Here is a 144179-nt window from a genome sequence, read left to right as displayed (position 1 = left end):
AATTTGACCCCAATAACTACCGTGGGATATGCGTCAACAGCAACCTTGGAAAAATCCTCTGCATTATCATTAACAGTAGACTAGTTCATTTCCTCAGTGAAAACAATGTACTGAGCAAATGTCAAATTGGCTTTTTACCAAATTACCGTACGACAGACCACGTATTTACCCTGCACACCCTAACTGACAAACAAACAAACCAAAATAAAGGCAAAGTCTTCTCATGCTTTGTTGATTTCTAAAAAGCTTTTGACTCAATTTGGCATGAGGTTCTGCTATACAAATTGATGGAAAGTGGGGTTGGGGGAAAAACATACGACATTATAAAATCCATGTTAAAATTGGCAGAAAACACACACATTTCTTTCCACATGGCCGTGGGGTGAGACAGGGATGCAGTTTAAGCCCCACCCTCTTCAACATATACAGCTGTGGAAAAAATTAAGAGACCACTGCAAATTTTTCTTAAATCAGCATCTCTACATGTATGACAGCCATTCCATTCCAGTGTCTGTTGAATTCCAACACAGGCACACCTAATTCTACTGAATTAGGTACTGATTAGGTGATCACATGAACCAAATCTTATTTAACAAGGAAAAGTATAAAAACCACTGCTGTGGTCATCACTATCCTCTTGCAATAGGACAAGCTGGATGGCAAAAACAGTGCTAATAGTACCTCAAAAGTAATATTAATCAAAAAACTACTATTGACCATGCCAAAAGAGTTGAAAAGGAACGTTTTGAGTGAGGAAAAGAAGGGGTCAATTCTGGCTTTACTGGCAGAGGGATACAGTGAGCGTCAGGTTGCTTCCATCCTTAAAATTTCAAAGACGGCGGTTCATAAGATCAAGGTCAAGCAGCAGACATTGGGGACAACAAAGCTACAGACCGGCAGAGGGCGAAAACGACTCTCTACTGACCGGGATGACCGCCAACTCATTCGAATGTCACTCAACAACCGTAGGATGACATCAAGTGACCTACAAAAAGAATGGCAAATGGCAGCTGAAGTGAAGTGCATGGCGAGGACGGTTCAAAACAGGCTCCTAGGGGCAGGGCTGAAGTCTTGCAAAGCTAGAAAAAAGCCCTTCATCAATGAGAAGCACAGAAGAGCCAAGCTGAGGTTTGCAAAAGACCATAAGGATTGGACCATAGAGGACTGGAGTAAGGTCATCTTCTCTGATGAGTCCAATTTTCAGCTTTGCCCAACACCTGGTCATCTAATGATTAGACGGAGACTTGGAGAGGCCTACAAGCCACAATGTCTCGCACCCACTGTGAAATTTGGTGGAGGACCGGTGATGATCTGGGGGTGCTTCAGCAAGGCTGGAATCGGGCAGATTTGTCTTTGTGAAGGACACATGAATCAAGCCACGTACAAGGTTGTCCTGGAAGAAAACTAGCTTCCTTTTGCTCTGACATTGTTCCCCAACTCTGAGGATTGGTTTTTCCAGCAGGACAATGTGCCATGCCACACAGCCAGGTCAATCAAGGTGTGGATGGAGGACCACCAGATCAAGACCCTGTCATGGCCAGCTCAATCTCCAGACCTGAACCCCATTGAAAACTTCTGGAATGTGATCAAGAGGAAGATGGATGGTCACAAGCCATCAAACAAAGCCGAGCTGCTTGAATTTTGCGCCAGGAGTGACATAAAGTCACCCAACATCAATGTGAAAGACTGGTGGAGAGCATGCCAAGACGCATGAAAGCTGTGATTGAAAATCAGGGTTATTCCACCAAATATTGATTTCTGAACTCTTCCTAAGTTAAAACATGGCTATTGTGTTGTTTAAAAATGAACATTAACTTATTTTCTTTGCATTATTCGAGGTCTGATAACACTGCATCTTTTTTGTTATTTTGACTAGTTGTCATTTTCTGCAAATAAATGCTCTAAATGACAATATTTTTATTTGGAATTTGGGAGAAATGTTGTCAGTAGATTATATAATAAAACAAAAATGTTATTCTTACCCAAACACATACCTATAAATAGTAAAACCAGAGAAACTGATAATTTTGCAGTGGTCTCTTAATTTTTTCTACAGCTGTATATCAACAAATTGGCGAGGGCACTAGAACAGTCTGCAGCACCCGGCCCTGGGCCCTGACAGTAAATCTCAGCAAGACAAAAATAATGGTGTTCCAAAAAAGGTCTAGTTCCCAGGACCACAAATACAAATTCCATCTAGACAGCGTTGCTCTAGAGCACACAAAAAACTATACATACCTCGGCCTAAACATCAGCGCCACAGGTAACTTCCACAAAGCTGTGAACGAGAAGGCAAGAAGGGCCTTCTATGCCATCAAAAGGAACATAAAATGTGACATACCAATTAGGATCTGGCTAAAAATACTTGAATCAGTTATAGAACCCATTGCCCTTTATGGTTGTGAAGTCTGGGGTCCGCTCACCAACCAAGAATTCACAAAATGGGACAAACACCAAATTGAGACACTGCATGCAGAATTCTGCAAAAATATCCTCTGTGTACAACGAAAAACACCAAATAATGCATGCAGAACAGAATTAGGCCGATACCCGCTAATTATCAAAATCCAGAAAAGAGCTGTTCAATTTTATAACCACTCAAAAGGAAGCGATTCCCAAACCTTCCATAACAAAGCCATCACCTACAGAGAGATGAACTTGGAGAAGAGTCCCCTAAGTAAGCTGGTCCTGGGCCTTTGTTCACAAAACCAAACATACCCCACAGAGCCCCAGGACAACAACAACACAATTAGACCCAACCAAATCATGAGAAAACAAAAAGAGAATTACTTGACACATTGGAAAGAATTAACAAAAAAACTGAGCAAACTAGAATGCTATTTGGCTCTAAACAGAGAGTACACAGTGGCAGAATACCTGACTACTGTGACTGACCCAAACTTAAGGAAAGCTTTGACTATGTACAGACTCAGTGAGCATGATCCAAGATGGCTTAGCAGTGCGGTCGTGTATTCTGTAGTGTCCTCGTGTAAATAGCCTGTTTTTTTAGTTTTTTTGTCTTTTTCGTATATATTTCTCAATCCACTTTCCATCCTTTAACTAAATATACTTTCCTGCAACCCGCCTCACCCAATGTGGAACGGATTCTATTATTTCTCTATACCTTTTAATCTAGAACCTCTGGCTGAAACTAGCCAGCTAGCCAGCTAGCCAGCTAACTAGCTACTTGCTATTAGCCACCGTTAGCGGTCTTCACCATTGTCCGTGGCCTGCACTACCTACCAGCCAGCTCTAGCCTGGAAAATTATTGGCCAGTCTGCACAGTCTGCACAGCGCGCTATATCGACCCAGAGCATATCACATTTTCTGACGGAATCACTGAATCACTGGACCTTAACACCGGATCATCGCAACTAGCTGGCTGCAACCGAATGGCTGTTGTTGTTGTTGGCTAATCACCACTGTCCCGAAGCAAGCACCAGTTAGCCTTGAGCTGGCCTCGAGCCCATCTCCCGGCTATCTACCTCTCTGTCAACCGGACGGGACCTCCTAGAGTTGACACGGAGCCCCGCCGATCCATCACGACTGGTCTGCCGACGTAATCGTCTGATGTGGTTTCAACAGGCTTCCCGTTGCGACGACAACGAAGATCCATCTGCTATCCCCGGCCCGCTAGCACACGCTATCAACAGCCGTGCCTCCTGCTCACGTGTGCCGTAGCAGCCACCGAACTGCTCCCGGACTCACCTATTGCTGTTCACTGGACCTTATGATCACTCAGCTACACAGCTGATGCCTGCTGGACTGTTCCTTTATATGGTACCCCATCCTGTTTATCTGTTTAGCCTCAGCCCAAACTTTCGTCGCCAATACCAGCTGTTGTCTTAGCTCTCTCGAATAACACCTGTGATTGCTTTATGCCTCTCTCCCATGTCAATATGCCTTGCCTATTGCTGTTTCGGTTAGTTCTTATTGTACTATTTCACTGTAGAGCCCCAGTCCCACTCAACCTGCCTCAGATAGCTCCTTTGTCCCACCCCCTATACACGCGGAGACCGGCTCAATCAGTGCCTCCAGTGATGCTATCTCTTTCATCGTTACCCAACGCTTAGGTTTACCACCACTGTACTCATATTCTTCCATATCCTTGTCTGTGCATAATGCCCTGAATCTATTCTACAACACCCGGATTTCTGCCCCTTTTATTCTCTGTACCCAACGCACTAGAAGACCAGTTCTTAAAGCCTTTAGTCGTATCCTTATTCTATTCATCCTCTGTTCCTCTGGTGATGTAGAGGTTAACCTAGGCCCTGTAGACCCCAGTATCACTCCTACTCCCCAGGCGCTATCATTTGTTGACTTCTGTAACCGTAAAAGCCTTGGTTTCTTGCATGTTAACATCAGAAGCCTCCTCTCTAAGTTTGAGTTATTCACTGCGTTAGCACACTCCGCCAACCCTGATGTTCTAGCAGTGTCTGAATCCTGGCTTAGGAAGGCCACCAAAAATTCAGAAATGTCCATCCCCAACTACAACATTTTCCATCTAGATAGAACTGCCAAAGGGGGCAGAGTTGCAATCTACTGTAGAGATAGCCTATCATACTATCCAGGTCTGTGCCCAAACAGTTTGAGCTTCAACTTCTAAAAATCCACCTTTCCAGAAATAAGTCTCTCACTGTTGCCGCTTGCTACAGACCCCCATCAGCCCCCAGCTGTGCCCTGGACACCATATGTGAATTGATTGCCCGCCATCTATCCAACTGCTCTTAAACGCTAGTAAAACTAAATGCATGCTTTTCAATCGAACGCTGCTTGCACCCGCCCGCCCGACTAGAATCACTACTCTCGGCGGGTCTGACTTAGAATATGTGGACAACTACAAATGCCTAGGTGTCTGGTTAGACCGTAAACTCTCCTTCCAGACTCACATTAAGCATCTCCAATCCAAAGTTAAATCTAGAATCGGCTTCCTATTTCGCCACAAAGCCTCCTTCACTCATGCTGCCAAACATGCCCTCCTAAAACTGACTATCCTACCGATCCTTGACTTCGGCGATGTCATTTACAAAATAGCCTCCAACACTCTACTCAGCAAATTGGATGTAGTCTATCACAGTGCCATCTGTTTTGTCACCAAAGCCCCATATACTCCCACCATTGTGACCTGTACGCTCTCGTTGGCTGGCCCTCACTACATATTCGTCGCCAAACCCACTGGCTCCAGGTAATCTATAAATCACTGCTAGGCAATTCCCCGCCTTATCTTAGCTCATTGGTCACCATAGCAACACCCACCCGTAGTATGCGCTCCAGCAGGTATACAGTGGGGAGAACAAGTATTTGATACACTGCCGATTTTGCAGGTTTTCCTACTTACAAAGCATGTAGAGGTCTGTCATTTTTATCATAGGTACACTTCAACTGTGAGAGACGGAATCTAAAACAAAAATCCAGAAAATCACATTGTATGATTTTTAAGTAATTAATTTGCATTTTATTGCATGACATAAGTATTTGATCACCTACCAACCAGTAAGAATTCCGGCTCTCACAGACCTGTTAGTTTTTTTTTAAGAAGCCCTCCTGTTCTCCACTCATTCCCTGTATTAACTGCACCTGTTTGATCTCGTTACCTGTATAAAAGACACCTGTCCACACACTCAATCAAACAGACTCCAACCTCTCCACAATGGCCAAGACCAGAGAGCTGTGTAAGGACATCAGGGATAAAATTGTAGACCTGCACAAGGCTGGGATGGGCTACAGGACAATAGGCAAGCAGCTTGGTGAGAAGGCAACAACTGTTGGCGCAAATATTAGAAAATGGAAGAAGTTCAAGATGACGGTCAATCACCCTCGGTCTGGGGCTCCATGCAAGATCTCACCTCGTGGGGCATCAATGATCATGAGGAAGGTGAGGGATCAGCCCAGAACTACACGGCAGGACCTGGTCAATGACCTGAAGAGAGCTGGGACCACAGTCTCAAAGAAAACCATTAGTAACACACTACGCCGTCATGGATTAAAATCCTGCAGCGCACGCAAGGTCCCCCTGCTCAAGCCAGCGCATGTCCAGGCCCGTCTGAAGTTTGCCAATGACCATCTGGATGATCCAGAGGAGGAATGGGAGAAGGTCATGTGGTCTGATGAGACAAAAATAGAGCTTTTTGGTCTAAACTCCACTCGCCGTGTTTGGAGGAAGAAGAAGGATGAGTACAACCCCAAGAACACCATCCCAAACGTGGAGGTGGAAACATCATTCTTTGGGGATACTTTTCTGCAAAGGGGACAGGACGACTGCACCGTATTGAGGGGAGGATGGATGGGGCCATGTATCGCGAGATCTTGGCCAACAACCTCCTTCCCTCAGTAAGAGCATTGAAGATGGGTCGTGGCTGGGTCTTCCAGCATGACAACGACCCGAAACACACAGCCAGGGCAACTAAGGAGTGGCTCCGTAAGAAGCATCACAAGGTCCTGGAGTGGCCTAGCCAGTCTCCAGACCTGAACCCAATTGAAAATCTTTGGAGGGAGCTGAAAGTCCATATTGCCCAGCGACAGCCCCGAAACCTGAAGGATCTGGAGAAGGTCTGTATGGAGGAGTGGGCCAAAATCCCTGCTGCAGTGTGTGCAAACCTGGTCAAGACCTACAGGAAACTTATGATCTCTGTAATTGCAAACAAAGGTTTCTGTACCAAATATTAAGTTCTGCTATTCTGATGTATCAAATACTTATGTCATGCAATAAAATGCAAATTACTTAAAAATCATACAATGTGATTTTCTGGATTTTTGTTTTAGATTCCGTCTCTCACAGTTGAAGTGTACCTATGATAAAAATTACAGACCTCTACATGCTTTGTAAGTAGGAAAACCTGCAAAATCGGCAGTGTATCAAATACTTGTTCTCCCCACTGTATCTCACTGGTCATCCCCAAAGCCAACACCTCTTTTGGCCGCCATTCCTTTCAGTTCCCTGCTGCCAATGACTGGAATGAACTGCAAAAATCTCTGAAGCTGGAGACTCTTATCTCCCTCACTAACTCTAAGCATCAGTTGTCAGAGCAGCTTACCAATCACTGCACCTGTACACAGCCCATTTGTAATTAGCCCACCCAACTACCTCATCCCCATATTGTTATTTATTTTGCTCATTTGCACCCCAGTATCTCTATTTACACATCATCTTCTGCACATCTATCACTCCAGTGTTAATACTAAATTGTAATTATTTTTCACTACGGCCTATTTATTGCCTTACCTCCATAACTTACTACATTTGCACACACTGTATTTAGATTTTCTATTGTGTTATTGACTGTACGTTTTGTTTATCCCATATGTAACTCTGTGCTGTTGTTATTTTTATCGCACTGCTTTGCTTTATCTTGGCCAGGTCGCAGTTGTAAATGAGAACTTGTTCACAACTGGCTTACCTGGTTAAATAAAGGTGAAATAAATAAAAAAGCCTTGCTATTGAGAAAGGCCGCCGTAGGCAGACCTGGCTCTCAAGAGAAGACAGGCTATGTGCACACTTCCCACAAAATGAGGAGGAAACTGAGCTGCACTTCCTAACCTCCTGCCAAATGTATTACCATATTAGAGACACATATTTCCCTCAGATTACAGAGATCCACAAAGAATTTGAAAACAAACCCAATTTTGATAAACTCCCTTATCTACTGGGTGAAAAACCACAGTGTGCCATCACAGCAGCAAGATTTGTGACCTGTTGCCACAAGAAAAGGGCAACCAGTGAAGAACAAACACCATTGTAAATACAACCCATATTTATGTTGATTTATTTTCTATTTGTACTTTAACTATTTGCACATTGTTACAACACTGTATATACACATAATATGACATCTGAAATGTCTTTATTCTTTTGGAACTTCTGAGTGTACTGTTAATATGTATTGTTTATTTCACTTTTGTTTACTATCTACTTCACTTGCTTTGGCAATGTTAACATACGTTTCCCATGCCAATAAAGCCCTTAAATTGAATTGAATTGAGAGCGAGAGAGAGAGAGAGAGAGAGAGAGAGTGTGGTGGTGTTGCTGTGTAATTCTGGCTGAGCTCCAGTAGAGCCTGAGGAACCAATGTTGCAGCGCTGATGAGGGAGCTCTATGCCAGCACTCCTCTCTCTCTCTCTCTCTCTCTCTCCCTCTACGTCTCTCTCTCTCTCTCTCTCTCTCTCTCTCTCTCTCTCTCTCTCTCTCTCTCTCTCCCCCTCTACGTCTCTCTCTCTCTCTCTCTCTCTCTCTCTCTCTCTCTCTCTCGCTTCGTCTCTCTCTCTCTCTCTCTCTCTCTCTTCGTCTCTCTCTCTCTCTCCGTCTCTGTCTCTCCCTCTTTGTCTTTGTCTCTGTCTCTCTCTCCATCTCTCTCTCTCTCTCTCTCTCTATCTCTCTCTCTCTCTCTCTCCCGCTCTGTCTCTCCCTCCCTCTTCCTCTGTCTTTGTGATCCATGTCCCAGAGAAAAGTGCTAACACAGCAGAGAACCACAGTAGAGTATTTACAGACGAATCACACACACACACAACACACACACACAGGGAGAGAGTAGTTACAGACCAGTCAAAGGGGGTCTTGTACTCCACACCAGCCTGTCAGCCCAGACGTTTAAGGGGAAATAATATTTTCTGAGCAAACTGTCCTTTCCAATCATCCCCTCTCTGCCCACACACACACACACAGACACACACACATTTGTTTTACCATCCTTGTGGGTACCAAACCATTCCTAATTCCTATTTTCCCTAACCACTACCCACATGAAAAATAATACAGTTTACTATAGAATACTACAGTACTTACTACAGAATTCTGTACTATACACTGTAGAATCCCTCGATCATGTGTATTACTTAGTATAGAATTTTGTAGTATACTGTAGAGTTCTATAGTAAATGCTAAAGAAACGTCCTCAAAAACACTACATTTTTAAAACTATTGTAGTGGAAATTCAGCACTATGTCGTGGAAATTACCACCAGGGACACCTGAAGTCAATATTTAATAAATCATCCTTTATTATCTGCGCGCTGGAGAGGTTCCAACCAACTCAATGCACCATGTACACATGTCGGTCAGGCGCTCTGCCGGGGCAGTCCCATTAGTTCTCTTATATACTGCTTACACAGACAAGTTATATTTGCATGATTTAGCTTATTAATTATTCATAATTAATTAATCACTAACATTTTGCTTCATGCATGTGACTGACCATTACCTCACGAGGCTTATTTTCTCCAAGCTGAGAGCTTGAAACTGAGATATCCCTTTTGTTCTCAAAAGAAGGTTCTGGGCGTACTGCCAAATTGACAAATACTTTCCGTTCAGAATCCAGTCCTTCCTAGTATTTCTCCAAGTAGGTTTCCTCGAGGAGACCCCCCCCCCCACACTTCTATGTCAAAGATAATATAACAGAAACACTTAGTAAACACTAAAGTAATTACTATATACTGTTCTTTTTTTTACTACAGTATTTATACTATAATAAACTGTAAATACTGCTGTATACTACTGTATACAACAAATACTACGGTATTCACTGTGGTAAAAAAACACTATAGTGAATACTGCAGTAAAGTCCGCAAAAACACTACAATGAAAACTATAGTATTCCTAACATAGTATACACTGTAGTATTTTTTCATGTGGGTGACCATAACCTTAACACTTAACCTAAACCTAACCTTAACCCTAACCCTAACCCTAACCCTAACCCTAACCCTAACCCTAACCTTAAACCCAAACCCCTAAACCTAACCATAACTCCTAACCCTAACTCCTAGACCTAAAATAGCCTTTTTCCTTGCGGGGACCGGCATAATGTCCCCACTTGTCTGAATTTTCCTTGTGAATTGTCCTTGTTTTACTATCCTTGCAAGGACTTCTGGTCCCCACAAGGATAGTAAAACAAAACACACACACACAACTATATTGTTCAGCAGAGTGAACATTCCCGGTGAAAATGTACCTGATGTATCATCTACTACTCCCACAGGAGTAACGCTTACGCAAGCGTGTGCACACACACACACACACACACACACACTCAGGGGTGGAACAGATGCTAATGTTAGGAAGGAGGGGAGAGGTACTGCTCTTGATAACTTTTTCTGCTTGACAAGGTCGGCCCTGAGACTGTGGACAGGTGTGTGTGTGTATGTGTGTGTGTGTGTGTGTGTGTGTGAGGGGGGGCTCAGTTTAGTCCTGAAGGGTTGTGTTGGTGTCTCTCTGCAGGGCAGCTTGGCAGCTGGGGAGGGTCTCTGGTGACCCCAACCCTGCCTTGACCTGTCAGTCTCACACACACACACCACACACACACCTACAGCCCAAGGGCACGAGGAGCCACGGCAACAGAATCTAATCTCCAAGGTAACAGATTTGAGAAGAGTGTCACGGTGTGACTCGTCACCAAGGACACCTGGGGAATGATGTCACAGAGGTGATGTCACAGAAGTGATTCAACTTCCACCGTCGCCTGTAGCACTTCATTTATATGTCTATCCATCATCTCGCTCTGCCTCTCTCTCTCTCTGTGAGTCTCTCTCTCTTTCTCTGTATATTAAACAGTGAAGGGAGAGAGGGTGATTAGTTGGCTGTAGCGCTGTGTGTTGTTGTTCTATTATGAAGAGTGTGAGGAGGTGCTAATGGAAGGCAGTCGGGTTGGGAGGTGCACACACTCTCTCTCTATCTTTCTCCATTCTTTATCTCTTTCTCTCTCTATTGCTTTCTTGAGTATATTAAACAGTGAAGGGAGAGAGGGGATGTTGTGCTGGTACAGACAGTGGTAAGGTCTCAGAGCAAGAATGGCTCTTGATGAATAATTGAAGCAGCCAGGAGAGAATGACTGCTGCAATATTCATATGTCATATTGACTTGACTACCAGCCACTGGCCCACACACGCACGCATGCGCACACACACACGCACCCACACACGCACACGCACACGCACACGCACACACACACACACACACACACACACACACACACACACACACACACACACACACACACACACACACACACACACACACACACACACACACACACACACACACACACAGCCTGTCAACAGTAAGCCCTTGGCTGGCCTGAACAAACTGACCCTGGCCGAACGTTCCCCGTGATGTTCCCTACTTGCCTTCAGTTCCCAATATTGACTCTCTCCCTGTCCGTCAGCGTGTGCATTGATGCCAATTTGCCTACTCCTCTAATGAATGAATTAACAGTTTTTCTCCTTACCTTCTGCATACTAAGCCATATTATCCAGCGATTGGAGCTACCATCCAGGAGGCATGAGCTACCCGTTTTCCCACCTGCATCTCCATCCTGAATCTCCCCATTGTCCCCCAGCAAAATGGGCCCACATTTAGGCTATTGTTTATATGTGTATTTCACACTATGTTGAGGTAAAATTGGAGTATAATGCTTGTATGGATGTCAACCCCAATACATGTTCATGTCATCGTCATCAATCATCTGCATTACAGTTCAAAACTACTTTGACTACCACCACCGGTTTCTGTATGCTAGCTATGCTACCAGCTTTTACGAATGGGAGTTAGCATTAGAAGTCACATTTTCTAAACCTAAGGGACAACTTCTAAATGTTATGCAGCAAAAACAGCCAAATATATCCAAATCGGTTTTAGTAACCACATTGTGGGCCTGTTACAATACATCATTCCTGACGGATTTGACAAATATCCACTTTGTTAGATCAGATTTGTTCAATGTGGCCAATCCAGAGTCCTTCTATCCCCCACGGTCTGTATTCCATTGACATCTTTACCTCGTCTATCCCCATTATCTTTCCAGGAGTTCAAACTCTTCTTTGTGTCTTTGAAGATCAAGCATACATTTTTTAAGTCTGACATGAATGTGTTGATTTCACATGTTGCGTTCACCTTCAACCAATAAGATTTTAGCAAGATTGATAAGCTAAAATCGTATTGTTTGAAGAATTGCTCCAACTTCAAAGGCACGTGAACACATTCATTCATTTAGCTAGATAGGCTAGCTAACATTGCTAATAATAAAGTTAGCTAGCTTACCTAACATTGATATATGGTCAAACTAGCTACATTCTCCATATTGATAAGGTTGAAATAGTCAACCTTATCAATATGAAAATGAAAATGAAAATGTAAAAGGTCAGTGGTGAAACGTCACAACTCGACAACTCAGGTGACAACATTTTCTCTGAGTTTCCCCACTTAATTCTGACTTGGAGGGTTGTTCAAGTTACATTTCCCACTGTGGGTTCAGGGTGTCAAGATGGAGGAAGTGGATGCCGGGGATGAATCGAGCAGCGCGTTGAGCAAAGTAGGTGAAGATGAATGGACAACAGTAGTGTCAAAGAATGGAACAAAAACGAAATTATCTCAAATTGGAGTGGAGGATAGGTCTTCGTGTATGTCGGATAATGATTTGTTTCTTGTTGGGATGCGTTTGTTGATTAACCCTCTGATGCGTACGATCACACATTTGTGATCATTGTTGAGTCGTCCCTGCAGCGTACCATAGCAAAAATGTGATTGGAACAGTAGCAACAAAACGTATGATACAACAAATGCGTCTGAAAAGCATCTAAACAATGTTTTGTACTGATGGGAAATAAATGTCTTCACAACTTTATTCCTTAATTTCACCTTTTATTGTAAAAGATAAATGCGAACTTCATCATCCAAGCACCACACTAAACACATCCACAGCCAAACTCATTCCATAAACCAGTCTAAATAACAGGTTGCACTGACAGAAAACAAAACATAAGTTAGCGACCTAACAGCTAGACTTGTTTACAATGTACTACATGGTGAGCACAAGTGTCACGATCGTCGTAAGAAGCGGACCAAGGCACAGCGTGATAGGCGTACATCTTTTAATGAGTACTTAATACAATACAACAAAACGATACGTGAAGTCTAAAGGTTCACCAACACAAACCTATACAGAACAAGATCCCACAAATAACTGTGCAAAACAGGCTGCCTAAGTATGGTTCCCAATCAGAGACAACGAGCAACAGCTGCCTCTGATCGGGAACCACCCTGGCCAACATAGATCTAAACGATCTAGAATAAACACATAGAAACTACAACATAGAAACTAACACCCTGGCTCAACATAAAAGAGTCCCCAGAGCCAGGGCGTGACAACAAGGGAGAAATGTAATATTGTTTAGAAAAGAGATGCGTGTCAGCTAAGCTAACAGCAGCTAAATTCTTTATGATGGCAGCCATGTTTGTTTATGTTTGACAAGAGAAAACTCCCTAATCCCAGAATGCCATTCACTATAATGCCGCGTTCAAAACAACTGGGAGCTCAGAACTTGGAACTCAGAAATCTCAGACTTCCGACTTCAGTGCGTTCAAAACAACTGGGAAATCTGAAAAAAACGTGCTCCGACTGGGAAAAATTTATTTGAACAGTCATCCAACTCGGAATTCCAATTTGGGAACTCTGGCCTCTTTATAGAGGTCTGACTTTCTGACCTGAAGATCACTGACATCATGATTTGACCTCATATTTTTCCAAGTTCCCAGTTGTTTTGAATGCGGCATAAGAAGCAAATAAACAAAATCAAAGTCAAAGATGACTGCGCCCCTAGCCTGAAAAATATGAACTTAGTTTGGCCACTTTTCAGCATATTGCAAATCTTCGATGTACTTGTTACAGTGTATACAAGAACCGGAGCAGATTACTTGACAAGTCGTTTACAATTTTTGACAAATCACAAAGCAAATAAAATGTTATCACCTCACAGATCATCACCCCAAATACAAGCCTACTGCCTAGCCTAACCGTAGCGCGAACGCTTAACAGGGTTTCCAGATTTGGAGGAAACCATTTTAAGGGGGTTTGTGTGTGTGTGGGGGGGGGGGTCATTGAATTAGTGGGGGGTTTTCAAGTCCATGGGGGGTAGAAATGGGGGAAGATATCGTGGGGGGATATGAAGCAGGAAATATTACTATGATGGAGGATTTATCAATAAATGGGGGGCAAACACAGAAGAAGTTTATAAGCTAAATAAAAATAAAACCTCTGGAAAGGGGTTCTGAGCTGAAAACCCTGAGGTACCATAGTTACAATCTGATGCCACGTTCAAAACAACTGGGAACTCGGAACTGGGAACTCGGAAATCTCCGACTTCTGACGCGTTCAGGACAACTGGGAACTCTGAAAAAAACTAGCTCTGACTGGGAAAAATCGGTTTGAACGGTCATCCAACTCTGAATTCCAAATCGGGAACTCGGGCCTCTTTCTAGAGTTCCGACTTTCTGACCTGAAGATCACTGACATCATGATTTGACATCGTATTTTTCAGAGTTCTCAGTTGTCGTGAAAGCACCATAAGTCAGTAGCATGAACCATCCCTTCACCTTGTTTTGTTATAACATCTTTGGTCAGACAGACGCTTGATTGACAAGCAGAATGCATTGTATGATGTCAATTAACATGGCGCCGAATATAGCTGGCAAATAGCTTAGCATTTGCTCATCATAATCAGTTTAACCTTAAAAAAAGTATTTTACACACATCATACTGTATGTGTCCATTACAATTTATGCAACAATTGGAATGCATGATTTGTCACCAGTCCTTGAAAATGTTAATAAACCAGTAAATACATTATGCTCCATACCTACATGCATACATACAGAGGGGAGAAGAAGTATTTGATACACTTCCAATTTTGCAGGTTTTCCTACTTACAAAGCATGTAGAGGTCTGTAATTTTTATCATAGGTACACTTCAACTATGAGAGACGGAATCTAAAACAAAAATCCAGAAAATCACATTGTATGATTTTTAAGTAATTCATTTGCATTTTATTGCATGACATAAGTATTTGATACATCAGAAAAGCAGAACTTAATATTTGGTACAGAAACCTTTGTTTGCAATTACAGAGATCATACGTTTTCTGTAGGTCTTGACCAGGTTTGCACACACTGCAGCAGGGATTTTGGCCCACTCCTCCATACAGACCTTCTCCAGATCCTTCAGGTTTCGGGGCTGTCGCTGGGCAATACGGACTTTCAGCTCCCTCCAAAGATTTTCTATTGGGTTCAGGTCTGGAGACTGGCTAGGCCACTCCAGGACCTTGAGTTGCTTCGTACGGAGCCGCTCCTTAGTTGCCCTGGCTGTGTGTTTCGGGTCGTTGTCATGCTGGAAGACCCAGCCACGACCCATCTTCAATGCTCTTACTGAGGGAAGGAGGTTGTTGGCCAAGATCTCGCGATACATAGCCCCATTCATCCTCCCTTCAATATGGTGCAGTCGTCCCGTCCCCTTTGCAGAAAAGTATCCCCAAAGAATGATGTTTCCACCTCCATGCTTCACGGTTGGGATGGTGTTCTTGGGGTTGTACTCATCCTTCTTCTTCCTCCAAACACGGCGAGTGAAGTTTAGACCAAAAAGCTCTATTTTTGTCTCATCAGACCACATGACCTTCTCCCATTCCTCCTCTGTATCATCCAGATGGTCATTGGCAAACTTCAGACGGGCCTGGACATGCGCTGGCTTGAGCAGGGGGACCTTGCGTGCGCTGCAGGATTTTCATCCATGACGGCGTAGTGTGTTACTAATGGTTTACTTTGAGACTGTGGTCCCAGCTCTCTTCAGGTCATTGACCAGGTCCTGCCGTGTAGTTCTGGGCTGATCCCTCACCTTCCTCATGATCATTGATGCCCCACGAGGTGAGATCTTGCATGGAGCCCCAGACCGAGGGTGATTGACCGTCATCTTGAACTTCTTCCATTTTCTAATAATTGCGCCAACAGTTGTTGCCTTCTCACCAAGCTGCTTGCCTATTGTCCTGTAGCCCATCCCAGCCTTGTGCAGGTCTACAATTGTATCCCTGATGTCCTTACACAGCTCTCTGGTCTTGGCCATTGTGGAGAGGTTGGAGTCTGTTTGAGTGTGTGGACAGGTGTCTTTTATACAGGTAACAAGTTCAAACAGGTGAAATTAATACAGGTAATGAGTGGAGAACAGCAGGGTTTCTTAAAGAAAAAGTAACAGGTCTGTGAGAGCCGGAATTCTTACTGGTTGGTAGGTGATCAAATACTTATGTCATGCAATAAAATGCAAATTAATTACTTAAAAATCATACAATGTGATTTTCAGGATTTTTGTTTTAGATTCCGTCTCTCACAGTTGAAGTGTACCTATGATAAAAATGACAGACCTCTACATGCTTTGTAAGTAGGAAAACCTGCAAAATCGGCAGTGTATCATATACTTGTTCTCCCCACTGTACATACCTACATACATACATACGGTATGCTACAGTGGAAATGACAACACAATATACATAAAATAAGGCACTTACTTTGATAGGAACAGACACATGTCCAAAGTTATTATTTGTAAGGAAAACAACAATGAAGGCAATGCGGGCGCCAGAAAATGGGCCAGGGGGAAAACGTTTGTGCAAGGCCTGTTCTGACTAGGATTTTCGCAAATCTCTGCATATTTTATCTGGGAAACACTGGGGAAGTGCTTGGGCTCTCGTCGAAGAGAGAAAAGTTTGTTCGGCTCAGTAAAGCCTCAAACATAAATTGTTTGCAAAATTGAAATGGGCTATTTCTTATGTGAATTAATGAGGAGGCAGAACACACCTAAATTCAAACTGTTATTAGAAAATAATTAGAAATTGACATGTTGAAACATAGCCTATAGATAATTAACAGACAGCGTGTCTTGGTTTGAGGGCAGCATGGGTTAACTGTCCTGTTGCGTAACAATCACATTTTGGAACAGTGAGTGCATTCTGACATCACGCGCATAAAAAAACTCACACTGGGGTGACCGTTAGAGATATTTGGAACTCATGCATGAAAAGATTAAGGATAGATATCTGGGAGACCCGTTTGAGGTGTCAAAGATTGTGAAGCATGCGCTGGGAAAAGTGGAATCTATCAAAGTTTTATTCTGAGTAATTGTATTTCTGAAGAACAGAGGAAGATTGCAGTGGGCCTCAAATGAGTCCATACAACAGAAGTATTGTGCTTTGAACATAGGAGCAGAGCGCCCGTTAAAGGAGTCATCTCAGGGGTGACGAAGCATGTTAAGATTGAATAGATGAAGAGAATTGCAGGGGTGGTTGGTGCCCGGCGCCTTACCCTTTGGGTGAATGTAGAAAAGGAGGAAGGTTCTGCTGTTTTTTGATAAAGATCTACCTGCGCCTGTGAAGTTTGGTTATGTAAGATTTGCTGTAAGAGCTTTCGTTCCCAAACCATTGCAGTGTAAATCGTGTAAAGGATTTGTACATGTTTTGAGTGTGTGCATACAGAAAGAGTATACTGAAGAAGGGCATGTAGAAGGACGACGGTGTTGCAATTGTGGTGGGGATCATGATCCAGAGTTCCTGGCGTGCCCTGTAAGGGTGAAGGAGATTGAGCAGTCATTTGAATCTCCTATGCGGAGGCGATTAAAAGAGTTGAGAAAACAAGTGATGGTAGTGAAGATATGGTAGTGGATGCACCACAGCCTGCCAGTCAATAGGTACCCTGTGTGTTAAAAAGGTGGATTTTGCAGTGTTCATTGCCACAGTTATAAACTCTGTGGCTCAACTGTCAAAGAAGTCAAAGAAACTGGACATTATTGTAGCTGCGGCAAAAAGTTTTCTGGACATCAGGAGTTTACATCGGAAGACTTACAAGGGTTACTGGCGCCGGAAGACAGCCCCCTCTCCCAGGCTCTCCTTGAACCTGTGTAGGGATCAGATCTGTTTTATTTTGAACAGAACAGTAGTTTGATTTAGTTTATTTATTTATTTGTATTTACTTTCCATCCCACACAGTAGGTGGTGGCATGCACATTAAATTGTGTGAACACCAATATACAGTACCATAAAAGAAGAAGAAGGAGCTGATAACTCTGATAGCAAGTGAACGTGGCATTAGTTCACGCCAATTTCCCACAAGAAGCCCGGGAGTGTTGTGGCATCATTGTCTGTTTAATCGTTAAATGTTTATTCTTTTATTTTGAAATAAAATAATGTGTCAAATGGCAATACATTGTGTTAAAAGGGATTTTAGAGTGGCATTTAAATTCCCACAATAAAACTACTTCATAGCCAACACAGGTAGTGATAGGCTAATGCCGCATTCACGTGCTATCGGAGTTATCGGAAGCTCCTAGTTCTCAGTGGTAAATTTCACTTGAATGACCCTCCAGTGGAAAACTGAGAACATGTTGTTAGCCGACTTGTGACGTTTCACCACTGGCCTTTTACCTTTTCAACCAAAAGAAGACAACAAATCCGTTTTTGATAACTACACAACCTTATCAATATGGATAATGTAGCTAGTCTGACCATATTGTCAATGTAAGCACGCTAGCTAACTTTATTATTAGCAATATTAGAAAGCGTATCAAACTAGATCAAATCTTATTGGTTGAAGAATTGTTTAGACTTCAAAAGCACTTGAACACAATCATGTTGGACTAATCACTTCCCAGGTCCCAGTTCCCAGTTTCCTATTTCCCACGAGCATGTGAAGCCAGCCTAATCCAGTGATATTGGAACTTTAACCCTTTGAAAAAATGATCCAACAGCAAATAGCCTAGCGTTGTGTGAAAATGCATTTAGTAAATGCAGTTGGTAAAGCCACAATCCTTAATTAGTGTTTCAGAGGATATGAGGTGACATGGGTGGAGAGAAGGAAAGGAGAGGAGAAGAGAGGGAAGTGAGATGGAACGGTGTGAGGGGATTTCAGGTAGGATTCTGGGTCATTAGGTATTCATTGGATCTAAATTATGCTGGAGGAGAGAGAGAGAGGGATGAGAAGACGGAGGAGAGAGAGATGAGATTAAACTACTGTTATTGCTTAAAGTGGAGGAGGGGTGGGGGGGTGGGATACCAGGAGAAAGCGAGAGAGCAGGGAGAAGGACAGGGACAGCATACTGAGAGACACACATACACTTCAGTCTGGGCTATAATAAGGAGCACTCCTGTCAATCTAAGTCACAAAGCCAACCCCCTGGCACACACACACACACACACACACACACAGAGAGAGAGAGAGAGAGAGAAAGAAGGAAAGAGAGAAATAAAGACATGTTATTCTGAGCAGCTCTCCATTGGCCCATAGGCTCACATACCAGGCTATGCATGTGCCTTGTCCCTAATGCCTGGAATAATAGTACACACACACACACACACACACACACACACACATACACACACAGTGTCATATAACAGGCAGCGCCTGCATGTATTTGATCCCTAAACCGCAATATAATAGAATAGCAGTCATTACCAAGATGAGCTCTCTCTCTCTCTCACACACACCGTCACATTGTCCAGCAAGTTATTCCGGAGCGAGTGTATCGTATTACCCAGCAGCCCCAACACTGCTCTATTGTGTGTGTGTGTGTTTGTGTGTATATTATTCAGCTGGGTCTACAGGGAGAGGAGCTGCTCACTGTGCTACTTACAACACATCTAAGTAGGCCAAAGAGACTGAAACTAAAGTACCACACAAACACACACACACACACACACACACACAAACAGCGGGTGGTGGTGGCTGAGTATGATAGAAGTTAAGTTTGGTAGAATTCTGCCTTAGTAAACGTCCGTCAACTTGTATATGTGGGTGTTTAGTAGGCTATGTGAGGGTCTGTGGCTTGCTCTGTGGTACGTCAAATAGTGAAGCAAAATGGTAATTAGCCTAGCCATCACTGCTACTTGTTTTCTATGGTGAAATGCTAAATGCTAATTAGCCATCAGTGCTATTGGTTCTCTGTTGTGGTGCTACATGCTAATTAGCCATCAGTGCTATTGGTTCTCTGTTGTGATGCTACATGCTAATTAGCCATCAGTGCTGTTTCTGTACTGTGGGGAATTAGCATTAATATCAGAGAGAGCAGAGAACCAGCAATACACTCAACATGACAGTAATACATGCATATAGCCAAAGCAGTAAGACACACACACACATGCAAGTGAGAGGAAGAAAGAGAGAAGATCTATTTCTGTGTGAGATTAGGTAGAGCTGGGAGCCCTGACCGAGCCCTGATCTGGAGAGTTATTAAAGAGAGGGATTAAAGTTGAAGGACCCAGTAAGAACCTTACAATAGAAGAGAGGGAGAGAGGGACAGAGAGAGGGACAGAGAGAGGGACAGAGAGAGAGAGATGTAGAGAGAGGGAGAGATGGAATTGCCAGGAGAGAGAGAGGGGGAGAGAGAGGGAGGGTGGGAGAGAGAGAGAGAGAGAGAGAGAGAGAGAGAGAGAGAGAGAGAGAGAGAGAGAGAGAGAGAGAGAGAGAGAGAGAGAGAGAGAGGTGGGTGGGTGGGTGGGACACTTCCCTGTAAGAACCTTACAATGCGGTTGATACGCGTGGCAGAAAGTGGATTGAGTTTAGGGCTGTACTGTGACTTTGAATTAAAATAGAGAATTCTCTCCATCTCTCTCTCTCCCGCTTTCCCTCCATCCCCTCTCTTTCTCTTCCCCTTTCTCCCTCTCCCTCTCGTCTCGTCAACACCCTCTAAACCCCCAACGCATGTCTCTTTCTCACTGAGCATTTCTCTTCCCCTCATTCCTTCACTGACTTCTCGCCAACCAGGTCAGTTAAACACAGCCAGAGGTTGTAGTTCTCTTTCTGACAACAGCCTAAGACTTCATACCTACAGGTGGACATAACAGAGGATAATATCTCCTTTCTCTGCCCCCCTCTCCCTCTCAGCATGTCTCTATCTCTCCCTCTCATCCTTCCCCTCTCTCCCCATTATTTTCCTTCTTCCCTTGCTCCATGGTTTTAGTTCTATTCTTCCACCCTCTCTCTCCTTCTCTGTCTCTCTGCTCCCGCTCTTCTAATTGTTCCTGATTAGGCTCAGTGTGGGGCAGCATTGTTTAGACTCCACATATAACTTATAATTACTTCACGTGTGTCCATGTTTGCATGCATGAATATGTGTTAGTTACAATTACCTCTGGCATGTGTGTATTGCCTACTTTGCATGCACTCATGTTCAATTTTCCTCGGTGCAGCAGAGCTGCCTGGTCCAGGTGTGTCTGTGTTGGTTTACTGAACAGTTAAAGAGCTGCTTCACTCTCAGAACTATGCTTTACTCCATGTCTATATGGATCCTGATAAACTGAGACAAGTCTGACTGGACTGTTCCTTTGAGTCTGATATCAAGAAGCTTCTAATACCTAATAGAGGCATACACCACAAACACACACACACCTCTTTCATCCCACAGGTGGGGAGAAGTGCATATATTCGTCTGCATCCCTCGCTTCGTCTACCTCCTCTTTTGGTTTGAATTCTTCCACCTCTCTCTGTCAGTAATGGGTTGTGTGTGTGTGTACAGGGGCGTTATGCACCCCAAACATCTGAGGGGGCACAAAGTACATGTGGATGGCTGGTCCGTAGGGGGGGCCCCCCATCCGTAAATTGGAGTGTTTTTTTTCTTTTTCAAACTGCAATCTAGAGCCATAATCACTATGCTTAATTCTGTCAAAAATGTGTTTATTTTTCTGCATATCTAAGCATACTTCTTGAGTGGTCAGTATACTCAAGACTGGTGGTAAAAAAAAACGTCAAAAAACTAAACGTGCTTCTCTGCAAAAATCTGGGTCAAAGATTGAAAGGAATGTGAGTCTTATTCAGTACATTTAGTTATTGCTTGCTTTTCTAAAGTCTACCAACCTTGCCAGCAGGCATGCCAGCTAAGATAGTTAGACTAGCTTGCTACTCTAACTTGATTGATAGCCTGAAATGGGTTCTTGGTATCTAGTTATGAGGTTGGGAGATTGGGAACCTATCTGGGCTAACTAAAGCCAACTTCATAAAATTGCTAGGTGGCTAGTAGTACTACAGAAAAAGAAGAAAATACAAAAAAAATATTTGTTTATTTTGACGAGACAAATCTGAAGGGGCACGTGCCCCTGTGCCCCACCGCTGTGTGTTTATATTACTGGGTTGTGTGTGTCAGGAAGCAGTTTGATGTTCTTATGCTTCTCTCACAGGATAATGAGTTTCTTCTGCCTCTCTCCCCTGGGACCATGCTCTCACACCCTCCTGTATGTGTGTTTGTGACTTACAGATTCCTGCTCTAGCATTGCCTCATACGATTCCCTTCGACCAGAGAGGAAAGGACACTGAAGACTCGTGCATGCCCCGTGAGCAAATGCCTAGGCTTTAGCTCAGTGTGCTAACACAGTCAACCAAGGTTAGAACCCAGACATTCAACTTAGGTTACAAAGACAAACCACAACTAGACCAGTTTTACCTGAAAACCCATTCATTTTTGGATTGTCAGGTTCTAAGGGGTACATTCTAGTACATAAAATATATGTTATTTGGCTTGTCCCATACATGATTTGTACAAAACTACACATTTCTATGATTTCACAAAGATCTTTGACACCAAAATAGAACACATTACCATCACTTCAGGACGAGACATAAAACTAACTGAAATTACCTTGATGATGGCCACATTACCATAAAAACACATTGCAACAGGTGGTGATGGATGGACATGATAGTGTAAGTGGACATGACAAGATGGACATGATAGTAACTTTTTCAGAGTAAATAAAGTAGGCGACATGAAGGACACAGTGCACACAGTGTCTACACACACACCGTCTACACAGCAAACAAAATGAGTTCTGTGAAAGTTCCCAGAACATTTGTTAGGTTGTGGCAAATGTTCTCATTACACAAAATCTCCAGTTGTGCTGATGATTATACAATGTTTGTATAAAACATTCACCTGATGTTCTAAGAACGTTCCCAGAAAACATTTTGTCAGTTCTTTAAAGGTTCACAGAATGTTTTATTAGGTTGTGGAAGCAGTATGGGGACATCACAAGAGATATATTCCCAAACACAAAAACGGAGTTGTGATGATGATTATACAATGTTGGTATTAGGGTGTAAAAAACATTCCTATGATGTTGAAATAATACAGTGGCTTGTGAAATTATTCACCCCCCTTGGCATTTTTCCTATTTTGTTGCCTTACAACCTGGAATTAAAATAGATTTTTTGGGGGGGTTTGTATCATTTGATTTACACAACATACAGTGGGGAAAAAAAGTATTTAGTCAGCCACCAATTGTGCAAGTTCTCCCACTTAAAAAGATGAGAGAGGCCTGTAATTTTCATCATAGGTACACGTCAACTATGACAGTCAAAATGAGATTTTTTTTCTCCAGAAAATCACATTGTAGGATTTTTTATGAATTTATTTGCAAATTATGGTGGAAAATAAGTATTTGGTCAATAACAAAAGTTTCTCAATACTTTGTTATATACCCTTTGTTGGCAATGACACAGGTCAAACGTTTTCTGTAAGTCTTCACAAGGTTTTCACACACTGTTGCTGGTATTTTGGCCCATTCCTCCATGCAGATCTCCTCTAGAGCAGTGATGTTTTGGGGCTGTCGCTGGGCAACACGGACTTTCAACTCCCTCCAAAGATTTTCTATGGGGTTGAGACCTGGAGACTGGCTAGGCCACTCCAGGACCTTGAAATGCTTCTTACGAAGCCACTCCTTCGTTGCCCGGTTGGTGTGTTTGGGATCATTGTCATAATGAAAGACCCAGCCACGTTTCATCTTCAATACCCTTGCTGATGGAAGGAGGTTTTCACTCAAAATCTCACGATACATGGCCCCATTCATTCTTTCCTTTACACGGATCAGTCGTCCTGGTCCCTTTGCAGAAAAACAGCCCCAAAGCATGATGTTTCCACCCCCATGCTTCACAGTAGGTATGGTGTTCTTTGGATGCAACTCAGCATTCTTTGTCCTCTAAAGACGACGAGTTGAGTTTTTACCAAAAAGTTCTATTTTGGTTTAATCTGACCATATGACATTCTCCCAATCCTCTTCTGCATCATCCAAATGCACTCTAGCAAACTTCAGACGGGCCTGGACATGTACTGGCTTAAGCAGGGGGACACGTCTGGCACTGCAGGATTTGAGTCCCTGGCGGCGTAGTGTGTTACTGATGGTAGGCTTTGTTACTTTGGTCCCAGCTCTCTGCAGGTCATTCACTAGGTCCCCCCGTGTGGTTCTGGGATTTTTGCTCACCGTTCTTGTGATCATTTTGACCCCACGGGGTGAGATCTTGCGTGGAGCCCCAGATCGAGGGAGATTATCAGTGGTCTTGTATGTCTTCCATTTCCTAATAATTGCTCCCACAGTTGATTTCTTCAAACCAAGCTGCTTACCTATTGCAGATTCAGTCTTCCCAGCCTGGTGCAGGTCTACAATTTTGTTTCTGGTGTCCTTTGACAGCTCTTTGGTCTTGGCCATAGTGGAGTTTGGAGTGTGACTGTTTGAGGTTGTGGACAGGTGTCTTTTATACTGATAACAAGTTCAAACAGGTGCCATTAATACAGGTAACGAGTGGAGGACAGAGGAGCCTCTTAAAGAAGAAGTTACAGGTCTGTGAGAGCCAGAAATCTTGCTTGTTTGTAGGTGACCAAATACTTATTTTCCACCATAATTTGCAAATAAATTCATTAAAAATCCTACAATGGGATTTTCTGGATTTTTTTTCCTCAATTTGTCTGTCATAGTTGACATGTACCTATGATGAAAATTACAGGCCTCTCTCATATTTTTAAGTGGGAGAACTTGCACAATTGGTGGCTGACTAAATACTTTTTTTCCCCACTGTACCTACCACATTGAAGATGTAAAATACTTTTTTTTGTGAAACAAACAAGAAATAAGACAAAAAAAACAGAAAACTTGAGCGTGCATAACTATTCACCCCCCAAATTTTGACCAGTTTCACAGTCCCTGCCGATGAAAAACATCCCCACAGCATGATGCTGCCTCCACCATGCTTCACTGTGGGGATGGTGTTCTCGGGGTGATGAGAGGTGTTGGGTTTCCGCCAGACATAGCGTTTTCCTTGATGGCCAAAAAGTACCTTCTTCCATATGTTTGGGGAGTCTCCCACATGCCTTTTGGTGAACACTTAATTTTTTCTTTAAGCAATGGTTTTTTTCTGGCCACTCTTCCGTAAAGCCCAGCTCTGTGGAGTGTACGGCTTAAAGTGGTCCTATGGACAAATACTCCAATCTCCACGGTGGAGCTTTGCAGCTCCTTCAGGGTTATCTTTGGTCTATTTGTTAACTCTCTGATTAATGCCCTCCTTGCCTGGTCTGTGATTTTGGTGGGCGGCCCTCTCTTGGCAGGTTTGTTGTGGTGCCATATTCTTTCATTTTTTAAATAATGGATTTAATGTTGCCCGTGGGATGTTCAAAGTCTCTGATATTTTTTTATAACCCAACCCTGATCTGTACTTCTCCACAACTTTGTCCCTGACCTGTTTGGAGAGCTCATTGGTCTTCATGGTGCCGCTTGCTTGGAGGTGCCCCTTGCTTAGTGGTGTTGCAGACTCTGGGGCCTTTCAGAACAGGTGTATATATACAGAGATCATGTGACAGATCATGTGACACTTAGATTGCACACAGGTGGACTTTATTTAACTAATTATGTGACTTCTGAAGGTAATTGGTTGCACCAGATCTTATTTAGGGGCTTCATAGCAAAGGGGGTGAATACATATGCACACACCACTTTTCCGTTATTAATTTTTTAGAATTTTTTGAAACAAGTTATTTTTTTAATTTCACTTCACCAATTTGGACTATTTTGTGTATGTCCATTACATGAAATCCAAATAAAAATCCATTTAAATTACAGGTTGTAATGCAACAAAATAGGAAAAACGCCAAGGGGCATGAATACTTTTGCAAGGCACTGTATCTGTATGTTCTTTTAAAGTTCCCAAAACATTTATACTGAACAAAAAGATAAACACAACATGCAACAATTTCAAGATTTTACTGAGTTACAGTTCATATAAGAAAATCAGTCAATTGCAATAAATAAATTAGGCCCTAATCTATGGATTTCACATGACTGGGCAGGGGCACAGCCATGGGTGGGCCTGGGAGTGCATATGCCCACCCACTTGGGAGCCAGGCCCAGCCAATCAGAATGAGTTTTTCCCCACAAAAGGGCTTTATTACAGACAAAAATACTGTGCAGTTTCATCAGGTGTCTGGTCTCAGATGATCCCGCAGGTGAAGAAGCCGCATTTGGAGGTCCTGGGCTGGTGTGGTTACACGTTGTCTGCGGTTTTTAGTCCGGTTGGACGTACTGCCAAATTCTCTAAAATGACATTGGCTAAATGTAAGCTAAATGTAGTTGTATACACTATGGCAAGCCACAACACAAAGGGGAGTAAGAGAAAACAAGAGGATCTAAGAAATGTTGAGTCCGAACTTAAATCTAAAATGGAAGAGAAAACGGTGCAGGTAGGTTGGTAATTTTTTTTCTCATTTTCTGGCATCTTCAGATATTCAAGCTTCAGATATTGGCTTATGGTAGAGAATTGAGCATTCAATTCTCTGGCAACAGCTCTGGTGGATATTCCTGCAGTCAGCATGCCAATTGCACGCTCCCTCAAATCGTGAGACATCTGTGACATTGTGTTGTGTGACAAAATTGCACATTTTAGAGTGGCCTTTTATTGTCCCCAGCACAAGGTGCATCTGTGTAATGATCATGATGTTTAATCATCTTCTTGATATGCCACACCTGTCATGTGGATGGATTATCTTGGCAAAGGAGAAATGCTCACTAACAGGGATGTAAACAAATGTGTGCACAAAAGTTGAGAGAAATAAGTTTTTTGTGCGTATGGAAAATTTCTGGGATCTTTTATTTCAGCTTATGAAACATGTGACCAACACTTTACATGTTGTGTTTATATTTTTGTTCAGTATAATTATGTTGTGAGAACAGTGTGGGGACATTAGATAGGTTCCCAAAATACAATCTCTGTCCAGTTGTGCTAACATTCATATAATGTTTGAATTAGGTTGCAGAAAACATTCCCCTAATGTTGATCCAATGTTCACAGAACACAAATTTTTTCTGTTATATAAACATGTCATTAGGTTTGTAAGAACAATGTGGGGACATTACAAGAGACAGGTTCCCAAAACACAAAATACAGTGCTTTCAGAAAGTATTCAAACCCCTTGACCTTTTCCAAAAAAAATTGTGTTACATCCTAAATATTAAATTGATTAAATTGAGATTATTTGTCACTGGCCTACACACAATACCCCATAATGTCAAAGTGAAATTATGCTTTTAGACATGTCTTGAGTCAATAAGTCTAACCTCTTTGTTATGGCAAGCCTAAAATAAATTCAGGAGTAAATATTTGCTTAACAAGTCACATAATAAGTTGCATGGACTCTGTGTGCAATAATCGTGTTTAACATGATTTGTGAATTACTACTTCATTTCTGTAACCCACACATACAATTATCTGTAAGGTCCCTCAGTCGAGCAGTGAATTTCAAACACAGATTCAACCTCAAAGACCAGGGAGGTTTTCCAATGCCTCGCAAAGAAGGGCACCCATTGGTAGATGGGTAAAAATAAATAAAAGCAGACATTGAATAGTCCTTTGAGCATTGTGAAGTTATTAACTACACTTTGGATGGTGTATCAATACACCCAGTCACTACAAAGATACAGGCATCCTTCCTAACTCAGTTGCCGTAGAGGAGGGAAACCGCTCAGGGATTTCACCATGAGGCCAATTGTGACTTTAAAACAGTTACAGAGTGAAAAAAAAAAAAACCTGAGGATGGATAAACAACATTGTAGTTACGCCACAATACTAACCTAATTGACAGAGTGAAAAGAAGGAAGTCTGTACAGAATAAAAATATTCAAAAACATGCATCCTATTTGCAACTAGGCACTAAAGTAATACTGCAAAAAATATGGCAAAGCAATTAACCTTTTGTCCTGAATACAAAGTGTTATGTTTGGTGCAAATCCAATACAACACATTACTGAGTACCAAACTCCATATTTTCAAGCATAGTGGTGGCTGCATCATGTTATGGGTATGCCGGTTATCGTTAAACGAGGGCATTGCGTTCATCCACCTCTGGCCTGCTGGCTCCCCTACCTCTGCGGAAGCATAGTTCCCGCTCAGCCCAGTCAAAACTGTTCGCTGCTCTGGCACCCCAATGGTGGAACAAGCTCCCTCACGACGCCAGGACAGCGGAGTCACTCACCACCTTCCGGAGACATTTGAAACCCCACCTCTTTAAGGAATACCTGGGATAGGATAAAGTAATCCTTCTACCCCCCCCCTTACCCCAACCCACCTCCCCCCCCCAAAAAAAAAAAATAAACATTGTAAAGTGGTTATCCCACTGGCTATAAGGTGAATGCACCTATTTGTAAGTCGCTCTGGATAAGAGCGTCTGCTAAATGACGTAAATGTGATATTGATAATATGGATATGAATTCAATATATGATGGTAAATTACAGCAAGTGTTTGGTGTTACTTGTAGTCTACTTAGAAAGGACAGTTACCTAGATCTGATGTATTCTGATAATGGCGGATTGGTAGTTTCATAAGAGCTGTGGCTATGATCTTAGTTGATTACAGGGGAAATAGAATGTAGTATAGGACGCATAGAGAAGCGAATGTCTTATCTTCATGGGAAGTGAAGCAAGGGAATTCTGAGAATAAAAGGAAATATAACATTGACTGAGGAATATAGCAACTTTTGGTTGAGGTTAATACAGAAGTATTATGGACATACTATCGTAATAGATCAACGCAACCAAACATGATGGTTAATGGATGGTTAATGTTCTTAAGTTAGTTTTTAAACCCTACAATAGAGATTAATACAGAACGCTGTTTGAGAGTGTGTTATTTTGTCTACTAGTACAAAAATTGAAGAGTTTCCATGTTTTTGTTTGCGGGTGTTAACCATTGGAGCTCGCTGAAACGTGAGAGAGCTGTAAGGGACATTATGGGTTACGATGAGTCCATGTCGGATAGGATAAAATAGTAATTAAAGTTGCATATCTGTGAATAGATGTTTTGTTAGTTTTGACTATAACTTCACAATAATTTGTCATCTGTTGCGATACCGTTAGATGGAAAGTCAGCGGTAGAGAATAATAGATTTTGTTGTGGGAGATGAGAAATGTTGACTTGGATTGTTTGAAGAAGATTAAGTAGGATCATTGGGAGATGTGAAATGTTGAATTGAATTGTTTGAAGAAGGTTAAGTAGGTTTATTGGGATATGTGAAATGTTGACTTGGATTGTTTAATAGATTGGTATTAAAATAATTATTTATATTTAGGTGAATGAAAATATGATATTAGGTAGTATTACTTTGTGGAGACAATTTACTAATGACATGATTTCGTAAGAGGGTGAAAGATGTAGTGATAGTTGGGCTGTATTGACATATGAAGGACACATTGGGATGATATGAAGAACATGTCTAGATAGTTGAATATGGAACGTTCTTTGACAATTTTTTATTATTATTATTCAATTCTATAGATTGTTTAAACAACAAGGAGTTATGCAGACAGTTCATTCATTCTAAAAACGATTATCTGTTTATGGTAGGTTGAACAATGGGAGATAGTTTTTACTATTAGGCTGATGAAGAAGTAAACATTTTTTTGTATATTATGAAGATATTAAACAATAGGTTGTTATTGTAAAACATCAATGCAACAGTTTGCGATGATTAAATTACTAGAAAGGGGTTATAGGTTTATATTAGAAGGTGTAGTGAACTTAATGAAACGTGGTATTATCTAGTGTCTTGTGAGTGGGAGTTTTCTTTTCCAGGATTGATGGAAGTCTCCTATACAGTGAGGGAAAAAAGTATTTGATCCCCTGCTGATTCTGTACGTTTGCCCACTGACAAAGACATGATCAGTCTATAATTTTAATGGTAGGTTTATTTGAACAGTGAGAGACAGAATAGCAACAAGTAAATCCAGAAAAACACATGTCAAAAATGTTATGAATTGATTTACATTTTAATGAGGGAAATAAGTATTTGACCCTTCTGCAAAACATGACTTAGTACTTGGTGGCAAAACCCTTGTTGGCAATCACAGAGGTCAGACGTTTCTTGTAGTTGGCCACCAGGTTTGCACACATCTCAGGAGGGATTTTGTCCCACTCCTCTTTGCAGATCTTCTCCAAGTCATTAAGGTTTCGAGGCTGACGTTTGGCAACTCGAACCTTCAGCTCCCTCCAAAGATTTTCTATGGAGGGAGCTGGAAATTGTTGGAAATTGTTTAGTGGACTATGAGGTGAAACTGAGTTAATCATCAACATATAGTTAACATTCTTTGTGGCTAACTGAATTGGGTCATTTCACTGTATACAGGGCCGTCTGAAGTTTGCCAATGAACATCTGAATGATTCAGAGGAGAACTGGGTGAAAGTGTTGTTGTCAGATTAGACCAAAATGGAGCTCTTTGGCATCAACTCAACTCGCCGTGTTTGGAGGAGGAGGAATGCAGCCTATGACCCCAAGAACACCATCCCCACCGTCAAACATGGAGGTGGAAACATTATGCTTTGGGGGTGTCTTTCTGCTAAGGGGACAGGACAACTTCACCGCATCAAAGGGACGATGGACGGGGCCATGTACCGTCAAATCTTGAGTGAGAACCTCCTTCCCTCAGCCAGGGCATTGAAAATGGGTCGTGGATGGGTATTCCAGCATAACAATGACCCAAAACACACGGCCAAGGCAACAAAGGAGTGGCTCAAGAAGAAGCACATTAAGGTCCTGGAGTGGCCTAGCCAGTCTCCAGACCTTAATCCCATAGAAAATATGTGGAGGGAGCTGAAGGTTCGAGTTGCCAAACGTCAGCCTCGAAACCTTAATGACTTGGAGAAGATCTGCAAAGAGGAGTGGGACAAAATCCCTCCTGAGATGTGTGCAAACCTGGTGGCCAACTACAAGAAACGTCTGACCTCTGTGATTGCCAACAAGGGTTTTGCCACCAAGTACTAAGTCATGTTTTGCAGAGGGGTCAAATACTTATTTCCCTCATTAAAATGCAAATCAATTCATAACATTTTTGACATGTGTTTTTCAGGATTTTTTTGTTGTTATTCTGTCTCTCACTGTTCAAATAAACCTACCATTAAAATTATACACTGATCATGTCTTTGTCAGTGGGCAAACGTACAAAATCAGCAGGGGATCAAATACTTTTTTCCCTCACTGTATATATAGAGAGTGGATCTTTTTTCTGGAGTTGGAAGATGGCAGAGGCAGGGCTATGTCCTTATTGTTATAACTAACCAGGGTACCATATTAAATATCTTATATGAACTCCCCATCAAAAGTGTCTAAGTACATCCTTAAATTCGTAATCACTTGATACCCTAGAAACTCATCATAACAGATGGTGTGGGGGAGCTTTGCTGGTGACACTGTCTGTGATTTATTTAGGATTCAAGGCACACTTAACCAGCATGGCTACCACAGCATTCTGCAGCGATATGCCCTCCCATCTGGTTTGCGCTTAGTGTGACTATCATTTGTTTTTCAACAGGACAATGACCCAACACACCTCCATGTTTTGTAAGGGGTATTTGACCAAGAAGGAGAGTGATGGCGTGCTGCATCAGATGACCTGGCCTCCACAATCACCCGACCTCAACCCAGCTGAGATGGTTTGGGATGAGTTGGACCGCAGAGTGAAGGAAAAGCAGCCAACAAGTGCTCAGCATATGTGGGAACTCCTTCAAGACTGTTGGAAAAACATTCCAGGTGAAGCTGGTTGAGAGAATGCCAAGAGTGTGCAAAGCTGTCATCAAGGCAAAGGGTGGCTACTTTGAAAAATCTAAAATATATTTTGATTTGTTTAACACTTTTTTGGTTACTACATGATTCCATATGTGTTATTTCATAGTTTTGATGTCTTCACTATTATTCTACAATGTAGAAAATTGAAAATAAAGAAAAACCCTTGAAATAGTAGGTGTGTCCAAACTTTTGACTGGTACTGTAATAAGTAAATGAGATTTCTGTATTTCATTTTCAATAAATGTGCACAAATTTCTAAAAACACGTTTTCACTTTGTCATTATGGGGTATTGTGTGTAGATGGGTGAATTCAGGCTGTAACACAACAAAATGTGCAATAAGTCAAGGGGTATGAGTACTTTCTGAAGGAACTGCATGTCCAGTTGTAAGGACATTCTTACATGGTTTGTATCAGCGTGCACAAGACATTCCTTCAATGTTCTTAGAATTGTATTTATATGTTCCCAGTTTTGAACAGTCCATGGAGGTTTCTTTCATGTGTTTTACATTGACATTTTAGTCATTTAGCAGACACTCTTATCCAGAGCGACTTACAGTTAGTGAGTGCATACATTTTCATACTGGCCCCCCGTGGGAAACGAACCCACAATCCTGGCGTTGCAAGCGCCATGCTCTACCCACTAAGCTACAGGGGACATCTTACTGTTGAGGAATTTGGTTGTACAACAATCCATGTAGAAACACATTATATGGCAATTATTTGTAATCACATTAAAATGTATTAGACAAACATAGTTGTAACGTACAGGGATCTAACCAGCTTTAAAAAGTTATCCCTGCGATTAATCCACTGCACCACTGAGATGGGACTAACCCAGATACACATCTGTTCACAATTTTTAAATGACTTCCAGGTTGTGGTCTTTGTCTTTGCAAAGAGAGGATAACTAAATCTAGTATATTACTCTTTATATACAGTGAGGGAAAAAAGTATTTGATCCCCTGCTGATTTTGTACGTTTGCCCACTGACAAAGACATGATCAGTCTATAATTTTAATGGTAGGTTTATTTGAACAGTGAGAGACAGAATAACAACAAAAAAATCCAGAAAAACGCATGTCAAAAATGTTATGAATTGATTTGCATTTTAATGAGGGAAATAAGTATTTGACCCCTCTGCAAAACATGACTTAGTACTTGGTGGCAAAACCCTTGTTGGCAATCACAGAGGTCAGACGTTTCTTGTAGTTGGCCACCAGGTTTGCACACATCTCAGGAGGGATTTTGTCCCACTCCTCTTTGCAGATCTTCTCCAAGTCATTAAGGTTTCGAGCCTGACGTTTGGCAACTCGAACCTTCAGCTCCCTCCACAGATTTTCTATGGGATTAAGGTCTGGAGACTGGCTAGGCCACTCCAGGACCTTAATGTGCTTCTTCTTGAGCCACTCCTTTGTTGCCTTGGCCGTGTGTTTTGGGTCATTGTTATTCTGGAATAACCATCCACGACCCATTTTCAATGCCCTGGCTGAGGGAAGGAGGTTCTCACCCAAGATTTGACGGTACATGGCCCCGTCCATCGTCCCTTTGATGCGGTGAAGTTGTCCTGTCCCCTTAGCAGAAAAACACCCCCAAAGCATAATGTTTCCACCTCCATGTTTGACGGTGGGGATGGTGTTCTTGGGGTCATAGGCAGCATTCCTCCTCCTCCAAACACGGCGAGTTGAGTTGATGCCAAAGAGCTCGATTTTGGTCTCATCTGACCACAACACTTTCACCCAGTTCTCCTCTGAATCATTCAGATGTTCATTGGAAAACTTCAGACGGCCCTGTATATGTGCTTTCTTGAGCAGGGGGACCTTGCGGGCGCTGCAGGATTTCAGTCCTTCACGGCGTAGTGTGTTACCAATTGTTTTCTTGGTGACTATGGTCCCAGTTGCCTTGAGATCATTGACAAGATCCTCCCGTGTAGTTCTGGGCTGATTCCTCACCGTTCTCATGATCATTGCAACTCTACGAGGTTAGATCTTGCATGGAGCCCCAGGCCGAGGGAGATTGACAGTTCTTTTGTGTTTCTTCCATTTGCGAATAATCGCACCAACTGTTGTCACCTTCTCACCAAGCTGCTTGGCGATGGTCTTTTAGCCCATTCCAGCCTTGTGTAGGTCTACAATCTTGTCCCAGACATCCTTGGAGAGCTCTTTGGTCTTGGCCATGGTGGAGAGTTTGGAATCTGATTGATTGATTGCTTCTGTGGACAGGTGTCTTTTATACAGGTAACAAACTGAGATTAGGAGCACTCCCTTTAAGAGTGTGCTCCTAATCTCAGCTCGTTACCTGTATAAAAGACACCTGGGAGCCAGAAATCTTTCTGATTGAGAGGGGGTCAAATACTTATTTCCCTCATTAAAATCCAAATCAATTTATAACATTTTTGACATGCGTTTTTCTGGATTTTGTTGTTGTTATTCTGTCGCTCACTGTTCAATTAAACCTTCCATTAAAATGATAGACTGATCATTTCTTTGTCAGTGGGCAAACGTACAAAATCAGCAGGGGATCAAATACTTTTTCCCTCACTGTACTGCAAATTTGGGATGTTTTGACTTTTATTTTCCCTTGATTTCAGAAATCATATGTTAAATTATTGCTTGGCAGTTTCAGTGAGGTGTACATAGATGTACATATGTACTAAGACATATAGCCATAGTTTCAACAATAATTTGTGAACCTCCCCTGTTATTGGTAATGGTGAGAGTTTAGCATGTCTTGGGGGTATGATCTTTGACCCCCTTTCTCACACATCATTATTCACGATTCATTCAGGATTATCCGCAATCATGGTAGCATCCACATTAATGTAGAAGTGTTTAGAAACATATTCTAAATAATCTTAAACACAACCAAAACGAACTGCAAATGCATCCAACAAGTTTGTAGTCACAAGCTTGATGTAGTCATTGCGTGCTAGGAATATGAGACCAAATACTAAACTTTTGACTATTTTACTTATAAGAATCTTTAGGGGTGTCAATAATTTTTAACCCTACCTGTTTGAGAAAACAATTCTTACTTGTTAAACAAAATCATATAATTTCCCTTTATTTATTTATTTTATACAGTCATTACTGCTAATCTTCATCAAGGGAGTCAATAATGCTTATTATGCCATTGCATAGAGTGCAGCGTGTCCCCATTTGAAATCTACCAATTAAAACATGATAATATTGCTTTATGTATTCACACTACACATTCAAAGCATCTCCCTGTACCCTATCACACACACAGTAAAAAGAACAGATACCCTAAACTTTTTTGCAGCAATTCCACAGAAGCAGGTGGCAAGAGTAGTTTTACAAGACCTTACAAGCATCAGTCAATTAGCACTCAGGGAGCTACAATTACTGACTGGAACTAGGCCTGGGGTTGGGGCTGGGAAGACGGGGGCGAGGGTAGTGGCCGGGGGTTAGAGGGGAGTAGCAGTGTCTAGGGTCAGGGCTGTCGCTTGGGCTGTATGTGAGGCTGTTGTATGTGAGGCTGTGGCTGAGGAGGCTAGCAGGGCAGTAGCCAGTCCCCCTAGATGTGGAGCCCTCCTGTGGTCTGAGGTTGGGGTCTGGGACAGAGCTAGTGGTTCCAGTCTCTTCCCCGCCTCTCCCTCCAGGTCCCTAGTAGCGTCCAGCAGCACTTTGACACTCTGAGCGAAGACAGCTCTGGGGTCTGTAGCAGGAAGGGCAGGACAGGAACAACTCTCCCTCAACTCCAGGTACTGGGGGGAGGAAGAGAGAGAGAGAGGTTATAGCGGAAACACACCAGAAAGACGAACGTATGAAAGCAGCGTGTGGCCGTGGAGTCGATTGACACACCGGTGCGTCAATCTAAGTAACGTAATTTTAAAAATCCCCATCAAAATGTGTCAGTTTAAGATAGAGATTTGTGTTTTTGCAGTGGATGCGTCTCAATCCACCGCATCCGCCGATGTCGCATTTCCACATCTGCGGTGAAAGGTAGCAGAGTTAGAGCAGTGTTTGTCAGACCATGAGATATCCCGAAAATCGGTCTTCTCACAAAAATGTCTGTAGCTTCCTAACGGTTTGACCTACAAAACTATTGACCACTGTATGGAATGGGGAGACTCTCACCAACACAATGGTGGTCTCTACGACCACCACAAGTGTCAGGGGACTCGTCGGAAGTCGGTACAGTCGATGTACCAACTTCTGTTTGTAGCGTCTGAACCGTTTGGGCTACAAAACTACTGTGACCCCACTGTGTTCTCCGTTTTGCTCTACGACCATCACAAGTTTCACAGGACTCATCTGAAGTATGAAAGTAGTTTTGTGCCTACCCAAAAAAGGGGTTAAATATGTGTAAAAATATATATACATATATTTTCTGAGCTTTATCATATCTCCTAGATATAGGACTAACACTTCAAAACCTTGTTTCAGATTATTTCTTTTTTTACTCTTTTTTTGTCATTTATGAATGTGTTATTCAATGAGTTTGTCTGGGCTATAGAAGTAAAGGCCAAATTCCATATTATCCCAAAGAAAATTATATATATTTTTAAATAAACGATCCATAGTATGACCATCTAAAAACAATTACATAATCATCTTAGAATCCCCCCCCCCCTCCCCTCCAACGGCTTAGACTTCTAAGAATGATTGTGTTGTCAGAGGCGATAGTACGACCACAAGATGCTTTTAAGTACCTTCGGTCGTCCATTACTCGGGTGTGTTTTCTCTCATACACACACGGTGGAACTATACGGATCCAGATCACTACTTCTACAAAGGTCAATGTCCCAGTCTGGGATTCAACATGAGGGCTCAGCAGTGTGCCAATTGTGTGTGTGTGTGTGTGTGTGTGTGTGTGTGTGTGTGTGTGTGTGTGTGCGTGCGTGCATGTAGCCCTGTGTGACACACAGGAGTGTATTTACCCTTGAGTGTGTGTTTTAGCAGGAGAGGAACAGATGGAGAAAACACTAATTGTCCATCAGACGAGAGTTTGTGTGTGCTATTGTGCCTGTGAGTATATATGGGTGTCTGGTGTGCATACATATGTGACAGTGTACTGTGTGTGTGTGTGTTCTGTTTGTATGTACATTACATGACCAAAAGTATGTGGACACCTGCTCGTCGAAAATTTCATTCCAAAATCATGGGCATTAATATGGAGTTGGTCCCCCCTTTGCTGCCATAACAGCCTCAACTCTTCTGGGAAGGCTTTCCACTAGATGTTGGAACATTGCTGCGGGGACTTGCTTCCATTCAGCCACAAGAGCATTAGTGAGGTCGGGCACTGATGTAGGGAGATTAGGCTTGGCTCGCAGTCGGCGTTCAAATTCATCCCAAAGGTGTTCGTTGGGGTTGAGGTCAGGGCTCTGTGCAAGCCAGTCAAGTTCTTCCACAAAAATCTCGACAAACCATTTCTGTATGGACCTCGCTTTGTGCACGGGGGCATTGTCATGCAGAAACAGTAAAGTGCCTTCCCCAAATCGTTGCCACAAAGTTGGAAGCACAGAATCGTCTAGAATGCCATTGTATGCTGTAGTGTTAAGATCTCCCTTCACTGGAACTAAGGGGCCTAACCCGAACCATGAAAAATGGCCTCAGACCATGATTCCTCCTCCACCAAACTTTACAGTTGGCACTAGGCAGTTGGGCAGGTAGCGTTCTCCTGGCATCCGCCAAACCCAGATGGTGAAGCGTGATTCATCACTCCAGAGAACGCGTTTCCACTGCTACAGAGTCCAATGGCAGCAAGCTTTACACCACTCTTAGGGCCACGCACATGTAGGTCGACCATGTCGACGTGGGTTCGATTCCGTCCCACGTCCTTATGGCACAAATAACTCAATCCGCCTGATTGACTTGATGTACTTACACATTTCAAATATGGGCCGTTCAAGGATATTTTACCCCAGATGTTGATAAGAAATGACCATACCACACTTTTGGATAACATAAATAGGAACCAAATAAAATAATAACAGTAGGCTACACCAACATTAGTTTCCATTCATACAAAGTGTCGGGTAAATTGCCACAGTAGATTTGTCGTGGTAAACAATCAAATACTTTATTTCTATTGTACGGAATGCTTGTCAAATAGATAAATCGCCCTTAGCTTGTTCGAAAAAGGACTAAGTGGTTCCGATGATAAGACCAACCGGAGGGCAAAAATATCTTGAAAGGGTTGCAAGCAGGACTAAGGTAACGCCGACATCATCTTTTAGGGAGCGGTAATGAGGAGACCAATAATGGTTGCAATTGAGATCAGCTGTGCAGGTGAATTCAGCACGTATTGATGGTTTAATGAGACATCAGCTGGCGATAATCTAGTGCCATTGATGGTTGCAATAGGCCTCTTGTTATTTGATTATATTCCAATAGGCTACATTCTGTAGACTACCCGTTAGCCTATCCATTGTCAGATAATGAAAGGTGTGAAAACCGATAATAGGCACCCGTGTTTCCCTGGCTGAGTTGAACTGATTTGGGTCATCAGTTGATTGACAGATGTAGGCCTACTGTAGAACGATAAACTTTCCTCCAGTGTGGATGCTTGTCCACGTTTTATAGACTATGTATAATTTGTCAATATATACTGTACAAAAATATAAACGCAACATGTAAATGTTGTGTTGGTCCCATGTTTCATGAGCTGAAAGAAAAGATCCCTGAAATGTTCCATACACACAAAACGTATTTCTGTATTTTGTGCACAAATTTGTTTACATCCCTGTTAGTGAGCATTTCTCCTTTGCCAAGATAATCCATCCACCTGACAAGTGTGGTATATCAAGAAGCTGATTAAACAGCATGATCATTACAAGTACACCTTGTGCTGGGGACAATAAATGGCCACTCTAAAATGTGCAGTTTTGTCACACAACACAATGCCAGAGATGTCTCAAGTTTTGAGGGAGTGTGCAATTGGCATGCTGACTGCAGGAATGTCCACCAGAGCTGTTGCCAGAGAAGTGAATGTTAATTTCTCTACCATGCCGCCACCAACGTCGTTTTAGAGAATTTGGCAGTACGTCCAACAGACCACGTGTAACCACGCCAGCCCAGGTCCTCCACATCCGGCTTCTTCACCTGCGGGATCGTCTGAGACCAGTCACCCAGACAGCTGATAAAACTGAGGAGTATTTCTGTCCGTAATAAAGCTTTTTTGTGGGGAAAAACTAATTCTGATTGGCTGGGCCTTACTCCCCAGTAGGTGGGTCAGTCTCCTAAGTGGGTGGGCCATGCCCTCCCAGGCCCACCCATGGCTGCGCCCCTGCCCAGTCATGTGAATTCCAGAGATTAGGGCCTAATGCATTTATTTCAATTGACTGATTTCCTTATATGAATTGTAACTCAGTAAAATCGTAGAAATTGTTGCATGTTGCGTTTATATTTTTGTTCAGTATAGTTCTGGTCTTCGGTATGGATTGAAAGCCTGTATTATGTGGCTTTAATATTTCATTTCGTAAAGCTGTCAAGATGTTTATGCAGCCTATCCAAAGACGATTTTGTTGAGCGAAGACACCTTTCTTTGAAATGTAAATGCCAACTTTTCGTTGTACTTCTTGAAAACATTGAAATAAATGCAATTAACTTGTGGGACTAATGCAGGTTCAGACTGGTCACTATATCTCCCAGCTCATGAGGCTCGGAGTTGGACCGCGATACTTAGACCACTGCGCTACAGCACTTCACAATGCTCTAGTAAGCACTAAGAATACTAATGATACATAGGCTCGTCGTTTTTAAATATTTTGTTTTAAGCCTTCCCCAAATTATAGTCCTAACTTTAACCACTCGGAATTAATGCCTAAACTGTTAACCTTTGAGTTGTTTCTCTCTTAACCCTGTAACGACGCGGAATTAACACTGTAACCACATGGAATTAATGCGTCAAAAATAGATCTTCATCCATGAGTCAAAGGGCAGTGGGCAGGATTTGAACCCATGCAGACTCTGGCATATGTGTCCCAGGGTCAGTCTAAATATTTCTTCTAATATTAAAATCCTCTTGCTGCAGGATTATTTTCCTCCTGCGATGAATGGGGTCAAATTAGGTTCCGACATCTGTAGGTGTCTCGTTAGTTAGATTAAACTCTGCTCAATCCTACAGTTCTGTTCGAGTACTCCTCTTTGACCACAGTCCTCAGGCCATGTGATATGCGTCTGTACATTAGAAACACCAGGAAGTCATGTGTACTATTCTAACTCACATGCACACATTTAAGTCTGCCTGCTGTGCGAGACTAGGTATAGCAGACTTCTCTGTCTTGTGCATACCACCAACACACAGCCATCATGAATGACTTGATGACAAGACTTATCACTGACATCATACAATAGACCATTGGCAACAGTGTATACTGGTGTATGTGGACCAGTGAGGTGTTTTTTCTCTGCCTCTCTAAGCGTTGCGTGCTTGCTTGCTACCTGTGGGACCAGCCTGTCCAGCTGTGTAACTCTGTTCTTGTGAGAAGGGTGTGTGGAGAGCCACTCTGGTACTGTAGGTTCTCCTCTCAGCTGGTCACTGATCTCCATCTGCTGCCAGAACACTGGCCCTGCCCGCACATCAGCACACGCCTGGAGGGAGAGGCACAGACAGGGTTACCCTGAGCGCCTGTCTGGTTGTCACGGAAACGGTGACAATACATTACTACAGCGTCCTGAACAGGTTGACGGATAGAGGAGTGGGAGAAATTCTCTATTTGACAAAGATTGCCATCTAGTGCACTGTAGGCAGCTGTAAGTTTAGTCACCATATACAGAAGGGTCAGGATGCAAGAGTGAGCCAGAGTTACTGTCCTATCCTGTACCTTGGCAGCCAGCTGGAGTCCAACTTGATCAGCTTCTGCCTCCAACTTCCTGCTATAGGGACGATCAAACATGAACTGACAGAGAGACACACACAGAGAGAGAGAGAGAGAGCGAGAGAGAGAGAGAGAGAGAGAGAGAGAGAGAGAGACAGAGAGAGACAGAGAGAGAGAGACAGAGAGAGAGACAGAGAGAGAGAGAGAGAGACCCAGAGAGAGAGAGACAGAGACAGAGAGAGAGAGACACAGAGAGAGAGAGAGAGAGAGAGAGAGTTAAACATCTATTTAATCACATGAAAAGTCCTGATGTGTGTGTGTTACCTGTATGAGTTTAGTCTGTATCCACTGTCCCAGTACGGCCAGGCTGTCTCGAGGACACACAGCCCAGATGGCTGTTAGCAGGATCAGAGACAGGAAGTCTACCACATGAGACATACTGGCCTGCTCTGCCTGGAGGGAGGAAGGGAGGGAAGGAGCGAAAAGAGAGGGGGAAAAGAGAGAGGGGGGGGTAGGGAGGGAGGGGAGAGAGAAAGTGAGTAGAAAAGCAATAAATAAATTATCTGTAAGTGTATTGATTGTTCCCACCTATTTCATCTGAACTTTTAATTCAGACCTAATATGGAGATTACATTAGGAAACGGTGAATGGAGTAGCAGACACCCAGGGCGAGGATGGAACTGATTAATCCATATTACTTTTCTTCATCTAATTAAACTCTTCCCTGTATTGGAGGGTATACAGTTCTCATAGGAAATGATCAGAAACAAACTCCAAACATTTCTCTCTGAGCAAGAGGAATATTCGATTAGAACAGTCAGCAGTTCTGATTTAATTGAAAAGGGATGAGACTCTCTACTTAAACAGCTGTACCATTAGTCCAGAAACAACATTAGTGTCTCAGACTTCTAAAGTACTCTCTGTCTGCCTGTCTGTCTGTGAGCATCTTATAACTATGACTGATGACACAACCCCACCGCATTAATGACATCCTCTCTGCAGACCTGCAGCAAATCTGAGTTCTGAGCTGTAGGTCAGGTGAGGTGATGTGGATGAAAGAGAGGAAAGGAGAGCAGTAGTAATGTAGCATTACTGAGACTGATGAGTCACTCTGCACAGAACAGGACACAACTCTGTGTAGCCCCTAAGCAAGCAAGGAAGCGCGCACACTCAAACACAGTCTTGTATAACTAACCGTGTGGGGCACACAATTCAGTCCCATTCAAAATCCTATTTCCCCTAACCCTAATTCTATCCCTTCTGGTCCCCATAAGTATAGTTAAACACGTACACTCACACTCACACACACACACACACACACACACACACGTGGAGAAATAACTCAGAGCAGAGAGTCAGAACTCACACACTCATACTAAAGAGAGACAGACAGAAAGGCTTGGGTGTATACTCAGTGTCCCATCACTAGAGAGAGACAGACAGAAAGGCCTGGCTGTATACTCACAGAGTGTCCCATCACTGCGTGGGCCATCTCATGTCCCAGGATGAAGGTGAGCTGATGAACGTCTGCTACGGCCTCCAACATCCCAGTGAACATAAACACCTTCCCATTCTAGAGGAGAGAGAGAGGTATCATACAAACAACACTGTTTTGATGTGGACTGGGGATAAAACAAACAAATCACAGACAGAGAGCAGGGGCTGGGACTGGGACTCACAGGCAGTACGAAAGCGTTGACGGTAGGGCTGTCGACCACGTGGACGCTCCATGGAACAGAGGAGACCTCTGGGATGTCATTGTTCCTCTGGGCCAGGTGCTGCACCACTCTCTCTACCACCTGGTGACGAGGGTCCTTCTCTGGAACCAACAACTCAGCAAATTCTTCCATGTACTGGGTAGAACACACACACAGTAAAATCAACATCCTCCTGAGGACACAAACAAGGGCCGGTTATATTATAATTAAGCAATAAGGCCCGAGGGGGTGTGGTATATGGCCAATAAACCGTGGCTAACGGCTGTTCTTATGCACGACGCAACGCGGAGTACCTGGATACAGCCCTTAGCCGTGGTATATTGGCCATATACCACAAAGCTCTTAGGTGCCTAATTGCTATTATAAACTGGTTACCAACATAATTAAACCAGTATATATGGTCTAATATACCACGGCTTTCAGCCAATCATCATTCAGGGCTCGAACCACACGGTTTATAATATAGAATATATTATGAATTGATAATTGCATAATAAACAGGTTCATCTGAATGGTTGAAAACTATGATCTTATTAGATTGAATATGGCCCACAGGGTTAACAGCATCTCTCTCTTTACCCCCCCCCTCTCTCTGCAGTACTGCAGGCATTGTTAGCAGAAAACAGCATTCCCCCATTATAGTGAATAGAAAAATGGCTATCTTTATGTAAATAAAACACTTTTTTCAAGACAATTATGGTACCAATAATTGCTTCTAGTACACCAGATATATGTCCTTGAACCACACACAGAAGAAGTTATAAGGATAATTTGTTGCTAATGGCAGCCTGCAGTAACCCGGTCGGCCTTCAACTTGAGTTACTCAATGAGAGGGGGCAGCACTGAGCTAGCCTGCAAAGTCACTTCCTGGAGTAGCTCAAACTGCGCATGTTATGTCTCCATGAGACGCTATCTTAACAGACTTCATGTCTTCAACGCGCTATTGAGTCTTCACATAGGAATGAATGGTGTCACGTGATTGATGGCTTTGTCCATTCATATATTCAGTCATTGGTCTCACCCCATCTCCTGTCACTGCAGCCAGCTCCATGTAGTTCTCTCTACTGAACACTAGGAGGCGTGTGCGTCCCGTGATGGGCGATTCGTCCAGATGAGTCAGGAAGAAACATGCCATGATCACCATAGCAACCATACCCCCGGCCACCAGCTGCCAACGGCGACGCCAGACCTCCTGACGCACGAGCTGCTGCTTATTGGGTGGGAGGGCCAACCACCACTTCCTGATACTCCTAGAGGAGAGGGGACACCAAAAACACCATGTAGTACTACTAGAGACAGGGACACCAAAAACACCATGTAGTACTACTAGAGACAGGGACACCAAAAACACCATGTAGTACTACTAGAGACAGGGACACCAAAAACACCATGTAGTACTACTAGAGACAGGGACACCAAAAACACCATGTAGTACTACTAGAGACAGGGACACCAAAAACACCATGTAGTACTACTAGAGACAGGGACACCAAAAACACCATGTAGTACTACTAGAGACAGGGACACCAAAAACACCATGTAGTACTACTAGAGACAGGGACACCAAAAACACCATGTAGTACTACTAGAGACAGGGACACCAAAAACACCATGTAGCAGCAACGTCTATCTCACCATCATTAACCTTATCAATGTACAGTACAGTCGGGAAGTATTCAGACCCTTTCACTTTTTTCCCACATTTTGTTACATTACAGCATTATTCTAAAATGGATAAAATAAAACCATCATCAATCTACACACAATACCCCATAATAAACAAAGCGAAAACAGGTTTAGACATTTTTGCAAATGTATTAAAAATAAAAAACATAAGTATTCAGACCCTTTGCTATGAGACTCGAAATTGAGCTCAGGTGCATCCTGTTTCCATTGATCATCCTTCAGATGTTTCTACAACGATTGGAGTCTACCTGTGGTACATTCAATTGGACATGATTTGGAAAGGCACACACCTGTCTGTATAAGGTCCCACAGTTGACAGTGCATGTCAGAGCAAAAACCAAGCCATGATGTTGAAGGAATTGTCCGTAGAGCTCAGAGACAGGATTGTGTCGAGGCACAGATCTTGGGAAGGGTACCAAAAAATGTCTGCAGCATTGAAGGTCCCCAAGAACACAGTGACCTCCATCATTCTTAAATGGAAGAAGTTTGGAACCACCAAGACTCTTCCTAGAGCTGGCCGCCCGGCCAAACTGAGCAATCGGGGGAGAAGGGCCTTGGTCAGGGAAGTGACCAAGAACCCGATGGTCACTCTGATAGAGCTCCAGAGTTCCTCTGTGGAGATGGTTGTCCTTCTGGAAGGTTCTCCCATCTCTGCAGCACTCCACCAATCAGGCCTTTATGGTAGAGTGGCCAGATGGAAGCCACTCAGCAAAAGGCACGACAGCCCGCTTGGAGTTTGCCAAAAGGCACCTAAAGGACTCTTAGACCATGAGAAACAAGATTCTTTGGTCTGATGAAACCAAGATTGATCTCTTTGGCCTGAATGCCAAGCTTCACGTCTGGAGGAAAACAGGCACCGCTCATCACCTGGCCAATACCATCCCTACGGTGAAGCATGGTGTTGGCAGCATCATGCTGTGTGGATGTTTTTCAGCGGCAGGGACTGGGAGACTAGTCAGCATCGAGGGAAAGATGAACGGAGCAAAGTACAGAGAGATCCTTGATGAAAACCTGCTCCAGAGCACTCAGGACCTCAGACTGGGGCGACGATTCACCTTCCAACAGGAGAACAACCCTAAGCACACAGCCAAGACAATGCAGGAGTGGCTTCGGGACAAGTCTCTGAATGTCCTTGAGTGGCAAAGTACTTAGTAAAGGGTCTGAATACTTATGTAAATGTAATGTTTCCATTTCTTTTACTTCTAAAAACCTGATTTTGCTTCATATTCAATTATGGGTTATTGTGTGTAGATTGATAAGGGGGGGGGGACGACTATTTAATCAATTTTAGAATAAGGCTGTAACGTAACAAAATATGGAAAAAGTGAAGGGGTCTGAATACTTTCTGAATGCACTGTTGATGGACTGAGATGACACTCGGACGTGTGTCTTACCTGCCCAGTATAATAGCCACTATTTTCTGCAGGGGTTTGAGTACCAGCCAGATGAGAGGAGCAGGCAGGGCGCGGTGAGGAGCAGAGGTATGGAAGAAGTTCTGTCCATGCTTAGACAACCATATAACAGGGACACAGTGGACAGCAGGGCCAGGTCTGGGTGTCCCCACTGGGAAAAGTACTGTTCTTACATTCTCCGATGAGAAAAGTAGTCTCTGAGACAAAGATGGCCTCAACTGAAGTTGACAAACAGAGTCTGTGGTTTCGGGATGCAGTAGATTCCGACATGTGTTGGTTGAGTAGAGTTCTGTAGCAGGTAATGTCTTCCTGGTTGTTGGTTGTCTCTGTCGGCAAAGGGAGGTTTGAAAGCTTCTAGACAGGTAGGCAGGGAGGCAACTGCGTTGATTCCTCATGAGACGGACACACAACAACTCCATGGTTCCTGAATGAGAAGACACCACTTCCTGAAATGCCCAGGTGAAAGCATACGGAAGAAAGGTCCTTGACTATGGAAGCCCATTCCCTCCATCCGAAAAATATGAAGGGCTCTATTCAATCTGCATCGCGGAAGTTCAGCTTTACGGCGTGATTTAAGTTTAAAAACAATGTTCCTGCTTTAGCGGAGACTGCATTCACGGTAAACTCTACATATGTCGGCTCAATTGGAAACGCTTCAGCTTGACTGCTTGAATAGAGCCCTAAAATGTCGATACTAGTGTATTGAATTTTTTTTTGCTGAAATCCGTCTGGATTTCCAGGCTAGGGGGTAGGGGCTTGGGAGGTTAACTTTGGCATGTTGTAGAATTTTTGTTTAAAGTTTGGTAATGTATTTAGGCTGACTTTTTAGAAGCCTTCTTCCACATCAATAAAACTTACACGTGTGACAAATGTGTGTGGAAAAGGCTGGATGTTATTTTACACTTCTATGTTTATTTTCAGGCAAAGGTCTACCCAAGCCTCCACCAAAATATGCCCGAAGCACCAGAAAACCTGTGCCACTGCTACCAAGAAGCAAAAGGCTAAAACACAGCACAATCCACCAAGTAATGACGGTGAGGACGGCCCTTCACAATGTAAGCCAACTCTTTATTCTTGATCACTGTATTTGAGAAAGTTATTCTAATTGTAAAAACAATTGGCATGATGTCATCTCGGTCTCTCACATGGCTTAACCCCGGAGCATGGGGTCTCGGGGTCCCCTTCTGCCTTCTTAATTAAGGTTCAGACCCTTTTCCTGTGACAGACGCAAGTATGAAACTCTCCATTTAGAATTTTGGGTTAGTTTGGCCTATCCAAGCCCCCACTAACATCTGCTCTGATGCGCCAGAAAACCTGTGCCAGCGCCACTAAGAAGCAAAAGGCTCAAACGCCCTGCAAACCACCAAATATTGGTGGTGAGGGGAAATGGCAAACTAAAACACCACACAAGTCACCAAGTGTGGGGATGGGGAAACGGCAAATTAAAACGCTGCTCAAGCCACCAAGAGACTATAGTGAGGAACCTTCACAACGTAAGCCAACCCCTTATTGTCATTCTTGATCAATTGGGAAAGGTTATTTAATTGTACCAAGAATTGCCATGATGTATTTTACTGTAGAGAATCTTGAGCATTTATGCTCCAAGGATAGGTCATGTGGGAGACCGAGGTCTCCTTCTGCCTCTTTACATTTACATTTTACATTTTAGTCATTTAGCAGACGCTCTTATCCAGAGCGACTTACTGTTAGTGAGTGCATACTTTTTTTTTTTCATACTGGTCCCCTGTGGGAAATGAACCCACAACCCTGGTGTTGCAAACGCCATGCTCTACCAACTGAGCTACACGGGACTCAGATGAGAGATCCACCTCACCAAAGCGCTGCAAAGGCTCATACCCTTTTCCTATGCCAGAAGCAAGTATGACACATTTATTTTTAAACTATTTTTTATGATATTGAAATTAGGCTGTTATATTTGGAAGTAAAAAAATGTAAAACTACTTTTACAAGTATTTATTTTTTAAGAGTCCCATTTCTCCTTTGTGAGATCCGTGACCTTTTAAAGGACAGTCGCCAAGTCCGGTTGAGGAATTCGACTTCAACCTGAGCGAGACTGAGGAAGTCTTGCTAAAGATGGAAGAGCAGCTCATGGAGAATGATTTCCGAAAAGACATGGTGAGAAATTAAATGTTTCATTGGTATGAGTTGAAGGACATTATATGGCCATGTAGTACTGGATGGAAAAATCCTGTACATGTGCAATGCATCAGTGTCCTTTTGTAAAATTAGATATCGCAGATCTCAAAGCTGGGGGGAAAGACATTCTGAACCAGGTGAAGAGAGCAATGCACTGGTAAACTATTCCCATATTTGTTTCACTTCTTCAAATTAGGTCATGGTGTGTTGCTTGTAAAGTACATAATTTGTGTTCTATACAGAACCCTGACAAACAGCCTCATGTCAAGGATGAATCTGAAAGGAAACAAAGGGATGAGGGCCTTTGAGGACTACACCATTTGCAGCATCATTATAGGTACAGTGGAGGCCAAATCATGACATTTTACATGACATTTGAATACCTTCTCTAGCTAATATTTGTTTCCCCCCTTTACAGCAGGTGTGAGTCTTGGCGCATCAAAGGCTACAGAGGCAGAAATACTACAGGCGACGTCAACCTCCCTGAAACATGCACCGGACTGCAAGAGGGGCAGTGGGAGGGCCAATGAGTAAGGGGATGAAAGAGTTCTTAAGAAGTTAAAAGCATCAAAGCCTTTTTAGGCTTTTATTTGTACATCGATTTTGTGGTGCAATATATTTATTTCAACCATTCTTGACTTTGACAAAAAAAAGTGCATATGTTTTTACATGGCCAAAGGTTTATAAATGCTGGTATAAGTTACTGCTCTAATTGTGTTACACAGAATGACAATAGCCAACAGTAGTATGTCTGGAAGATACAATTCTACTCATGGTGCAAAATGTATTATACATCAGGGTACAAAGGTCCTGGTTGATACAGTTTGTTTCCCTATATTGCTCAGGCTCTTATCCTTATTTAATGTAAAGAAGCATCAATCACAAAATAGCTACTACTTCTCAACACACTTCATGGATTGGCAATAATCCCTGTTAAATTCATGGTGTGTTTTGGTAAAATCAGATCACAATATGTTCTCAACCTCACTCCAATATTGAAATGATTATTAGTAGAGTATAGTTTTCAAACTCGATAGCACCGAAATAAAAAAATAACTGATGGCTTGAGGGGGTTAATAAAAGTTGAAATCTCATTGATCAATGTCTCAACCAAATATTACCAACATTTCCACGTTGAAATGACGTGGGGCCAAGTGGGTTGTTTCCCCTGGCCAGAGGGGATCAGGGTGCATAGGCTTCTCTAAGCTACCTGCAGCTGTGGTTGTCAGGAGTAGGCTAGAGTTGATCAGACTGAAGCACAGATTAATTGTGCAAAAGTAGACAAATCATGAGGCAAATCAGTCTAAATAAACTTACTTTGTTGTCCCTCTTTTCAATGCTTTTTTGTCAATATTTTTAATTAAACCAAGTGCTGGGGCAAACGCAAGCTTGCCACAAGTTTGCGGGCAGCCCGGCTGTGCTGACCTCTACAACATAACGATACATGGAAATCGGCACACAATGCTACAAATGAAAAAACATAATCCTATTCTTATGATCTAGCTGAACATTGAGATAGTCACCATTTTTAGATCATTAGCATTTTTTAAAAGTATCTACATTTTTAGACAGTAAAGATAATATCTCAAACGTTTTACTTATCTCCATTTTGAAATAGTATATATTTTTAGATCGTACCTTGACATTTCGATTTGCTTATCTGGAAATTGTGATAGCAAAACAAAACAATTGTGGCGGGAATGGGCTTCCATAGGTGACAGTTTAAGTTCAACTGACAGTTTGCAATTGCCAGTAGTGTTTCCCTGAGATTACCACCTTTAACTGTGGTTTTATTAATACCTACAGTAATATTATTAACAAGAGATTCAATGTCATGTCATACACCTAGCTAGCTGATCTGATGCAATGGCACCGATAAACATAGCATGTGTGAACAACACGTTAAAGTTACCTTCGTATGATCGATACTTCCTTAAAACCCTTTAATTAATCTTGGAGGCTCCAGCTTGAGAAATAAATGCTGACTTACAGTTATTAATTTTCCATTTACTTTGACAGTCCTCTGCAAGTCAATAACATGCCTAGCATCGGGGAGGAACTGTCTTGTGCGTCTAAAATAATAGTCCCCCCTGCAACGCATGCGCTTAGACAATGTTCCGACAATGACCGTCTCCTCAAAGATGACATTTTCCAGACAGTGTCTATTCAGGTTTGACACATTCATTAGTGAATAAACGGAAATTACATGAACTACATTATGCACATTTTATTATCGACAGTGATACAGGTACAGAGTACTATGTTCTGTTTTTCTTTAAGTATTACTGATGGGTAACTAAACCATAAAACATTTGAACATCAAAAGTGCAAACCCAAACATCGAAATGTTTGACTTTCGTTCCTTTTTTAAAAAGGTGGATTCGTATAACCTACTATACATATGGTATGAAAAATAACATTTATTCATGACTCCAATTCCATTGCATTACATTGAGCCATTGGATGTCCCCTTTAGCCTTGTGAGGCAAATGCACCGACGCTGCCAAAATTATGCCTAAACGTAAATACGCCATACACGCAATATCGTTTAGTAAATATTAGGAACTTAACTTTCATATGAACGAGACATAATTTGGAGGCTGTGTTACAGTCGGGTGAAACTGCGTACAGTAAGCTTATCTTTTGTATTTGAAAGATTCTCTCTTGCTGTTACTGAAAGTTGAGTTCCAAATGTTTCCAAAACCGTATTGCAAGGATTATTAACGTGTCTAAACGTTAAAACAGATAGTTGGGAATGTAGTTCACATGGAGCCAGCTGTCCTCCATACCATCTGCTGAGAACCGAAGATGGGGACCGGCTGTAAGCCACCTTGGGCCCCTTTGGGTTCTCGAGAGCTACAGTCGAACTAAATCAAGTATGCCTACTAATGAACCTAAAGAACTGGCTAAAAAACGAAGAACTGGATACATAAAGAAACCTATTAGATTCAGAATAGATTATCATGACCAGTCAACAACACAGAACCAAACTGTATTGGATGTAAGCGCTCTTGGTTAGCTGTGTGTGAGTTAATAGTTTCTATATTAGGCGTTTCTAAATGATCAGTTGGAGAGACAGATTCATTCTCCCATCTTCCTGTGTTCCTGTGTCTTCTGTTCCGTTGATGTTGATTGGCTGAGTGAAGGTGAAGGCATGGGTGTTGATTGTCTCTGAGGAGCTAAAGGTTCCGCCCTCATCCTGGTCTCTGGGTTGCTCGAAACTAAGTGAGACTGGAAGAGAGCATGGATCTGGGAAAGGAAGGGATCTCCCTCTGGCAGGGGCTCCAGATACCTCCCTAAAGATGCCATCATCTACAGAGAGAGACGGAGGGTGAGACGGGAAGGAGACAGTGGGTGAGACAGGGATTGGAAAGTTATGGGATTCAAGGTTGAGACAGGGGTTGAGAGATAGAAGTGAGGCAGGTATGAGAGCGCGAGATGAGAAAGGACAGAAGACAGAGAGGTGAGACCATAAAGAATTATAGAGGACTCTTCTTTGCATCTGTCCCATTATGGCATCTGTGAGTTGGTAAACAAACTGAAACGGTGCATACTGCCACCTGGAGTGTGGTTTGAAGACAACCGGTATAAAGACAAGGTTGGCAATTTAATGCCACCTGCAGTTATGGAATGTTTGCTCACGAGTATAATTAATTGGCTGATCCCTCCTGATGAACCGGATGGAATTATGTGATCCTTCCTTAACCCATAGGAAATTCCACCCAGTTGACTACTTTTACATTTACATTTAAGTCATTTAGCAGACGCTCTTATCCAGAGCGACTTACAAATTGGCGAAAGTCCTCAATGGCACTGCCAATGCTAAAACAGGCTTTTGGGCACTAGAGTCCTCAATCTCTATAGGTGAGACAGAGATATGAGCCAAGGAGGCAGTGTAACCTACCTTCTCGAGACAGGTGAGATTAGAGTCCCTGCGGAACAGCCTGTCCATCTGGACACTGCAGTGGGCATGTTTATATTTGTACATGATCCACTCTGCCCTCCTCATCAACTGGCTCCAGTCAGGCTGCTGCTGGGAACACTGGTAGTCAAACCTGTAGGGCAGCTCTGAGAAAGGTAAGGAGAGAAAGAGAAAGAGAGAGGTAGAGGGAGAGAGAGGATGAATATGCATGCTCATACTATACAATATATATTTATATTTTTTTCCTACCAAGTTGATAATGGGTTGTGAAAGAGGTGTGTGTGTCGTACTCTGTGGTCCTGTAGGTCCTTGGTCCTCTCTGACCATCAGGCAGGTGGTCTGGGAACGGGGGGAGGGGTTAGCAGGGTCAAACGGACTCACGATCATCCCAATAAAGGGGGCTCCGCCTCGAGAGAAATAACTCTGAGAGAGAGTGGCAGAGTCAGAACACACGTACGTGCGTGCGCACACACGCACACACACACACACACACACACCTATATGTACCTGGAACTGGTCCTGTGTGTGTATATCCCGTAGAGAGGGGTTAGGGTGGAAGGTGGGGTGAGAGTGGTACCATCCCACTACAGCCAAGCCCAGGCTAGACAGCATCTCACAGGCCTGAGTCTGAGACAACGGGTCCATCTCACACTGCAGACCTGTACTCACACTGTTACACGGCTCCGCTGCAACGATCTAGGACATAGACACACACATTCATAGATACAGAGAGACACACCCAAGAAGACTCGAAACTGTAATCGCTACCAAAGGTGCTTCAACAAAACACTGAGTAAATGGTCTGAATACTTACACTACCAGTCAAAAGTTTGGACACACCTACTCATTCAAGGGTTTTTCTTTATTTGTACTATTTTTTACATTGTAGAATAATAGTGAAGACATCAAAATTATGAAATAACACATATGGAATCATGTAGTAAACAAAAAAAGTGTTAAACAAATCAAAATATATTTTATATTTGAGAATCTTCAAACTGCCACCCTTTGCCTTGATGGCAGCTTTGCACACTCTTGGCATTCTCTCAACCAGCTTCACTTGGAATGCTTTTCCAACAGTCTTGAAGGAGTTCCCACATATGCTGAGCACTTGTTGGCTGCTTTTCCTTTTACTCCGACTCATCCTAAACCATCTCAATTGGGTTGACGTTGGGGGATTGTGGAGGCCAGGTCATCTGATGCAGCACTCCATCACTCTCCTTCTTGGTAAAATAGCCCTTACACAGCCTGGAGGTGTGTTGGGTCATTGTCCTGTTGAAAAACAAATGATAGCCCCACTAAGCCCAAACCAGATGGGATGGCGTATCGCTGTAGAATGCTGTGGTAGTCATGCTGGTTAAGTGTGCTTTGAATTCAAAAAAATCAAAGACAGTATCAACAGCAAAGCACCCCCACACCATAACACCTCCTCCTCCATGCTTTATGGTGGGAAATACACATGCAGAGATCATCCGTTCACCCACACCGCGTCTCACAAAGACACGGCGGTTGGAACCAAAAATCTCACATTTGGACTCCAGACCAAAGGACACATTTCCACCGGTCTAATGTCCATTGCTCGTGTTTCTTGGCCCAAGCAAGTCTCTTCTTATTATTGGTGTCCTTTAGTAGTGGTTTCTTTGCAGTAATTCGACCATAAAGGCCTGATTCACGCAGTCTCCTCTGAACAGTTGATGTTGAGATGTGGCTGTTACTTGAACTCTGTGAAGCATTTATTTGGGCTGCAATTTCTGAGGCTGGTAACTCTAATGAACTTATAATAATAATATAATATGCCATTTAGCAGACTCATCCTCTGCAGCAGAGGTAACTCTGGGTCTTCCATTCCTGCCGCGGTCCTCACGAGAGCCAGTTTCATCATAGCGCTTGATGGTTTTTGCGACTGCACTTGAAGAAACGTTCAAAGTTCTTGGAATGTTCCATATTGACTGACCTTCATGCCTTCAAGTAATGATGGACTGTTGTTTCTCTTTGCTTATTTGAGCTGTTCTTGCCATAGTATGGACTTGGTCTTTTACCAAATAGGGCTATCTTCTGTATACCCCCCCTACCTTGTCACAAAACAACTGATGGGCTCAAACGCATTAAGAAGGAAATAAATTCCACAAATTAACTTTTAAGAAGGTACACCTGTTAATTGAAATGCATTCCAGGTGACTACCTCATGAAGCTGGTTGAGAGAATGCCAAGACATCATTACACTAGTGTTATCAGTATTTTCTTTATGATCATCACCACGATGGTTGTCTCACCTTCAGGACTTTGTCCTCCTCCTCGCTGTAAGCTCCTCCCAGTAGCCCGATAACCTCTTCCATCGACACATGAGCATGCTGGGTAAAAATACAAACAAAAGACACTGAGCCCTAAGACCTAAGCCTTGGTAAACAACCCACACTGATATCTCTCTCTGTGTGTTCATGTGTAAACATAGATGCTATATTAGATAAGATAGTACTCTATTACACAGTACTTTATGAAGAGAGTACTTTATTAAATATATGTGTAGATGTATGTACTGTTAGAATCTTAATAAACAGAGTAAAACTCATGGACGACTAGTAAAGCTCAAACCAAGTTTATTCACCCACTAGGTCACACAGCTGCATAAGACAAAGACCTGTTCCCACCAGCACAAGTATTTATACCCCACTTTAGGTGGAGTCTCCTCCTTTTCTCTAAATATGACATCTTTGTTGCTAGGCAGGAAGTTAAGTGATGTGGGTAATAAATTGTTCCTTCATGTGACCTGACCTCGGCCCCCATTCCTCACTAATCCACAGCGATCTACCCTTATCAGTGACCCCACCATATACATTCCTCCTACATATAACCATTAACTTCTGGTGTAGCAAGTATTTCAAATTACAACCCAACAATTGAACCCAGACTGTGGCTCTTCTCCTCTCCATAGGATACCTAATATCTAACAATAACATGTTATGACAGAATGTAAACGTTCTGCATTCCCCTCTCTCCCTCAGTAACATGAATAAGGATATTTCATATTTCAAGTTTCAAGTTTAGAAGTCAGAACCCATCAGTACTTACCATGTCCATGATGAGGAGAGCCTCAGCACAAACTAGCACCTGGAAGGGCTCCTGTCTGTCCTCTCCAAACATACGGCACGGAATCAACTGGAACGGATCCAACAACCTGATGATGGAGAGAGAGACTTTTAAGGCATGTCACGCACAGTACACATTTAAAAGGATCCACAGTGTTTCGTGACCACACACACACGCATAAATTGGTAGTATACATCACCCACACCTTCTGTGCCTGGAGACCTTACAGGATTTAGACTGTCTCCTCATCTCCTCTCTCCTCAGGGCTAGCTCCTCTGCACTCAGATGCTCGAATGTCTGTCCCTCCAGGTCTTTAGCGTCATGCCAGTTCCCCCACAAGTCCCTCACACGACGCTTCCTGGTTCGCTACAACACACAACCAATCAACAACCCATTAACAGCATGCCATACACCTATAACAGGTCACAGACACCTCACATACACCTGATGAAGAGCCATCATAAACCTGACATAGAACTGTAATATAAGTATAACAGTACTGTAATAGAAGGGTATAGGGACCTTTAATAAAACATATAAATGACATATAAACCTAAGCCGGACAAATACCTAACATAGCTAAGTGTTGCCGTCTGGGCCAGCTAGAGGGGTCTGAGGGACAGTAGGTGGTCAGAGGTTATAGAGGTCAGAGGTCATGGGTTGTCTCACCATGCTCTGTAGTCTCTGTGCCAGCTGGTATTCCAGAGTGTCTCTGCTGTCTCTGGGTTTGGACCGATCCACCACCCTGGGACGGTTATACACCGCCTGGTCTGGAGGAGGGGGGAGACAGAATACACAAATCAGACAAAAAAATTTAATCAGAACAATTAGCACAACTAAGAGAGATAGAGACTGAGAAAAAGAAAGAGACAATCAACGACACACTGGTAGTGAGTCCTAGTTACCACAGTTGAAGTTGATGGCTCCTATCAACTCCAGGTAGGTGTGTATTCTGCCAATACAGTTGACATCTCCACAGTTCTTCAGGCCAGGACGCACTGACGTCTTGTTCAAGTACCTGGGCTTACTCTTCAACCTGAGACAAACACACACAAAAAGCATGTTGAAAATGAAACCTTGATGTCTCTGATTGGTTGTGTGTGTATGTGTGTGTGTACCATTGGTCCAGGATGTAGTTCCTGATCCTCAGATATCTCTCTGGGGTTTTGGATGGTCGTCCCTCAAAGAATTCTGGAATAGCTTGTTTCTCCTCCTCTGTGATGGTTGCCGGGTCCAGCTCCACTTCCTGCTCTGGGGCTTTAAGCTCCTCCTCTTCCTCTCCAGACTCCTCCCCATCCCCTGCCCACCTAGACCCCCCTGTTTCCTCTCCAGACTCTACTGGGTCTCTCTGGGGCTCAGCAGTGCCCCCCTCACACTGTCCGCTGGGAGCCTGCTCTGTTAGGCAGGGGGAAGGAGCTGTGAGGGAGGATGGAGGGCTACAGTTAGGCTGCTCCTGATCAGTCTCTCCCAGCCTGGGGTGTGTCTGGTTGGGTTGGTCCTGGTGGGTCTCTCCCTGGTTGTCCAGCTCCTCTGGGGCTCCAGGCTCACATGTCTCAGTATTAACTCCTGCCTGGAGGTCCTCTCCATTCCCCTCAATCCATCTGTTTTCTCGTCCGTTTTCTTCTCCCATCCCTCCATCCCCTCCTCCACTCCCGCCCTCATCGCTGAGGTCATCAGTGATGTCCACCTCCTCCTCTTCGTCACCCAGTCTCTCTATCCGGACAGCGTTGGTCAGAGCTGACAGGTGGCTGGGGACAGACAGGCCAGAGGTGGACACTGCTGACCCTGTCTCTGGGACCTGGCCTAACACCACTGGGGCTGTAGAAGGCACCACAGCAGTAGTATTGCCCTCTGATTTAGCCTGCAGGCAGAGAGGAGGGGGAGACTGAAATGGTGAGAGGATGATGAGAGAGGCCAGAGACAGGAGGATATCTCAAATATAGCCTGGTTGGCTGAGCTGGGAGAGGTGTAGACTAGAGGACAGTGCTACCTTGTGTTTGAAGTACTGTCTGGCGTAGCTCTTCACCTGGAGAACGGTCCGGCTGCCTACCAACTTGGAGATCTTAGTCCATCTACGGCCAAACTGAGCCTGGGGGTTCAGGGCATATAGAAAGTAGGGAGTCATTTAAGATCGATGAGACAGGAGAGGAGAGAGAGAAGAGGGTCATACCAGTCCTGTCTCAAACAGCTCCTTCTCCTGCTGAGACCAGCGAGTGGCTGTAGAGGAGCCTGAAGCTGAGGACTTGGCTGGAGACCTGGGGACAACACGGCAGTCACAGTATCACGTCAGAGGGTACAACACAATATGTCCAGAAGAGTTCACACATAAGGAAACATGACTAACCTCTTCAATTTGGGTTTAGGGTTAGGTGGCACGTTGGCCCACACACTCTTGGGCATCTCTTTACCTGTCAAATAATACCTAGAGAAGTGCTTAAGGTCTAGAACACATCTTATATCAAGACAGACAAACAAACATCAAAATCTGAACAGAGGTGTGTGTATGGTCTATGGTCCAGGAGAAGGATACTGTTCCTCCAGCAGCATGTTCTCTATCACTTCTCTGTTCTCTGCACTGATGGAGCTGTCCAGTTCCCACGGCTATAGAGGATAGAGAGAGAGTCAACACACACAATACACAGAGTACCCACTTAACTTCCATTGTATCATATTCCTTAGGTAGTAACACTTCTTACTAGGACCCCAATATTGGTCTTCCATGCTGACAGCATGTACTGGTTCTGGAGTAACGCTGCTCTGTCACCGAAGTCCCTGAAATAGGAATGATAGTTATTAGCTATGCATTACTATCACGTAATAACAAGGAGAACATAGAAAAGCAGGAAAATCTCTATTTTGGCTAGGGGATAGGTTAGTTTCTATTATATATGAATGGAGGATAAATGTCAGAAAAGCAGGAATTCCTGATTAATCAGAAAAAAAATCACATCCCTGGTCTATAACAAATATCTGCTGCAGCATAGACAGTGGAGTGGGGTGTCAAGAATGTCGGCTTTCACATGGACTACGAGTCGATATTCATGTCATAAGAAGGAATTCCCCTCGACCACGAAACAAACATTCTTTCCCATTGACCCCCATTGTAAGAGACAACTTCGTCGTACATTTTTTGTTATACTGAAATAACAAAACATGCTGAAAAGCCTCTGTGTTGTTTAATGTACAATTGAGACTGTGAGATGAGCACTGTGGTTAGATTGGGAAATTGTGGGGACCCGGTGTCCAAGTAGGCTACACATTTCATCACAGGTAAGACATTTAAAGAGCGACTGCCTCTAAAAACCAACTAATCCCTTAGAAAACGATCTGTGGCATCGATATGAGTCAAACATTTATTCTTGTGTCAAAATTGACTACAAAGTTAAATAAGATAATTTTGGTCATAGTCAGTCTCGTCTAAAATGGAGTTTGGAACCTCAGTGCGTCACAACGAGTAAATGAAGGTTGGTTTTGGATTACAATTATGTCAACAAATCATTCCCCCCTTTGCCAAGCTCCACGTGCAAATCGCCCTTCTGCTTCCCTTCATTGAGGGAGTTCTATTACGCTGGCCCGGGTTGAACCGGGCAATGGCACATGTCGTGAATGAGCCTAGTCAATATGACCTGATAACTCCTCCAGTCCTCAGACAGAACTCGGGTAACACTGAGACAAGAAAGAACAAGAAGAAGCGGAAAGACAGGAAGAGGCCTCAACCACAAGCTGCTAGAGAGCAGCAAGACCCAGTCAAAGGCAGAGGAAATGACGGGTGCTGGTAGACTGTATGCAGATGATCCTCAGCCGGAGGGCAGAGAGACCCCAGTCAAACCTCGGCCCTGGGATGGAGTTGGTAGAGTTGCCTGATGGCACGTGGGCCATGAAGCAGATGACACTACGGATTGTTGTCACCTACGACGAAGGAACCAATGTGTTACCTGACTGTGTAGACATCACGTGTAAAGGAGACAATGTATTACGTAACTTTTCTTAAACGTCACATGTAGGGGGGAGGATGTGTTGTGTGGCTGTAGTCAAAGGAGGCATGGACTTGGGCAAAAAAGGGGTATAAAAACCAATGTAAAAGACATTTGAAGGAGCGGAGATTATGGGGAAGACAGATCAGGAATCTGAGATTCTCGGGAAGACAGATCAGGAATCTGAGATTCTGGGGAAGACAGATCAGGAATCTGAGATTCTGGGGAAGACAGATCAGGAATCTGAGATTCTGGGGAAGACAGATCAGGAGCGGAGATTCTGGGGAAGACAGATCAGGAGCGGAGATTCTGGGGAAGACAGATCAGGAGCGGAGATTCTGGGGAAGACAGATCAGGAGCGGAGATTCTGGGGAAGACAGATCAGGAGCGGAGATTCTGGGGAAGACAGATCAGGAGCGGAGATTCTGGGGAAGACAGATCAGGAGCTGATTGATGTATTAGAAGTTAGAAGACTTTTGTGGGTAAGGTAAAAACAGAATTTAATTACTACTGTTAGAAGCTACTGCATTGTAATTGCTTTATAAAAAAAACAATAAAATCCATCAGTTGTGAAACCAAAAGAGAAGTGTTACTGGTTTTCATTAACTAGTTAAATTATTTGTTGAATAAAGTACTAAAGAAGAAAAGTTGCATTATAACAACTATAGGCTCCGGGGGTACACCTTAGGTGGCCCACGGCCAGACCATATTGTGGGCTCAAGCAGGAAACCACAGAGGAGCTTGAGGGTAACTGTGTAAAAAGCAAACAAAAGGAGTACTGAGTATCCAAACCCCTGCTTTCAGCTAAGTAGTAATTTCAAGAAATAACTTTTAGCTGAAACCCTATACCCAGGATTTAGCGAGTGTGACTACGCCTCAACTAGAAAGGGAGGACCAGCCGCTGGCAGGAGTGTCTGAGATTATGCCGTGTTTATACAAATGGTATAACCCCGTGGATGAAAGTATCCTGCGTGAACGGCGAGATAACACGCAGTAAGAGCCGGGGCTCACTAAAATAGTGCAGAGCGGATTATAAATAAATGTTGAATTGCTCGTTGGTGTTGTACACAAAAATAGCCCCCGCTGACGCGTAGTATACCTTGTCACAAACTACCCGTGAACTGTTAACAGTAGGAAGAAGTGCGCTAACCTTTGTGGCAAGCAGGGATAGACCAAGAGGGGTGACCCGGGTTGATAAAGTGAGGGCTCCACTGCTAACTCAGTTTAGGGTAGGAAGACAGGGAGGCCACCTCACTGGAAAAGAGGCTCATACTGCAGGATAATCCAGGCCTACAACGCGCGGTGGGAGTTGACCCACCCTGTAGGCGCGTGGGTGAAGGAAACAGCTGCGGGCAAGGACACACCCAAGAAACACCCACATCAAACCACACCCCCAAGCCAACTCACGTTTGGTTTCTGTCAAGGCCGCCAGCATTTCTTGAGGAGCAAGCCCAAAAACGAGGCCAAATCAGCAGGTGCAGTTCCCCTTTAATTTGTTAAGTATAGTTTGTTTGTAACTCCACTACTACTTGTAATAACCTCCCAAGTGGCGCAGTGGTCTAAGGCAGTGCTAGCTGTGCCACTAGAGATCCTGGTTCGTAGCCGGCCGCGACCGGGAGACCCATGGGGCGGCGCACAATTGGTCCAGGGTAGGGGAGGGAATGGCCGGCAGGGATGTAGCTCAGTTGGTAGAGCATGGCGTTTGCAACGCCAGGGTTGTGGGTTCGATTCCCACGGGGGGCCAGTATGAAAAAAAAAAAAAAAAAATGTATGCATTCACTAACTGTAAGTCGCTCTGGATAAGAGCGTCTGCTAAATGACTAAAATGTAAATGTGGCTGTATAGTCCGTTTGTTTGTGTTGTTGGTCTTGGCTAGCTTAATGTTTCGGTCGGTATCAAGCTAGCTCCGCCATGAAAAGGGGCATGAGGGAAACTCTACAATATTACCACAGATAGAACAATGAGCCAGATATTTCACTGGCTGGTCTCAGACGATCCTGCAGGTGAAGAAGACGGATATGGAGGTCCTGGGCTGGCGTGAGGTCGGTTTGATGTACTGCCAAATTCTCTAAAACAGCGTTGGGAGGCGGTTTATGGTAGAAAATGTAATATTCAATTCTCTGGCAACAGCTCTGCTGTACATTCCTGCAGTCAGCATGCTAATTGCGCTCCCTCAACTTGAGACATCTGTGGCCTTGTTTATGTGACAAAAGTGCACATTTTAGTTGCCTTTTCTTATCCCCAGCACAAGGTGCACCTGTGTAATGACCATGCTATTTAATCAGCTTCTTGATATGCCACACCTGTCATGTGGATAGGTTAAGGAGAAATGCTCACTAACATGGTGAACACAATTGTGCACAAAATGAGAAATAAGCTTTTTGTGTGTATGGAAAATTTGAGATTTTAATTTAGCTCATGAAATATGGGACCTACACTGTAGCGTTTTTTTTTTTTTGTTCAGTATAGCTCGAATAATCTACTGATCAAGCTGAACGACCCTGTTGTCGACGTCAACTAGCTAGGTAATTTAGCTAACTAGTCTACCGTGTTAGCCATGGCTATTGAGTTTCCAACGGGTTATTTAATGGCTCTGGTTCTTTGACTCGCCCAAATATCATCTAAACTGTATATTCATGACTTTTAACACATCAATGAAACACATTATAACGCTCTTACCCTAAATTAGGATCATATTCGTCTCCTTCGATATCAACAACATCCAGCTCGTCAGCCATGTTGGCTAGCCAAATTTCAAATAAGGGGGCAACAGCCTACTCATTCACAATACCGACATGATTCTTTGACAAGCGACACCAAGTGGTGGGGGTGTGAGTCACCTTTCCACATTGGGTAATGCATGAGGGGGTGGTGCACATTATTTGCAAGGAGTGTTGTCAATACTCTTAAATGTTTTGCTTTCTTCATCTCTTCTCCTTCATTACCACTTATAAATGAAAGATTGTATAACAAGTGCTGTATCTCAGTTGTCTAAAGTGTATTTTTCTCATCAACCTACCACCTATTTGAAGTCAAAGGAAACGTGACATGTTCAGAAAAGTAGGATTGTTTAATTTACACTCATTTACATCAACAGAACATCAGTCTGATAAATATCCCAGAATATTCTCTCCTCTCCTCGTTCCATCATCAGGTTAGCAAAATAGACACCTTATCCTAAACAACTTGTCTGTAGGGTCAAAGAGTTGCCTGTGTTCTTCAAAAGAGACCATATTGTCTTGTTCAAAAGGGAACAAAAAAGGTTGGAACAGAACATCAAAATCCTGTGGATTAAAAACATTCTTAAATTTGACTGATTAATCACCCATTGTGATGCTTGTTTATGCATCAGCTAAAATACTATGACACAAAATGGTGGGCAGAGAGACCGAGACAATACAACCCATTACAAATGGGCAAGTTTGTTTGGCATGGCCCGGTGTAGGTGGAGATTTTACTTAAGGACCAATTAAATAGTCTAAAATGTGCAAACTCTGCCAACCCGGGGCACCGTGCTATGCAAAACAAACTCACCCAATGGTTTGAGTAGCTGTAACAGAGGCTCATAATAGCACAGTGCAAACCCCTAAAACATCACACTGTTACTTTATGGTAAGCTATTCTCATTGTAAAAGAAGAGAAAGAGACGGTGGATACTGTAACATTTCATATTTCAAAGCAGGGATAGGTTGAAAGCCAGTCCTAGAGGTGAGCTAGTCATTTTTTTGCGTGAGCAGTTCACTGTCCAGCCACAAGATGGCGGTGTGGTCTCACAACACAGCAGCACAGTGAGTATTTATAGGAACACTCTTCTGTAACATAGGGAGCATTTAGAGAGAAATCAGACAACTTGTTTGGCTGCTCCAAAATCTTGGCACATATCTCAGTGCATCAACCACAAGTGTGTAAGTTTGTCCAAGTGCATATATATGACAGAGCCACAAATTTCAAAATAAAGTCAACTAACAGTCAATTAGTGGATCTCCCAACCACTCCCACCTCATTCAGTGCAAAGCAACCCTTCTCCTGCAACCTTCCCTGCCCCAATTACCCCCCAGGTGCAGGGTGTGGTTGCTGTGGTGACGCAGGTGTGTGTTAGATAGAAATATAATGCTGTCACTAGAGAAAAAGAGAGGGGCAGAGCAGACATGAGTTATAGGAGGACAGGAGGAGGGAGTAATAGAGTACAGCAGTGATTTAGAGGGTTACAGATGGAACTATTCCCTTTCCCCTACTCCACCCGCCAAGCAGCCGAAAGGCCAGCCAGAGAGAGGAGGGATGGCAGGCAGCAGATGTTTCTATGAAGAAATGTGTGAGTGTGTGTGGGTAAGAGATTGTGTGTGAATGAGTGCAAGTGTTTCTGAAAGCGAGTGACAGGGTGTGTGCGCGTGCGCATGTGCGTTCTGCCCCCTCAGTGTTGCTGTCCACTCCAGCCACGGTTTGGAAGGCAACAGTTCTGGCAGTATGGCACAGACAGCTAAATCAGAATATCTAAGGTATATCAATAACCTACTATATAGTAAAGGGTTTGGCAACATGACTTACAGGTCATATACTGGAAGACATGGAAAGACGTGACAGACAGGACAGGACAGTCACACCTCAGTGTCTGGAAGACATAGTTGAGAGGTCACATTACCATATTAATGGTAAACACTTATTCGTTTACGCTCGCTTTTAAAAACCAATGACTCTGAAGGTCTGGCTGGTGTCTCACCCTCCACTGATTATTAGATAGACAGAGCAGATACCAACACAGTCCCTCAGCAGCTAGACAGAGCAGAGGAAGAGACTGGACGGGTAGGTCATTTGTGTCTGTAAGGATGTGTGATGTATGTGAGTGCGTGTTGTACATAAAAACCTATGAGTTAGTCTCATCTTCACCACCAGTCCCCACTCCCTATTGGCTGGCTGATCCAGACAGAGCTGCCCGTCTCTCCCTGACCCCTCCCAGTGAGCGGGGGTGTTACGTGCGTGTGTGTCTCTTGTCGTCGAACAGCGAGCGGATGAGGTAGACCTGCACCCCCGTCACCAGCACCATCACCAGAAGGTTGGTCATGGACCACATGTTGACCCGGTTGTAGTTGGACTCCTGGAGGTTGCGGTCGCGGGCCTCGAACGCTTTGAGCACTGTCTGGATCTGAAGGCTCTTCCCCAGCCGGGCTTTAACACTATTGATGGTGTCCTGGAGAGCAGAGGGACAAAGAGGTTGGTAGTGGTTTGGGTTATCCTGATACAGTTATAGACATAGAAGCATCCTGGAACTAGAATCCAACAATACAGAGTAGACCAGACTTCAGGAGCATAGCGATTATGTATGTTAACTTTGACACGAGAGTTCCCAGGAGACAAGGTAACAGGACAGGGGGGAAGAAGGGGTGGGTGGATGTTAACAAAGCCTCAAAGGACGAACACGACTTCCTCCACAGCTGTACTTTACACTTCCTGTCCCTGACTAACTGACGCCTGTGTCCTGATACATGGGGTGGGGGTCTGGTATAAAGATCAAATAATTCTGCTCTCAGGTGCGTGTGTGGTTATTGTTGTAACATTGATGGCTGTGGTGCTCAGTCTCTCTGACCTTGTGCCGTTGTATTGGCAGTGTGTGTGTATGAGCTGGGTCAAAGTGACACCACCTGTGTGGTTGTGTGCTCTGTGAGCTGACGTGTTGTAACGCCAGCAATCTCTACTTCAGAGACAGACAAAACACCAATGTCAACAGACAACAGGCCTCAGACAAGAGACAGCTTCTGCCTGCTTGGTCACAGCCAATACACTAGGGCAGGGACGATACCAGTATTGCAATATTTTTTCCATGGCAAAAATGAAAAACTGAAGGAGACTAAACTCTTTGGTCCTTTAAAAATCTGCTGTATGTAAAATATTGTGTGCTATAGCTTGGAAAATAAATAAATGTGACTCTGGATGACAACATAATGATGTTTGTTTCCAACATTAGCGCTTTGTTTCCTTGCCACGATACTAACATCCCAGCCCTACAATACACCAATCTACCATTACTAATCGAATTTACACAGGGATTATTTTCTTCAATGATTATCCACAGGGATTCTTTTTTGACTATCCAGTATCCAGAATCACATTCAAAGATCTTCTAAGAACGTGTGAATTGTGAAATGTTGTGTATGAAATCGCACCCCCTTGCATGATGTGCTACAGATGTGGTGTAAAACTGCACCCTCCCCCCACCCTGATGTCTTACACGTGTCCTGTTGCATATAAAAGCAATGCATGCTTCCTAACCATGTCCTCTAGGGGAGTGTCTGAAATGGCGTCAATCCCCTATATAGTGACCTACTTTTGACCAAGACCCATAGGGTATATAGCCTATATAGGGTACAAGTGCTGTGGTAGGCTACAAGTGCCTTGGTGTAGTATAAGAGCGCCCCCTCACCATGATGTCCTCAAGCTTCATGTCCAACATGTCAGTCCCGTGGATGTACTCCTTCCAGTCCTCTGGCTCCTCCCCTTCCTTTTCCATGTTGTCCATGATCAGCTCGAAGAAGATGATCTTTTCCGACACCGCCGAGAACGAGTTGTCAAAACAAAACATGTAGTCTCCATCCTCCGTCTCTACACTAAAGGAAACACATACCGGGAGAGTGTGAAAGAGAGAGATCGAGAGTGTGTGTCCTCCCCCATGTGAGTGTGTATTCCACACTTGCGTGGTGGTGTGTATGTTTGTGTCTTACGTGTGTACTCCGTCTGACTTGTGATGGTCGCTGTACAGAACGTGTCCAGTAGGAGAGGACAGGCTGAAGTCAACGTCCAGACCTGCTCCGTCCAACACCTGAGAACACACAGATGAGACAGGTAAGATGGGTGAGAGGAGAGACGAGTGAAAAGAGAGACATGTTGAGGAGAGCTGCTGTTGAACAAGTTTTAGAACAAGCAGAGAGCTTCACAATATGAACAAACCAGTTCCTTCCTGGTGTCTGTTTCTCTATAGTTGCATCATTAGTTCAGGGCAATTCCACAGTAACAGACTGGTTTTTCACTTTGAAAATATCAAACAAAAAACAATGATTGCAAACATAGAACTCTATGCACAAGGACTTGTTTTAATAATTTCCAATGTACATTTTACAAAAACACATTTACTTGAAGAATAGTGCAGATGCAAATTTTGGTAACAGAATGACGGCACAAACGGTCATTCTGTTACCAAACTTTGCATCTGCACTGTTCTTCAAGTAAAAGTATTTTTGTAAAATGTTCTGTGGAAATTGTTAAAAGTAGTCATTGTGCATAGAGATGTATAGTTTGTTTAACTTTGCAATCATTGGTTTTGTTTGGAATACATTTTAAAGTGACAAATCTGAGTCTCAGCATCACTCTGCTACTATAGTAATGCCCTTCAGCATTTCCACATCTCGGTCTGCTCTGTTATTTAGGAGCAAAGAATGTCAGGGTTTCCAAACTGAATTACAAATGTCTAGTTATTAGAGTATTTAAAAACACAGACATTCAACAGAGACCATGAAGAACTTAGAATCTCCACAAACTAAGGACATTATCAAAGTTTTGTTTTCACTCCAAGGGCAGAGTGGTGTGTTACAGCATGCCACAGAGATAGCTTGTCTATGGTGGTAGACACAACAATAGGGAACTTAGAAGTAGGCTACAGTGATGGTATGACAATCCCTCAATGTCAAAAATGTTAATTAAGATAGGCCTATTTCAAAGAAAATAAGAGGTTTTACCAAAGTTTTATGTTGAGAGATGTCATACTGCACTCCACACTGACCTTTTCCACCTGGACAAAAGGAACACCTACGTGAGAATGCTGTTCATTGACTACAGCGCAGCGTTCAACACCATAGTGCCCACAAAGCTCATCACTAAGCTAAGGACCCTGGGACTAAACACCTCTCTCTGCAACTGGATCCTGGACTTCCTGACAGGCCGCCGCCAGGTGGTAAGGGTTGGCCACAACACATCTGCCACGCTGATCCTCAACACTGGACCCCTCAGTGGTGCGTGCTTAATCCCCTCCTGTACTCCCTGTTCACCCACGACTGCGTGGCCAAGCACGACTCTAACACCATTATGAAGTTTGCTGACGACACAACAGTGGTAGGCCTGATCACCGACAACGATGAGACAGCCTATAGGGAGGAGGTCAGAGACCTGGCAGTGTGGTGCCAGGACAACAACCTCTCCCTCAACGTGAGCGAGACAAAGGAGATGGTCATGGACTACAGGAAAAGGAGGGCCGAACATGCCCCCATTCACATCGACTGGGCTGTAGTGGAGCGGGTCAAGAGTTTCAAGTTCCTTGGTGTCCACATCACCAACAAACTATCATGGTCCAAACACATCAAGAAAGTTGTGAAGAGGGCACGACAATGCCTTTTCCCCCTCAGGAGACTGAAAAGATTTGGCATGGGTCCCCAGATCCTCAAAAAGTTATACAGCTGCACCATTGAGAGCATCTTAACTGGTTGCATCACCGCTTGGTATGGCAACTGCTTGTCATCCGACCCCAAGGTGCTACAGGGGGTAGTGCATATGGCCCAGTACATCACTGGGGCCTAGCTCCCTGCCAACTAGGACCTCTATACCAGGCGGTGTCAGAGGAAGGACCTTAAAATTGTCAAAGACTCTTGCCACCCAAGTCAAATTGTTCTCTCTACTACCACACCGCAAGCGGTACCGATGCACCAAGTCTGGAACCAACAGGACCCTGAACAGCTTCTACCCCAAGCCATAAGACTGCTAAATTGTTAGTGAAATAGTTAACCAAATAGCTACCTGGACTATCTGCACTGACCATTTTTTCGATAACTTTGACTCATCACATACGCTGCTGCTACTGTTTTATCTGTCCGTTTTATTCCTAGTTATATCTACATATTTACCTCGTAACCCTGCACATGGACTCGGTACTGGTACCCCGTGTATATAGCAAAGTTATCGTTACTCATTGTGTATTTATTATTACGTGTTTTACTTATATTATTTATTTTATTTTTCTCTGCATTGTGGGAAGGGCCCGTAAGTAAGCATTTACGAAGCATGTGACGAATACAATTTGATTTTATTAGTAGACTGTCCACAAAGCTGCCCTCACCATGAGTTCTAGCAAATGTATCTACTCATGTACACGTTTTTGGTTCACACTTTCAACCGATAATAACCCCTCGCACCTGATATTCTATCTCCAGCGATGCGTCCTTCTTCATGGTCTGGAAGAAGCACTCCTTCCGTCCGGCGGGGAGTGTAAATGTGAAGTCGCTGTCCAGGCTCTGGGAGAACGCGGCCACCATGAACATCTCAGACACCAGCACCGAGAACAGGCACAATAACCCCAGGACCACGTCCATGGTCTCCCGCTGCCTTCACCACGCACGGTACAGGCGAGAAATAACTATAGATTTTGAAACCGTAAAAAGACGAGTGCTAGCTAACGCTCATCAACTTCACATCTGTTCCGTTGGACAGCTCACGGTTCGAGATGGCAATCGCAATGTGAGGACCTTGCCTTAAGAATGGACATAGTTTTCTCTCAAATAGTTGGAATATTATTGTATTTAATGGTGCTAAAATATATTTGGGACACATTCTAGCGTATTATGGGCCATTTTTAACAACAACAAATAAATTCATACAGGCAGTTCTCAGAAAGGCGCTTTTCTCCGTTGCATGCTGGGTAATGTAGTGTGTGTGTATAAGCACAACTGACGGCATCCAGAGAGGAAGAGGAGAAGCGAGAGGGATAACGGCACAACATCTGTGTTCTCCAGCAGGGGACGTTATATATATATTTTTGCTCACCAAGCGAGGAGTTTTTAACCGCACTGCTAATTTGATGCCTAACCTTAAATTAAGATAAAAAAGCAAATGTTTGTTTTAATGAATTTTTATGATATAGACAATGTTGATTAGTGGAAACGGTTGTGCCTGTTCACACGTGTATCTGCCCACTCATTGGCAAGAATGGTCCCACCTGATCTTGCCTCCTCCATACTGCTTTCCATTTTTTAAGACGTTAAGAGTATCTGTTCAATATAATAGATAATCTGTGCATCCAACGCTGCTCCAGAAGCGCATTCGTCTTTACAACATCAGTACAGTCGCATTCCCTTGAAATAAACATTATATATGTTTCCTTGTGCTACACAGATATATTAGTTTATGGCAATATTAAGCAGGACGGATAGAAAACATGGGTGTAGGTATTTTTCTAGTGATGATGATGAGAGAAGAAGATTGCAATCTGATCAAGGATCTCTTGGTTTTAAAATTGTAGTAAGTGAACTGCACACCAGGCTTGCTAAAAATAAGGAAACTATTCAATAGGCCTCTATATAGGGTCATGTCATGACATGTAACATGTCAACTCAACTAGCTACTAGGCATTTTCTTCTGTAGGCTATGCCATCCCTTATCTGCTCCCCTTTGGAAGTTACTCTGCGATGTAATTCAAACCATCATTCATTACTCATCCTATTGCAAAACTATGTCATCCAAAAGATGCACAATCAGATGTAAATATTTCAGGATATTATATTTTCTTATCGTATGGAGGAGACGCATTCCACGTTCCATGTTCCAGCTCCTTTCAAGCAGAGGAAATGGGTGGGACTGTGCCGTAGTACGTCACTATTTCTCGGTCGCTGCCTGACGCTATTGGCGGAGAAGAGGGGAGAACCGCAGCAGCGCTTACCGAAGGCGAGCAGCACAGCAACAGAAGCAACTAGCCCAGAAAAGAGGCGGCGAGGGGTCGACTGAATGAAAATTCAACTGGCTAGCTACATCGAGTATAGTTTTAGGAAAGTGCCACCCTCTCCCTAAATATGTATTATATTTTATAAGCAACAAACATTACAGTTTGATAATAGTTCATCTTCGTGTTTACTGTATAGCCACGAGAGGTTAGTACAATCCTAAAAGAGCGAGGATGTTAGTCCCCGCGGGAAGATAATGAAGCGGTTGCGCGTTTTGTTGGCGTGCCTCATCCTGTGGTGGTAAGCCCTTCTATCTTCATTCTTTTCATTGTGTGCTAGCAAAGTGAACTTGATATTGTCATGTTTACGCCGACTAAATGACACATTACTCGAAAGCAGAATTGGAAAGCTGATATTCTGACAATGTCCTTTCGTGGTGTGGGATGAATCGATTACTCCATCCTCCCATATGTAAAAAGCGAAGTTCGCCAGCGCAGACTAGCTGGGTTATTCCTAGTATACGACCGTGCCTGGTCTGCCCCCAGCAAATATCACCTCTTACTATTTAGTGTAAAATGTGTATTCCAAAGGGCTTTAAATATAAAGTTAGGCGTCCTTTACCATAAAACACAAAGATATGGATCTCAAAGGGAATGTTATACATTTTAGTTTTTAGTGGATGTAGGCATTTTTTACCATGTTCCAGGGTGCTAAACCATTAACCGAAATGTCAGTTCTTTTTCTGTTTTTAAACAACTAGCTAAATGACCGACGTTGGTTCAATTATTTGAATTCCATTTCGTTGTTTTTTTATTTTCTTCAGTGAGCCTAATGTACACATTGCGCAGTTTATCTAGAGCAGGCGTTCCCAAACTTTTTTGGCCCAGTTACCCATTTTGATGTAACAAAAATGTTCGTAATCCCCCCATGTAAAAAAAGGTGATGTAATCAACGGCCAATGTTTACTTTTTAAATTGGGTCAATGATAGTCTTACAAATCAGTCTGACAGTACTTTTGAAAGTATTTCATAGTGCTGAGTGATTAGTGTTTTTGTTTTTTCAGGTCAGTTCGGTTTAGGTTCGATTATAAAAAAAAATGTCAGCGATTTCGGTTACTATTATTTGGGTTGAATGCTGTAGAAACACAGAATAAAACGATTAATAAAAGTCCCATGATGGTAGTGACTGCCCATTACTGCTTATCGCATATTAACCATCATTTATTCACATTACTTTACTTCAATAAAATATTTCGGTTGTGTATATTACATTTGTTTTATTTGATGACTTTATTATTTCTTTCCAAGGCATCATCTCATCTCATCTCTATAGAGCTGCTGCCTATGCTGTCTGACACAATCACTATTTCGTAGTTCTTCAAAGTAAATAAGGCATACTTTTATGACTGCAGAATCAATTACTTTGATTATGTATTTCCAGGTAGAGAGACTACCTGGAAACAGCTGCTCTCTAAGTCGCTCTGGATAAGAGCGTCTGCTAAATGACTAAAATGTAAATGTAAATATCCACTCATGATCATGCGGTCTTCCGGACAAGTAGATGCGCAATGGATTATGGTCATTGTAGTTAATTACAACGTTTTATTTGCTAAACTGTCAAATATTGGCCAATTGGAAACTACAACTCCCTACTACATCGCACAAACTGCAATGTGTGCGTTGAGCTTACAGAAAAAACCGAACGAAATAGAATTCAAATAATTGAACTGACCTCTGTCAATTAGTTGTTTAAAAAACGAAAAATAACCGACATTTCGGTTAATCGCTCAGGACTAGTATTTCAATCTGAAGGAAGTAGGGTTTGAAGTGACTGAAATCAGAATCAGAAAGGTATTGTGATGTTCAGAAGATCATCAGGCAATACTTTTGAATGGTCTTCTGTGTAGAAAAGAACATCACTAGCTTGGGGTCGCAACCCCTAGTTTGGAAAATGTTGCTCTAGAGATAAATCAGATCATGCCCAAACTGTGCGATGTAGAAGGGAGTTGTAGTGTCCAACTGGCCAATGTTGTACTTACTTTAGCACAGAAAACGTGGTAATTAACTACAATGACCATAATTCATTGCTCACCAACTTGTCCAGTCTGTTTCTTTTACACCTGTTATGTTAGGTTAGTGTGGGGCAGACATGGGGAGAAGAGACAGAAGAATGCGCCATCGGGAGGCATAGAGAGCAGTTGCTTCGCGAGATATCTCTACCTGAAAATACATGATCTAGGCCTAAGTGATTGATAGTTGGTATTCAGCAGCCATGAAAGTATTATTATTTACTTTGAAGAACTAGGCCTACTAAAATAGTGATTTTGTCAGACCGCATAGGCAGTAGCTCTATAGAGATGAGATGATGACTTGGAATGAGGTATTCAACCCTTTTGTTATGGCAAGCCTAAATAAGTTGGTTTAGGAGTAAAAATATGCTTAACAAGTCACATAAGTTGCATGGACTCACGCTGTGTGCAATAATAGTGTTTAACACAATTTTTGAATGCTTACCTCATCTCAGTACCCCACACATACAATTATCTCTTAAGGTTCCTCAGACAATCAGTGAATTTCAAACATGGATTCAACCACAAAGACCAGGGAGGCTTTCCAATGCCTCGCAAAGAAGTCACCTATTGGTAGATGGGTAAAAATAAAAAAAGTAGACATTGAATATCACTTTGAGCGTGGTAAAGTTATTAATTACACTTTGGATGGTGTATCAATACACCCAGTCACTACATAGATACAGGTATCCTTCCTAACTCAGTTGCCGGAGAGGACGGAAACCGCTCAGGGATTTCACCATGAGGCCAATGGTGACTTTAAAACAGTTAAAGAGTAAAAAACTAAAAAAAACTGAGGATGGATAAACAACATTGTAGTTACACCACAATACTAACCTAATTGACAGAGTGAAAAGAAGGAAGCCTGTACAGATTATTTTTTCTCCCAAAACATGCACCCTGTTTGCAACAAGGTACCAAATTAATACTGCAAAAAATGTGGCGAAGCAATTCATTTTTTTTGTCCTGAATATAAAGTGTTATGTTTGGGGCAAATACAACACATTACTGAGTACCACTCTCCATATTGTCAAGCATAGTGGTGGCAGCAGCATGTTATGCTTCTAATTGTTAAGGACTCTGGAGTTTTTCAGGATAAAAAAGAAACAGAATGGAGCTAAGCACAGGCAAAATCCTAGAGGAAAACCTGGTTGAGTCTGTTTTCCACCAGACACTGGGAGATGAATTCACCTTTCAGAAGGACAATAACCCAAAACACAAGACCAAATCTACAATGGAGTTGCTTACCAAGAAGACGGTGAATATGTTATGGGTGACCGATTTACAGTTTTGATTTAAATCTACTTGAAAATCAATGGCAAGACTTTAAATTGTTGTCTAGCAATGATCAACAACCAATTTGACAGCACTTAAAGAATTTTGAAAGGAATATTGGGAAAATGTTGCACAATCCAGGTGTGGAAAGCTTTTACAGACTTAACCAGAAAGACTCACAGCTGTAATCGCTGCCAACGGTGCTTCTACAAAGTATTGACTCGGGGGTGTGAATACTTATGTAAATGAGCTATTTCTGTATTTAATTGTCTAAAATTAGCTAAAACATCTAAAAACAAATACAGTTATGAGTCAAAGTATTTTTTTAACCTATCTACCGATAGGTGCCCTTTGCGTGGCATTGGAAAACCTCCCTGGTCTTTGTTGTTTAATCTGTGTTTGAAATTCACTGCTCGACTGAGGGACCTTACAAATAATTGTATGTTTGTGGTACAGAGATGAGGTAGCCATAAAATCATGTTAAACACGATTATTGCACACAGAGTGAGTCCATGCAATTTATTGTGACTTGTTAAGCAAGTGTTTTCTCCTGAACTTATTTAGACTTGCCAAAACAAAGGGGTTGAATATGTGTTGACTCAAGGCATTTCAGCTTTTTCAAAAAATCATTCCACTTTGACATTATTGTGTGTTGGCCAGTGACAAAATATCTCAGTTGAATCCAGTTTAAATTTAGGCTGTAACACAACAACATTTTGAAAAGGTCAAGGGGTTTGAATAATTTCTGAAGGCACTGTACCTAGCTGTATTAGAGGATGGACAACGATATCATATTTTTCATGAGGGCTATTGATGCAGCAATTATAGCTATATAACTAGCTAGCCAGCTAGACTAAAATATATTAATCCGCTAACTAGCTGGTCAACTTTTTAGCCAGCTGCTTGTCTTTTCTTCTTGAAGTCCTGAAGCATGGATGCATAAGCTAACAGTGACAGGTGGTGGATTATCACTGGTCGTGCATTGATTAAGCCATGAGAGCCACTGACGCAGGAAACAATACCCAGGGCTGGTGACAAGGGGATTACATGGCCAGTAGCATGACAGCTTTCTCCAGATGGACTGACTAGCATCAGACACCTACACAGCATAAAAAGAGAGTACTTTAAATAGTCTAGCTACACTACAGTAACTTACAAGCCAACAACTAGAGTAGCCTACTAAATGTTTTCACTTGACCTTGGTTAGTAGTTCCTTCTCTCTCAATCAGCTTTGTCTTATGTTGCCAGGACCATTGCTTTTTTTAGATGTGTCAAAGTAGAAACCACTCCACTGCTCTTTTCCTTCACCAAACTGCTCATCCATCAAAAAGACCAAGTCAGTCTCCATTGTACTCTTTTTCTGTCCTGGTCACTGATAAAGGTTATGTTTGCTGTATGTCTTCTGAGAATCTATACTGTGGACTTTTAACAGTCTTGTGGTTAATGGTTTACAGACCTATAGAAGGGTCTTCATGATTTTCTATGGTAAATATGGGCTCTTTAGGCAAGCTGCCATATGTGACTGCAGTATGCTTCCTATCAGTAAACGGTGTTGATTTAAGATTTGGTGCTGTGAGATTGATTGCATGTAGTTAAATAAATGTCTTTACTGTTCTCAAACATGCTTTTGAACTCTACACAGACAGACGGACTAGGTCTATATGTATGTACGAGTAAGGAGTTACTCTTGCGTCAAAGTGAGTGAAGTTGTAACGTATGGCTCCGTTCCCCCCTGGGAGGTTAGGCTATAAGAAACAGACGTGCAAGGGGATCGCTGTAGGTTTTACCTTGTATACCCCTATTTCCTCACATAGTTGAACTTCTGAGTAAATACCTTTGGATTTAAACAATATCTTTCCATACATGTTTTCCCATGGAAGAAGTGGTCAGAAAGTGACTATTTGGACCTGAATGCCAAAACATTCAGGAGATAGAGGTGCTCAGAGTTGACTCATTTTGCATACCCCACCATACCATTAGACATCCATGTCTTCATCACTGGAAAATATAAACGGTTGAGTTCGATATCATTCAAAAGCTTACAAACAGGGTTGTCAAACAATTTCATAATTTCTTGGATATTTTTTTTGGAATACAAATTGACATTTTTAAACATTTTTATGTCAATTATGTAAAAACTCATAAACTCAGATTTTTTTTAAATATTCGCATATGTTATAGTTTAGACCCTATTTTACATCATCTGTGGTTTTAGTTTTTTGTCCGCCATCAGTTGAGATACAACATGCTCTTGAATACAGGGTGGGTGTCATTTCAGCCATAGAAATAGAATTCATAGAATGGACCTATCCCTTCAGACCACTGTAATTTAGCTGGTACACCATTGGAATAGACCACAAAAATGGCCGCCGGATCACCCATCGTCGAATGTAAACTTAAATGGTAATGTCTATTATAATATCTATATTTCAATAGGTTTCCTATGGAGGATTTGACAGTTAAAACAACAGATTTTCCCATTCAAGTCAACATTCTCTGATGTGTGGACCTCCAACCATCTTTGTTGTACCATTTTAAAGTCGAAATGTCCATTATATGCCCATTTTAGTACATTTATCAGCCAAAGCATGACACCCACCCTCTATTCAAGAGCATGTTGTGTCTCAACCGAAGGCGGGCACAACACAAAAACCTCAGATGATGTAAAATAGGTTCTAAACTACAACATTTGCGAATATGAAAGAAATCGGAGTTCACGCGTTTTTAGATAATGTGAGTTATAAATCTCTAATTTTAAAGCAAGTGTAAGAAGTGGTAGATCTGTTCCATGTGCGCTATTTCTATGCTTTCTTTTACTCTGGTTTTGTACTCCAGCTGAAAATATAATATTTTTGGTTATGGAAAATATATTTCACAGCGGTTTAGATGGTACAATGATTCTCTACACTATCGCTTGCTTGATTTATCACTTAAACTGAAATTAGGCAACTATTCAAATTTTAGCAACCAGGAAATGTCAGGGATTTCTGCAGTGCATCGTCAAGGTAAAAAAAAAAAAAAACATACACTACCGTTCAAAAGTTTAGGGTCACGTAGAAATGTCCTTGTTTTCCATGAAAACATACATGAAATGAGTTTGAATAGGAAATATAGCAAAATGCATAGGAAATGTAGTCATTGACAAGGTTAGAAATAATGATTGTGTCCTTCAAACTTTGCTTTCGTCAAAGAATCCTCCATTTGCAGCAATTACAGCCTTGCAGACCTTTGGCATTCTAGTTGTCAATTTGTTGAGGTAATCTGAAGAGATTTCACCCCATGCTTCCTGAAGCACCTCCCACAAGTTGGATTGGCTTGATGGGCACTTCTTACGTACCATACGTTCAAGCTGCTCCCACAACAGCTCAATAGGGTTGAGATCCGGTGACTGTGCTGGCCACTCCATTATAGACAGAATACCAGCTGACCGCTTCTGCCCTAAATAGTTCTTGCATAGTTTGGAGCTGTGCTTTGGGTCATTGTCCTGTTGTAGGAGGAAATTGGCTCCAATCAAGTGCCGTCCACAGGGTATGGCGAAATGGAGTGATAGCCTTCCTTCTTCAAGATCCCTTTTACCCTGTACAAATCTCCCACTTTACCACCACCAAAGCACCCCCAGACCATCACATTGCCTCCACCATGCTTGACAGATGGCATCAAGCACTCCTCCAGCATCTTTTCATTTGGTCTGCGTCTCACAAATGTTCTTCTTTGTGATCCGAACACCTCAAACCATAACACTTTTTTCCAATCTTCCTCTGTCCGGTGTCTGTGTTCTTTTGCCCATCTTAATCTTTTATTTTTCTTGGCCAGTCTGAGATATGGCTTTTTCTTTGCAACTCTGCCTAGAAGGTCAGCATCCCGGAGTCGCCTCTTCACTGTTGACGTTGAGACTGGTGTTTTGCGGGTATGATTTAATGAAGCTGCCAGGTTTCTCAAACTAGACACTCTAATGTATTTGTCCTCTTGCTCAGTTGTGCCCGGGGCCTCCCACTCCTCTTTCTATTCTGGTTAGAGCCAGTTTGCGCTGTTCTGTGAAGGGAGTAGTACACAGCGTTGTACGAGATCTTCAGTTTCTTGGCAATTTCTCGCATGGAATAGCCTTCATTTCTCAGAACAAGAATAGACTGATGAGTTTCAGAAGAAAGTTATTTGTTTCTGGCCATTTTGATTCTGTAATCAAACCCACAATTGCTGATGCTCCAGATACTCAACTAGTCTCAAGAAGGCCAGTTTTATTGCTTCTTTAATCAGCACAACAGTTTTCAGCTGTGCTAACATAATTGCAAAAGGGTTTTCTAATGATCAATTAGCCTTTTTAAAATTATAAACTTGGATTAGCAAACACAACGTGCCATTGGAACACAGGACTGATGGTTGCTGATAATGGGCCTCTGTACGCCTATGTAGATATTCCATTAAAAATCAGCCGTTTCCAGCTACAATAGCCATTTACAACATTAGCAATGTCTACACTGTATTTCTGATCAATTTGCTGTTATTTTAAAATGGCTTTTCTTTCGAAAACAAGGACATTTCGAAGTGACCCAAACTTTTGAATGGTAGTGTAGGTTTTTTATAGAATAAAACAGTTAGACAAACCTGTTAGTAAGCTTTTAAATTATATAAATCTCAACCATTTATATTTTCCAGTGATGAAGACATGGATGTCTCATGGTATGGTGGGGTATGCAAAATAGGTCAACTTTGAGCACTTTTAACTCTTGAATGTTTTGGCATTCAGGTCCAAAAGTCACGTTCTGAGCACTTCTACAATGGGCAAATATGTATGGAAGGTTTTGTTCAAATCATAAGGGGTGCTGTCAAAAAGTGATGAAATTCAAATGGCTTTACCCTTCTGTTATTTCAGTTTGGACATCACACCACACTAGTGGTAGAAAGCTGACTTTATGCTGTACTGTCTCAGAAGAGGATTTACTTTATCTTTCCATCGCTGCCTGTCTCCATGCCAACTGAACACCAGTACCCATTTTTAATTAAGAAGAATATAGAATCATTTCTATGAAATCATGTACCAATCCTCTGTCCCATTTATTAGTGTTGTCTTGACCTTTCAAGCTTCAGCAGATGAGCTTCAGGCCCTTGAGTTTTTAGTGCTGCTGTTTTATTCATCATGACATGGTTGCCATAGTTTGTTTCTTCAATAAATAAATAAATCCCAGAACTGCTGATGATGAGTCTATAGCCAAGCCTGATGACTTTGGAGAACTCCTGCTAATGTAAAAATGTGATGATGGATAAATGGAATTTATTATGTTCTGTACCACTAGTAGGGTTACTAGATTTAGTAGGGTTACACATTTAGTAATGGAATATTGGTCAGTTACGTGAGTTTCTAAATGTGTTATCCTGATTCCCACCTAGACCTAACTCGTGTTTTGAGCCTGTGGTCTGTGACGAAAACTTTGACTTGGCAGTGCCGTTTTTTTAATTGGTCGCTAGGGTGCCAGTGAAAAAAATTTAGCTGGTCACATTAGTGTTTGGTTCACTTTTTTTATTTTTATGATTAGGATTTATTCAAACAGCAATGGGTATGCAACAATGGTTATGCGAACCAGCTATTCAAAAAGTTTGATCCGAAGTCTTGGTTGAATCTTTGCGATGCGCAATTCAGTCATGTGCTGTTTGAATGAACATTTCTAAAGGCTTTCCCAAAAATAGGGGGATTGTTCCCTGACCTCAAAAGTGGTCTCCTGAGCATTTTTGTGGACTTAGAACATCCAATTGTTGTACAACACCTTTTTTTTTGGTGATTTCGAGAGTCAAACCTAGGAAAACGGAATTTACCAAAATATAAAACGTATGTTATAGGGCCCTACAACTGTAGAGTGACTGTTCAAAATCACTTCCAATAAGATTGCGCAAAGGTTAAAAATGTTCTCTCCAAACAATCAATGTAAATATGATTTTGTCAAGTTAAAATGTAATTATTTGTGTATGGAGGGTAGGTCATTATAGGCTACTTGTAATTAGAGATAACATTTAAATGATGCACGCTTTCCCGGACCAGTATTCTTTTCATTCGGGCCAGTAGCTTTCAGTTTACCTGAATGTCAAGCCCTGAAAGGGCATGCTAATTTAAAAGATGGCTAGTCATTATTAGCCTGGTTCTGTATGGAATGCAGGTACATTATGGGACCCAGGTCATTATTGCTGCGCAGCGTCAAAATTGGTGCGACCAAATCATGTGCTGGTGCCATCAACTGAAAGACCAGTGGAGAAAGTTAGTCTAGAGGCCTGGGTCTATTTTGGTACACAGCCCTGGTTTCTCACATTACAGACCACCAAGTGCCCTAATCATGTTATGGAAAAATATGGGATATATTTGCATTTTTGATGGATTTGAATAATCTTCCCAGGTGAGTTTGTGATGCAAATATAGGCTACCTGTTCACTGTTTACTGTCATCTCTCTCCTACGGTAGGTAATATCCGCAAGCATACACATCCTGACTCAATGCCGACATCAATCTGAATTTCTTCATGTGCGTTAATGAATAGGGTGTGTTCTAGCAAAGCCTGGGGAGTTTAGAGTATTAGTGTGCATCTGTGAAATACTGTCCTGCTTTCTACATGTCAGTGTTTGCTAGATAGTATACTTTAAGCCAGGGAACACATCGGCCTGTTTAAATTAGGTTCCTTCTTGCTAATCACCTCACATAACTGATTATCTGATATTAGATAATGTGTTCTGTTTACATGGTTGTGTTTTTTAGCTTTGCCCTCCAGCGCACCTCCTATAGCCTAATTATCACACCCTCCATCTTCCTCCACTCTCACACCCCGTGCCTCTCAGAGCCCCAGCACATGGAAACCATTAAACTTGTTAACCAGAGAGCTGAGAATCTCACACACACAAACAAGCGGACACTGAGAAAAGGCTGTAAGAGAGTTATTATTGTTATATTTAGCTCCACTCTGTTCCTGTCCTACCCTGTCCTACCCTGTCCTACCCTGTCCTACCCTGTCCTACCCTGTCCTACCCTATCCTCTCTGTACTGGAGGAGCAGGCCTGTTGTTGCCAGTGTCAGTCAGCGCAGAGGGCAGTGAAAGGGTTAAGTGTTTCCCGTGCTGCAAGGCAGGCCCTGTGTGGCTGGCCTACCTGCCTGAACACAGAGAGACTAAGGGAGAGAGAAACACAAAGGCAGCAGTAGCATGGCGAGGAGGACAGACCATTTTCTGCAGACCAGCTCTATGCTAGAGAATAGGAGGACAATAAGGCAAACGTTACTAGTATACTCTAGTTAGATCATTGGATTAGATTCACCCTAATGTGTATTGTGATCCCTGTATGCATTGCACACACGTGAATAAGTGTTTGTTGTTTGAGTGTCTCTTACTGACACATCCACTGGTTTAACTGGGAGATCGGGTTCCCAGTTTGGTGAGTGCCTGCTTTCACTTTCGCACAGCAAACCTAATTACACACGCCTGCCCGCCTGCTCACTTGATTGCTAATGCAAACCGTTACTCACGCAGCTTTTGGCTTCTCACCTCTCTGCGGCCAAACTCTCACACCTCTGGCGTGAATTGGACAGGCATGGCAGATAGGGGAAGAATCCAGTGGCCACAGACAGTTTCTGTGGGAGCAGGGAGTTGTAAGAGTTAGTGTGCCTGTCCTATTCATAACCTGAATTCAAAGCGGTAGCATTTGCCGGCCAAGGGTACTTAGCACCTCTGAACAGAGTGCCAGCAGTAATTTGCAAACCGATTCTACATGTAGAAATGTCGCCAGTCAGACGCCCACCGGCGAGTGGTCCCTAAAACACACGGCAGACCTTAATTCAGTGCAATATGCTTTCTCCCTTTCTCCCTTCTAGCTCCAGTGAGTATGTGTTGGAGCTAGGGGTGTGTATGTGTGTGTGAACAGCACTGAGCTAAAGTGCACACGGCTGCTCATGGAAACATCAGCCTTCAGTCTGCTATATGGACATGATTGGCCTATTCTCTGTATATTATGTAACCCATTTGGAATTGAGCTTAGTTCACTTTATGTGCGTGCATAGGCTTACATGGCACGCCTGTCATCCTAGTTCTCAGTGAAGATGGTGTGCGACAGATCCCTCTTCTAAACTCAGCAAAAAAAGAAACGTCTCTTTTTCAGGACCCTGTCCAAATAACTTCACAGATCTTCATTGTAAAGGGTTTAAACACTGTTTCACATGCTTGTTCAATTAACCATAAACAATTAATGAACATGCACCTGTGGAACGGTTGTTAAGACACTAACGGCTTACAGACGGTAGGTAATTAAGGTCACAGTTATGAAAACTTAGGACACTAAAGAGGCCTTTCTACTGACTCTGAAAAACACCAAAAGAAAGATGCCCTGGGTCCCTGCTCATCTGCGTGAATGTGCCTTAGGCATGCTGCAAGGAGGCATGAGGACTGCAGATGTGGCCAGGGCAATAAATTGCAATGTCCGTACTGTGAGACGCCTAAGACAGCGCTACAGGGAGACAGGACGGACAGCTGATCATCCTCGCAGTGGCAGACCACGTGTAACAACACCTGCACAGGATCGGTACATCCGAACATCACACCTGCGGGACAGGTACAGGATGGCAACAACTGTCCGAGTTACACCAGGAACGCACAATCCCTCCATCAGTGCTCAGACTGTCCGCAATTGGCTGAGAGAGGCTGGACTGAGGGCTTGTAGGCCTGTTGTAAGGCAGGTCCTCACTAGACATCACCGGCAACAACGTCGCCTTTGGCACAAACCCACCGTCGCTGGACCAGACAGGACTGGCAAAAAGTGCTCTTCACTGACGAGTCGCGGTTTTGTCTCACCGGGGGTGATGATCGGATTTGCGTTTATCGCCGAAGGAATGAGCGTTACACCGAGGACTGTACTCTGGAGCGGGATCGATTTGGAGGTGTGTCACAGCATCATCGGACTGAGCTTTTTGTCATTGCAGGCAATCTCAACGCTGTGCGTTACAGGGAAGACGTCCTCCTCCCTCATGTGGTACCCTTCCTGCAGGCTCATCCTGACATGACCCTCCAGCATGACAATGCCACCAGCCATACTGCTCTGTGCGTGATTTCCTGCAAGACAGGAATGTCAGTGTTCTGCCATGGCCAGCGACGAGCACGGATCTCAATCACATTGAGCACGTCTGGGACCTGTTGGATCGGAAGGTGAGGGCTAGGGCCATTCCCCTCAGAAATGTCTGGGAACTTGCAGGTGCCTTGGTGGAAGAGTGGGGAACATCTCACCGCAAGAACTGTAAAATCTGGTGCAGTCCATGAGGAGGAGATGCACTGCAGTACTTAATGCAGCTGGTGGCCACACCAGAAACGGACTGTTACATTTGATTTTGACCCCCCCTTTGTTCAGGGACACATTCTTCAATTTATGTTAGTCACATGTCTGCGGAACCTGTTCAGTTTATGTCTGTTGTTGAATCTTGTTATGTTCATACAAATATTTACACATGTTAAGTTTGCTGAAAATAAACGCAGTTGACAGTGAGAGGACGTTTCTTTTTTTGCTGAGTTTATAATCAAGATATCTCTCTGTCTTCTTGGCTTATTTAGTTGTTTCATGTTCTTTCACTTTAGATTCCTATCCATTGTGATTATCTCATTTGGGCAGACTAAGCAAGTGTGACATAACTTCATCACTTTTTTGAACATGAACCGTATGTATGAGGGACGAGAGGTCATCTCCTTCTTATGTCCTCATTACAATCTCTTTCAGATTATTATGTAGGCTAAGGCTATTATCACTCATTAGATAATGACCAGTTAACCCACCAGGGTTACAGAGAGTAGGCCTAACCCAGGGTTTTATACTGAGGATACTCCAGCTCAATTGGTTGGAACATGTGGTAGGCCTATGCCAGTTGTAACCCCCGTTGTGGATGTGATTTCCGTACTGGCCAGTGGCCCCACACACATAACTGAACCAAACTTCACTTATTTGCTGGATAAAACCTAGAATGACCCTTCAGTCAAAGTGTTGAATAGATAGTATGGCTCCACTGCTGTTGAGATATTGACAGTATTCACACAGACTCTGAGTTAGAGTTAGTAAGACAACACCAGTATATCCCAGGCCAGTTCACCCAACCAGTTTCTTTTCTTAGCTATAGGCTGAGCTGCTCTGTGCTGTATGGCTGTTTCCATCCTCACGGCCTCCTCCTATATCAGGTTTACCCTCTGTATGTTCTGTTCTGTCGCAACCCCAGCCATATCATATTTATATGGTGAAGAAAGGAGGTTTCAGTCAATACTTAAATCAATAGTCATTTAACAAACATACACAGGTTTGGCAAATATACAGTTTAGAAGGCTTATATCCATGTTACAAGTAATAGGCCCTATGCTATAGCCTATATCAGTGACATAGTGCAGTAGAGATTCCATGCATTACCCCACATGGTTTCTAGAGAACAGCAGAGCAGACCCATGCTAAAAATAACTCTTTACTGTTCAAGTGCCTATAGGGCTTCTTTCTCATACGCATGGCATGACAGACACAAACACACGCAACAGTAAGTATAAGCAAGCAGTGTGTGGGTAGAGGGCTCCTGTAAAATGAATCTGCTTGTATGTGCTTGTATGTGTGTGTCCACATTATGAAGATAGGGCCTGTTTGACAGGCAGCCCTGTTATATACGATACTCCTCATTTGCAGACCCCTAGCAGGGGTCTGGACAGACAGTTGTCATCAGCTGGTAGCAGAACAGTACACAGGCAACTGTTGGGGACACTGGGAGCCAGAATGGCCTTCATTGACCACTCAGCTCTTATAGCCATGGGGAAGAGGGAATGTAAGGCTACAGACCCACAGACCATAGCTAGCTGGGGGGTAGAAGGATCCTTGCCTTTAGAAATCCATTAGCACCAGATTTTATTTAACATTTATTTTGACAGGGAGTCAATGCTGACACCAAGGTCTCTTTTACAGATGAGCCCTGTTTAGCACAACAATACACATCAAAATACAATACACATTAGAATACACAACAATACATGAAAAGCAAAACACAATCATAAAAAACATACATTCTTCAGTAAAAAGGTCCCTTAATAGCCATCTGAAATGCCCTAGAGGCACCAATTCCTCAAATAAATGTTTAAGTGCATTGGCGATCATTCCAAACGTAAAGTGCAAAAAAACTAAAAGCAGGGGATATCAAAGGGATCTCCAGAGTTAGCCATCCCTGAGACCGGATCTGGTATCTCGTACGTCTATAAGCTAACAATTAAGTAAGGTACTGCTTAAGTTTATGCAGGAGGGCTTTATTAACAAAAAGAGTGCAATGCATCAATCTACAAGACTTGAAAGAGGACCAGCCTACTTTTTGATACAGAATGCAGTGATTTGTACGGAACCTATTGCTATGATAAACTGTGTCCAATGGCTTCAATACAGTGGAAGCTGCCTTCATATAGTCTATAATCTGTATGAATGTCGAGTGAATGATTTGTTGTTTGCTATTTAATGAAAGGCATGACCTATTCCTATTAAATAAGCCCATTCTGAACTAACATATCAAAATGCTTTTTGAAAGATAGCTTTTCGTCAATCCAAATGCCCAGATATTTATAAACGGTGACATGATCAATGAGAGTATCATCCAATGTACATATGTGACCGACCGGCTCGATTCAGTCTTATGTAGCAAAATTTGAAATTGTGTTTTTTACATTGGATAAAAGTACAGACTCAGAGCTAGAAAATGGTATATCATACACTACAGTTGAAGAACAATGGGAAAGTAATTCTGCTTTGAAAGTTGATAAACTTGTAACCTCACTTTTGAGAAAATGGCCCTTGAATGTTTTGGTAAATCTACACCCATTCAGCATCGTTCACACCCTCTTAAGCCTTAGCCCCACCCATTCCTTTAAGGAGTCACGTGAGGCTATGTACTAAACAACCAAAGATTTCAAGACTAAAGGCTGGTTTATATTACGGGTGTGTTTGCAAATTCAATCTGGAGTGCCAGAGTACGCTCAGGGCGTTCGTAAACTCAGAGCGTTGTCAGATTGTCCGTTCATAAATTCAGAGCATTTCGCTGTCGGAGCGTTCAGAGCGCACACTGGATGCTCTGGTCGATGAATAGGGTTGACCTGAGCGTTCTGACCTAACAGCAGCAGTCAAGCACCCAAGCTAACTGGCTAACGTTGGCTAGCTTGCTAGCTACTTCGACACAAATGAGAGAACAGCTCACTCTGACCATTTTACTCGCCCTAGCAGAGCTGGTTAGTGATAGAATAATTTAAATGTTAAAAGTAGTGACTAAAGTTCCACCCTGAAACTATATAACGGTGTGAAATGTATTAGAATAATAAGACTATAATCTATTAATGTATGTGCGTAGGACAAGTTAAGATTATGACATTGTGTTAATATTTAGCAATATAAGTAGAGTTAGGTCAGACAACTAAGGAGAAGGAGAACTTGTGACAACTGTGAAACCAATAATAGGAAATAGGCCTCCCAACCCAGGGAGGGGAGAAACTGTTAGGCTCAGAGAAGATTATGAAACATGTGGCAGAATATGAAAGACAATATGTGTACAGTGGAAAAATACAGCCCGCCTAAAGCGTTTAACAATCCATGTAACAAGGCTCTGACGTGTGTGTGTGTATAAAGGATGGGCTCTGAACTTGAGAGGCCAGAGCTCTCATGAATAAAGAAACTGATTCATTGCAGAAATTGGACTTTGTTTAATTCATTATTAACTAGAGCCTTACAACCTCTGGGAATTATTCAAAGCTTGAGAAGTAGTTGACTTCAACCATTGAGATAACAAAATTCTCGTGACAGTTAGGCTGTTTTTATGTTATCCAGAGCGTTGGTGACTGTAACTGTACTGCTGGCAACAATTTAATTACGCATTTCTGCCAACGTTTACTGACACCGGCCATATTCAACAGGTGTTGAGAGTTCGTAAATTCGTCAGTTATTCTGCACTCTGGCACACTCAGACGAGAGTGCTCTGAAATCGAAGTAGATAGACGTAGCTGGTAAATTCGCTCTGGCTATCGACAGTTGTCGCAGTGACATCATGAACATTCTATTGAAATGGTTACTTGCATAGTGGAGTCTTTTGTTCAGACATGTAGCTAGCTAGCTAAACAATTAACCATAATCCCAACTCATAACATTAATACCCTGCATGAATCTGCAGGTAACTAACCAACCAGGTTCAATGTTAGCTAGGTATGAAGTAGTTGAGGTATTCCACATTTTGTTGTTACAGCCTGAATTCAAAATTGATTAAAAATAAAAAATATTCTCACCCATCTACACACTACCCCATAATGAAAAAGTGAAAACATGTTTTTAGACATTTTATCAAATTTGAGAATGAAATACAGTAATTTGTCTAATTTACATAAGTATCCACACCCATAGGTCAATACATGTTAGAATCACCTTTGGCAGCGATTACAGCTGTGAGTCTTTCTGGGTAAGTCTCTAAGAGCTTTGCACACCTGATTTGTACAATGTTTGCGCTTTATTCTTTCAAAAATTCTTCAAGCTCTGTCAAGTTGGTTGTTGATCATTGCTAGACAGCCATTTTCATGTCTTGTCTTTTAGATATTTAAGTCAAACTGTAAATAGGCCACTCAGGAACATTCAACGTTGTCTTGGTGAGCAACTCCAGTGTATATTTGGCCTTGTGTTTTAGGTTATTGTCCTGCTGAAAGGTGAATTTGTGGCCCAGTGTCTGTTGAAAAGCAGTCTGAACCAGGTTTTCTTCTAAGATTTGTCCTTAGCTCTATTCCGTTTATTTTTATCCCCCCAAAAACCTCCCTTACCGATTACAGGCACACCCATAACATGATGCAGCCACAACCATGCTTGAAAATCTGAAAAGTGGTACTCAGTGATGTTGTTGGATTTGCCCCAAACATAACGCTTTGTATTCTGGACATAAAGTTAATTTCTTTGCCACATTCTTTTGCAGTTTTACTTCAGTGTGTTATTGTAAACAGGATGCATCTTTTTGATTTTTTTTGTATTCTGTACAGGCTTCCTTCTTTTCACTCTTGTCAATTATGTTAGTATTGTGGAGTACTACAATGTAATTGATCTATCCTCAGTTATCTCCTATCACACTACTTATGACTCAAGACATTTCAGCTTTTCATTTTTTATTAATTTGTAAACATTTCTAAAAACATAATTCCACTTTGACATTATGGGGTATTGTGTGTATATCAGTGGCACAAAATCTCAATTTAATCCATTTTAAATACTGGCTGTAACACAAAAAGTGGAAAAAGTAAAGGGGTGTGAATACTTTCTGAAGGCACTGTATGTACATGTAACTAGGAATAAAGTGACAGATAATAAACAGTAGCAGCAGCGTATGTGATGAGTCAAAAAGGTTAGTGCAAAAAGGGTAAATGCAGGTAGTCTGGGTAGCTATTTGGTGGGTCACCGGTTTACCTGGGTGGGGGTCCCTGGGCAAGAAAATATTGAAATCCGCTGTTCTAGGGCACAACGTGCTTCAGAAGTAGCTAGAATTCATATAGAATTTATATATCTCAATCGGTGCTCCTAAAGTGTTTTAAGTTGGGAACACCAGTGCTACCAATGAAATGTTTTAATTTAGAGCCATGCATGGGGGCCATCTTGAATAGGCACATTGCCAACAGTGAACTTGGTATTAAACATGGGATAATCCGCAACAGAGCCGGAAGAACATCTTGTCCATGAGGATGACATTAATAACTAATGAACTGGAGATTTCTAAATTAGGCTCTGTCATGGACACAGTCATCAATTGTCTGACACACACTGCTGCAGAAAGACTTTTCACTCATTAGAGTGGAGAGAACACCAACACGTCGGTGTACAGGTAATATCCTGAATCATGGTTCTGAATTTGCATCATCCAACGTACATGTGTGATCCAGATCTGCCCAACCCTCTTTTCAGTGTAGCAGTAGTCTTAACAGTGCTGTAGAGATCCTGCTTTATATCCTAATACCTTTATTATTCTCATTAGATAAGGCCTGTGTGTGTAAAGTCATATTTCCCTGTTGCTGAAATCCTATTTCCGTGTTTGGAGTAGAGAGAATTGAGGATCAGAACATAGTGTTTGGCGGCAGGTAGCCTAGCGGTTAAGAGTGTTGGGCCAGTAACTGAACGGTCGCTGGTTTGAATCCCCGAGCTGACCAGGTGAAAAAAAACTGTCGACGTGCCCTTGAGCAAGGCACTCAACCCTAATTGCTCCTGTAATTTTTTATTGTGGCCTGGTTGAAAGGGAAGTTCTGTTGGCTAGTTGTTGCTGCTGAGATGGCGTTAATCCTGCAGACACCGCATGCTTCCTTCTCTTCCTTTCCTCTGTTTTCCGTGGCCTCATCCCTCTCTCTTCTCTACTCCCTCTTCTCTTCCTGAGGGAAGTTACAGCAGAAAGCTTTTATCTGTTGCCATGTAGTTAGTTATGAACGCCAACATTAATCAGAACTAATTGTTGTATTTGTTTTCAGGCCCCTTGTATGTGACCCTGCTTGTTTGTTTACGTGATGTGGCGTTTTGGCCAATTCAGTTTCACTACAGTTAACTGAAACAGAGAAACAACTATATCCTTATTGCTCAGGAGGATATTAATCATGAATAAGAGTAATGGTTCAAACAAGCCTCTGCTCTGGGAATAGCTTGATAACTCGTATGCAAATGAGTCGTGATACATTTTTTTAAAAACTGCTGCTGAAACCATACAGTTAGTGAGTCAGTGTATGCGACTCTGAATTCAATCAACCAGAGCTATAGAGGCTGGCAGCCCTCTGAGCTGTATGGTTTAATCAGGGAGACAGAGATGGGACTGGGACTGTGTTTGTCTCTGTCTGTATTGTTTTTGACCAGTGGCTGTAGGGCACACAGATCCCCCCTCTCTCTCTGTGGGTTGGCCAGACGGGGTTAGACTGGGTGAGACTGGGCCAGGGTGCCCATTCGTCCCAAGGCCTCCTGCTATATAACCCCAGCTAGTCTCAGAATGACGGAGCGCTTTGGTCTACCCGTCTGTCAGTCCACCTGTCTGAGTCCCGACTGTCTGAGTCCCGACTGTCTGAGTCCCGACTGTCTGAGTCCCGACTGTCTGAGTCCCGACTGTCTGAGTCCCGACTGTCTGAGTCCCGACTGTCTGAGTCCAGACTGTCTGAGTCCAGACTGTCTGAGTCCAGACTGTCTGAGTCCAGACTGTCTGAGTCCAGACTGTCTGAGTCCAGACTGTCTGAGTAGATGGGGGTTACGAGGACCATGAACTTCTTGCTTTTTCTGTTTTTGTACTGTTCTGCAACATGCTGTCTGCCAAGGGTGTTGAAATCCTGCCCTGCAGGTTCACAGACAGACAGTAGGGCTGGTTGAAAACATGCAGCAACTTTACTTGTTTTTCTGAACCATGCGGTTGTCTGCCCCCAAAAAGTATAGTTTAGTGACTAAATTACAGCAGTTATCTTATAAAGCGTTCAACATTCAAATTCAGTACTGTAAGCTAGCAGGATCTTGCTTCCTTGTTTGCGATCCATGAAACACATTGTAATGCTATCCTGTTGCCTCTGGCTGTTTGTAGTTCTGCTGATTAAAACTGTTTACTCTGTGGTTTGATCATGGTGTGTGGGTTGTTAGCTTTAATATGTTGGTAAGCACTGTACTGGCTTTTATAGGGCACTGTTTCTTTTCTCTTTACTGTACTTGGTGGGTGTGTGAAGTTTTATAGGGAAAGTGGTAGGGTTATGGTTGAGTTTGTAATATACAGTACCAGTCAAAAGTTTGGACACACCTACTCATTCAAGGGTTTTTCTTTATTTTTACTAAATAACACATATGAAATCATGTAGTAACCAAAAAAGTGTTAAACAAATCAAAATATATTTCATATTTGAGATTCTTCAAATAGCCACCCTTTGCCTTGATGACAGCTTTGCACACTCTTGGCATTCTCTCAACCAGCTTCACGTGGTAGTCACCTGGAATGCATTTCAATTAACAGGTGTGACTTCTTAAAAGTTACATTTGTGGAATTTCTTTCCTTCTTAATGCGTTTGAGCCAATCAGTTGTGTAGAGGGGGTATACAGAAGATAGCCCTATTTGGTAAAAGACCAAGTCCATATTATGAGAGAATGCCAAGAGTGTGCAAACCTGTCATCAAGGCAAAGGGTGGCTATTTGAAGAATCTCAAATATATTTTGATTTGTTTAACACTTTTTTGGTTACTACATGATTCCATATGTGTTATTTCATAGTTTTGAAGTCTTCACTATTATTCTACAATTTAGAAAATAGTAAAAATAAAGAAAAACCCTTGATTGAGTAGGTGTCCAAACTTTTGACTGGTACTGTATATTAAAGAAGAGTAGTGTTGGGCCTCCCGAGTGGCACAGCGGTCTAAGGCGTCATTACAGACCCGGGTTCAATCCCAGGCTGTATCACAACCGGCCGTGATCGGGAGTCCCATAGGGTGGTGCACAATTTGCCCAGCATCGTCCGGGTTAGGGGAGGGTTTGGCCGGGGGGGGGGGGCTTTACTTGGCTCATCGCACTCTAGCGACTCCTTGTGGCGGGCCGGGTGCCTGCAGGCTGACTACGGTCGTCAGTTGAACAGTGTTTCCTGTGACACATTGGTGCGGCTGGCTTCCGTGTTAAGGAGTGCGGTTTGGCGGGTCATGCATGACTTGACCTTCACCTCCCGAGCCTGTTGGGGAGTTGCAGCGATGAGACGAAATTGGGGAGAAAAAGGGTGTAAAAAAATAAAAGAAGAGTAGTGTTCTGGTGAGACGAGGGTGTGTGGGTGAATATTACATGGACGTTTTGAGGGACTGATTTGACCCTGTCATCCCACCTTTCTCCCAGCGAACACCACCTTTTCTCTCCTCTTTTTCTCTCTGTATAAACTCTGAGCTGTTTTCTCTCCTCTCCTGCTCCACTCCTCCTCTCAGCACTTAGACTGTTTACCACAGCTAGCTCTAAACCAGCCACTCTCATCTATGTGTCTTTCCCTGTGTGTGTGTGTGTGTGTGTGTGTGTGTGTGGTGTGCACGTGTCTGTCTGATATCCGAGTGGGGTGTGTGTAGGAGGGAGATCTCTCCACTGGCAGTGCAGTATCCATATTCTTTCTGTACATTGTATTTCCTCTAAACATTAGCTGAAAGTAAACACACTCAAAGAACCGTCCAGTCATCTCATCATGCTTCCCTATAGCTTCTAAAGATATCTGTATATTTATACTGTACATGTTATAGAGTTGATATACAAATACCTTTAGTCACCCACCCTTTCCTAAAGCTGTTGAAGCACTGTCCATATTAACTACACAGCTATAGGCCGATCTATCGATCGATCGTAGAGGTTATACACAAAGAAGCCTCGGCCCATCCAGCTTTCCTCTTTAAAAGGATACAACCCGTTTAACTTTCTCTCTCTCTCTTAGATATTTATCTGTATGTTGAGTTTAAACATACAACCGCAAGCCTCTTGCTCTGTCTGGTTGTATGTAGACCTATGTGAAGCTGTATGGAAAGCGTATGTAAATATATTGCAAACATATGCATATTAATGTTGGGGCCTATTTATTATAAAGTGTATAGGCTCTCTACAGTAGAAGGTAAACCTTTCTATAGTAGAATATGTACACTGTTTATAGTACAGGTAAATATTGTAGTATGGTATACAATACAGACCTACATTAGTACTCTTTGTATAGGCGATCTGAGTGTTTTATGAGTTATTGTTCCCCTGCTGTGCCCGCTGACGCGTACACACACTGACGGACGGACACACACTGTGTGGCTTTTCCTATCAGCTCTCATTAGATCACATGACTGCGTCGGTCTGTCTGTCTCTGAGCGAGACAACACTCCGGAGCGACGTTCCCGATGCAGCATTCCCAAGGCCTTTGATCCCTGTCTGGCACCGCTGGGCTGCTTCCCACTGTCACGTTCACCTTTTGTGTGTGTGTGTGTGTGTGTGTGTGTGTGTGTATTTGAGGTGAGCACAGTGCGGCTTGCGCGTGATGTAGCTTACTTGGTTTGCAAAGTTTGCAATGTGCCTGACAAGTTGTCTGAGTGAGAACACATTGTATAGGCACTTTGTGACAACTGCTAATGTAAAAAGTAAATTGGATCGATTGTTCTTTACGGCAACTGCCTTGGCAAGAGAATAATCGGGGAGAGGAAAGAAAGAAGGGTTGAGCCAATCAATTCATTAGAGGATAGGTGACCATGACAGTAAGGACTTGAGCCAGGACAAATGGGTTAACAAACACCGGGTTAACCCTCCTACCTGAGTAACCTGACTGTATGTCCCAGATACTTCCCCAATACGTCCCAGACTCCCATCCCTAATTCATTGATTGGAAGAGTTACTTTCTGCCACTATGGTGTTTACAATACAGAGCTGATAAGAGCAGTTGATGTTGATAAGAGTTTGCCAACCACAGGTTTGTTTCCATTCATGTTGATACTGTACCCACGACAGCAGGGCATGACAGTGTGCACGCGTACGTACTGTGTGCCCGTACCCCAGCAGCTGGTAATGGCAGAGGCTGACAGAGATATCGATGTCTTCTTGCACATTTCTGTTCCTGATTGTTTGTTTCTCTCTGTCATATAAAATACAATTTTATTTGTCACATGCCCCGAATACAAGTGAATGAGCCCTTTCCCAACAATGCAGTTAAAAAGAAAGAAAATTAACAAATGGATAAATATAAAATAGTAACACACAATAACACAATAAAATAACAATAACAAGGCTATATACAGGCTATATACAAGGACTACCGGTACCAAGTCAGTGTACTGGGGTACGAGGTAGTTGGGGTGATAGATTGACGTAATATGTACAGTACACATAGGTTAGGTGATTCATTGAAGTACTATATACATGTAGGTAGGGGCTGAAAAGCAGGAAGTCCGGGTAACCGTTTTAATTAACTGTTTGGCAGTCTTATGGCTTTGGGGTAGAAGCTGTTTAGAAGCCTTTTTGGTCCCAGACGCTCCGGTACCGCTTGCGGTGCGGTAGCAGAGAGAACAGACTGACTTGTTTGACCATTTTTAGGGCCGTTCTATGACACCGCCTGGTATAGAGGTCCTGAATGACAGGGAGCTTGGCCCCAGTGATGTACTGGGCCGTACGCACTACCCGGGAAGCGCTTTGCAGTCAGATGCCGAGCAGTTGCCGGGGGGGGGGGGGTCCTTACCTTAGTGATGAGCTTGGAGGGCGCTTTGCTGTTGAACGCTGAGCTGTAGTCAATGAACAGCATTCTCACGTAGGTGTTCCTTTTGTCCAGGTGTGAAAGAGCAGTGTGGAGTGCAATAGAGATGGGGTCATCTGTGGATTTGTTGTGGCGGTATGCGAATTGGAGTGGGTCCAGGGTGTCTGGGATGATTTTTTATTTATTAATTTAACCTTTTATTTTAACAGGGAAAACATTGAGGTCTAGGTCTCTTTTCCAAATGTGCCCTGTATAGTATGAAAAATGAGCGTCTGCTAAATGACTAAAATGTAAAGGTAAATGTAAAAATATACAAAATAAATATACACATTATACCCAAACATACAGTATACACATTCAAATACAAAAATACAGTCATGGGAAGCACAAATAAAACATCACAAATCACCCAGATAAACAGTTACATTCCTGCACAAATAAGTCCCCAATTAATACTTTAAATTGCCCGAACGGTACCAGAACATTAAGATGAAATGTATTTTGAATTTTGTTCCAACAATACGGTGCATTAAAACTAATAGCAGGTTTACCCATCTCGGTGGAGACCCTAGGAACCTGAAGAGTTAACCAATCCTGTGAATGGGTTAGGCGACTCAGGTGTCTATACTTCAACAGCAAAGTTAGATAACACCTAAGTTTATGAAGTAGGGCCTTGTAAACAAAAAGGGAGTAATATAGAGATTTACACGTCTTTAGCGAAGTCCAGCCAACCTTTTGATGCAGTGATGAGTATCAAAACTGTTGCCTCTAACAAAATGAAGGGCACTATGGTGGATGGCATCCGAAGGTTTAAGAGTAGTAGCAGCTGCACTTTGATAAATAATATCAACATAATCAAGAACAGATATAAAGGTTGACTGAATCTGTTTCTGTAGAAAAAGCCAACTTTAAACCTAAACTTCTTATTAACCAGCTCATCTATGTTTTTTAAAACGTGAAATCCATATAAATCCAAATGCCTAAGTATTTATATGTGGGCACATGTTCACAAAGGCAGCTCCCTTTATGGTGTTGATATTAGCAGTGACCAGCCATTTAAAGCATTTCATGGCTACAAATCAAATCAAATCAAATTGTATTGGCCACATGCGCCGAATACAACAGGTGCAGACATTACAGTGAAATGCTTACTTACAGCCCTTAACCAACAGTGCATTTATTTTTAACAAAAAAGTAAAAATAGAACAACAACAAAAAAAGTGTTGAGAAAAAAAGAGCAGAAGTAAAATAAAATAACAGTAGGGAGGCTATATATACAGGGGGGTACCGGTGCAGAGTCAATGTGCGGGGGCACCGGCTAGTTGAGGTAGTTGAAGTAATATGTACATGTGGGCAGAGTTAAAGTGACTATGCACATACAGATGTGAGTGCTACGGGGCGATAGTCATTTAGACTGGTTACCTTGGCGCTCTTGGGCACAGGGACTATTGTGGTCTGCTTGAAACATGTAGGTATTACAGACTGGGTCAGGGAGAGGTTGAAAATGTTAGTGAAGACACTTGCTAGCTGATCAGTGCATGCTCTTGAGTTCTTGTAATCCGTCCTGCGGCCTTGTGAATGTTAACCTGTTTAATTGTCTTACTCACATCGGGTACGGAGAGCGTGATCACACAGTCGTCCGGAACAGCTGGTGCTCTCATGCATGGTTCAGTGTTGCTTGCCTCAAAGCAAGCATAGAAGGCATTTAGCTCGTTTGGTAGGCTCGCATCACTGGGCAGCTCCCTTTGTAATCCGTGATAATTTGCAAGCCATGCCACATCCGACGAGCGTCGGAGCCGGTGTAGTAGGATTCGATCTTAGTCCTGTATTGATGCTTTGCCTGTTTGATGGTTCGTCGGAGGGCGTAGCAGGATTTCTTATAAGTGTCCGGATTTGTGTCCCGCTCCTTGAAAGCGACATCTCTAGCCTTTAGCTCAGTGTGGATTTTGCCTGTAATCCATGGCTTCTGGTTAGGATATGTATGTACGGTCACTGTGGGACTACTTTGTCGATGCACTTATTAATGAAGCCGGTGACTGATGTGGTAAACTCCTCAATGCCGGCGGATGAATACCGGAACATATTCCGGTCTGTGCTAGTGAAACAGTCCTGTAGCTTAGCGTGCGCTTAATACTTCCTGTTTGAGTTTTTGCTTATAAGTAAGAATCAGGAGGATAGAGTTATGGTCAGATTTGCTAAATAGAGGGCGAGGGAGAGCTTTGTATGAGTCTGTTTGGTGGTCTAGAGTTTATTCGCCTCTAGTTGCACAGGAGACATGCTGGTTGAAATGAGTTAAAACGGATTTCAGTTTCCCTTCATTAAAATCACTGGCCATTGGGAGCGCCTCATCTGGGTGGGCGTTTTCTTGTTTGCTTATGGCCCTATACAGCTCGTTGAGTGCGGTCTTAGTGCCAGCATCGGTTTGTGGTGGTAAATGGACAGCTACGAGAAATATAGATGAATACTCTCTTGATAAATAGTGTGGTCTACAGGTTATCATGAGGTATTCAAACTCAGGCGAGCAGAACCTCGAGACTTCCTTAATATTAGAGATCGCGTACCAACTATTTTCCATGGCTTTGTTCAGCCACGACTCAGTGAAACATAGGATACTATGGTTCTTCAGATCACGTTGATAGGATAGTCTCGAACGGAGCTCATCCAGTTTATTTTCCAGTGATTGCACATTCACCAAGAGAACGGAGGGTAATGGCAACTTATCCACTCGCCGTCGTAGTCTCATTTGATATCCCGCACGCCTACCCCTATAGCGCCGCCTCCTCCGAGTGACGGGGATTTTGGCCTGGTCTGGGATGAGAATGATGTCCTCCGCCTCAAGGTTAGTAATTGCTGTTTTGATGTCCAGAATCTTTTTTCAGTAATATGAAACAATTGCCAAAACATTATGTACCAAAAAAGTTAGGATCAGCACAAAAAACGCACACAAAATAGCTCATTTGGTCAGGAGCCCGTAAAATGGCGCCCATCCCCTCCGTCGCCTTTGTCTGTCACTCCAATGGGTATAGTAGCCTAAGTGCTGTTGGCATGGTACTGTAGTGTTTGCATGGGGCAGTTCCTGACAGAGCCGCTCTGAGGAATACAGAAGGCTATACAGTACAGTAAAGCGTATTGTTGTTTCTGACTACCAGGTAGAAGTTGCCTTTAGCCACAGATCTAAGAACAGCCTATTCTACCCAATCCTAAACATAAAAGAGCTGTTCTGGGAGAGACGGTCTCTGTGATCTCTCACCCTGTCACTCAACATATAGAACTTTCTGGAGATGGCTATGGCTAGGAACAAAATAACTGTTGTTGGTAGTTGGTGACATTAGGTATGTCGTGTGTGTGTGTAGAACAACACATTTTAGTAATGCATGCAGTAGGCTAATTGCGGATCTGTGCTATACTGTCTGCCTGCAATGTACGTTTATTGTGAGTCAAATAAGTATTGTTTGAGCTTCACTCTGTTGCAGTGTGGTTTTGCAGTCAATAACAAAAATGGTTTGGTGTGTGATCACTCACTCACTTACTCACTCACTCAGTCACTCACACAGCCTACACACCCCTCCTTCCCCTGGTCCTGATGCTGAATAATGTACTGCATTACAGCCTGCTGCTGTGGGCCAGGAGATTAAAGCCATTGAGAGGTATGCTCTGTGTTCTGCTCTCTGACTGACTGAAACGGATCTACCTAATGCACTGTGGTAACATACTGCTCTGCTGCAGGGGCTTAACCTAACACCCTCTCTGTGTGATATCATGATTCACAACCCGGAACTGCTCACTAACAGGCCACACACAACAGAGCAGCTCTTGTTGTTAAACTGTAGTCATTGATGGAAGGATTTGTACCACAGTAGCAGAGTTGAATCACTGATAGAACACGGTGATCAAGTAGATTGGTGAATCAGGTACAGTGTGTGCTCTTGCAATACAGAACACAGTAGCTACTGTAGTGATCCCCTGTGGCTCAGTTGGTAGAGCATGGCGCTTGCAATGCTAGTGTTGTGGGTTCGATTCCCACCGTGGGACCAGTGCGAAAAAGCATGAAAATGTACGCACTCGCTACTGGAAGTCATAGTTTCCCAAACTCTGTCTTAAGGCCCCCACTGGGTGCACGTTTTGGATTTTGCCCTAGCACTGCACAGCTGATTCAAATAATTAACTCATCAAGCAATTCTTTATTTTTTGGATGCAAGTGCATCTGCCACCACAGCTGGTACATGATGTTTCAGACCCTCTAGCTGTTGCAGAACCTAGCAGTGTCTGTATCTACAGCCAAAACAATATGATGTCTCATATTTGGGTGATGATATCCTGCCCTCCTCTAGCTCCACCTACGCTCCAAGTTCCAGCAGTGATGCTCCAGTGAAGGGGATTATGTGGGATCAGCAGGCTTTGGAACTGCTATCCTGTGTTACTGCATGCAGGCAGGGCATAAGATATAGCTATATATATATATATATATATATATATATATATATATATATATACACACACACACTCACACTCCAAAGCACTCTGGTAAATACACACAGACACAGAACCATACAGTATACACACACAATATTGTGTACGCACCCAACAACAACACACACACAGTGCCTGGTTTGTTAAGAGCTCTGCCCCCCTTGTGCACTGACGGAATGTTTTTGTCTGCTTGGCCGAGGCTCTGCCCTACTTTAACAGCCCTGCTGGCATACTGCCTGGCCTGAACTCACTGTGGCCTGCACACGTGGCTCTCTCCACCTCTCTCTCTTTCTCTCTCTTTACCTCTCTCTCTACCCCTGTCTCTCTTTACCTCTCTCTCCACCTCTGTGTAGCTTTCTGTCTACCTCTCGATTACTAAATCTTTATATTTTCTGTTTCTACCACTAATTCTCTCTCCTGTTTGTCTTCGACTGTTGTTGGTTTAGTAGATGTGCTATATGGAGGATTAGAGTTTGGTGTTGATCTTTAAAATGTGGCTGAGCTCAGGGAGAAACAGCTGGACTCATGACTATTTGCACTTCTCTGTCTAGTCTCTGTCCAAGTGTCCATGCATTTGGTGTCTCTAGGCATTAGAAACTTGGCAGTGACGGAGGGAAGATCCTTTGTCGTCTTATTTTGGCGTCCAATAAGGGAAAAAGTGGAAAAAGATGGTTTGTTAATAGAAATGCCACCAACATACATTGTAGTGGTGTTCCCTACTGTCTCTACTTTGATGCACCTCTCAGCACCACCCTCCCTGCCTGCCTGCCTCTCACAACCCACTGAACCCAGAGAGTCCACAATATCTAATCTGAGATCCAACGGCCAGCATCACAAGACTCCTCTCCAACCTCAGGGCCACACACACACACACACACACTGTACTATTAACAGAACGGTTCCAAATGGCATCAGACTTCAGACCTCGGGCTAATAACTATGCTATTCAGTATGAATGGTATTCTTGTATGACTTCCAATTTTAGTAACTCTCTTTCTCAAATATGGTATTCAGATAAATGTTAGCTAACAATGGCAGAACTAGATGTCTACATTTAAAAAAATAGCACTGGTGCTCCCAACTTTAAAAAGTTAGGAGCACAACATTACATTTATGAGCACCATCGTTTGAGATATAGCCTAAATGATTTCTAGATACTTCTGAAGCACATGTTGTGTATGTTACCCTGTAAACACATTTGTTTATTATAAAAAGCTAAAAAAAACTGTCATTGAAATGAAAAAGTCATTTGTGGAATATTAGTTTTCTACATTATGTAAAAGCACAATTTTCCAATTGAGATCATAGACATTAAAACCAGTAGATAGTGATAGTGCTGACGTCATCCACATATTCCTATGTTAAACTCCCGATAGTGCATGAAGCCACCAGAATTTGGAGCGCGCCAAAATATTGCTAAGGATCATGGTGAAAGTGGCCGTAACTAGCAACGGATCATGGTTGATGTCATTTTCATCCTGCCTGAGAGTCAACCGGGAGCCTCCATGTAGCCTGCCGGACCGTGATTGGTCTGTGTCGGCACGTGGTCCTGTGTGACGACAAATGTAGTAGTCAGAATTGATCACAATTTAATTACATTTCTCGATTTGTAGCTAACTTTAAAATTAATTCACTGTGGGGATCGAAGTTGATCATAATAAACACATTTTAGAGGCCAAAACTGCATATGTTTTTTTGGGTGGGGAGGGGAGTGGGGGGCGTTCTGCCGATCGGAATTTACATATGCTTTCTAAGGCAGACCAGGGCTTTTGGCACCGCTAGGTTGCTACGCAGTAGCTGACCAGCAGAGCTCATGACTTCATGCTCCAGACCGGATACTGGGGGCCTGATTGAGATGCATTACATTGAACATTGATCTCCTGAAGAAGCTGTCCCTTTTCCTCTCATTCTGTGCCCCCAAATGTTTGGATATACAGTGGGGGGAAAAAGTATTTAGTCAGCCACCAATTGTGCAAGTTCTCCCACTTAAAAAGATGAGAGAGGCCTGTAATTTTCATCATAGGTACACGTCAACTATGACAGACAAATTGAGATTTTTTTCTCTCCAGAAAATCACATTGTAGGATTTTTTATGAATTTATTTGCAAATTATGGTGGAAAATAAGTATTGGTCACCTACAAACAAGCAAGATTTCTGGCTCTCACAGACCTGTAACAACTTCTTCTTTAAGAGGCTCCTCTGTCCTCCACTCGTTACCTGTATTAATGGCACCTGTTTGAACTTGTTATCAGTATAAAAGACACCTGTCCACAACCTCAAACAGTCACACTCCAAACTCCACTATGGCCAAGACCAAAGAGCTGTCAAAGGACACCAGAAACAAAATTGTAGACCTGCACCAGGCTGGGAAGACTGAATCTGCAATAGGTAAGCAGCTTGGTTTGAAGAAATCAACTGTGGGAGCAATTATTAGGAAATGGAAGACATACAAGACCACTGATAATCTCCCTCGATCTCACCCCGTGGGGTCAAAATGATCACAAGAACGGTGAGCAAAAATCCCAGAACCACACGGGGGGACCTAGTGAATGACCTGCAGAGAGCTGGGACCAAAGTAACAAAGCCTACCATCAGTAACACACTACGCCGCCAGGGACTCAAATCCTGCAGTGCCAGACGTGTCCCCCTGCTTAAGCCAGTACATGTCCATGCTCGTCTGAAGTTTGCTAGAGTGCATTTGGATGATCCAGAAGAGGATTGGGAGAATGCCATATGGTCAGATGAAACCAAAATATAACTTTTTGGTAAAAACTCAACTCGTCGTGTTTGGAGGACAAAGAATGCTGAGTTGCATCCAAAGAACACCATACCTACTGTGAAGCATAGGGGTGGAAACCTCATGCTTTGGGGCTGTTTTTCTGCAAAGGGACCAGGACGACTGATCCGTGTAAAGGAAAGAATGAATGGGGCCATGTATCGTGAGATTTTGAGTGAAAACCTCCTTCCATCAGCAAGGGCATTGAAGATCAAACGTGGCTGGGTCTTTCAGCATGACAATGATCCCAAACACACCGCCCGGGCAACGAAGGAGTGGCTTCGTAAGAAGCATTTCAAGGTCCTGGAGTGGCCTAGCCAGTCTCCAGATCTCAACCCCATAGAAAATCTTTGGAGGGAGTTGAAAGTCCGTGTTGCCCAGCGACAGCCCCAAAACATCACCGCTCTAGAGGAGATCTGCATGGAGGAATGGGCCAAAATACCAGCAACAGTGTGTGAAAACCTTGTGAAGACTTACAGAAAACGTTTGACCTGTGTCATTGCCAACAAAGGGTATATAACAAAGTATTGAGAAACTTTTGTTATTGACCAAATACTTATTTTCCACCATAATTTGCAAATAAATTCATAAAAGATCCTACAATGTGATTTTCTGGATTTTCTTTTCTAATTTTGTCTGTCATAGTTGACGTGTACCTATGATGAAAATTACAGGCCTCTCTCATCTTTTTAAGTGGGAGAACTTGCACAATTGGTGGCTGACTAAATACTTTTTTCCCCCACTGTAGCTTACTGTTAAATGTAGTTTTAGAACAGCCCGCGACATGGTTTATGAATGAAACATTCAACCCTCCCAATGAGCGAAAAACTGTAATATGGGTCAGATCTTTTTAACTGTTTGGGCTAGAAACAAGCAGTTTTCGCTGTACTAATGGTGCAAGCATGACACTAACAAATCTGGGCTCGAGAAACAACGATACAGCGAAATCTCATCATTACAACAATTATTATCTGGGTGATTTTCTAGGCGCACTGGTGCTCCCATATTAAAATTCCAGGTCGCAGACCAAAATATTTAGGAGCATATGCGATCAAAATGGTCGTGCTTTAGAGCCCTGGACGTCAGAAGTGCTCTAGAGGCCGAATGGTTCTGCTGCTGTTGTTCTGGTTCTTCTATTAGCTAAAACAGATTACAGCCATTTAAAACCCATTTAAAACTCCTACAGCAGCATCATAACATAACCCACTACATAAACCAACCCATTACAGGCCAAAAAGTGTTACCATCCACCCAGTGAACTCAGTCAGTCTGTCTCCATGATGTACTTCATCCACACCCTGAAATAACAGGAACACTGTTTTCTGCTAACTCCCTCACTGCCAGCTAATGGATTCGCTATTCTCCCCCTTCTCCATCTACGACACCATTTTGTATACATCTGGCCCTTCATTGGACACTGTGTTAACAAACCTCCAAACGAGCTTCAATGCCATACAACACTCCTTCCGTAGCCTCCAACTGCTCTTAAACACTAGTAAAACTAAATGCATGCTCTTCAATCGAACGCTGCTGGCACCCGCCCACCCGACTAGAATCACTACTCTCGGCGGGTCTGACCTAGAGTATGTGGACAACTACAAATACCTAGGTGTCTGGTTAGACTGTAAACTCTCCTTCCAGACTCACATTAAGCATCTCCAATCCAAGGTTAAATCTAGAATCGGCTTCCTATTTCGCAACAAAGCCTCCTTCACTCATGCTGCCAAACATGCCCTCGTAAAACTGACTATCCTACCGATCCTTGACTTCGGCGATGTCATTTACAAAATAGCCTCCAACACTCTACTCAGCAAATTGGATGTAGTCTATCACAGTGCCATCCGTTTTGTCACCAAAGCCCCATATAGTACCCACCCCCTGTGACCTGTACGCTCTTGTTGGCTGGTCCTCACTACATATTCGTCGCCAAACCCACTGGCTCCAGGTCATCTATAAATCACTGCTAGGCAAATCCCCACCTTATCTTAGCTCATTGGTGACCATTGCAACACCCACCCGTAGTATGCGCTCCAACAGGTATATCTCACTGGTCATCCCCAAAGCCAACACCTCCTTAGGCCGCCATTCCTTCCAGTTCTCTGCTGCCAATGACTGAAACGAACTGCAAAAATCTCTGAAGCTGGAGACTCTTACTCCCTCACTAACTTTAAGCATCAGTTGTCAGAGCACCTTACCGATCACTGGACCTGTACACAGCCCATCTGAAATTAGCCCACCCAACTACCTCATCCCCATATTGTTATTTATTTTGCTCATTTGCACCCCAGTATCTCTATTTGCACATCATCTCTTGCACATCTGTCATTCCAGTGTTAATAGTAAATTGTAATTATTTTGCACTATGGTTTATTTATTGCCTTACCTCCATTACTTGCTACATTTGCACACACTGTATATAGATTTTCTGTTGTATTTTTGACTTTATGTTTTGTTTACCCCATATGTAACTCTGTGTTGTTGTTTTTTTCGCACTGCTTTGCTTTATCTTGGCCAGGTCGCAGTTGTAAATGAGAACTTGTTCTCAACTGGCTTACCTGGTTAAATAAAGGTGAAATTAAATAATAAACTGCTAACTGGTGAGTCCCTTCTCTCTCTCACTCTCTATTTCTCTGCTGACCCTATTAAATGAGAATAGGTGTGGTTGTATCAGTAGTAATGAGCTTAGCTGTGAGTAGAAAGGCCTGATGTGCAGTCCTGACATATTTCATGCTATAGTTAGCTGTGGGTCATTTTAACACTCTTAATTAAGAGCTATCAGATTAAGGTCTTTAGTGTGCAGCTAGTTAGGCCACGCAGGACCTGCACCGAGCTACACCAGGCTACTGGGACTGCCTTGCATAACCGTCAGCAGCACCTGCCGTGATGGCACACAGAGTTAGTTACCGGCTACCAAATGTCATGCAGTGAGCTAGGTGTGTGTGTGTGTGTGTGCCGACCGAGGGAGTGCAGTGGTCCTACACCTTCATCAGACACGCTGGCAGGTTTATCATTCAGGTCAGAGCTGGGAATAAAGGTCTAGTTAGTATTTATAAAGGAAACAGTGAGTCACAGACAAACACCGTCCCTGACTAGATCACACCTAACTGGACAGGGTCAGAGAAATATGGTGTTGAGTGGGAAAGTCTGGATAAGGAGAGGTCAAATAAAGCATGGATTGTTATCTTAATGCAGAATGATTCAGCCTCCCTCCACATCCTATTTAATCTCTATTGTTATGGTGGACACATGCTTTTGTGTCACTGTGTTTTCAGTGCAATCTGTTGGATAGGTCCTGTAGTCCTGTCTGTCCCTTTGGCCCTTTGTGTGGCCCTAAACCCAACAGGAAATATCAGGGGATTTGGCTGGCCATTACATAGCCTTAACTGGTGTGTGTGTGTGTGTGTATTAGACAGACGGAAAGAGAGGGAGACTGACAGAGTGAGAGAGAACGGGATAATATTTGTTAGCCAGCCCTGCTCCCTGCATCGAGGCGAGCAGGGAAAAACACCCCTGGCATCGGGCTCTGGATCAGATTATCTGCAGTGATTCACAGGCAGTGAGTCTGCTCAACTGTGATGCCAAACCCTCTAAACGATGTGTCTGTCTTTTGTCCCAATGTGACACTAGGGGCCAGGAGTTTATCAGAGTCCAATCCCAAATCAACTCTTATTGCATCTCAATACTCTCTAAAGTAGCTTCCTCTTCCTCCTCCTCTCCTTCATCTGCACTGAACTGGACAGATTCCTAGTGGGAGCTGGTCATTCACCATATTACCTGTCCTCTAGCTTCAGATCAGTTCTGCAGTAGTTCCAGACCCCACTGTGTGTGTTCTCTCCACCATAAGCTCTCTGTCTGTATGAGATGCGGTAAGGTTTAGATCTGCCTGTTGGCTAGGCCCCCTGTGAAGAGTAGAAAACAGAGAGGGAGATGGAGAGAAGAAAAAAAGATGGCAGAAGTAGGCTAGAAAAAGTGCTGAGTCAGTGTAATGCCTGAGGCTCTTCCCTCTTTACCGACATTGACAGGCTACAGGAACAGAAATCCCTCTTCTCCTCTCGCTCCCCCCTCTGGTCTCTCTGGTCTCTCTTTTATCTCTCATTCCTCTCCCCTCTCTGGTCTGTCACTCTCCCTGCTCCGGGGTGTAGTTTCTCCTAGATATAGGATCGAAGATCATCTTTCCCTCCCCAATGCTAAACGTAACCATTAGTGGGGGAAAATGCTAAACTGACCCTAGATCAGCGTCTAGGGGCAACTTCACCCTGCAACTCTTTCCCTGTGCTTCCCCCTTCCCTCTCTCTCTCCCAGGGTCCTTATATAACTAACAGAACTAGGTCACATACATTCCTCCCCCAAAGCTGCTCCTTCTAGCAAAGGTTAGACTACTTTCCTTCCCTTTTTGCTACTCTCTTCTTTCTCTAAGAGTAGGAATGTGTCAACACTGGGCTCTTTTTTCATGTGTCAACACTCGGCTCTCTTTACAAGTAGCGTTAAAGAAGGGGACAGGAAGGGCCGTTTCTAACTGGGTCCTAACTTCCTACTTTGTATTCACAGAAGTGTTTCTCACTCCTGTAGCATGCAAAATATAGCTACAGTTTACTTCTACTTCTACCATGCGTCTGTGCGTGGAGGAGTTTTGAAGTAATGCGGGTGTCAGGTGTCTTCACAATCAGACTAGAAGCTGTCAATCATCTCTGTGGTTCCTGTCCAGGAGTTCCTCAGACATGTTGTGACATGAACATTCCTGCCATCACCTCTATCTTTACCGTGGCAGAAGTCTGTTTAGTCAAAACAAAAAGTGTAGCCTAGCTTATAGGCCTATGTAGCTGGTGTAGAAGTCTAGTCGCTATATGGCTAAAGGCGATGTCAGTGTAAATGGCAGAGCCTTCAGTTCAATGAGTTTTTAAGGCGAAGGTGACCTTCTACCCACTACTAGCCCCCTCATGGTGATGTTACTTCATGGTATTTCACTCTGCTAGTCGGTAGGTTCGAAGAAAGTGGAAAGGGGAGCTGACGCCCAATTCAAAATCAACCCCCATTTGGCTATGTGGAATTTGTGCCATTATTCCTCATACTTCTCAGATACTCTTGGGCGATTCCACGGCAGCGGGAGCGGAAAATATTTTTGGTATCTCAGATTGATCTAGCAATTCTCACATACAAACCTTAATTGGGAGGAAGAATGTTTGAAATGCTTTTTACATTTGTATCACAAACCACTTTCTAGAAAATCATTATGAAAGTGGCCATTATAGGCCCTTTCTAGACCTATACATGCCTCCTGTAAGACCCTATGATCTGAACCGTACATGATACACACAAGATCTTGGTGTCAAATATGGAGTAGGTCTTGATCCTGAAAAAAAATTAAAAAATCACATTAATTTATTCAACATAAAAACTACCCTTTTTGATTTGGTTAATTTTAAGACACAAATCGATTTTGATGATATAACTGAAATCGTGAAAATACATTTGTTTTGCCTACTTATAGGCCTGTCAACTTACAGTATACCCACACCCCCTGGTCGCACATCAACCATTCTCCCTCTCTCACGTATGTGACATTTGAATGTATACATAGTTCAAAGCTATGGCTCGAAGTTTAGCCATGGCTATATCCACCGCAGGGTTCATATTATGGTCTGGATCTGTATGCTGCCTCTCACATTACCCACACTGCCATATCACATCTCTCTGCCAATGGATGATAGATCTGGTGAGGGCTGGATGTATGCATGTACAAGGTGTTGATGCTATATGAATAGGCCTTCATTGCAACACCAGCAGGACTGGAGGCTTGGATGATTAGATGCCTGGATCATGTGTTCTGTAGTTGAGGAGGAGGAGGATATAGAATGGCCGTGTTCGTCAGTCTAGGTCAGGGTAAGTAGAGTGAAAGTACAGACCTATGTTCTACATACTGATATTATATACTGTGTGCGTGTGAGCATGTGTGTGAGTGAGTGATCCACTATAGACTTGCCAGTTGACAGGGTGTTAACGTGTGTCTGCAATGTGCATGTGTCCAGCTCTGACCTGACATTGATGTTTGAGTGGTCAAGCTGAAGCTCTCAGGTTTCAGAGAGAGGGGTGTGTGTGAGGTGACAATTGCAGCATCCAGGTGTTGTTTAGATCCATACTGGGCTTCAAACAGAGGCCGGGAGAAAGTGTTCATCACGTAACTATCATAAGTTGAATGCACCAATTTGTAAGTCGCTCTGGATAAGAGCGTCTGCTAAATGATGTAAATGTAACAAACATTTAAATGTTAAATGCTAATTAAAAAGGTGAACCTGTTCAGGCAGGCCCCATGTCCATTGAGCCCTACACACACAAACCACCCTCCCTCGTCTCCTCAGCCTTTACCCCTCAGATAAGATAAACACAAAAAGACCCTTCTCTACTTCTCTCTTTTTCTCTTTTTTTTACTGCTCTGTTTATCTCTTCTTCTTGTGCTCTGGTGCAATATTAGACCTTTCCCAGCTTACTCTCTAGCACTAAGACCAAATAAGGAATCCAGTGGCAGATGTAAGCATCTGCAGGCTGCAGGGCAGTTCTACAGTAGTTTGGTTTTACTTCAGTGTCCAGTGCTCCCTTTGTCCAGCAGACACAGCCCAGCCCTGTTCCTGTAAGACCTATAAGGCTTAGCTTTCCTCACCTGTGGGCCCTGTGAGGGACAAGTCTACTGATGCATAGTAACAACAATGATGAACCTGGCTTATAAACACAGGACACTTGTAAAACGTGAGATCGTGTTCATATGTTGAACCACTGGTACCCCAGTCGTCATGTGTGTTGTTCAGAGTGTGTGTTTATGTGTGTTCCAGGTACCCCAGTCGTCATGTGTGTTGTTCAGAGCACAGCTCGTCAGGTCCAGGTGTGTCTAGTGGAGACAGCAGCCTCCCAGAGTATCACCATGAGCAGTACCACACGACTGACCACAAGGTGAGGAGTTGGCTAAAGCACAGACAGACTGGACCATCAGGCTAATTAACCACTACAGAAAGCAGGCATATGATGATGTTAGATCTCTATTTGCACATCATCTTTTGCACATCTATCATTCCAGTGTTAATACGAAATTGTAATTATTTTGCACTATGGCCTATTTATTGCCTTACCTCCATAATTTACTACATTCGCACACACTGTATATATATTTTCTGTTGTATTTTTGACTTTATGTTTTGTTTACCCCATATGTAACTCTGTGTTGTTGTTGTTTTTATCGCACTGCTTTGCTTTATCTTGGCTGGTTGTTATGTAAGACTTACAATTGGTTGTTATTGTGCATTATAAACTGGGTGGTTCGAGCCCTGAATGCTGATTGGCTGACAGCCGTGGTATATACCACGGGTATGACACCCCCCCCCGGGCCTTATTGCTTAAATAGACTTTCCCCCCAGGCCCCACTATGCCTCACTGTCCTCACTCAGTGTTTCTCTTTACAGCATTAGCCACTTTAAGACTAATTAAGCAATAAAGCCAGAGGAGGTGTGGTATATGGCCAATATACCACGGCTAAGGGCTGTTCTTATGCACAACGCAACGCTGAGAGCCTGGACACAGTCCTTAGCCTTGGTATATTGGCCATATATCACCAACCCCCGAGGTGCCTTATTGCTATTATAAACTGGTTACCAACATAATTAGAGCAGTAAAACTAAATGTTTTGTCATACCCGTGGGATACGGTCTGATATACCAAGGCCTTCAGCCAATCAGAATTCAGGGCTCAAACCACCCAGTTTATAATCTCTCTTAAACAGTTTCAGCCCATATCCACACAGCTGGGAACTAGCAGCCTGAGGGAGAAGGGTGAGGAGGGCTGCTGTGGTAACCCAGATTTAGTCCTCCGTGGGCATGAACTGGTCTGCTGCGAGCTGGCCTATTCTCTGTGTGTGTGTGTCCATAGCAAACAGGCATGCTGTCAGTCCCTTATAGAACAGTCTTTTGTTCTATCCCTCAGTCTAACAAAGTACTGTTTCTCAACCTGAGATGCTAATTCCTGTGTTTCTGGTGTTCCTCAGACACTTTATCATGATCTGTCATGTCTTACGCAGTAAGTTTACAGTAGTTTCTGTGGACCTCAACCTTCCTCTTCCACGTGTGCGTGTTCTAACGATGTGTGTGACTGTTCCCTAGGTGGAGGAGGAGTCGGGGACACGCACACACTCCTCCTACGACGTGGGACTGGAGACAAAGAGGGCTGCACTAGAGGAACCCAACACACACAACACTGAACAGGTAACACACACACACACACACACACACACACACACACACACACACACACACACACACACACACACACACACACACACGCACAATGAGAATTGAATTGGTGTGTGTTTTCCAGACTGTGAATCAGGAGGAGCCTGTAGTGGTGGAGCTCTGGTCTGCCCCAGAACCACACCCTGATCCTGAATCCCCCACTGCTGCTGAGCCACACTCACACAACACACACCCTCACACCCACACCCACACAGACCCAGAGCCCAATACACAACCCCCTCCCCTCCAGGACCAGGCACCTCCACCCTCCTCCTCCTCCTCCTCCACCCCACCGCCCAGCGATGACCCAACCCAGGGACAAGCCTCCACAGACCCCCCAGCCCCAGTCGAGACCCCCAGTGATGCCCCGGCAGACCCCAGCCCAGCCCCCACTACAGAAGACCTCCAACACACACCTACCTCTACCTCTCACATCCCTGCTCCAGCCCCAGCCAGGTAAGATGAGGACTGTGTATGAGATGTTATGTCTGTTTATACAGCAGAATTATGTGTTCAAGACTATTTTTGTCCTTGGGATCAATAAAGTATTTATTGTATCGTAAGAGGCGTCATTCAGTCTACCACTGTGATGTACATCCAGTTATCTAACTGATATTCCCTTTCAGCTGCATTCGTTTTAAATTTTTCGTATATTGATAGTTTTTTTATTGACTTGACATAAGTTTTTAGTCCCAATCTTGGGGGCCCCCGCTTCCCCTTTCTATACACAGGTTGCTACTGTAAACCTACAGTTAACTTTGTACACTGGTTCCTTCCTCAATAAACCTAACTGGACCTGGACTAAAACTTGGACTGGACTTGAAACATGGTGGGAATAAGTGGAGATGTTGATTGTCTGCTAAACTGGACCTCTGGACAGATGGGGATTGCCACTCCTGATCGGATCAGGTGTCATTGGATCCTTGGATGGTTCTGACGGGAGGTTTACTGGCTAGTTTAGTGCTCTCTTTGTCGGACCTTCTCAAAATGGCTACCGAGATGTGGACACTTGCCTTTTACAACAAACATTTGACTCACCACAGCCTGGACTGGAGGAGGCTTACCATTCCAAAGACCCACCCAACCACATCCCCTTCTCTCTCTCTCCCCCATCCCTCTCTTTCGCCTTCTCTCCTCCCCACCCCATCTGTCCTCTGTCGCCCTCTCTCCCTCTTCCTCCCTCCTAGGGGCTCTTCCATAAATGGCGTGTCCTTTCTTTCCCTCAGTTCAATAGAGGTTGCCAGATCTGATCCCGCAGTAGAGGATCCCCCTGTAGAGGTTGCCAGTGCTGAAGCTGATCCCTCTTTAGAGGTTGCCAGTGCTGGATCTAATTCCTCTCTAGAGGGCAATGTTTTTGCTGATCTCTCTGGCTCTCAGTGTGGGATGATTCCCCACAACCTGGCAACCCAAACCCCTCCTTTTGGCAGCCCGCCCACGAGGTGAGTACAGAGTTTGAATTGAACCAATCAGAAAGCAGAAACAGGTAAACAACCATACAGGTAACCAATCAGATGCCAGACACTCCTCTCTGCTACACTCAAACAACGACCGCTGGCCTTGTTCTCCTTTATTTGTCTTTTATTTTGGTTTTTATTATTTTCTTATTTTCTTCATCTGCTGTGTTGATCATTACGGACAAACACACTGTTGATGGCATGGAACAAATGAACGGAGGGAATGTTATTGAAAGAAAATATTTAGTTTGGGTGCATCCAGACTGCATTCAATGTTTAGTTTTTTTCTCCCTTCATCCCCTCTACTCCCTCTCTTCTCTCCTCCCCTCCCTCTCTTCTCTCCTCCCCTCCCTCTCTTCTCTCCTCCCCTCCCTCTCTTCTCTCCTCCCCTCCCTCCCTCTCTTCTCTCCTCCCCTCCCTCTATTCTCTCCTCCCCTCCCTCTCCTTCTTCTCTCTCCCTCTCTCCATAGTGGTGATGGTGACTCTGTAGAGAGCCAGTCAGAACAGGGTCAGGTTGCTCCAGGTTCTGATGCTGATGTCCAGATGTCTCTCAGCCCAGAAGACCCAGACCAGGGTCTACCAGAGCTGGACCAGGGGGGAAACACCTCCCACAGGCACCAAGACACAGACCAAGACCAGCAGGTGAGAGGGAGTCCCACAACCTAGTCCCCACCCTGGTAATGTTCTAGATAGTAGACTGTTATTTCTGACACTGACTGACTGTAAGTGTAATGAGGGGTGTAGAGGTTTGCGTGTGAACGTTGAGGACTGGGGCTACACATGGTTTGGCTTCCAGTCCACGCAAAGAGCTGCTTCATTAATGTTTCATTCAATAAATGAACCCTCTGCACCCTCTGCCTTTCTCCTACTGTAGAGAGAGAGGGAGAGTGGAGTGAGTGAGTGAGAGAGAATGAGAGAAGCCCTGTCCTAGCCAGTATTGGTACAGAGCTGGTCTGTTTTCCAACCGGATTGGCTGCAGACAGACAAAGCTGAACTGGATTGGCTAGGAGGCTTTGTCGGTTGGTGGCTTTGTCGACCGTTCTGGGGTCTTATAAAGGAATAATGTAATAAATCAATTACAGCTCACTGCTTGTGTGTGTAACGTGTATGTGTGTGTGTGTGTGTGTGTGTAACGTGTGTCTCTATACCTGTCAAGGCCGTGGATGAGGCAGTGGATGAGGCAGTGGATGAGGCAGTGGATGAGGCAGTGGATGCCAGTGATGCCAGCAGTAGGGAGACGGACCCGTCAGTGCCCAGTAAGGAGGACATCCCAACCTTCGACGAGTGGAAGAAACAAGTCATGGAGGTGGAGAAGGAGAAGAGTAAGAAACACACACAGGCACACGTTCCCCTCGTTAATATCGTGAAGAAGGGATGCTGTTCCCTACAGTCATTTTTCAGACAAATTAGTGCAGAGGCCTCACATGTAAATCTCTGTCCTCCTTTCAACTCCCTCCCTCACTCTCCCCCTCCTCCCCCCCTACCCATACGTAAAAATGTATGCACGCATGACTAAGTCGCTTTGGATAAAAGTGTCTGCTAAATGGCATATTGTTATTATTATTCTCTCTCTTCCCTCCTTCCCTCCGTCTCCTTGCTTCCTTCCATTCTTTCTCTCTGTATCTGTCATAGTTTCTCTCCCTTGCCTTTCATTCTTGCATCTCCCTCTCTGACTGAGGGAGTTATGGGGATTTCAGTGTGTGTGTGTGTTGCGTAATCTCTCACTCTCTGTCCTCTGAGGCAGCACTCCTCCACCACCACTAATGGCCCGGTCTACAGGAGCAGAAGGACACACAGACAGTTCACACTTACACTCTCAAACTCAACACACACTTGAGCAGGCCACGTGCACTCACACACATACAAATGCTCCCAGATTACACCCATGGGTACCCACACACTGTTAGATCATAGACAGCGTGGCAGAGTGAGTTAACCCATTGTTTTATGACCCGCTGAGCTAGAAACTGGACCTTATGTAGATCTCCTGTCCTCAGCTTCACCTTCAGACAGACAGACAGACGGGGGAGCATTTTCCTAGCCCAGAAACCCACCCAAACAACAGTCACATTTTTAGACATGGGGTGACGATGGCACATAATCCAAGATGAGTTCTGAATAGGACAATTAATGATTTAATCTGGAGTTTTCTCATAAACACAGGAAAACACTGACTGAACTGTCTATGTTTAAGTTATTGATATTTGAAAAGGTTGTATTTGGTCAAATATTAATGAATGCCCCTGTTCCAAACATGGCTGCTGTGTACCCAACCTGCTCTGTCCCACGTTAATGCTAGCGTGTGTGTGTGTGTGTGTGCATTTCAGTGTGTGTGTGTGAGTGTGGGCGAGTCGTGGAGTGTATGCATACCTGTGCATGTAATGTGCCAGCATCATTGTTTCTTTCATTTCTGAGAACAACCTATCAGTTCTGTGCATGTAAGGTACACCACGTACGGTGTACAACATACTGTCTCAGCCTGTCCTGCACATTGATAACATATAGCAACTATAGATTATAGGAATCAGACTAGGCTACTGATATAGCAACTATAGATTATAGGAATCAGACTAGGCTACTGAAATAAAAACTATAGATTATAGGAATCAGACCAGGCTACTGATATAGCAACTATAGATTATAGGAATCAGACCAGGCTACTGATATAAAAACTATAGATTATAGGAATCAGACCAGGCTACTGATATAGCAACTATAGATTATAGGAATAAGACTAGGCTACTGATATAGCAACTATAGATTATAGGAATCAGACTAGGCTACTGATATAGCAACTATAGATTATAGGAATCAGACCAGGCTACTGATATAGCAACTATAGATTATAGGAATCAGACCAGGCTACTGATATAGCAACTATAGATTATAGGAATCAGACCAGGCTACTGATATAGCAACTATAGATTATAGGAATCAGACCAGGCTACTGATATAGCAACTATAGATTATAGGAATCAGACTAGGCTACTGAAATAGCAACTATAGATTATAGGAATCAGACTAGGCTACTGATATAGCAACTATAGATTATAGGAATCAGACCAGGCTACTGATATAGCAACTATAGATTATAGGAATCAGACCAGGCTACTGATATAGCAACTATAGATTATAGGAATCAGACCAGGCTACTGATATAGCAACTATAGATTATAGGAATCAGACTAGGCTACTGATATAGCAACTATAGATTATAGGAATCAGACCAGGCTACTGATATAGCAACTATAGATTATAGGAATCAGACCAGGCTACTGATATAGCAACTATAGATTACAGGAATCAGATTAGGCTACTGATATAGCAACTATAGATTATAGGAATCAGACTAGGCTACTGATATAGCAACTATAGATTACAGGAATCAGACTAGGCTACTGATATAGCAACTATAGATTATAGGAATCAGACCAGGCTACTGATATAGCAACTATAGATTATAGGAATCAGACTAGGCTACTGATATAGCAACTATAGATTACAGGAATCAGACTAGGCTACTGATATGTCTGACAGGTACTGTACCTTATCTCTACATATTTATCTACATGGATGATTATGTGTTATCTACATTAAGATGACCCAGTTTTCCCAGGACTCCCTAGAAATCTGTGGCATTTGTTACTGAGCGGACTATTCTAGCTACAGTGGGGAAAAAAAGTATTTAGTCAGCCACCAATTGTGCAAGTTCTCCCACTTAAAAAGATGAGAGAGGCCTGTAATTTTCATCATAGGTACACGTCAACTATGACAGACAAATTGAGGGGAAAAAATCCAGAAAATCACATTGTAGGATTTTTTATGAATTTATTTGCAAATTATGGTGGAAAATAAGTATTTGGTCACCTACAAACAAGCAAGATTTCTGGCTCTCACAGACCTGTAACTTCTTCTTTAAGAGGCTCCTCTGTCCTCCACTCGTTACCTGTATTAATGGCACCTGTTTGAACTTGTTATCAGTATAAAAGACACCTGTCCACAACCTCAAACAGTCACACTCCAAACTCCACTATGGCCAAGACCAAAGAGCTGTCAAAGGACACCTGAATCTGCAATAGGTCAAATAAAATCAAATAAAATCAAATTTTATTGGTCACATGCGCCGAATACAACAGGTGCAGACATTACAGTGAAATGCTTACTTACAGCCCTTAACCAACAGTGCATTTATTTTAAACAAAAAAAGTAAAAATAAAACAACAAAAAAAGTGTTGAGAAAAAAAAGAGCAGAAGTAAAATAGTGACAGTAGGGAGGCTATATATACAGGGGGGTACCATTGCAGAGTCAATGTGCGGGGGCACCGGCTAGTTGAGGTAGTTGAGGTAATATGTACATGTGGGTAGAGTTAAAGTGACTATGCATAAATACTTAACAGAGTAGCAGCAGCGTAAAAAGGATGGGGTGGGGGGGCAGTGCAAATAGTCCGGGTAGCCATGATTAGCTGTTCAGGAGTCTTATGGCTTGGGGGTAGAAGCTGTTGAGAAGTCTTTTGGACCTAGACTTGGCACTCCGGTACCGCTTGCCGTGCGGTAGCAGAGAGAACAGTCTATGACTAGGGTGGCTGGAGTCTTTGACAATTTTGAGGGCCTTCCTCTGACACCGCCTGGTATAGAGGTCCTGGATGGCAGGAAGCTTTGCCCCAGTGATGTACTGGGCCGTACGCACTACCCTCTGGTAAGCAGCTTGGTTTGAAGAAATCAACTGTGGGAGCAATTATTAGGAAATGGAAGACATACAAGACCACTGATAATCTCCCTCGATCTGGGGCTCCACGCAAGATCTCACCCCGTGGGGTCAAAATGATCACAAGAACGGTGAGCAAAAATCCCAGAACCACACGGGGGGACCTAGTGAATGACCTGCAGAGAGCTGGGACCAAAGTAACAAAGCCTACCATCAGTAACACACTACGCCGCCAGCGACTCAAATCCTGCAGTGCCAGACGTGTTCCCCCTGCTTAAGCCAGTACATGTCCAGGCCGTCTGAAGTTTGCTAGAGTGCATTTGGATGATCCAGAAGAGGATTGGGAGAATGTCTAATGGTCAGATGAAACTTTTTGGTAAAAACTCAACTCGTCGTGTTTGGAGGACAAAGAATGCTGAGTTGCATCCAAAGAACACCATACCTACTGTGAAGCATGGGGGTGGAAACATCATGCTTTGGGGCTGTTTTTCTGCAAAGGGACCAGGACGACTGATCCGTGTAAAGGAAAGAATGAATGGGGCCATGTATCGTGAGATTTTGAGTGAAAACCTCCTTCCATCAGCAAGGGCATTGAAGATGAAACGTGGCTGGGTCTTTCAGCATGACAATGATCCCAAACACACCGCCCGGGCAACGAAGGAGTGGCTTCGTAAGAAGCATTTCAAGGTCCTGGAGTGGCCTAGCCAGTCTCCAGATCTCAACCCCATAGAAAATCTTTGGAGGGAGTTGAAAGTCTATGTTGCCCAGCGACAGCCCCAAAACATCACTGCTCTAGAGGAGATCTGCATGGAGGAATGGGCCAAAATACCAGCAACAGTGTGTGAAAACCTTGTGAAGACTTACAGAAAACGTTTGACCTGTGTCATTGCCAACAAAGGGTATATAACAAAGTATTGAGAAACTTTTGTTATTGACCAAATACTTATTTTCCAGCATAATTTGCAAATAAATTCATTAAAAATCCTACAATGTGATTTTCTAGAATTTTTTTTCTCATTTTGTCTGTCATAGTTGACGTGTACCTATGATGAAAATTACAGGCCTCTCTCATCTTTTTAAGTGGGAGAACTTGCACAATTGGTGGCTGACTAAATACTTTTTTTCCTCACTGTAAATAAATAAAATGAATGAATGAGTTCCCTTAACAAGCGTGCGCGCACACAAACACTCACACACATCTCGTAACCCCCTTTTCTCTCTTCTCCAGCGCTGTCCCTCCATACCTCCTCCAGTGGAAGCCCCCCTGTGAAGAAGGTGCAGAAGAACTTTAAAAACAACTATGCTTCTGTGGAGTGTGGAGCTAAGATACTGTCAGCTAACACCGAGGCCAAGGTAACACACTCACACACACAACACATCAAGTATTATGTTCATAGGATAGTAACAGTCAGTCCATGGACTCATATTTGCCATGCCATTCTCTCTCTCCTCCTCTCATCCCTCGTTTCCAGAGTACCTCAGCTATCCTCATGGAGAATATGGACCTGTACATGCTGAACCCCTGCAGCAACAAGATTTGGTGAGACACACACACCTACTTTCTAATTTTGTGAACAGTTGTCTGCTCTCTCTCTCTCTTCCCCCCCTCCACTCTCCTATCTGCTCTCTGTGAAGCTGCAGGGTGACAACACTTTGTCCCCCAAAAGCATACACAAGTCCCCTTGTCAGCTCAGCACGTCTGACCCCAACTGCCAACCATCTTCCCAGGCAAATGTGAAGGGGAGAGGATGATATTTGACAGAGCTGAAAGTTCTCTCACGTTATCATGTCTCTTCTAACTCTCTCTCCCCCTCTCCCCCATCCCTCTCTCTTCCTCTCTCCCCGTCTCCCTCACCCCTCTCCCCACCCCTCTCTCTTCCTCTCTCCCCCACCCCTCTCTCTCCCTGTCTCCCCCACCCCTCTCCCCCACCCCTCTCTCTTTCTCTCTTCCTCTCTCCCCCACCCCTCTCTCTTCCTCTCTCCCCCACCCCTCTCTCGCTCCCTCTCTAGGTTTGTAATAGAGCTGTGTGAGCCCATCCAGGTGAAACAGTTGGACATCGCTAACTTTGAACTCTTCTCCTCCACGCCGAAAGACTTCCTGGTCTCCATCAGCGACAGGTACGAACACCCTCTCCTGGGTTAAATGTGGAAGACACATTTCGGTTGAATGCATTCAGTTCTTCAACTGACTAGATATCTCCTTTCCTTTCCTGTTTTCCTCAGGACACACATACACCACTCTGACCACCCCCCTCTCTCTCTCTCTCTCTCTCTCTCTCTCTCTCTCTCAGGTATCCCACCAACAAGTGGGTGAAGTTGGGAACGTTCCACGCCCGTGATGAGCGCACCGTCCAGAGCTTCCCATTGGACGAACAGCTCTATGCCAAATACGTCAAGGTACACACCGACATTTACACACACTCACACACATGTTATGTTCTTCTATCCTGGTGGGGACCTAACATTTATTTCCATTCAAAATCCTATTTTCCCTAAACCTAAATCTATTCCTTACCATAACCCTAACCTTAACACGTAACACTAAACCTAACCACTAACCCTTTACCCTAACCCTAATTGTAACCCTAACCCGAATCCCTAAGCTTAAAATAGCCTTTGTCCTCATGGGGATGTGGGAAATGTCCCCACAAGGGAGATTTTTCCTTGTTTTACTATCCTTGTGGGCTTTGGGGGATTTTAGGTCCCCACAAGGATAGAAGAACCAACCAAAACACACACACACAAACTGCAGACACACACACACAAACTGCAGACACACACACACACACACTGCAGACACACACACACACTGCAGACACACACACACACACTGCAGACACACACCATTTGTCTTCTATGTTCTATGCCCAGGGGGATTCCTCATGACTTCATGGTCAGTTTCCTATGTCATCAACATGAGACTGACTGACTCCCTACTCATACCTCACACAATATGCTTCTGTGCGTGTGTGACTGTGTGTGAGGATGTATATTCTGAGGATGTATTTCAGCTTCCTTTTCTACTTCTGTGTGTAATAAATACAGTACAAATACTATGGGGAAGTATGTACTATATTATAGTCGTTCAACTCTACTCCTCCTCACTATATTATCTTATCTAACGCTTTAAGTGTTATTGTATTTTCATAGTTTTTTGGTATAGTTTAAAATAACAATATTTTTCATGCAGGTGCATTTGATGTGATGTTGGGTAAATTGTATGCGTTTTGAATATGCCACTGTTTTGTGATTTCACAAAGTACTGTGTGACTAGGTCTTAGGGTTATCAGCTGTCTTAGTTTCAATAAGAACTGAAGCTGTTATCAACCTGATATGTCTTGTTGTTCTGATATCTGTCTGTCTGTCTGTCTGTCTGTCTGTCTGTCTAGGTTGTCTGTCTGTCTACCTCTTCTCTACTCCTCTAAAGTTACTGCAATGAATAATTATTAGGGGTGTAACGATCCATCTACTACATCGATGTATCGATTTATATTCCTATGATCCAACTACATCGATCTGTGCTCGGCGAGTTGGCCTTTTGGACAACATATATCAATCTAACATCGTTTTAAAATGTAATAAATCGATTGTATCGATACTAGGAAATAACCCATTGGATTTAAGCACGTCAGACTTTATATGGATGTTTTTTCTTAGCACTTTTAATGATAAAGGCTTTAAACATTACTCGATTCAGTCTGCCTATCCGTGACGTCATCGCCCCGCGCCAGCAGCAGCGCAAAGGCGCAAAGACAACAAAACATAGCATGGCGGACGACAGAGGAGAAGCCGACGAGCGAGAAATTATCAAGCCACCATTGCGGTCCTTACAAGAAACAGGAATCTAGGAAACTTCACCTGCACTGTCCAGTATCCAGGTATTTATTTCAGTCACACTGGTTGAATTTTTGGCTAAAAAGTCACTGAATCGTTTCGGATCGTATCGTTCTAAATGAACCAATATCGTCCTTGAATCGTATCGACAACCACGAATCGTGATACAAATCGAATCGTTGTTAAAACGAATCGTTACACCCCTAATAATTATAATACCTTATTCCCTTGTAATGCTATGTGTACCTTGTATTCCTTTGTATACCTTACCTTGCCTTTCATTGCCTTTGCCTTGTAGTCTTTTGTAGAGCAAGCGTTTTAGTCTGTGAATACTGTGTGTTGTGTTGTCGGGGGGGGAATGCAAAAGAAAAGGACCAGATGCTTGACTTGCTTGTGGCATGAATCAGCCTTTTTACTGATTTCTCTCCTTTTTTCTCTCTTCTCTTCCTCTTGCATCAGATGTTCATCAAGTACATAAAGGTTAGCTTTCTTCTCTTTTAGAGGTTGTAATACGCTATGATGCGTTATAGTGTACCATAAAAATGGGGAGCTTTGGTGGCAGTGTACAGATACTGTAATGCATGACCAAGACACATTTAGAACTTACAATAGAGCTTGGCAAATTCCACATCACCTTTTAGATTTGATTGTTGGATGACTAGAATGATTTAGCTTAGACGTATTGGATGACAAAAAATATTTTCACTGAACAAAAATATAAACGCAACATGTAAAGTGTTGGTCCTATGTTTCATGAGCTGAAATAAAAGATCCCATAAATGTTCCATACTCACAAAAAGCTTATTTCTCTCAAATGTTGTGCACAAATTAGTTTACATCCCTGTTAGTGAGCATTTCTCCTTTGCCAAGATAATCCATCCACCTGACAGGTGTGGCATATCAAGAAGCTGGTTAAACAGCATGATCATTACACAGGTGCACCTTGTGCTGGGGACAATAAAAGGCCACTCTAAAATGTGCAGTTTTGTCACACAACACAATGCCACAGATGTCTCAAGTTTTGAGGGAGCGTTCAATTGGCATGCTGACTGCAGGAATGTCCATCAGAGCTGTTGCCAGAGAATTGAATGTTAATTTCTCTACCATAAGCTGCCTCCAACGTTGTTTTAGAGAATTTGGCAGTACATCCAACCGGCCTCGCAACCGCAGACCACGTGAATGGCGTCATGTGGGCGAGCGGTTTGCTGACGTCAACGTTGTGAACAGAGTGCCCCATGGTGGTGGTGGGTTTATGGTATGGGCAGGCACAAGCTACGGACAACGAACACAATTGCATTTTATCGATGGCAATTTGAATGCACAGAAATACCGTGACGAGACCCATTGTGATGCCCATTTTTTTGTAAGGTATCTTTGACCAACAGGTGCATATCTGTGTTCCCAGTCATGTGAAATCCATAGATTAGGGCCTAATTTAATTTATTTCAATTGTATGATTTCCTCTTATGAACTGTAACTCAGTAAAATCTTTACAATTGTTGAATGTTGCATTTTATATTTTTGTTCAGTATAACTTAGACGTATTGGATGACTAGAATGATTTAGCTTAGACCTATTGGATGACTAGAATGATTTAGCTTAGACCTATTGGATGACTAGAATGTAAGTGGGGCTGGTTTGGGTGGTTTAATTAACCAGGTGTGAGTGTGTTAGATGTGGTTTAACCCTTCGTCACCCCTCGACTGCAGGTGGAGCTCGTCTCCCACTTTGGATCAGAGCACTTCTGTCCCCTCAGCCTCATCAGGTAAGAGATTATATATATATATATAGGGAGGAAATGAGACAGGGATAATCTGTCATTTCATTTTTAACAGCCAGACTTCAATAGAAGACAATGAACAGTAATGTTTTCCTCAGGGTGGGTTGTTTATCAACAAGGCTATATAACACTGGAGGTTGGGGCTCCTTAATTGGGGAGAATGGGCTCGTAGTAATAGCTGGAGCAGAAAAGGTGGAATGGTATAAAATACTGCACACATGGTTTCCATGTGTTTGATGCCATTCCATTGCGCCGATCCGGCCATTATTATGAGCCGTTCTCCCCTTAGCATCCTCCTGTGCTATATAACGAACACAGTAGGGAAAATGGGACTTCCTCTAACTCAGACAACACCAAAGAGCTGCTCTCACCCCTCACTATACATTATTATCTTACTAGTGACTGTGGGTTTACTTGGACTTTAGTTAGGCCCACTATCATCATTGATTGAGGTGTGTATTTGTTTAACCAGTAAACTGCCTTCAATAATGTTAGCCCCTAGTGCGTAGTGAAATCAATGTTATTCCAGAGAACACAGATCATGCTGAGATGTACTGAAAGCTGAGCAGCTTTCCAGTAATGGTCTCTGTGCTCTATAGGATTTCCAGGAAATATGTGTTGTTTTGTCTCTCTGCCATGTTGGCTCTCTGCCTCTTTCTCACTCTCTCTTTCTCCACCTCTCTCTGTGTGTGTGCGCCTCTCTCTCTTTCCCCCCTCTCTGTCTTGGCAGCATGCTCTTATTCATGTCTGTCTGTAGGTTAAGGGGCCCAGTGTAGCGGGTTATTTGGCTGTATTACAGCAAGTCTTCCATACGCTGCTCTATATGGAGACATTCCTTCCCTGAAGCTGTATAGGGGAGCTGGAGCTCAGCCAGAACCCAACAGAGACCCTCCTCAGAGGACCCTCTCTCTACCATTTAGACTGAGCTCTCACTGCACAGCCTCCCTCTTACAGAGCATATGGGGTATTCAGGTCGCTGCAAACAATGGCAGAGGAGAAAGCAGGATCTTAAAGTCCCTGCAGTTGCAGTACAACACTTTAACATACAGTACAACCAGTTCAACTCAGTACAGTAGCCTTGTTGTCCTCTGCTGAGTTGGATGTACTAAGTTACTCCTTACCCTCCTATCACCCACACTCCCCGCCATTCCCTCCAGGGGTTGAGGCCAGGATAGTGGACAGGAGGTAGCAGGGAGGTCAAGGGACAGGTAAGAGGTAGCCCCGTGTAGCTCAGTTGGTAGAGCATGGCGCTTGCAACGCCAGGGTTGTGGGTTCGATTCCCACGGGGGGCCAGTATGAAAAAAAAATAGGGAAAAAAATGTATGCACTCACTAACTGTAAGTCACTCTGGATAAGAGCGTCTGCTAAATGACTAAAATGTAAATGTAAATCATCAACAACAAAACTAGGTGAGTTTAACAGGCGGGGGCTGTAAAAAACACTATTACTACAGATTTACCACCACCTCCTCCCACTCACTACCTCCCCCCATCCAACCTTGAGGAGTGGAGACCAGGGCAGAGAGAAGAGATTAGGAGGAGGGGGCAGAGGGAGGGTTGTAAGGTTATGGGAGAGTTGGTTGTGGTAAAATAAGAACGCCAAATAAAGTATTGAGTAATATGTACTGATTTGCCTCTTACCCTCCTCCTACCTTCCCCCTGCCTCATGCCCTCGAGGAGTGGAGACCAGGACAGGAGCTGTAAAAAATGGTTTTCTTTTAACTAGACCAACGTTCAAATCCACGTAACTGCTGCTACTCTGTAGAAAAACTAAATAACTAAATGTTAAGGTGTACATTATCTCAGTCGATAAGGTTAGAGGGGTGAGTTGTATAGATTTCATGTACAAAAACAACACTATAGGGAACAGTATGTCATCTCAGCAACATGTCAATCCACATGTCAGCTTTCTGGCAAAGTCCATGTTAGTCTAAGCATAATTATTCTATTTTCAGCTGTATATGATACATTTAACCAGATGTAAGCTGTGTGTGTTATATAACCATGTGTATGTTTATAGGGTGTTTGGTACCAGTATGGTGGAGGAATATGAAGAGATCGCAGATTCCCAGTACCCCTCAGAGAGGCTAGAATACCTTGATGAGGACTATGGTAAGAAGGTACACTGTGTGTGTGATACTTGGTCATGTTGTTATTATAAAAGAGAATGTTGTTCTCAATAACTTGAAATAATGTGGTTCTTTCATCTACAGACTACCCACCTGGCTACCTCCACTCTGAGGACAAGGGTTCTAAAAATCTGCTGGGCTCTGCCACAAGTATGTATACAAACACACACACACACCACATTGTTCTGAGCATAGTTTCACATGGCACCGGACAGCATAAACATGGGTAACTTGATATCTAACTGGCTCAGCATCAGTTCTCTACTGTATCTAATCACATCAGATAATTGATCTCCAGAACTGGGTTTAAAACAGGCTCTGTATTTCTTGGAAAACGGAGAGACAAGAAGCTGCTTTCCTGGAAAACAAAGTCCTGAATGTTTCTTCAGTTTCTGTATTCCCACATGACGGCACACACACATTCACACACACAGAGAGAGCTGTGGCTGGGATACGGGTTAGCGACTGGGTTAGCGACTGGGTTAGCGACTGGGTTAGCGACTGGGTTAGCGACTGGGTTAGCGACTGGGTTAGCGACTGACGTGTATATAACTCTGCTACTCACACTGGAGCCCCTGTGTCTCCCTGCCTACAAGGGGGAGGAGCTGGCAGGGCACTGAGGCTCCAATCTGATTGGCTAAGAGCCCCCCCCCCCACCCCCTCACACACACACACATTGTCATACACACAACTGGTTCAGCTTTGAGAAAATAGACTGACACATTTCTACACAACCAGCTACTTTACTACCAGTGAATACGGTTATTCATGATTCTGTGTGTGTGTTCTACCTACAGATGCCATTCTCAACATGGTCAACAACATAGCAGCCAACGTTCTGGGAGGCAAGCCTGAGGAAGGAGGAGCACAGATGGAACGTATGGATCCTCCTCTTTCCTCTCTTCCCTCCTCCCCTTCTCTCTCTTCTCTCATTTCCTTCACCACCTCCTATTCATTGCTAAGAATGTGTGTTGTGTTTGAGGAAATGCTATGTGTTAGATAGTGTAAATAACTTGCTGCGGTAACCGCCTCTTGGAGCGAGAGGCATGAGGTTTGCATATGTATGGAGGAAGGTTTATCTAGTGCTAACTAAAGCACTGAGCTGTCCAGGGGAATGCGCCAGTGTGTACATTAGAGGTATTCTGTACACAATAAAGGTCTTAATTAAACCAGCATGGTTTTATGAGGCTCAGCACTTACTAGCCTGCCCCTCTCTTTCCCTCACAGAAGAGAAGCTCTGGTATTCAACAATGTTTAAGAAGAACCGATCTAGCCTTCGCCCTCTCACTCTTTCTCCTTCTTTTAGACAACAAGCCCTGTTATCCTACCCTGCTTTGTTCTCGTTTAGTAACCACACACACACAGCCAGTGGAAACTTTCAAACAGAACCAACTGGCTTGTCCACACAGAACAACAAATGAGTTTCATACTGATCTAGTCTGAGCGACGCAGCCAAATGTGTCGGCAACACTGGTCAAAAGCCAACAAGTTCTTATGTAACATCTGACGTGTACTTCCATATGGGTTGCTTGAGTTCAGCTCTCACACACACACACACACACACACTAGGCTGTGACCAATATAAACATTTTCTTAACGTTTAAATTGCCATTGTTTTTATTGTTTAAACAATAAGAAAAAATCTGAAAACTACGTAAATTCATGATTCAGATATGCGTATAACCGCTAGGGGGCAATGCAGTTCAATCTACCACAGTCTTGACTACCTACCCAGCTGGCGCTCACCTTACTGCTGTACCCCACCCACTCGGCAACGATAGTAGTTAATGCCATTTAAGGTTCTCTGCTGTGTGCCTTTCCTCCATGATCTCAATTGTCAGTACATCAATGTGATTGCTCATTGCAGTAATGTGTGACAGCGTGTTCATAGACATCCAACACTATGTTGTTAACGCCACGTATCGTGTTTGCGCTTTGTACTTGCAGAGCAATCGTACAATTTCATCATCCGGGCCGTCATGATCTTGTAGTTTTGTTCTAGATATGCCGTTAGGGTATTAAAGACGACATCCTCTACCATTTGACAATGGCTGCATATCAACTGCAATCATTTCTGTAATCAGCGCTGTGATTTTCTCACCCTGTCCCTTATCGCGCTGCTGCCAGCAACGGGCTGGGTCCCTTTCAGCATTGCACCTGTACTGCCACTGTAGCTCTATTACACCTCACAAAGTTTGCATTTCACCACCTCATTTAAAGGTAGAATCCTTCATTAAAACAATAACAAAGTGGTTACCTCACTCTCAAATTCATAAAGAGAGCTATGGATGCAAGGACTTGACCATTCATAATATACACTTTTTGTAGCTATATTTTTATATTTTTTACGGGGTAGATCAGCTTTAATATTGCAGATAGATTGTAACTTCCATCAATGTAATTGTCTGCATCACTTCCAATCGCCCATATGTTTTTTTCTTCTCGCAAATAAATATATATATATATATATATATATATATATTTTTTTTTTTTTATTTTTTTTATTTTTTTATTTATATATATATATATATATATATATATATATATATATATATTCCTTTTATTACTTTCCAACCCCACCACCCCTTCCCTAATTGGAGTAAACTAGTGAACAACAATGCTTAGGCCTCTACTACCAGCTTATACATACTATATACATTTTATGGACACAGTCAATTTTACAATAATTATATTTTGTTTGTTTTTACTCCTGAACTTCCTCTACCCTCAACCTCTCTGATCATTTTCATGATGTCCATCCGGTTTGCTTCTTATTGCCATATCTTTCTAACTGTGCTCTTTCACAAAAGCTCTCAACCTATAACCTATATGCTTTACATTATGAGTTATCTTGTTGTATAGAGGGTTTGTTTACATTTACATTGTTTACAATCATTGGAGTAAAACAAGCTTATATTTTGGGTTCTGATGGGGTATGACAGTTGAACTAAGCTCATGAGGCATTTATAAGTTATTGTCTTCAAGAATCAATGGGTATGTGTCATTAATTTAAAAGTCCAAAAATGGATGTTGCAACTAAGGATTCCAGCTTTAACTTCTTAAAGTATTGCCATACAGACTTTGCTGCTGTCGTTTCCCTGTCTCATGCTCTGCCATTTTTTATCCGTGGCAAATAATTTAAAATATGCATATCTCCTCCTTTACAGCATTGTTGCGTTAGGTCTTTGTTTAATTTTAACTTTTCCGTTTATGATGATGATCGGGACCTGTTAGTGGTAGTTTTGTGATAACTGCAAGGTGATTTTAGGGATTCTTTTCTAAACGTTAACGATCCCAATTTTGTTTAAACGTCACACCCAAACACACACACACTTCCATATGGGTTGCTTGAGTTCAGATCATGCGCAAACACAAACACACACACTGGACTATTAACAGAACATTCCAAATGTCATCAGACCTCGGGGCAGACACAAACAGTAGATCCAGTTTTGGTTACACTTCCTTCCCAGCCAGTCTTGCTAGTCTCTTCCTCCTTTCTCTTGCCCAACCGGTTTTCCTATTATGCCATCTCCTTCTATCCTTCCTTCCCTTCCTGCTGGACAGTTCAGTCTGAGCCCAACTTCACCCATCTTGTTTAGATTAGACGGTTCCGAAACTGGGTCATATAGTTCCGGTTTGGTGTGTGTGTCTGCAAGTGTATGCTTCTTTGCGTATATGCCTGCCTGCCTGCCTGAGGCTCCAGATGTTGATTGGACTGCTGGCAGGATGTTTTCAGAGGAACAATGGATCTCAGTGTTTTATAAAGCAGCAGCAGCTGGGGAGCTGGCTCTATTAGGACTGGGGGGTCCATGATGTAGTTGCAACAACCTCTGGTCCCAATCTTATCCTCAGATACTGCTGGAGTCTGAACACTACTCTACACTCTGATTTACCCCCTGGTCCCAATGGCAAACACACTCACACATCCTCACAAACCTTTACACACCCTTCACTATGGGCTACATTGAGGCAGCTGAGGTGACTTATTATGGGCTGTTTGTTAAACCCTTTTTCAACCCACAGGGTAGCTAAGGTTTGACTGTTTGTTTCTGTTTTTGCCAACTCTCTTGTGGTCGTTACTCCAAACATAGATGTTGGCGGTCTGTCTCTGTTTCCCATTTTAACCCACTGAAGTTGGCTAGAAGGCTAGTGATAGTTTGTTACCCTATGAAGGGAAGTTAATGTAGTAGTTGACATAGGGATATATGTAATTATGTGGTAGTTGATGACTGTATCTAAAGCCTGCTGTGTGTGTGTATCTCTTCCAGCCAATGCATCATCAGAAGCCCAGAATGAAACCGAGGGGAATAAGGAGGTGCTGCTCACCCCAACCCCTACCACCACCACCCCTCCTCCAGCGTGAGTCACTCATTCACTCACTCTCACTCACTCACCTTGCAGTAAGAGTTTCTGACTTCCCTCTCTCCTTCTCTCTCTCAGTGTGGAGCCAGTGGAGCCAGACCACCCCGCTCCCCAGGAGGACCCTGAGCTCGCCCTCTCCTCCCTGGACTCCCCCCTATCTCCCCCCTCCCCGGAGGATGGACAGATCGTGACTCTGGTGGTGGAGGAGGAGGAGCCTCCACAGTCCACTGTCACTCTGATGGAGGAAGAGGGGGATGATAATGAGGAGGAGAAGAGAGAGGAACAGTGGATGAGGGAGAGGGAGAGCCAGCTGTACTGTCCTCTCTCCTCTGTCTCTTCCCTCTCTTCTATCTCCTGTGTGGCCACGCTGCCAGAGCTGCTACGGCGCTGGTGTAATGCTCGCCTCGCCAGAGAGAGACGGCGCAGTCTCATCAAGAGGAAGCAAGACAAATACACACACACCCCCATAGACACTCCCTTACACACACACACCCCCATAGACACTCCCTTACATACACACACACCCATACAGGACCCTGTCCCCGCCCCCACACACACCCAGGAAGCCCTAACACACACAGAGCCGGTCCCTGATCCTGAGACTGCCCCCCAGGCCCAAAACGAGGGGCTACCACCTACAGACTCACACGATCACACAGACACACACCCTGTGGACCCCATCATTGTGCTGGAGCCTAGCCGGACCTCTACCCTGCCCCCCCACAGCTTCTCTCACACCTCCCTCTCCAAACCCACCCCTACCCAGGACGAAGCTCCCCAGTCCCCCAGCCAAAACGACCCTGTCCCCCCTCCAGCCCTGCAGGGAGCCCCTGTCCCAGAGACCCAGCAGGCCAGCACCCCCACCCCTACCCCCAGCCCCACTACCCCCCTCCACCCCCCAACCTCTGAGACAGCCTCCATGGACCTCCCTCCACACTCCCTGAAGGAACAGCCAGTCCAGCTCCTCCCCACTGCCTCCAGACCTGCAGACATCCCCCCTCCCACCGAACTCCCTGTGCCCCTCCAGCCCGACACACACACAGAGCCACACACACCCAGGGCTGGGACAGAAGGTGGAGACCTCCAGGGCCAGGGGGAGCAGGGCGACTCCTCTCCCCAGCCAGCAGAGCACCTACGTGGGGAAGAGTCCGTGGAGGACCTGCTACTTAGCGTCCCGGTGACTGCTAACGGACATTTACACCGGACAGCTACGGACTTCTACGCTGAGCTGCAGAGCGCGGGGGAGTACGTTGGAGGGAATGGGAATGGAGGGATGAACGGAGGAGTGAACGTGCACGGCTCCAGTCAGAAAGAGAGTGTGTTCATGAGGTTGAACAACAGGATCAAAGCCCTGGAGATGAACATGTCCCTCAGCAGTAGATACCTGGAGGAACTCAGCCAGAGGTAAGCTGTGTGTGTGTGAGAGCTGTGTGTGTGTGTGTGAGCTGTGTGTGTGTGTGAGCTGTGTGTGTGTGTGAGCTGTGTGTTTGTGTGAGCTGTGTGTGTGTCTTTTTTAACCTAATAGCTGTACCTACTAGCTTGCTCCATATTACTCGTCCTGTTCGGGCTCTGAATAGCTTGTTGTGTGTTCTAGGTACCGTAAGCAGATGGAGGAGATGCAGAGAGCCTTCAACAAGACCATCATCAAGCTACAGAACACCTCCCGCATTGCTGAAGAACAGGTCCGTTACAAACGGTTGCTTCTTGGTTTGGGTTGCAGGGCGGTTATTGTGGATGGTTGTTGCGATTGTGTCATGATTGTGTAGCTAGTTCAGTGATGGTTGAGATATGGTTTAGTGTAGGTCAGTGTAGCCCAACTCCGGTCCTCCAGTACCCTCAACAGCACACATTTCTGTTGTAGGTCCAGACAAAAACACCTGAATTAACTTGCCAAGGGCTTGATGATTAGTTGACAAGTAGAGTCAGGTGTGCTTGTTCGGGGCTACAACAAAAATATGTACTGTTGGGGGTACTGGAGGACCGGAGTTGGGAGACACTGGTGTAGGTTGGGTGGTCTGATTGTTGTGGGATAGGTTGGTTGTCTAATGGTTGTATTAACGTTGCATCTTGGTTGTGTGATCCCTCAGGACCAGAGGCAGACCGAGTCAATCCAGATGTTACAGGGCCAACTGGAGAACGTCACCAAGCTGATGATCAACCTCACCATGACTGTCTCACAGTTACAGAAAGAGGTACACACACACACAGTCATACTACCTACATTTATTAAAATCAGATTGAATGTTGGCCTATTTTAATCATCTTGCAAAATGTAATAATCAGATCTGATACGTTTCTGTGTTTCCTCTGAATGTTTGTATCTGTGTGTTTTCTAGGTGTCTGACAGACAGAGTTACCTGGTGGTGTCTCTGGTCCTGTGTCTCTGTCTGGGCCTGGTGTTCTGCCTGCAGTGCTGCCGGAGCGCCAACACACACACCGCAGTCAACCACTACCCCAGCCCCAAGAGGTAAATGCACAAACACACATTTTTTGTCTGATCTCCCCATATTATTTATAAGAGTATTGTTGGTGCTTTCTAGGTCTGATATAGTGTTTCCCTTAGCCCAGTTAATGTTTCCTTTTATACAATGGGTGGGTCCAATCCTGGATACTGATTGGTTAAAACTGCGTTCCAACTGGTGTCTATTCCACAAGTTGCCACCGGCTATGATGTTGAAATGCCTATTTACCGTTCCATCTCAATGCACAATCCACAATTTCATCAGCCCAACCAGGCAATTTATAAACTTGATCTCCACTGTTAAAAAGCAGCTAGACATGATCTCCCCTTTCTTTTAGACTAGCATTTGGTTTTCAACAGCCGAGATTTGTATAAATCTTGCTGTCTTGTTTCAATACTGAAATTCAATCTCCACTGTCCTATTGAGGATTGTGTCAGGACAAGACGGAGATATTTTCTCATTAAGTCGAAATCATGAATCGGCATAATTTTTATGGATATATCCAAATAAATGTCAATAGAAAAACAGGTCAAAACGAAATTAAAGTGATTGTGTTAGCTGTGTTGTTGGCTAGCTCCTTTGAACAGTGTCCTGATGAGAGAGCACATTTTCTATGCCAGGCGAAATTGCACATCATTAGCTCATTGTTATGGATGTATCCAAATAAATGTCACTAGAAAACCGCTTAAACAAACACATGCAGCTACTTTGCTGTTATTCTGCTGTAAATTAGCCGTAGTTGGCTAGCTAGCAAGCAAGGGATAAGAACGTTGCCAGGCAGCATGGCAACAGAATATTTCAAACAAACGACTGGGTCGTTCCATAGATTTAGAACTGTACTATCATATCATGTGTGTTTTAGGTGTTTCTCCTCCTATGATGATATGAGTCTGAAGCGGAGGATATCGTGTCCTCTCGTACGCTCCAAGTCCTTCACGTTTCCTACTTCAGAAGGTGAGCGTGTGTACACACACACTGAGTCACTCACATGGCCTCTCTCTTACACACACACGCACACACCTTTTCCTCTACCCTTCCTCTCTTCTACATCGCTGCTCTGTCCATCCTGTTGCTGCTCAGGAGCTAAGACTAAAAGACTAGACACCACAGTCTTCAGAAAGCCTTCCATGCCAGCCCCATCATACACAACATTACTGGGCCTGCTACTGTCTCAGAGCAACAGCTGTGCATGACTAGGTGCTCTGCCCACTGCCCATGCATGGTCTCTCTGCACTGCCGGGCTGGCTGGCTGTACCATGCATGGTCTCTCTGCACTGCCGGGCTGGCTGGCTGTACCATGCATGGTCTCTCTGCACTGCCGGGCTGGCTGGCTGTACCATGCTGGTGAGCTGCTGTAAGGGTACTGGATGGTAGGGTACTGGAGGCACAGACACCCCAGTGGGATGGCCTGGGCACACCCTGCTCTGAAGGAATAAAGACCTTCATTCAGACAGCCATGGAACATAATACTCCCACTTTTCCTCTCTCTTCATCTCCCTCTCTCTCTCTTTCTCACGTGTGTGTGTGTGTGTGTGTGTGTGTTGCCGTTGGGCCAGAGCGCCTGTCATTGCCAGCTGTGTGTCCATACAGATGCTGAACTGAATGAGAGTATACATAGAACACAATGCTTTGGCCTGGCTGCTTCTGGTAGACCACTGCAAGTAGTAGCAACAATTAGAGAAAACTAACTTGTAGGCCCAATGTAGGCTACCTACTAGCTATAACCTCTTCAGTGTAGCTATAACCTTTATTCTGGGCTATAGTATATCAGGGGTGTGTAATACTACTTTAATAGTAATCAGTAGTACTACTTGCAAGGTGGTGTCATGCTGCTTGTTTCATGTGTGTTCCTGTATGCCATCCCATCATTAACATGGCCCTGTTCTCTCCCTGTTCAGTAGGCCCCGACGACCTTTACATTGTTGAACCTTTAAGGTTCTCACCAGAGAAAAAGGTACAGTGTCCCCTGCTCTCCTCTCCGTCTGCTACTGCTGTTGTACGGTGGCCCCAGCAGCCATCTTGTTCGCTTATGGTCTCAGTGGAGTAGGGTGAACTTGCCCCTAGACCAGGGTTTCCCAAACTCGGTCCTCGGGACCCCAATGGGTGCACGTTTAGTTTTTTGCCCTAGCACTACACAGCTGATTCAAATAATCATCAAGCTTTGAATCAGCTGTGTAGTGTTAGGGCAAAAACCAAAACGGTCCAGAGGACCGAGTTTGGGAAACGCTGCCCTAGACTCTGATCTAAGGTTAGTTTAGCGTTCTCCCATCCTAATGGTTAAGGATAGTCTGGGGAGAGTTAAGCTGATCCTAGAGTTACAGGCAATTTCCATGGAATTAGTAGGGTTAACCATTTCTCTGCTGACACTAGGGCTCGACTGTTACGGGGCGATGTAGGAGCAGGCACAGGGCAGGATTGGGCAGTGGTTTAAAAGTTGTAACCCACCAATAGCTGACATCCTGTTTTTATCCACAATCCAGACATAAGCTGTGATCCAGGAGGGACCGACAGCTACCCTCCATTTGGTAATCATTGGGTCAGGGTTTAATCTGCATAACATGGCTTTGCTCCAGTTATATAGAGATACTAAGGTTTGGTCAGCTACCTATCCTTTTTAATGCCATTCTCCCCACTGTCCCTGCCTTCCCCTGCCTTGTGCTGTCCTGCGTGTACAACCTCGCACAGTACTGGATCAAAATATTTAGACACAATCAAAATCTATCTTTGAGAGCTTGGTGTCTGTCTAGTTTGGTTGTAACCGTGCAGTGTGTCTGGTATAGAGGTGGTTAACATGACTTGACATATTTAAACATCTCTGAGCTTTGCCCTGTACTCTTTATTTATCAGTCTCTCCATCCCTCCCTCTCTCTCTCTCTCTCCAGAAGAAACGATGTAAACTGAAGGCAGCATTATCAGCTCCCTCTTCCCCGGTGGCTAACGGGGCACTCGAATGCAATGGCCTCCCCCACTCCGTGACTCCCCCTCCTCCTCCTCCCCCTCCAACTTTAGAAGACATCTCCTGTAAGGAGCTCCGCTTCCCCTCAGAGAGCAGCAGCTGTAGCTCCTCCACACACTCTGAGGAGTCCTACATCAGGCGAGCCCCCCCCCTCTCCTCCCCCCCGAGCATGTGTAACGGCCATGCTGCCCTCCCCATCCCGCTCTGCCTCCCCTCCCTCCCTCCCTCTAAGAAGAGATCAGCGAAGCGTCAGCGGTCTCGTCAATTGGAGCTGCAGTTATCCTCCAGACAGACAGGGGGGGCTGTGAACTCTCTGCCCAGCCTGCAGCAGCTGATCAAGGGAAACAAGGAGATCAGCGTGGGGACAATAGGCGCCACGGCCGTCACAGGACATGTCTGATCACAAACACACACTTCAGACGGACTCTTATATACACACACACACCCTGGTAGTAGACTTGGTTAGGGAGGTATGAAGGGATGTTGTCTCGCCCCAAAATGGCCACATCTCTGAACCACATCTCCCATGAGCACCCGGGCCCACAGTGGAACCCGGAAACCATGACATTAGTCGCCCATCAACAGCCACCCTCCCCACCAATCAGAGACCTCATAACGGTCATGTGCCTTTACTGTCCATTCGAAAGCTTTCACCGATGGAAAAAAATAATAATAAACTCAAAGGATTGTTATTTTTCTTTTCGGAGAGCAAAACTGTAATGCTGGGGAGTGTTATAGGTAAACAGAGACATTCAAACATGGGTGAGCTGTTTCTACTGGACAAGCACATTTCTCCATAAGACCTAGGCATCAGGGGCTTGTACTACAGCCCTGTTCCCAGAGAGGAGAAGGGCTGGCTGGGTAGAGCTCCTACCTGAGTCCCCTGCCTCTCCTAGGGCCTGTGAAAGTGTGACGCTATAAGGATGAAATGTGTCGCAGTGAGAGAATTGTGCAGCAGGACTAGTTACTTCTCTAACCCATCCCTCCCTCCTTCTTTCTCTTGTCCTCCATTTCCACATTCTGTTCATTCTCTGTGTATTGTTCAGAGCTAGCTAACACTACTGCAGTTGTTGTTCATATGGGACCAGGGTGTTAACCCTTCACACACCACAGGCCCTCTGTCTCCCTCTCTCAGGCAGTCTAACCTAACACAACACAACCAGCAGAGCTGAATGAAGATACACACCCTGTGTGTGTGTGTGTGTGTGTGTGTGTGTGTGTGTGTGTGTGTGTGTGTGTGTGTGTGTGTGTGTGTGTGTTTCATGTCTCTGTCTCTAGCGGCTAGCCCATGTTTATCCAGCTGTGATACTAAGGAAGAAGCTCTAACTATTTAACTAGTTTACATAGCAGCTTGTCTCTCCAGGAAGACCTCTGAAGGTAGTATGGGCTGGGCCCGAACTACACACACAACCACACACACACACACTCTTTCTCTCACACACTCACACTCACACACACAGCCAGTTAAGAGAAAAAGGATCTTGTACTGTTAAAATACTGAAAATGAGGATAAAGTATATTCAAGAATCAGTAATTTGGGTAGATTTTCAACATCTCTACATACATTTTAAAGATCACATATAACTGGCATTCTTGGGCCATTCTATTGTGTTCTCCAGACCCCCTCAAACATTTTAAGCCATCATTAGGCTTTATGTACCTATTATTTATGGAGATATGGCCATGTGACTCCTGTCCAATATGGCCCCATGGAGCTGGTTGGTGGCCATTTTGGAAATGGCTGCCAGGGTGGTAATGTAAAACATCTGTGATGGCACTATAGCTATAAAAAAAAAATACTACTTAGGACTTGTCCTAGCTGTGTGTGAAATTTGGTGACTTTATCACAAAGTCCACAATGCCCCTCAACTTTGAGGCTTAGCTGCTGGACTTTTTATAGGCTGGTTGTTTTTGCACATTGTGACATTGTGGCAGGTAGTCTCTGCACCCAGAACCCAGTCAGTTAGTTGGGTTGTGTTTTTATATTGAGCTGTATATGAGCCAGCTGAGAACTAAATGTTGTGTGATATTCTGGTTGTTGTTAGGAACAGTTCAGTCTGAAGATGTCACAGTGTGTTAGAGCCCACACCCTCACTATGTGGGTAGAAGTTGCCTTTAGTTACTGATCTAAGGTCATATTTCCCTCCCCCAATTCCTAATGTTCACCATTTGAATCAACAATGCAATATACTGACCTTGGAACAGAGCCGATTCCCTGCGGTCCTGTCGAGGACGCTGTGAGGCCAGTTTTATTTATCTATTTATTTATGTCCTGGCCTCACAGCAACCCCCACATACTGTAGCCCAGGGGGGCACACACACACACACACACACACACGGTACAGACAATAATAATGGTTGCAATTAAAACACATACACACAAAGGGACATGTACATCAGAAGAGGCTGGTGGGGGGAGCTATAGGAAGACTGTAAAAGGATTGTAATGGCTGGAATAAAATTAATGGAACGGTATCAAACACATCAAACAAATAAACCACGTTTGACTCCATTCCAATAATTCCATTCCAGCCATTACAAAGAGCCCGTCCTCCTATAGCTCCTCCCACCAGCCTCTGATGTACATATGTTGTACATACATACCATGGTACTGTCACATACTGTAATTTTCACTGGCTGCCCGACACACTAGTTAACATGTTGGCGCAGGTGTTCACCTCTTTTGTGACCAATATTTGTTTTTACAAATATATAGGGACAACAAGGTGTCCACCTTTTTTATGTTTCTGTCATTTTAGAGATAGCTAGGTCATCTGGTGTTTGCAGAGTAACCTCCACTGTCACACACACACACACACCCCCCTCTCTTAACTAGACCTCTATCAGGGTACAGAGGGCTGTAACTATAACAGCCCCAGTAATAACTGTTGCTGGGTCGTATGAGACTGAATAATATTCAATATGAACCAGCCACACCTCACAAGTCAGAGGGTGTTGGTCTGCTTCCTTTGTTGTTCAGAGTCCTTTGGGAAGATGAAGTTAAAAGAGAATAAATGTTTGAAGTCATTGTTTGTGTGTATGTATGTGTCTATATGTCTGTGCATGGATATGATTGGCACGGCTTAGGGCAAAATGTGAAAAATCACATGTCTGTACTATATGTGTAGGAGGCCTGTGTATAGTGTGTCTGTGGGTGTGATCTGATGGCCTCTGAGTTGGGTTGGTTGTTGACTGACTGAAAAAGAATCACTAATACCATAAACCATATAAACACTACACACTCCCTCTACAGACCAGCCTCCCAGGTCCCCTACTCCACCCTCTCCACACCCTGACCTCTAACCCCTACACAGGTCAGGGTCCAGACAGTGTGACGAGCTCTTTTAATGCACCTGTTTTAATTTAACCACTTCTCTTCCCGTTACCATGAACAGCACCTTTAACTGGCCACCTCTGCTTTCCTTACTAGCTGTCCATTCATTCATTCATTCATTAGTTGTTCATAAAAAAAATTCATTTTTGTCATTTAGCAGACGCTCTTATCCAGAGCGACTTACAGTTAGTGAGTGCATACATTTTTCATACTGTACATTCACCCCACCTTGTAGGCATGTAGTGGTTTTCAGAGGATTCTGACAAACTTATTAATTGAATAAAGGGAATGTTGGGAAAGGGTTTGGAACGCAGCGTTTTATCTGAACAAGTGTTCCATACCCAGCGAATCATGACCCTCTTCTTTGTTTTGCTTCCTTTTTTTAATGTGTATGGTATTATAATTGTATGTGTGTATGCATGCGAGAGTGTTTGTGTGTTCTCTTGATGTGTGAGTGAGAGACTCAGCGAAGCCCTAATTTAACACAGTGACTAGAGAGATTGGTCCTCGGTGACCCCCAAGGCTCAGTGTGCACTTTGTTTTTATTACAACCTTCATGCCTTTTGTTTTTCTACACTAAACCCTGTCTGTCAAGTGCTTTCTGGCCATGCCTCCCTCTCTATTTCTTTCTTTCTCTCTCACTGTGAGCACTCTGAGGAAGAGCTGCACAGTATTGTGGAACAGGAGCGAGAGTGTAACTACAAATATGTAGTGCCATTAGAAACTGTGAATTTCTAAATAAATTTTTGTTGTTGTCTTTCACTTGACTGGTTTGGAGTCTGCATTTGTTCATGTGACATTGCTCCTAGGTAAAGGTTGCACAGATCTAGGATCAGAGGAGCCTTATTTCTTTTCTACAGACTGCTGTGTTGAGTAGCGCCACTTAGCCATGTTCTGGTAGAACAGTGATCAGCACACACACTACAAAACATGAACTGTTAACAGCTAGGAAATAATTTATAAAATCCTGCTTTTACAAATACATATAAGGCCTATTGGTGTGTAAATTAAATAATGCTACTTATTTGACCCACATGTCTTTTGGTTTTGGGCAAAAACTAACCTTCAGGAGGAGCTGACTTTGTGTTGTTATGAGGGGTCTGGAGGGGCTCGCAGAGAGGTTGTATCCCTCTGCACTGTTCCACCCTCGGACAGGAGACATTTGCTATACACAGAGGACACAACCTGAGAGGGGATGCATGGGGATGGGAGCAGATAACAAGAGCTAGGGGGATGAATGATGGACAGATGGGATGAGACAGAGAAAGAGGAAATGGTTCAGAAAGGGACTGGGAAGAAAATACATGGGAAATTCCACAGTAGCAGAGTGATAATGAGACTGATGTTTCACTTTAAAATGTATGTCAAACAAAAACCAATGATTGCAAAGTAAAAAAAAAAACTATGCACAAGGAATACATTAAAACATTTCCACTGATGCAAAGTTTGGTAACAGAATGACGGTTTGTGCTGTTTTTGCCATCAGTCTGTTACCAAACTTTGCATCTGCACTGTTCTTCAAGTAAATGTGGTTTTGTAAAAATGTCAGTGGAAATTGTTAAAAGTAGTCCTTGTGCATAGAGTTGTATGAATTTAAGCTGATTGAACACACTTTAAGGACCGTAAAATGAGCAGCGACAGACCCCCCTTTTACTGCAACACTATGTACAGAAAATTGTGTATGGTGCAATAAATTATAAGAGTACACACAATAAACATTGTCCATTTAGGCTTGAAAAAATACGAAATAAACGAATAAATCACATCTCATAGAAATACGTTTAATTATTATAACTAATAAAATATCGATAATTGTGCACATCATCCATAATTTTCGCCCTAATGTTTCATTTACAAAGTATACAGGACGGGACTCTTATTCTGAAGTATTCCAAAAATCCGTAACCCGGAAGTACTTAGTGTTCTAGCCCATTTCAGAGGGGTCCAGCTCTATCCCTCGCAGGTAAAATCAGAACATCTATTTTTTTTATCGAAATAATGCGTAGTTATAACGAAATTGTAACAGGGTTTGTGGTATCTTTTCAGGATCGTTCTGTTGAATGACAGCTAATAGCAAGAATATCAGAGCTAAGCCGGCTACGTTAGCCGTTTTAGCTAGCTAACTGGCTAGCTAACAACCATAATCCGCTTTCAAGACAAGCCTGGCAGTGCTTGTCATACATTTTTATGTGATAATGTGCTCTGAAACGTTGGCACCAATTTCACTAACCATGTCTGTAGTTTGTTTGTTTTGACTGATAAACACTATGTAATCAGTATCATAGTGGGCTTCTGCGACGGCCTAAGAACAGCCCTTAGCCGTGGTATATTGGCTATATACCACGCCTTATTGCTTAACTATACTATTCCAGCCAGCAACCACACATTGATCATGATATAGACAGAGGCCGTGTTCGACAGGATGAAAACGGGTAATGTATCATGGGTAAATTGTGACTGACTGATCTACAAATCACCTTCCATAAATAACGTTAACTACTCATGATTATTTGTAGATCAGTCAGTCACAATTTACCCATGATACATTACCCGTTTTCATCCTGTCGAACAAGGCCTCTGTCTATATCATGATCAATGTGTGGTTGCTGGCTGGAGTAGTATAGTTAAGCAATAAGGCCCGAGGAGGTGTGGTATATGGCCAATATACCACGGCTAAGGGCTGTTCTTAGGCCGACGCAACACGGAGTGCCTGGAAACAGCCCTTAGCTATGGTATATTGGCGATGTATCACAAACCCCCCGAGGTGCCTTATTGCTATTATAAACTGGCTACCAACGTAATTAGAGCAGTAAAAATACATGTTTTGTCATACCTGTGGTATACAGTCTGATATACCACGGTTGTCAGCCAATCAGCATTCAGGGCTCGAACCACCCAGTTTATGATGAATAATATACACTATATATATATATATATATATATAAAGGTATGTGGACACCCCTTCAAATTAGTGGATTTGGCTATTTCAGCCACACCCGTTGCTGACAGGTGTATAAAATCGAGCACACAGCCATGCAATCTCCATAGACAAACATTGGCAGTAGAATGACCTTACTGAAGAGCTCAGTGACTTTCACCGTCATAGGATGCCACCTTTCCAACAAGTCAGTTCATCAACTTTCTGCCCTGCTAGAGTTACCCCGGTCAACTGTAAGTGCTGTTATTGTGAAGTGAAAACGTCAAGGAGCAACAACGGCTCAGCCGCGAAGTGGAAGGCCACACAAGCTCACAGAACAGGACCGCTGAAGCGCGTAAAAATCGTTCCAAACTGCCCCTGGAAGCAATGTCAGCACAATAACTGTTCGTTGGGAGCTTCATGAAATGGGTTTCCACGACCAAGCAGCCGCACACAAGCCTAAGCTCACCATGCGCAATGCCAAGCGTTGGCTGGAGTGGTGTAAAGCCCACCACCATTGGACTCTGCAGCAGTGGAAACGCATTCTCTGGAGTGATCACGTTTCACCATCTAGCAATCCGACGGACGAATCTGAGTTTGGCAGATGCCAGGAGAACGCTACCTGCCCCAATACATAGTGCCAACTGTCAAGTTTGGTGGAGGAGGAATAATGGTCTGGGGCTGTTTTTCATGGTTCGGGCTAGGCCCCTTTGTACCAGTGAAGGGAAATCATAATGCTACAGCATACAGTGACATTCTAGACAATTCTGTGCTTCCAACTTTGTGGCAACAGTTTGGGGAACGCCCTTTCCTGTTTCAGCGTGACAATGCTCACATGCACAAAGTGAAGACCATACAGAAAACGTTTGTCAAGACCGTTGTGGAAGAACTTGACTGGCCTGCACAGAGCCCTGACTTCAACCCCATCAAACACCTTTGGGATGAATTGTAACACCGACTGTGAGCCAGGCCTAATTGCCCAACATCAGTGCCCGACCTCACTAATGCTCTTGTAGCTGAATGGAAGCAAGTCCCCGCAGCAATGTTCCAACATCTAGTGGAAAGCCTTCCCAGAAGAGTGGAGGCTGTTATAGCAGCAAAGGGGGAACCAACTCCATATTAATGCTCATAATTTTGGAATGAGATGTTCGACAAGCAGGTGTCCACATACTTTTGGTCATGTAGTGTACTAGTTGTGATCTATGTGATTCATAATTTGCCTATGGTTATGGTGTGTGTGTCCAGTTGATGGGGGCAGACAGTGGGTCAGGGGCAGCCCCAGGCCCAGCGGTGCCCTGGAGGAAAGTTCTATGGGAACGTCAGCCCTTTCCTGATAACTATGTGGACCGCCGCTTCCTGGAGGAGCTCAGGAGGAACGAGGGCCTCCGCCAATATCGCTACTGGGCCGTGGTGCGGGAGGCAGGACTGGTGTCTCAGCAGATCACCTGTGTGGCTCTGTTCCTCACTCTCTGGTTGTACATGGAGCAGGTAAGATACCTTAAGGTGAAGCTCTAATGACACCCTATTCTCCACATAGTGCACTAATATTTTGACCAGGGCAATATACAGTCGTATATTTGAGAATGACACAATTATTGGTCTTCACAAAGTTCGCTGCTTCAGTGTTATGATATATTTTTGTCAGATGTTACTATGGTACACTGAAGTATAATTAAAAGCATTCCATAAGTGTCAAAGGCTTTTATTGACAATTACATTAAGTTTATGCAGAGTCAATATTTGCAGTGTTGACCCTTCTTTTTCAAGACCTCTGCAATCCGCCCTGGCATGCTGTCAATTAACTTCTGGGCCACATCCTGACTGATGGCAGCCCATTCTTGCATAATCAATGCTTGGAGTTTGTCAGAATTTGTGGGGTTTTGTTTGTCCACCCGCCTCTTGAGGATCGACCACAAGTTCTCAATGGGATTAAGGTCTGGGAAGTTTCCTGGCCATGGACCCAAAATGTAGATGTTTTGTTCCCAGAGCCACTTAGTTATCACTTTTGCCTTATGGCAAGGTGCTCCATCATGCTGGAAAAGGCATTGGTCATCACCAAACTGTTCTTGGATGGTTGGGAGAAGTTGCTCTCGGAGGATGTGTTGGTACCATTCTTTATTCATGGCTGTGTTCTTAGGCAAAATTGTGAGTGAGCCCGCTCCCTTGGTTGAGAAGCAACCCCACACATGAATGGTCTCAGGATGCTTTACTGTTGGCATGACACAGGACTGATGGTAGCGCTCACCTTGTCTTCTCCGGACAAGGTGTTTTCCGGATGCCCCAAACAATCGGAAAGGGGATTCATCAGAGAAAATGACTTTACCCCAGTCCTCAGCAGTCCAATCCCTGTATCTTTTGCAGAATATCAGTCTGTCCCTGATGTTTTTCCTGGAGAGAAGTGGCTTCTTTGCTGCCCTTCTTGACACCAGGACATCCTCCAAAAGTCTTCGCCTCACTGTGCTTGCAGATGCACTCACACCTGCCTGCTGCCATTCCTGAGCAAGCGCTGCACTGGTGGTGCGCCGATCCCGCAGCTGAATCAACTTTAGGAGACAGTCCTGGCGCTTGCTGGACTTTCTTGGGCGCCCTGACGCCTTCTTCACAACAATTGAACCTCTCTCCTTGAAGTTCTTGACGATCCGATAAATTGTTGATTTAGGTGCAATCTTACTAGCAGCAATATCCTTGCCTGTGAAGCCCTTTTTGTGTAAAGCAATGATGACTGCATGTTTCCTTGCAGGTAACCATAGTTAACAGAGGAAGAACAATGATTTCAAGCACCACCCTCGTTTTAAAGCTTCCAGTCTGTTATTCTAACTCAATCAGCATGACATAGTGATCTCCAGCCTTGTCCTCGTCGACATGATGTCAGCTGGTCCTTTTGTGGCAGGGCTGAAATGCAGTGGAATTTTTTTGGGGGGGGATTAAGTTCATTTTCATGACACAGATGGACTTTGCAATTCATCTGATCACTCTACATGACATTCTGGAGTATATGCAAATTGCCATCATCAAAACTGAAGCAGCAGACTTTGTGAAAATTAATATTTGTGTCATTCTCAAAACTTTTGACCACGACTGTAGTGTTAGTCACATAGCTAGGGCTGTAGTCAAAAGTAGTGCACTTTAATGGGAAATACATTCATTCACTCCTGTGCCACATTAGGTCCATAAAGTCTAACCCGTCTTCTCCCTCCAGGGCCTGCTCTCCCCTTCCACGCTGCTGTGGAGCGGCCTGCTCTGTGCCCTGCTGGGCTATGGACTCTACCAAGGACTGGCTCCGCGGGGAGATTCAGACAACCACCATCGTACACGTTGGTCTGACCTGCAGAGTGCCTCCATCTTCCTCTCCTTCACCTTTGGGTTCTCTCCTGTCCTCAGGACGTTAACAGAGTCAGTCAGTACAGACACGGTGTACGCCATGACAGCCCTGATGCTGCTGGCCCACCTGGTGGCCTTCCCCTACGCCCAACCTTCTCCCCCTGGGAGCCTCTCTCTCAACGCTGCCCTGTTCGCCTCTGTCTGCCTGGCCTCGCGCCTCCCCGGGGACCTGCACACCTCCGGTGGCCTGGACTCTTCCTCCTCTCCCTCCTCCCTTCATACCTTCACCATGCTCTGCTGGGCCCTGTTAGTGTTTGCCCTATGGCCTTGCCTGCTGCAGCGGCTGAGAGACCGTGCCCCGCGGGGGTTTGGGGGTGTGTGTGTGCTGGTGGGTGTGTGTGGGGTGGGGGGGCTTGGCTCTCTGTGGCCTGGGGGGGCTGTGCTGTTGGCTGCAGTGTTGGGGACTGTGACCCTGCTGTGTCCCCTACTGTTGATCCGACTGCAGAGTGACAAAGATAACATCCAGGGACCCTGGGATGAAGCCGAGATACGAGAGGACCTAACACGCTTTCTCCATTGATGGGTAAAGGAGGACGGTAAGGGAATGTCCTCCTTAACTACCAGACTGGGAGGATGAGTGGCATCCTGAAAACACTTTATAGAAAGCTGTTGCTCCTATTTTAACAGAAGAGGATTTCTCAGCTGGGAACTGAAGCTCTTTGCTGCCTACTGAAGACGCTTTGCTCAGATTCCACCACTAGGAAAGGACCTTTTTTAAAAAACAATTTATACAACTTCTAAACATGTGTGTCTAGTAACCAAGGGCTCTGAGGCATGGTAGATTGCGACCATGTTGAATGAAATAGGAAATATTCAACCTGTACTACCTGTAAGTCGCTCTGGATAAGAGCGTCTGCTAAATGACTAAAATGTAATGTAAATGTAATGATTTTAACCTGTTGTACAGTCAGGTGTTAAATGCAGCTTTGGAATAATAAAGTTATTTTGTTTATCATATCATGGTAGTATTAGCTATATTTATTCATTTTATTGGTAAGTAGCAATTATTTAATTAAAGCTATTCAGCTTCACAAGGGGGCAAACTTTCAAGTCATGCATGCATTAACTCATAAAAACTTGAGTGGGCTATTTTACAGGTGTGATGAATTGATTCAGTGGATTGTGTTACTGTTGCCTGAGGTCAGAATGTTGCTGTTTGGAAACACGAGCTACATGCATGCAGTACCGTACTAAATCCACTTGATGTCAGCAGTACCTTCACATCCCCTTTCCCAGGCCCATCCCCTTTCCCAGGCCTGACATGGTTGGTGCTGGTCTTGTTCCAGGGCTGTGGTCAGTCTTGTTGCTCCATGGTGAGTTGATCCTTGACTGAGTTCAGCCAAGTGGATTGTCCCTCTCTCCCCCAGGCACTCCCCTACTTGACCTCTGCTTTCCTCAGGCAATGTAGTAACATTTATTGGCAAATGAAAGGGTGACATTTCATTGCTGGATGGCTTTGTATACTGATAAAAGCGTGGCTATATATTTGATAGGATTCTGCCCCTCTTTTGGCACGCTGAGTGGAATTATCAAATTGTCAGATCTGTTTGATCATTTATGGATAGATCAAATACATCTGTAAAGGGGCTCACGGCAGGACTCAAAAGTGTGCAACAAGAAGCTAATAGGCTTACCATTCCTAGCCTATTTCAAGTCAAAGAAAATGTAAACCCTGTTTGTTTAAAACCATAAAAAGTGGTTTATATTGTTTGTATTTACACAAAATTGTATATTTACACAAAGCTCACTCGTGGTAACACACGCATTCCAACATTTGTAGACATTACCATATGTACAAAACAGTCACAAGGCCACCTTGGTTCTCACTAGCAGACGGGTTGGGGGAGTCGACTACAGAGGATTCCCCAGAGAAGGGGAGGGAAAAAGGGAATGAAACAAAGATGGAGAGAAGGTGAGGAGTGGTCTCTATTACAGATTAGATGGCTCATTGACAGGCTCTGGGTAAAAGTCAGGCAAAATGGTAGCGGGATATTTGAGTTTGGAATGGCCCTTCACTTGCATGGATTGGGTAGAAATTATCAATATGGTGATAGCTCCACCTTTCCCTCTGATAGACTAGAAGGAATTATCACACATTGATTACACCTATCCAATCATTTCAGATCTATGCAAGTGTCTGGGATGTAGGGGATAGAAGTATGTTTGGGATTTGGGAAATTAGTTAAAGGCATTTAAAAAATGAGAAAAATAATACATAATTGATAGGCTGTATGATGGGGTTGTCCAATCAGAAGCAGGGTTGTGTTGAGGGGAGGGGTCAGTGCGATTGTTTCATCGGGACAGCTGGGGGTTGCCTCCTGGAGAGGGACAGAGAGGAGAGACCATTAATACAGGACACACACACTGATGTATTTTAAAGTATTACAGTACTATACATTATTTACCAAAAAAACAATACACCATAGATCTCCTAAAGCATAGTGTGCACTCTGGAGGAAAAGAGAGGGTGAGTTATGGAGGGAGAGTTAGGGAGGGGCTTGAGAAGGAAAGCGGGATGATGGGTGAGGCCCAAAAGAATGGTTGGAGAGGAAAGTAGGCAGAAAAAAAATATGTACAGCCCAAAAGCAGGGGAGGAATGAGTGGAGGAAGAGAAGTGGAGGAGCGGGGAGAGAGATTGCATTAGGAAAAATGGAAAGCAGTCAAACAAATCCATGCCAGGAGAAAGTGAGGTTGAGATGGAGCGA

General features: G+C 43.5%; 5 protein-coding genes across 9 annotated transcripts; 2 read left to right on the top strand and 3 right to left on the bottom strand.

Moving 5' to 3' along the window:
* Positions 1-34703: 34703 nt before the first annotated feature.
* On the bottom strand, positions 34704-49489 carry LOC311148635 (metalloendopeptidase OMA1, mitochondrial-like). Its single transcript, XM_084185623.1, has 9 exons — positions 49328-49489; positions 45241-45682; positions 43182-43410; positions 42122-42295; positions 41908-42015; positions 40767-40895; positions 40449-40523; positions 40066-40215; positions 34704-35384 (listed from the first exon to the last, which is right to left on the bottom strand). Exons 2-9 carry the CDS (start codon positions 45675-45677, stop codon positions 35085-35087), a joined length of 1602 nt encoding a protein of 533 aa, XP_084041749.1. The 5' UTR covers positions 45678-45682; positions 49328-49489; the 3' UTR covers positions 34704-35084.
* A 138-nt stretch (positions 49490-49627) lies between these two features.
* Positions 49628-61154, bottom strand: LOC311148597 (histone H2A deubiquitinase MYSM1-like). Of its 2 annotated transcripts, XM_084185579.1 has the most exons (17): positions 61078-61154; positions 57121-57196; positions 56955-57025; positions 56769-56846; positions 56595-56679; positions 56415-56513; positions 56259-56285; positions 55543-55763; positions 55330-55460; positions 55094-55194; positions 54630-54790; positions 54407-54512; positions 53611-53688; positions 51845-52033; positions 51628-51760; positions 51320-51483; positions 49628-50727 (listed from the first exon to the last, which is right to left on the bottom strand). In XM_084185579.1, the coding sequence occupies exons 1-17, from the start codon at positions 61134-61136 to the stop codon at positions 50497-50499; spliced, it is 2010 nt and encodes a 669-aa protein (XP_084041705.1). In that variant the 5' UTR covers positions 61137-61154; the 3' UTR covers positions 49628-50496. The 2 variants fall into 2 exon arrangements, with proteins under 2 accessions (XP_084041705.1, XP_084041704.1); XM_084185578.1 differs by having other exon boundaries at positions 55543-56285.
* A 295-nt stretch (positions 61155-61449) lies between these two features.
* On the bottom strand, positions 61450-68062 carry LOC311148810 (transmembrane emp24 domain-containing protein 5-like). Its single transcript, XM_084185794.1, has 4 exons — positions 67569-68062; positions 65112-65209; positions 64814-64997; positions 61450-63583 (listed from the first exon to the last, which is right to left on the bottom strand). The coding sequence occupies exons 1-4, from the start codon at positions 67743-67745 to the stop codon at positions 63365-63367; spliced, it is 678 nt and encodes a 225-aa protein (XP_084041920.1). The 5' UTR covers positions 67746-68062; the 3' UTR covers positions 61450-63364.
* A 1031-nt stretch (positions 68063-69093) lies between these two features.
* On the top strand, positions 69094-135943 carry LOC311148621 (SUN domain-containing ossification factor-like). Of its 4 annotated transcripts, none has more exons than XM_084185606.1 (24): positions 69094-69389; positions 106713-106830; positions 108030-108131; positions 108244-108614; positions 109385-109597; positions 110083-110254; positions 110769-110934; positions 115546-115670; positions 115790-115857; positions 116328-116435; positions 116609-116714; positions 118611-118631; positions 119861-119916; positions 121951-122042; positions 122144-122209; positions 122857-122937; positions 126331-126421; positions 126503-127828; positions 128019-128106; positions 128512-128616; positions 128761-128891; positions 129749-129840; positions 130785-130840; positions 131769-135943. In XM_084185606.1, the coding sequence occupies exons 1-24, from the start codon at positions 69346-69348 to the stop codon at positions 132240-132242; spliced, it is 4272 nt and encodes a 1423-aa protein (XP_084041732.1). In that variant the 5' UTR covers positions 69094-69345; the 3' UTR covers positions 132243-135943. The 4 variants fall into 4 exon arrangements, with proteins under 4 accessions (XP_084041732.1, XP_084041730.1, XP_084041729.1 ...); XM_084185604.1 differs by having other exon boundaries at positions 109346-109597; positions 110781-110934; XM_084185603.1 differs by having other exon boundaries at positions 109346-109597.
* A 1145-nt stretch (positions 135944-137088) lies between these two features.
* On the top strand, positions 137089-142431 carry pigc (phosphatidylinositol glycan anchor biosynthesis, class C). The gene is made up of 3 exons (XM_084185593.1): positions 137089-137139; positions 139339-139581; positions 141293-142431. Exons 2-3 carry the CDS (start codon positions 139342-139344, stop codon positions 141992-141994), a joined length of 942 nt encoding a protein of 313 aa, XP_084041719.1. The 5' UTR covers positions 137089-137139; positions 139339-139341; the 3' UTR covers positions 141995-142431.
* The last annotated feature ends 1748 nt before the right edge of the window (positions 142432-144179 follow it).

This window comes from Coregonus lavaretus (assembly GCF_964263955.1).
Source record: "Coregonus lavaretus genome assembly, chromosome: 21".
Taxonomy (NCBI): Eukaryota; Metazoa; Chordata; class Actinopteri; order Salmoniformes; family Salmonidae; genus Coregonus; species Coregonus lavaretus.
The sequence above is the reverse complement of the archived record's forward strand: the minus strand, read 5'-3'. Positions and strand labels throughout refer to the sequence as shown.

Coding starts and splice junctions, on each gene's coding strand:
- LOC311148635 (XM_084185623.1), bottom strand. CDS start 45,677: ATGGAGTTGTTGTGTGTCCGTCTCATGAGGAATCAACGCAGTTGCCTC. Junction 42,296..43,181: donor CTGCAGTGACAGGAGATGGG/GTGAGACCAATG, acceptor TGTTCTACCCAG/TACATGGAAGAATTTGCTGA. Junction 40,216..40,448: donor GACTCCAGCTGGCTGCCAAG/GTACAGGATAGG, acceptor CTCTCCCTCCAG/GCGTGTGCTGATGTGCGGGC.
- LOC311148597 (XM_084185578.1), bottom strand. CDS start 61,136: ATGGCTGACGAGCTGGATGTTGTTGATATCGAAGGAGACGAATATGAT. Junction 56,847..56,954: donor AACATGCTGCTGGAGGAACA/GTATCCTTCTCC, acceptor GCACTTCTCTAG/GTATTATTTGACAGGTAAAG. Junction 52,034..53,610: donor AGGAGGACAAAGTCCTGAAG/GTGAGACAACCA, acceptor TCTATGTCCTAG/ATCGTTGCAGCGGAGCCGTG.
- LOC311148810 (XM_084185794.1), bottom strand. CDS start 67,745: ATGGACGTGGTCCTGGGGTTATTGTGCCTGTTCTCGGTGCTGGTGTCT. Junction 65,210..67,568: donor CGCTGGAGATAGAATATCAG/GTGCGAGGGGTT, acceptor GTGTGTTCTCAG/GTGTTGGACGGAGCAGGTCT. Junction 64,998..65,111: donor AAGTCAGACGGAGTACACAC/GTAAGACACAAA, acceptor TGTTTCCTTTAG/TGTAGAGACGGAGGATGGAG.
- LOC311148621 (XM_084185603.1), top strand. CDS start 69,346: ATGAAGCGGTTGCGCGTTTTGTTGGCGTGCCTCATCCTGTGGTG. Junction 116,436..116,608: donor CTGGTCTCCATCAGCGACAG/GTACGAACACCC, acceptor TCTCTCTCTCAG/GTATCCCACCAACAAGTGGG. Junction 127,829..128,018: donor CTGGAGGAACTCAGCCAGAG/GTAAGCTGTGTG, acceptor TGTGTGTTCTAG/GTACCGTAAGCAGATGGAGG.
- pigc (XM_084185593.1), top strand. CDS start 139,342: ATGGGGGCAGACAGTGGGTCAGGGGCAGCCCCAGGCCCAGCGGTGCCC. Junction 139,582..141,292: donor TCTGGTTGTACATGGAGCAG/GTAAGATACCTT, acceptor TTCTCCCTCCAG/GGCCTGCTCTCCCCTTCCAC.